We start from the raw sequence: 144,179 nt of genomic DNA on the forward strand, positions 1-144,179 counted from the left end.
ACGACATGAAATACAACTACGCTGGGAAAAATGCACTGACAAAGTAATAACGAAAATATGAAATCAAAATATCTGTTGGTTTACAAGGAGTCTATGGGTGCAACTGACAAATGTGACAGGGAACATGACACTATATGGCACAATGCCTCACGTACCTGCAGGCCCTTGTCTCGCAAATCTTAGAAGGAGTAGCTGCCAAGAAAAATTAGCTGGAGTCAGGGAAGTAAGTCACCAGGCTGTTTCGTTATATCATAACGGTCACTCCCACAGAATGTAGTTAGTCTGCCTTTCCTCTTAATAGGACGTTGTCCATGAATGCATGACGACCCATTCCGGTATAGCAAAGTCCAGTTTGTGATGCCTGTGGTGTAGAAGTCACTGTATGCCACGTTTTAACGGAGTGTATGTTCAGTATTTATTTAGAGAGAGAGAGAAAGTAATTTTAATTGTGGTTCGGCACTTCAGTTTAGCTATCGACAACACTTGAGTGGCTAAACATTAGAAATTTTGACTTCAGCCTAAGCGCGTTACTGTATTATAATGTAGCTGGGTTATGTTTTCTTTAACTTCAGAATCAGTCATCACATTCATCTATTGTGCTATTTGTGATCTTCACATTCAGTTTTTTTTTAAAGATTTGGAAAATATTGGGAACCCAAGAGATTATGATTGTGTAAGTAGCTGACTCAGTTAATTATTCTGCGACTGTGGGTTTTAAATATCTCAAGTTCACCAATCTTTTTCCCTCTGGCGAATCGGGCTTCGTACATAATCTAGCAAACAGACTCTATATAATTACTACAGTTAATAGCTATCTCAATGAGATAGCCGTCATGGCAGATAAACAGACCACTTTCAAATCGGCTAATTCTGATCATGAAACAAAACTCACCAATGCTTCCAAAGGACGAGCTATTAAAATCACGTACATGGTGTTAGTGTCAGAAAAAATGAAAAGTGCAGTGCGTTATGGCTATTTTATGGTAATTACTTTTATTACAAATAACACACTTACGTACTACCGCAATGATGGAGGCTATGAGGAGAACAGATAAGGGAGTAACAAGAGAAAGAAGAAGGACAAAAAACAACTCTAAAGAGATATTTGTTTTGCACAGCTTTCAACTCAGACTAGACAGTATTTGAAGTTTACATATTATGTGATGTTCGAGTAGACCATTACAACTGTCCAAGTAAAATAATTTTTAAAAAAAGTGTGTGTCTCCAGTGTGTGCGCGCATGTTTGTACACGCACGTGTGTGTTAGGGCACAGTGTACTTTTAACGCCTGTTGACTTTTTATTGTGTTAGTAACTTTAACGTCACTCATTTCATGGAGATATTAGAACGGGTGCTATGGTTCTCACTGTCTTCCGGCCCAACCAACATGCCATCATCATTACAGTTCACGGACCGGCAACACGGCAGCTCGTATAATAACACTGCCGAGAATATCCGGAGGGAAAAATAGATCCCTAATGTGGTCGTCGTAGGAGGCATCGTATGAATAACTAAGAATGATATTGTTCTCTGTGGCAGGATCGTAGAAGCTTTTTACCTGGGAATTTATGTCCAAAAATATCTTTGACAGAAACTGCCTCCGTGCAACGAATGATGTTCATTATAGAAGCTCTATGGGGAACGTGTTGCCATACGACCAGGGGGCGCCAGTGGTCATTCGTGGTCAAAGAGAAGCTCAGTCCTGAAGCTATAAAGCTTAGAGCAGTGGTCGCCAAACTGCGACCCGCAAGCCGTATGCAACCCGAAAAACGTATTCGTACGTCCACGGGTTCTCAGCAGTGTTTTATAATAATATGCGTCTTGCAAATAACAGCCGAATACAAAAACGTCAAGTAACGTTAAGACTTTTGTTTTCGTGTTCAGTAACAAACAAAAAAGGTTACAGGGACAGTAATACTTTAAAATATGCTTCATTTTTATTGACGTTGGTTAATTTGGCCACGGGCTAAGTAAAGTTGGGCGATTACCTCAGGGAGCGCAGGCTAAGAAGCGCCGCCACTGAGGGGATAGAGGATGTAACCGGGGGAGTGTTTTATTGTTTGTTTTCCAATATTGATAACTCACAGGCATGCGCAACTCGTACCGATAAGCCGCTATGATATAAATATTGACGCGAAAGTAACACTGATTCGTGAATGCGAAGAGTAGAGTGGGTCATCTACAAATGCGGTTCGTATTTGTTACAATGAATATAAAATTAAATTACGAGTGTTTTAATACAACGCAATGATCATAAGATAAATGATATAGAAACATATGGCAAGCGTTTGTGATCGTGTCTCATATTGCTTAATACATTTAAGTATAAAAACAACTACAGTTATTAATCAATTACTCATCCGCTGACACACAATAAATAAGAACACTTCTTCAGATGACTGCAGTGTCACAACTTCGGTGTCGCTGAGAATGGCAGCAATTTGAAGGAGAGGAAAGATGACACCAAGTGTTCCGTATGGAGCCGAGTTTAACGATCAGCACTTGGTGGCCGGTGGCCAACGTTTCGCGCCCTCACTATAGATATTTATTGGCGACTGATTTTTCAGTTGCAATTTTCATCGCCTCTTCCTCCCCTCCCCCCCCCCCCCCCACCCTAAATTTGAGCATTTTGACGCAAAAGTTACGAATTTACAAACCTTACAAACTAACAAGATCAAATAAGTTTATTGCTATTTCGCAGCATTGATCCGCTATATTGACCAAACGACCGTCTATGTTGGCCGAGCGGCTCTAGGCGCTTCAGTCTGGAACCGCGCGACCGCTACGGTCACAGGTTCGAATCCTGCCTCGGGCATGGATGTGTGTGATGTCCTTAGGTTAGTTAGGTTTAAGTAGTTCTAAGTTCTAGGGGACTGATGACCTTAGATGTTGAGTCCCACAGTGCTCAGAGCCATTTGACGTTCTATAATTTTGAAAGATCGAGAGATGTATTGGATACTTCGATTGTTTGTCTCTCTCTCTCTCTCTCTCTCTGTTTATGTGTGTGTGTGTGTGTGTGTGTGTGTGTGTGTGTGTGTGTGTGTGTGTGTGTGTGTGCGCACATTGAAATTTCTGTGACGTGGTAATGAATTAAGAAATGAAATCGCTATTTTTCTAGAAGAGAAAATCCTATCTCAAGCGAAGGAGATTCGAGGTTTATTTGTGATGAGGATGTGCTACTTGGTCGTCGCATTCGAGAAATAGGAACAGATACACTGATCAGCCAGACCGTTATGACCACCTACCTAATAGCCGGTAAGTCCACCTTTGGCAGCTTCGACGCGTCGTGGCATGGAAGCAGTGAGGCCTTGATAGGTCTCCGTATGGAGTTGGTACCACATCTGCACACACAAGTCACCTGATTCAGGCTAATTCCGGGGAGGGTGGTGATGAGCTCTGACGCCATGTTCAATCACATAAAAGATCGATAGGATTCAGATCTGGTGAGTTGGGAGGCGAGTTCATCACTGGAACACGCCACTGCATTCCTCGAACCAATTCATCCCACTCCTAGCCGTGTGACATGGCGCATTATCTAGTTGAAAAATGCCATTGTCATCGGGAATCATGATCGTCATGAACGGGTGTACGTGGTCTGCAACCAGTGTACGATACTCCTTGGCTGTCAAGTTCGAGGATGCCCACGTGAATGCTCCGCAGAGCATAATGGAGCCTCCGCCAGCTTGTCTCCGTCCCACATTACACATGTCAAGGAGCTGTTCCCCTGGAAGACGACCGATTCCATCGGAATGATAAAGAAGGTACAGGGATTCATCAGACCTTCCAACTGCGCCAGCGACCAGTGCCGATGGCCACGTGCGCATTTCAGTCGTAGTTGCCGATGTGGTGTTAACAACGGCACATGCATGGGTCGTCGGCTGTGGAGGTCCATCGTTAGGAGTGTTCGATGTATTGTGTGTTCACATACTTGTACTCTGGCCAGCACTAAAGTCTGACGTTACTTCCGCCACTGTTCTCCGCCTTTTTAAAGAAACATGGGGCCCCTCCACGCCCGCACCAACATGGTGATCAAACCAAAAGTTCTACTGTCACTTCCGTAAACATGTTAGTTGTCTAGTAAGTGGATCACAGGATGCTGGGCTGTGATGTTGTCCGTGCGTCTGGGTAAGGCTACGCATTAACACGGTCCATCAGGTGATAGATAGTGGACGAAACGCGAGTGAGGGTAGCGATTTGAAGAGCAGAGGGAAAAAAGTGCCATGGCTCGTGCCGTGGGAAAAAAACCTCTGCGACAGTGGGATGGGTAGTAAGAGCAGTAGTGGCTTACTAGCTGCGATAGCTCATGCAAGGTTGGATTTGTTAGTATAGGTATCATGCATCATTACCGTGACAAGCGATGGCGATGTGTCCCACTTGCTGCAGCTGCTACATTCCTGGAACAATCAAGATCGTTATATAGTAGTGGGAGATCGGCCATGTAGAGCTTGTTTGCATGCAGTGTACGGTACGGCTTCCCTGTGTGGTGCCAGTTATTCGACAGTGTATTTCAGCTGGATATCCAGTAATGGCGTCTGATTAACAGGGGCTCGCCTGTGCCGTTATGTTTGCGTATGCTTGGCCATAGATGTTATGTCCTTACAAGTATGTCTTTTGGTCTTTTATGTTTCCATCTATGGTTGTGGTCGTACTTCCCCAGATTCAGAATAAACGGGTTCTGCGAATGTCTGGAGTTTCTGTATAGTCTTGTGGTGAGTTTGTGGATTACCTCCGTGAGAGTCTCAAGTCGGTATTCCCGGTGAAGGTCCGCGATGCGTGTGTATCGTGGAGCATTGCTTATGATTTTGAGTACTTTGTTTTGTATGAGCTGCAGACGGCGCAGGCGTGTAGGCGCAGCGTATCCCCAGACAGGAGCTGCGTACGTCATCAGGGGTCGGATAAGTGTCATGTACATGGACCTCGACACCCTTCTGTTCAGTGTGTTACGCCTGTTGAGCATAGGATAGAGCTGTTTGAGCCTCGCGCTAGCTCGGTTGGTCATGTGTTGTATGTGGTCCCCCCAGAGTAATTTCCGGTCCAGCCAGACACCGAGGTATTTGACTTTCTCGCGGAAACGTATTGGACGTGCATGTAGAGTTATTGGTCTGCAGTAGCAGTGTTTGCGCAGTTGCTTCGGTCTTCTAATGAACAGAACGGCTTCGCACTTGTCGACGTTTACTCTAACACGCCATTTCTCCAACCAAGGCTCGGCCACTCTGAGTGCAGTCTGTAGGCGTGACGTAATGTTTGATGGTTTCCAATCTGGCGCAAGGATGGCTGTGTCATCCGCGTAGATTGCCATCATTTGTTGTGTGTGGTTGGGAGATCGTTTATGTAGAGGTTAAACAGTAGGGGCCCTAGGATGCTTCCCTGGGGTACTCCCGCGTGTGTACCATGTCGTGTTGATTGTTTTCCCTGCACGTCAGTGTTGAAACTCCTGTCTGTGAGGTATGAGTGTATTAGACGCAGCAGCCCGTCGGGGAATCCCGCGTCGCTGAGTTTGCGGATGAGGCCGTTGTACCATAGACGGTCGAAAGCCTTTTCGATGTCCGGGAACACTGCCGCTGTAGCTTTGTTTATATTGAAACCATGTGTTATATGTTCAACGACCCGTAGGAGTTGTTGTGTTGTGAAATGGTGATTCCTGAAGCCGAATTCCTCCGGTCTCAGGATTTCATTTATTATGCAGTGCCTAGTGATGCGTTTGAGAATCACCTTCTCATCAATCTTACTGAGCTAGCTCAGAAGGCTGATGGGTCGGTAATTTTGTGGGAGGCTGTGGTGGTCTTTCCCCGGCTTCCTGAACATCAGGACCTTGGCCGTCTTCCAAAAGGCGGGGAAGTGTTGGTGTTTTAGTATGGCATTCGTTATGTGTCTTAGGTACTCAGTTACTTTATCCGTGAACTCCTGGAGGACACGGTTTTGAATGCCATCATGACCAGGGGCTTTCCTAGCAGCGGAATGCATTATAGCCCAGGAGACTTCGGCTGTGCTAGCATGTCGAATGTCGTCGCGCGATGGTTGGGCTAGAATGCGTGTAACCTCTTGGTCAGTAGCAAGTGTGAACACTGGATCTGATGGTACCAGGTTCGGTGTGAATGACGCTGCGAGTGTTCGAGCCATTAGTTCTGCTTTCTCTTCCGCTGAGTATGCAGGTCCGTCAGGCCCTTGAAGGGTCGGGGTGTATATTTTCTCCCTGGTGAAGTGTCGGGCCAGTTGCCACACGCCAGGTCGTGCGGTGTCCAGCCCTTCGAGTTTTTGATTCCACTGTTGTGTTCTATGTGTTTGTATTATATCGTGTATGATGCCCTGTAGTCTGTTAATGTGCCGTTTGAAGTACGGACGCCTGGTGCGCTGCCATTGTCTCCTGAGGCGATCGTCCTGCTTTACCTGCCTGCCCAGCCTACGACGTCCGACATCTGTAATGAGGGGTGGTCGTGCAATTCCACGACGTCTGGACGTGATTTTACCTTGATTTCGGCAGGTTCTGAAGACACTCACCACAGCATTCCTCGAACGCCCGACAAGTCATGCAGTTTTCGAAATGCTCGTACCGATCCTCCGGGACACCTCCCATCTATACTCAGTCAAACTCAGATAGATCGTGCGCACTCCCAATTCTACACACTGACAGTACGCTCACTGATTCTGCATAAACAGTGCGTGTGTCTGGCTAGCATTCATTCCACGCCAGATGACACTGCTATTGCGTGGATGGGTTTATATCGATAGCAGGTCGGTGGTTATAATGTTCTAACTTATCAGTGTACACATATACTTGAAACGAGTGATAAAGTTTATACTTTCCGTAGAAAACTCGAATTGTGGATAAGAAGTTAAAAGCAAACATCCTAGAACTGTTCACAAATGTGGATGGTGATATGAAACCACCATTTTTTTAGAAGAAGAAAACCAACCATAAGCCGAGAAATTTCTGGATGGCTTACTTGTGTTGAAATTTTGCTACTTGGTCTTCATAATCGAGAAATGGAATGAAGTACGTATTTATTTTAAACGAGTCATAAACTTTATGCTTTTGTGTAGAATATTGGAATTGTGGATAAGAAATTAAAAGCAGAAAAACTAGAAATCTTCGCAAATGAGGATGAATGTGTTAAAACTAATAGCGCTGAACATGTAAAAACCGCTATTGCAACAACTGTAAATCAGTGAAACACACTGAAAAACAGTTTTTAAAAAGTATTTTCTTGCTCACAGCTACTTAAAAAAGAAGTCACGAATGGGTTAGGGACACATTTCAAAATACTCTTGAAGGTCACACAACTGCCGAAGAAGAAATCTCCATAGACTTCAAGGGAAATGGCGAAACCAGGAAACAATTTAGTAATACTAGTTCTGAAATGTTCGCAGGAGAGCTTCTCTGAAGTTTGGAAGGAAGGAGACGAGGTACTGGCAGAACTGCGGCTGTGAAGAGAGGTCGTGAGTCGTGCTTGGGTAGCTCAGACGGTAGAACACTTGCCCGCAGAAGAGAAAGGTCCCTAATTCGAGTCCGGTGCGTCACGTACTATTAATGTGCCAAGAAGTTTCAATTTAGTAATAAAACGCCCTTTGGATTTTGCTCATGGATGGATAAAGAGTTTCATGCACTGATATAGACAGCAATTCGTATGTTGCTACTGTTTTCAACAACCTTTCGTTGTGAAACCAGATTTTCTGCATTGGCTGCTTTGAGAAAAGAATGTAGATCTTAGCTAAACATAGAAGAAGAACTCAGGGTCTGGTATTGAACCCTCTCTCGAATAGCTTTGATCTGCAAGGTAGGCCCAAAGGACCCACTAATAAATACTAAACGAGCTTTTAATTTAATACTGAAAATTTAATCATTAAATTATTGTACAGAGAGATTCAGGGAGAGCATAAGGGAGCAATTGACAGGAATGGGGGAAAGAAATACAGTAGAAGAAGAATGGGTAGCTTTGAGGGATGAAGTAGTGAAGGCAGCAGAGGATCAAGTAGGTAAAAAGACGAGGGCTAGTAGAAATCCTTGGGTAACAGAAGAAATGTTGAATTTAATTGATGAAAGGAGAAAATATAAAAATGCAGTAAGTGAAACAGGCAAAAAGGAATACAAACGTCTCAAAAATGAGATCGACAGGAAGTGCAAAATGGCTAAGCAGGGATGGCTAGAGGACAAATGTAAGGATGTAGAGGCCTATCTAACTAGGGGTAATATAGATACCGCCTACAGGAAAATTAAAGAGACCTTTGGATATAAGAGAACGACTTGTATGAATATCAAGAGCTCAGATGGAAACCCAGTTCTAAGCAAAGAAGGGAAAGCAGAAAGGTGGAAGGAGTATATAGAGGGTCTATACAAGGGCGATGTACTTGAGGACAATATTATGGAAATGGAAGAGGATGTAGATGAAGATGAAATGGGAGATATGATACTGCGTGAAGAGTTTGACAGAGCACTGAAAGACCTGAGTCGAAACAAAGCCCCCGGAGTAGACAATATTCCATTGGAACTACTGACGGCCGTGGGAGAGCCAGTCCTGACAAAACTCTACCATCTGGTGAGGAAGATGTATGAGACAGGCGAAATACCCTCAGACTTCAAGAAGAATATAATAATTCCAATCCCAAAGAAAGCAGGTGTTGACAGATGTGAAAATTACCGAACTATCAGCTTAATAAGTCACAGCTGCAAAATACTAACACGAATTCTTTACAGACGAATGGAAAAACTAGTAGAAGCCAACCTCGGGGAAGATCAGTTTGGATTCCGTAGAAACACTGGAACACGTGAGGCAATACTGACCTTACACTTATCTTAGAAGAAAGATTAAGGAAAGGCAAACCTACGTTTCTAGCATTTGTAGACTTAGAGAAAGCTTTTGACAATGTTGACTGGAATACTCTCTTTCAAATTCTAAAGGTGGCAGGGGTAAAATACAGGGAGCGAAAGGCTATTTACAATTTGTACAGAAACCAGATGGCAGTTATAAGAGTCGAGGGACATGAAAGGGAAGCAGTGGTTGGGAAGGGAGTAAGACAGGGTTGTAGCCTCTCCCCGATGTTGTTCAATCTGTATATTGAGCAAGCAGTAAAGGAAACAAAAGAAAAATTCGGAGTAGGTATTAAAATTCATGGAGAAGAAATAAAAACTTTGAGGTTCGCCGATGACATTGTAATTCTGTCCGAGACAGCAAAGGACTTGGAAGAGCAGTTGAATGGAATGGACAGTGTCTTGAAAGGAGGGTATAAGATGAACATCAACAAAAGCAAAACAAGGATAATGGAATGTAGCCTAATTAAGTCGGGTGATGCTGAGGGAATTAGATTAGGAAATGAGGCACTTAAAGTAGTAAAGGAGTTTTGCTATTTGGGGAGCAAAATAACTGATAATGGTCGAAGTAGAGAGGATATAAAATGTAGACTGGCAATGGCAAGGAAAGCGTTTCTGAAGAAGAGAAATTTGTTAACATCCAGTATTGATTTAAGTGTCAGGAAGTCATTTCTGAAAGTATTCGTATGGAGTGTAGCCATGTATGGAAGTGAAACATGGACGATAAATAGTTTGGACAAGAAGAGAATAGAAGCTTTCGAAATGTGGTGCTACAGAAGAATGCTGAAGATTAGATGGGTAGATCACATAACTAATGAGGAAGTATTGAATAGGATTGGGGAGAAGAGAAGTTTGTGGCACAACTTGACCAGAAGAAGGGATCGGTTGGTAGGACATGTTCTGAGGCATCAAGGGATCATCAATTTAGTATTGGAGGGCAGCGTGGAGGGTAAAAATCGTAGAGGGAGACCAAGAGATGAATACACTAAGCAGATTCAGAAGGATGTAGGTTGCAGTAGGTACTGGGAGATGAAAAAGCTTGCACAGGATAGAGTAGCATGGAGAGCTGCATCAAACCAGTCTCAGGACCACAACAACAACAATACTGATACAGTCCTGTTTAAGTAAGTTCATTACATTAGTGTACGTCTTTTATTATGTTAGGATGTATTTTACTTTTCTTTCCTTTCAGTAAATTAAGCAGTTTTTCAAACTACGCTTTCTTCTGTTCACTAAGCTCTCCACCCACATTTAGCGTTTCGCCCCTTTCCCCCTCCCCCACCCCCGTCCTATGGATGGTGCGCCTCATAGGCTGAGAATCGCTGAGCTGGTCTATTGGGGCCTCATTACACGCTAACTGATCTAGGTCATCAATTAGTAACATGATCGGTATACGTGCGGATCGAGGTGCCGAGCGACAATGTCAGTATTGACTCTTGAACAAAAGAGTCTGACGACCACTGGTTTAGAGGATCAAATGCGGTCTCTGCAATGACGACACCACCGTCGCTGTTTCGTTCTTAAATGCAAGGTAATACATTGGTGTAAAAAGAATTTAGCGTCCGTGTTCGATAACATCCGTAGAGTGAGTACTCACTATGGACTGATTTTTATAGACACTTCAGTGACAGGGAAAATTCACTGCTTACACGAACGATTGGCGCTGTTTGTCCAATGTTTCTCCAGGTGACTTTAAAACAACAATTCTGCTGAAAGTATGAAAAACATCTGGCTACGAGAAATTTTCCTTCGAGCGTACAAAATACCAGATATGCAGACAGTATTTTATATTATAATGCAAACTATTTTGGTTTCGATGATGATTCAATACCTCGAAAACTTTCCGACAATTATCCTAAGTGGAGCACAGGATGCCTAGGTAAAAGCTTGAAGACAGTGTGGTAGAGAATAAATGATGGTAAGATGAGTAACACATCAGGAGGGGGGAAGTTTGACAAAATATTAAATGGATTAAATCGAAACAGGTCACGTGCATTAGATGACAGACTTATGAAGATCCCTCTAAGAGTTAATCATGCAAAATTTTTCCACCTTGCACGTAGGAAGTGCATTACATGATCAAGATAATCCGCACACTTATTACTGCATATTAATAAGAAGTTTATCCGCCCTTCGCCTTTATGACGGTTTGAATCCTATTGGACACACTTTCAATGGGGTGTCGTAATGTCTACGAAGGAGTGGCAGCCCATTCTTCACTAAGTGCCGTAACCAGAGGAGGCAGAGATGTCCAGCGTTGAAGCGTGGAGTGAAGTAGACTTTCTAACACATCCTAGAGGTGTTGCATTGGATTCAGGTAGGGACTATGGACAGGCCAGTGTATTCCAGGACTGTTGATGTCCACAAACCATTACTTCGCAGATGCAGTTTTATGACGGGGTGCATTGTCCTGCTCATAAAACATCGTTTCCGAACTTTTACCCTACTGTAGGCAGTACACTATGCCATGGACTATGTTCATATCCTTCTGAATTTAGCGTTTTCTTAAGAGAATAATGGAACCACACCCTAACCCCGAAAGACATCCCTATGGCGTATCACCGCCTCATCCCTGCTTCACTGTTGGACTACACATGATGGCGGGTAACGTTTTCCAGGCAATCGACAAATCCAAACATATCCATCGGATTACAGCAGGGTATGGCGTGAAGCATCACTCCAAACCACATGTTTTCAGTCATCCACTCTACAGTGACATCGTTCCTTACATCACCTCAAGTGTCACTTAACAATGACTAAAAAAAAAGTGTGATTGATGAAGTGTTGCTCGACCGTTGTACCCCACTATTTGTAACTCCCTACGCAGTCATTAAACTAGCTGGCCTGCTGGCAGCACTTTTAAGCTCACGAGTTAATGCTTCCGATGATTTAATGTGAATTTTTGCAAACCACCCTCTGCAATGCTTGACGGACCCTGGCCGCCGTAACATAAGGTCTGTTTGGTTCTGCTTTAGCTGCGGCTGTTCCTGAATCCAATACCAGCAGTCTACTGCGGAAACTTTAGGAGGGTGGAAATATCGCTGATGGATTTCTCACTCGGATGACATTCAGTGACTAGTCCTCGTCGGATGGCACTGATTTCTCCTGATAAACCCATTCTGCTTTCATTGCTTCTCTCCTGGCAACACAATACTCCTCGCCTCCTTTTATACTGGTGGGCCCGTCCCTCATGACATCTAGTGACCAGTTTCCCATTACATAGAAATGTCCAGGTACTTTCGAACAGATAGTGTATGAGAATGGTGAAAAACTATCAGACTTCAAGTACAGTGCAACAATCCCAATACTGCAACTGCGCTGTAAAGCATATTATCCAACGATTAGGCTTGTATGGTTAATGTATGAGTAGGCAAGGAACCATCCTTTAACCTAATGTATATAATTAAGATGGTCACTCGACGAAAACTGATTCTCTAAAAAGCAAAGTGCATCAGCTAGGCGACATTGCCCGACGAAAAAAGATTAGTAGATTCAGAAAAAGCTTTTAAAGCTTTTCACATCTTGAATGGAATACAGTTTTTGGAATTCTGAAGTTATCAGCGACAAAGTATAGAATGCAAAAGATGAACTACACCTTGTACAGAGACAATTCTAAATGGAAATACTTTTTTAAACAGAGGTTCCATGAGCATTTACATGAAGCGTAAAATACAAAAAGATAAAAACATTAACGTTTAGTTCTTTTATTACACAATCTTGATGAACAATCTGTATATATCAAAGACAATGTCCTGACTGACTGACTCACCACCACTGAGCCAAAACTGCTAAGGATAGAAATCTGAAATCTGGAGAGGATGTTGATCCCATCCGTAGGCGTCGTTTACAATGGAATATTCGATATTTCACCCCTAAGATGGTGAAATAGGGGTTGAAAGGTTTTTTTGAAAATATATTGCTATTAGGGCAATTTTTTGAATCTAGAACCACAAAAATATGCATTTGGTTTCTTGGTCAGACAGAAAGAAAAACGTGTTGTAGCATTTTTGGAAATTCGACCATTGAGAGGGTAAAACAGTCAGCGGATATTTATTTGAAAATAAATCATTATTAAAGCAGTACTAAAGCATTATTAAAGCTACACCTATGAAAATAGGTATTTAACTCCTCAGCTGGAAATACAAAATTACGTGTTTCAGTGTTTTTGTAAATTCAACCCATAAGGGGGTGAAAATTTTTAATGAAATATCTCATTATGAGAGCATTTTTGAAGATAAACATAGGAAAATTTGTATCTGGATTCTCAGCTAGAAATAAAAAAAGTGTGTCACTGTTCTTGGAAATTGAACCCTAAAGGACTGAAATACGAGATGAAAATATTTAGCTGTGAGAGCATTTTTAACGCTAAATCTTTAGAAAATTGATATGTGACTTCTCGGTTGCAAATAAAAAAATACATGTTCCAATGTTTTTGGAAATTCAGCCCCCTAAGGGAATGAAAGGTTTTCTGAAATTATTTCATTGTGAACGCATTTTCGAAGATGAATCAATTTGAAAAAGCGTATATGGTTTCTTCGTTGGAAATAAAATAAATATATGTTTCACTGTTTTTGGAAATTCAACATGTTTGGGGATCATATAGGGGCTAAACGTTTTTATGGATATATTTCATTATGAGTGTATTTCTGAAGCTAAATCTATGAAATTTTGAATTTAGCTTCTTCATGAGAAATAAAAAAACTGTGTTTCATTGATTTTTGGAAATTCAACCTCTAAGGAGGTGAAACAGGAGATGAAAATTTTTCGTGAAAATATTTAGCTATATTAAATAGATTTTGAAGCCAAATCTATGAAAATTGGTATTCGGCTACTTGGTTAGATATAAAGAAATATATTTAATAAGAACACAATTTTTTTATCAAAACATCACCACAAGAACACAAAAGGCACGGTAAACTAAACCTTGGACTCCAGCTACCAAATCGCTTTCTGGTCAGAAGTACATTCGAAAAACACGATGCTTCTTTGACGTTAATTACGTGGAAAGATTAAAAGGTATTTGTGAAGAACATAAAAATTCGATTAAAGATAAAAATAACTGTGCAAATCATCTAGTCTAAGTTAGTGAAGCAGCGGGCCTTAAACGAGTTTTTTTTTTTTTTTTTTATAAAAGATCAGTAATTAATAATTTTTGTTTGCAATAAAATTTTTGTATGCACAATATAGTAAGAAATTATAAGACGTGAATTTTTCGAACCAATGGCTATTAATTATATTAATTAACATATATTTGTTTATTTTTATATTTAGATGACGTGGTTATTCAATCTGAACGCAAAAAAAACTGCCGATACGAGACAGAGTACATTTCTTCTTTTATAATGCAGCCGTCAGTCCTTTTATTTTCAATAACAGTTGCATTCGCACCAGCCAGTTCGAGAAGTTTGCTGTTCTTCTTTCGACAAACATAAATGAGCGGACTATTAGCAGGGTACCAACACACATCTGCTTGTTCATGAAAGTGAAAGAATGTGACAATGCCATCACACACCAGAAATTGCCTAGAAAATATGTAGGCGGCTGTATCTCACTTTATATTTCTGTCCTCCCATTGCAATACACGGAGTTAACTGTGGTCAGATGCACAGTTGGCTGACGACGGTTTGCTGACCAGCGATTAACGCTGGTGCACCGTAAAGGCAATTTAAAAACGGTTTACGTGTTATCATCATCACGTAACCTTGGTTATTTTGTTTTTGGGCCTGGTTGGTGAACTCAGCCGTAGTTTGTTCATCTACTCTTCATACAAAAAAGTTGCGATGCGTGGTGTCTGTTCTCTCTACGTGTCCGAAACAACAGACATCACATGGAATCCGAAGCTGTTGTTACATACGATGTAAATTGAGGGTGGACTGTTGGAGAAGGGAAAGGAAAGAAATTCTTGACTTTATTTGCTTTGGGACTTTATGTGGAACCAGCGGTACTAAGTGAAAATCTGTGCCGGACCGGGATTCGATCTTAGAATCTCCTGCTTACTTGGCAGTATCCTTAGCCACTGCGCCATCCGAACTCAGTCTTTAGCGCAACTGCGTGCAGTATCTCGGTATGCACCCTGGGCGACCCACATTCCCAGCTATCGCCACCTATCTGCAGTCCCAGTCTATGTCCGCCATGCTGGCTACGTTGAGATACCTGCAGGAGGTGAACGTTCTTGTGGGTTCGCACTGGAAGTGCTCATTAGGCGACTCAGTAATACGAATTTATTGGTGCATGTTCAGTCGGAAGCAACACCATGCAACGGTCTCATAAGCACGAAATAACGACTGCAAATCTTGGTTCGGCACAGATTTTAATTCACCACTGCTGACTCCACATTAAGACCCAATGCGACATTTCTAAAAGAGCAGATGCCAAGTGTCCAAGTATCCAAGTGTCCAAGTATCCAAGTGTCCAAGTATACCTATCCACAGTTGCTATACATGTTCTTCACGCTCCCTACTTTGAGGCTCCCACAGGAAGTCGAATGTGATTCTGCATGCACACTGAAAGTGGTGGAGTCATAACCCATCGAGGCAACTCAATTATATATCCATATAATTGACTTCCTGTGGGAGTCTCAAAGTAGCGAGCATGAAGGACATGTATAGGAACCGTGGATAGGTGGCATTAGGCGGGAATTTGGGTCGCTTCGGGGCCACACCGAGATAGTCCACGCAATTTTAGTAAACACTCTGTGCAGTTGACACAGAGGTTAACGTAACTGCCTGATAAGCAGTAGATCCCGAGTTCGAAACTCGGCTCAACACAGATTTTCACTCATCTCCGCTGCTTCCGCACTAAGTCCTGATGCAGTTATCATCATGGGTTCCTTCCCTATCCTTTCCTCTCCTCCACCTCCACCTTCAGTTTACATAATATAAGAATTTGTTCATGTGAAATGGCTGTCTTCAAGTAGTGATTTCAGTTACAGCTATTGTTATGGCTCCTTGGATCTGATCAACTACACTTGCAAAAGGCACACAAAGCACGGCATCACGATCATCTTAACTGTGTATTAGAAGCAAGATGGCGGTCAAATAAAAGTTTGTTTTGAATTAACTAATTATATGTGGATCCTGGTGCTATCAGTCACTTGCAATTTCTTCTGGTCATCTTATTGTCGTATCTTTGAAGTTATTGGACGAAATATATTACAGTAAGATGCACTGTGACAATCAGATGATGAAAACGACAGTATAATAAATATTTTCACGATTTATGTAGTGATGGAGCAAGAAAGACTGATGATATATATTCTTAACCACTACCTCTTTTCTATTTTAACAGTAGCCAACTGAAGTAGGTGAACAAATTTGTTTCTTGAACGTTTTAATTTCGTTTAGGATATGGTCCTTCCACCTGTAGTCAGGGATGAATATTTCCAAGATGATCACAATACATGCCAAGAATGCAAAGAACAACCTTAATATCTCTTCCTTTCCTCTTTACGTCATGTGTTAGGTAAACTGCCTGTTACGGTACTCTGTCTCGTGTATGGTCTTCCCAAATATCTTCTTCCATTGCATTTATAACTGAGAGCCTTTATTGGGGCTCTTTCTCTGCCCATACAGTCTACATGTTTCCTCCATTTTTTCCATTTTGCTTTATTTTCTCGTTTAGGCTATAAATTCCTTCTTTTCCTTAAATGGTCATTTATTTTTAGATTTTCCCTTGTATTTCCTTTCAGTCTTTTTAGAAATCTCATTTCCTGAGCCCGCATTCGACTTTCTTGATTTTTTTATGTGAGCCTTGCTTCGCTTCCATAAATAAGGATTGGTACTACTATTGTTTCATAATACTTCAGCTGGATTTCTTGATTTCTTCCCTGAATTTATTCTGCAAGCTTGTTACGAGCGTTCCATGTACGAGAGTACATTTATTTAATTATTGGTCCACGACATGGTTATGTTCGAAGTTAACGACGGATCTTAGATATTTAAAATGTTTAACTTCATTCAAATTTTATTGTTCAAGACTCTTTTAGATCTTAGCGGTTGTCTATCCTGATATTACATCACTTTCGTTATAGGAGGGAATTCTGAAAAGTAGTGCTTTTAAAGTTTTTATTTGAAAACTCTTAAAACTTTTTCAGTAAAACAAACATTTTTAACATTCCACATCTTTTTTTTTCCTCATATCTACATATTTATTTCTCAAAATTGTCTGTCTAGTGACGAACACATTTCTCCCAACCAGAGACCACTCTGTTGATACAATCTCTGTAGAATGTTTGACTGTTGACGTAGCCACAGCTTAACTCTGCTTGCACCTCTTCGTCACTGTCAAAGTAACGTCCTCGAAGGCGGTCTTTAAGTTTTGCAAACATATGAAAATGGGAAGCGGCCAAATCGGGACTGTATGGAGTACGGTCGATGACAGTGAGCCCGAGGCGACGTACTGCTGCAGATGCAGCGCTCGTGTGATATCTGGCGTTGTCACGATGAAGGAGATGCTGAGCCATGTGTGGACGAACTCTTCGAATTCGAAATCCGATTATAGCACGCTGATCCTCACGCACCCACATAGTCACATTACACAGCGCCATATTACGTCCTACTATTCGGAGGCCTCTGTCGGCAGAGGGCTGCAAATATATAGACGTGAAGAAGACAGGCACAACATGTGAATAATGTTTGTTTTATTTAAAAAGCTTTAAGAGTTTTCACATAAAAAATTCGGAGGCTTTTTTTCCATCACGCCCTCGTGTATACAGGCAAAGTTAGGTTGTAATCTGAGGCTATCTGCTGCAACTCTCATCTGAAAGTTTTCATTCTCTGTAATCAGTGTTAGGTCATCTGCATATTAAATTTAGTTTAGTCTCACTATCTAAAACATGATCTAAAAGTACTCTTACGTTCAACATTTTCCATTTAATGTATACACTGAAGAGCACTGGAGAATTAAAATACAGCACACTCGACATGTCCCTTTATTTGTGTTCATTCCCTTTGTGACTATATTTCCCATATCTTTAAGAATTTCAGTGTTCCTGTGTAGACTCCTGCAAGGAATTATGAGGTGAGATGGATTAACTCATTCAGTCATCATATTCCATGTCATTCCTTTGTTCACGTTTCCAAATGCTTATTCAAAATCTATAAAGCCAAAATGGGTTTCCCTATTGAATTCTCGTTTCTTTTCTATAATTTTCTACAGTCTAGAATCATGTTCTTCTATATCTACATCTACGTGATTACTCTGCTATTCACAATAAATTACCTGGAAGAGGGTTCAGTGATCCATCTTCAAGCTGTATCTCTACCGTTCAACTTTCGAACGGAATGCGGGAAAAAGGAGCTCTTAAATTTTTCTGTGCGAGCCCTGATTTCTCTTATTTTATCGTGATGATCATTTCTTCCTATGTAGGTGGGTGCCAACAGAATGTTTTCGTAATCGGAGGAGAAAACTGGCGACTGAAATTTCATGAGAAGGTCCCGTCACAAAGAAAAACCCTTTGTTTAATGATTGCCACTCCAGTTCACGTATCATGTCTGTGACGCTATCTCCCCTATTTCGCGATAATCTAATCGCGCAAATGAGGCGATACTCCGTAGGCACGCAGTTTGGTTAGAACACGCTTGTGAGGAACTGTGTCGAAAGCCTTCTGGAAATCTAAAAATATGGAATCAATTTGACATCCCCTGTCGATAGCATTCATTACTTCATGAGTATGAAGAGCTAGTTGTGTTTCACAAGAACGATATTTACTGAATCCGTGCTGACTATGTGTCAATAAATCGTTTACTTCGAGGTACTTCATAATGTTCTAATACGGTACATGTTCCAAAACCGTACTGCAAATTGACGTTAGTCAATCGTTGATTGTCTCATTCTAAAACCTAGTTCTCATTCAAATACTCGTTTCCTATGGTATCTTTTTGTCCTTCATTCAGGACTGTGGCGCATAATTTGTAGGCCGAATCCAGTAGGCTTATTTCTCGACAGTTACTATGTTTCTTTTTTAATGATAAATATTACTTCGGTTCTTATCCAGTCTTTTGTATGTTCTTGTTTCTCCAACGCTGATTAAAAATATGAAAAAGTCTAAGATGTTTGAATAACCCTCCATATTTCGACATTTCCCTATTAATACCATCTGAATCTGTGTAATTTCTATCCTTTGTCGCTTTTAGAGCTTCCATCAGTTCCTCCTATTAATATCGTCCAGGACGTTTGTGTTATTTAGTTCAGGTACTGTCTGAATTAAAGCAGAGTTTTTATATTGAATTACACATTCGTCCTCTCCTATATAACTGAAGCATATGTGATCATTTCTTGTCTGTTGATTATTTTCATCACTTTATAAGCGATATTTTGTCTGGCGTATAAATCTTGCTCCCTATTCCTAATAAAGCGTTCACATGATTGTGATTGCTCTTTCCAGGTGAATTATTTCGTAAAATATGTACATCCGCTTGCTAACCAGGTGAATTTGTGTGTGTCATTCTTCCTAAAGAAAGTATTGGTAATTTTTGAATCATTAAAAGTACCAAAATCTCGAAGTACTCGTCTTTTACCATTTTCATGCATACGTTTTCTCCAAATAAGCCAATTAAATTTTCGAGTTGGTATATTTGCAGTTTTAGCATTGAGATCTGTCTTTAGTAAAATCAGATCTTTATTGTTTATTCAAGGAAGGTAGGAATGAGGATTATAGTTTAAAGTCCCGTCGATAACTAATTCATTAGAGGCGGTTCTATAAATGTCGATTATTTTTCGAAACATAACGTGAGTAATGTGTTATTTTGTAATATAACTGCTATATTCATGACATTTTGTATCTACATTTCTCTACACACGCTGCGTTTAGACAATACAATGTAGTTCCCTTGATAATGGTCACAAGGCCGAAACTGAAGTACTGGTTTCTATGAATAAATTGTTTTTCATCGACAGTTCGACATATTTTAAATTAAATTTGCGAGACTATGACCCTTAGCTACTAAATGATAATTCTCTTTTCTCTTTCTTTTAATAATTTGTGTTGACATTAAGACTTTTTTCTCTCTGCGTTAACACAGAGGTCTAATTGAAAATAAAGTAAACGTGTAAAAAGAATGAAAATAACGTTTTAGCTACAAGATAATACTTCCGAGTCACCAGTTGCTAACGATTGCACCGTTATACAAATCATACTGCGATCCTATTTAAGTGATTCAGGAGATAGCAGAAGGATAGTTCCAGCATCCAGGTTAGTTTTAGGAACAATATGCATAGAGAAGAGTATCGTCATCCTCAGCTGAACATCCAGAAACATATATTATACAGAAAAAAATCTCAAAAATTCCTCCTGATTTTAACTTTATTGAAAACGCTGCGCATTTCTTGCTCACATTCGAAAGCATGATAGTACCGTAGCACTCTCTTTGTTATGAGTGTGCGGTGTGATAGTAGTACAGTTTCATATCATTCTCATCACGCTTTGCTTAGAGGTTTATAGTGATGACCCTCTGTGTCGTTATTTCCATCTATTTAACGTCAGCGTTTTAACTTTGCCTTTACTCGCAAAGCAACAAATTTCTCGTTATTTCAGCACACGTAAATTCAGAAATGAAATAGTTACTGGTGTAATCTTTGCCCTTTTATTGTTACATTAAAAATAACGATCAGAATTCTCCTAGGAAAATGTATTGTCGATGAAGGTTTTATAACGGTCGTTTGTGAAGGAGTGACTGGCGCGATATCACAGAGTAAATTCCAATGATTTGTCTTTTGTTATGCTAGAAAAGAACTCTAATGAAACTGAAGACAGAAGGTAGATGTTATGGTGGTTGATCTAATGGCGAATAGAAAAACAATATCAGAACTGAAAACCAAATTCACACCAACAGCTTCATCTGCAGAATCAAACAATTGTATTCACTATGATTATCACTCTACGTTATGCTCCTTAGGTACATGAATGTATATGTAAAAGAAACATTCAGTAACAGACAAAATTGTTATACAAGCAATACAAAGGTACGCGGAAGTGACTGGTGGTAAAATGCAAGTCTGTATTTCGTTATGTGTGTGTCGGCTGTATATCGGTATCACAGGCTGGCTGCAATCCTTTAGTAAGCTTCAATATATCTGACAGTAATATACTAACGGAACTGCGAAGATGTATGAAGAGATCATTGATAACAACTACATCGCAAAATGGAATATAAGAGCCATATTTACACAGTGCTTATCAAAAATACACTAGCCCTCACAGGTTCAAATCAGTGGAAACAGTTTTGGTAAAACTATAAATATCGTAAACAATATATCCACATAGTATTACTTAAACCATTGTGTATCTGCAATACTCTGATTATAACTGGTTGTTTGGAGCTACTTAACACAATATAGCAGCAAATTCGAAAGCCATCGTTGAAATCTGTGGAAAGTGACTATGAAAAAAGAATGTATCAAAAATGACAACTGCGAGAATTCGTACAACCTCGTTCATACAGCTTATATACGTAGCCTTGTTGTCAGCTTAAAGCAAAAAAGTTTTCATTCATGTGGTACGCTAGTAAAGAATCTCATTAACGCAAGCGCAGCTAGTGTTGTCACGTTAGTGGTTTTACTACTAAATCTGGTGGTTCTGAGTATCTGTCTAGGGCGCAAATTTTGTGTGTACAAGCTTCTGGGGACTAGAGCGAATTTTAAATATATTTTGGTGTTTTACGGTAATATTATTTTTGAAAATCACTTAATCTACTGAACATACAGCAAATAGCACTCTTTACTTTGTTAACGTCTATTATCTCTTAAATTAGTATCACCTAAATATTTTTAACACACTGTGTTCTGTCTTCGTCCCCGCGTTGTTATGTGCTGGTGCTGTTATGAGCTCCACTATTAATAAATCTGGAACTATATGCATATGTGTATCCTTAGTGCCGGTGTTAATATAGTGCTTTTTACGCCAGTGGGTGTTGTTTTAGTGCTAAACATGGAAAAATTAAAGGCAAAGTATACACAGAAACTTCGTTCTGAACGGCTGTGGTTATTGCAAATGAGATTCACGTACTCGTGTTATACAATTATTGGATATAACGTTATAAAATCCTGACTCACTGTCTACTGAGCTTTTGTTTGTATCATGTATCATCTCAATGTTCATTATTCTGTGTTGAGACATTATCATAAGTGAAAACAACATTGAATGAGCCGCATAGAACTGCCATGCGATCATTACTTTTTATAATATTCAATGAAATCCTAGAAAGTAATAACAGTAGCTTTCTGAAGCTGTTTCCGGACTACACCTTTATATACTAGAAATATTCGGTGTTGTGAAGCGCAAAATGGACCTGTAGATGACAGAACTTGTTGTAAATGTAATGCGAATTAGTAAATGCACGTACGTAGATACGTGAAAGCTCTGATATTGTAGGATTACGCCTGTTGTTGTTGCCTTTGCTGTTGTGATTGTCTTCGGACTGAACGATTTGACGTAGCTCTCCACGCTGGTCTATAGAGCGTAAGTGTCTTGATCCCTGTGTAACTCACCCCCCTGTCTTCTAGTATACGTCGTATAGTCAATATTACCTCGCGCTTTCTTACATTTCTCGCAACTAAAATATCTTCCCCGAGGTCGCCCTTTACTAGTTTTTCCATCTTCTGTAAACAAATCGTATCAGTATTTTGGAATCATGACAAATCAAAACCGATTCGGCAGTATTCACTCCTGTCAGCACACGTGCTCTATGGGACTCGAATTGTAACATACTTCACGAGGTCTGTCTCGCATATCTTGCACAATAGCTGGAATATTTTTGTCATGGTTGGCTCTTCCAGGGATCTCAGTAATTCTAAGGGGATATCATCTTTTCCAGTTGCCTTGACTGAACTTACATCATTCAGTGTTCTGTCAAATTCCTTCCTCAGGATCATATCTCCTAGTACATCTTTATTTACTCCCCTTTCCTTAATATAGCTTGAGTTCTCTCGTATAGTCCCTCGATATACACTACTGGCCATTAAAATTGCTGCACCACGAAGATGACGTGCTACAGATGCGAAATTTAACCGACAGGAAAAAGATGCTGTGCTATGCGAATGATTAGCTTTTCAGAGCATTCACACAAAGTTGGCGCCAGTGGCGACACCTACAACGTGCTGACATGAGGAAAGTTTCCAACCGATTTCTCATACACGAGCAGCAGTTGACCGGCGTTGCCTGGCGAAATATTGTTGTGATGCCTCGTGTAAGGAGGAGAAATGCGTACCATCATGTTTCCGACTTTGACAAAAGCCTATCGCGATTGCGGTTTATCGTATCCCGACATTGCTGCTCGCGTTGGTTGAGATCCAATGACTGTTAGCAAAATATGGAATCGGTGAGTTCAGGAGGGTAATACGGAACGCCGTGCTGGATCCCAACGGCCTCGTATCAGTAGCAATCGAGATGACAGGCATTATATCCGCATGGCTGTAACAGATCGTGCAGCCACATCTCGATCCCTGAGGCAACAGATGGGGCGTTTGCAAGAGAACAACCATCTGCACGAACAGTTCTACGACATTTGCAGCAGCATAGACTATCAGCTCATGGACCATGGCTTTGGTTACCCTTGACGCTGCATCACAGACAGGAGCACCTGCAATGGTGTACTCAACAACGAAGCTGGGTGCACGAATGGCAAAATTTCATTTTTTCGGGTGAATCCGAGTTCTGTTAACAGCATCATGATGGTTGCATCCGAGTTTGGCGACATCGCGGTGAACACACATTGGAAGCATGTATTCGTCATCGCCATATTGGCGTATCACCCGGCGTGATGGGATGGGTTGCCATTAGTTACACGTCTCGGTCACCTCTTGTTCGCATTGACGGCACTTTGTTACGGACCGTGGCTCTACCTTTCATTCGATCCCTGCGAAACCCTACATTTCAGCAGGATAATGCGCGACCTCATGTTGCAAGTCCTGTACGGTCCGTTCTGGATACAGAAAATGTTCGACTGCTGCCCTGGCCAGCACATTCTTCAGATCTCTCACGAATTGAAAACGTCTGGTCAATGGTGACCGTGCGTCTGGCTCGTCACAATACGCCAGTCACTACTCTTGATGAACTGTGGTGTCGTGTTGAAGCTGAATGGGCAGCTCTACCTGTACACGCCATCCAAGCTCTGTTTGACTCAATGCCCAGGCATATCAAGGCCGTGATTACGGCCATAGGTCGTTGTTCTGGGTACTGATTTCTCAGGATCTATGCACCCAAATTGCGTGAAAATGTAATCACATGTCAATTCTAGTGTAATATATTTGTTCAATGAATACCCATTTATCTACTGCATTTCTTCTTGGTGTAGCAATTTTAATGGCCAGTAGTGTAATCACATGTCAGTTCTAGTGTAATATATTTGTTCAATGAATACCCATTTATCATCTGCATTTCTTCTTGGTGTAGCAATTTTAATGCCCAGTAGTGTCTTCCTCACTAAAGAATCAGATGTCGAAGAGTATCCTTTAGTAGCGATTAAATCTAAAACGACCACATGAATGTGGTTATAGGGAGAGCAGATACAAAACTCGGATTCTTTGGAAGAATCATAAATCACTGTAACTCATCTACGAAGAAGGTCGCTTACAAAGCACTTTCAGCACAACAGGATCGTACCAGGCATATAATCCTTTACAATCAGCTTGTAAATGGCACGAATGGCACAGGATCTTAAACAGAATACTTTAGGATCAGAGACAAAGTGCCTGAAATGTATATTTAGATTTTGTTGGTGTAAAGTACTTTCACCGTACAGAAAGTCTTAGTAAAAGTTGAAAATGACTACCACCAATTCCACGGGTCCTTATCCATGGTTCTTCTGCCGCACAATCTAACCCAATCTCCTCAAGTTCCCTGAGCAAACAGATCTTTGTGAGAGACTCTTAACCACAACACTGTGCGACTGGGGCGATCAAGTTTCTCTAAGTTTCTCTTCACAGCAGCAAATTTCTTCCATTTAAGATGATGAATGTTACGAAATTTTCCTCTGTACGTCCAGCTTTGTAGGTAGTACATCTTGCCGCTATTTTCTTTAAATTTAATTATGATTTTTTTAATTTGATTTTTTGTAGTATGTTTCGTCTACATGTTTTACAGTAATATGATGTTAAGAATCGTAAACAACACATATTCTGAGTATAAGCCAGATCTAAGCTCCCTAATACCAGGAAGGTGGCGTCATCAAAAGAGTTCTGGGCTCAGCAGGTGACACATAAAATGTCGCCTGTTATTAAAATTTAACTGTGTGATTAGAAAGGTACAGTCTACAACAGCATCGAGGGTGGAGATCCTTTGAACCTGTGCCACATGCCACTGTGCTGTATAAAATTCGTTATTGTATTGAATAAATGAAAAAATATATGATACACATAACAAATATATGTCTGTACGTTCTGTCTTCTTCAATCATCCTTAAGCTGTGGACAGTAATAAATCCTACCAGTGACACATTAAAAACGATTAAATAATGTTTTTCAAAGTAGCACCAGCAAATTCGATGGATATCATTACGTAATTTTGGCACGGAGAGTGCTAGAAACTTTTTCTTTACATCAGGGTTGTACAGGGCATCCACACCTTTACTTACAGCTTTATAAGGTTACTACCAGATCCTAAAAATATGCAATTTACATAGATGTGCCTCACGACGTCGTTCAAGACATTGTACTGCTTGAAATATTCATTATTTTACGGCCATTATTTCTTTGCTTCAAAATAGTTTAGTATTCTCAACTGCTGGTTCAGTTCTACCCTAAAGGTCTTTTATAATAGGTGTTATGAACAGTCGTACTCTATTTGGGAATTCAGGTCTACCTGTTATGCAAACAACTGTTTCATTCAATGCTCAAACATATTTCAGCACCATTTGTTAGTATTAAATAACAACAGTTGTTTGCGTAACAGGCGGACCAGAATTCCTGTAATGTAGGCTCCAAACACGGCTGCTCTTACAATTTCAAAACAAAATGATAATTATGCATTTCTCTACACCTATACTCAATTACATACAACATTACGTGGGGATTGGTTATATAGTGGGTGAATGACGTGAGGAAAGGAATTTTCTTTCTTGAAAGTTTAAAAATGTCGTGCGAAAAAAGCCGAAATTTTAGTATCTGTAGTGTGTTGCAAGCTACAACATTAGTCTCCCCATGACAGGGACCTTCGATTCTAGAGTAGCCCTTTCGAATCTGGTTTATAAAAATTGTCATCACCTGGCAGAAATGTAGTGGTGTAGAATTCTACGTCATTAACCAGGCCGCTAGTGTCCTAATATGAGTACCAAATATCTCCAGTTCCATGCAATAAGGACTTGAGAGTCTGTTGTGGATACGTTCGTCGGGTGGCGACGTTGATTACGCAACCAGTGACATAATATTTACATGGCACCATGACCATTTCCAGTGGATATAAAGACGCATACTTTTTATATTATTTTTTATGTTATTGGAAAACGGATTGCAAGTCAAAAAGAATGATATTCAGCAAACCCACAATTCTGGGTTATCCTGCGAGCCACTCGCTTGCTGTAGAACAAGCCAAATATACACCAAAAAATGTAAAGAATCAGGCGAGAAAAAACGATTACACGTCCAGTCCCTAGAGAGGCCGACAACGGGAAAACATCAGAGATCAGCAGTAGGAATGAAACCACATGTGGGGAGACGAAATTGCTTGGAACATTTCAACTTGGAGGACAAGAAATGAGCATCCTATTGCTGAAATCTGTTGATATCGAAAACCATCAGTATAGTTGTATTATCAGACGCCAAACAGTGCTCCATTCACCTCAGTCTGCATCACAGGGTCCCGAAATGCTGAGGAAGCACCCCAGCGGCCTGTGCAACACAACGCTGTGTCGTGCTGGTCTTGGCTGGCCCTTGAGTTCCGATGATGTCAGGATGGCTGCATCAGCAGCCGACTCAGCGGCCACCATCCCCATTGACTCCGCACTGCTCCGCTGGGAGCCGTAGGCCAGCCCCCCTGCTGATTCTTCCTTGCTGGCGTAGCTGAGAACGCAGCGGCAACGACTGCCCGCTATCCGGCGTCCGAATCTGTGGCCCTCGCCTCGGAAGTCTCTGGCGTGTGTCAGGAGCCGAGACGACTGCCCGCGGTAGCGAGCCGAAGGGTGGCTCGCCCTGGTTGGCTGTGGACCCCTTGTCAGCTTCAGATAGTTGAACCGAAGACCCGCCGTGGACTGAGACGCTGGAACTTCTGTATGAGACCCCAGTAGATATGGAGATGGAATCAGTTGCCAGAATTGTAGCTCCCTGTGATGTGATTCGAAACACACCAGGGACATTTGTCAGGGTGCGCTAGAATCTTATTCGGCGATGTCATGCTTGCACTAAGGAGGATGGCCGTCAGTTTCAGCACATGTTGTAAGACATAGTACAAATGGCACGCTCATCGCGTCAAAGATGATATTTGCAGTTAAGTAACGTAAATATAAAATACACAGTAATGTGAGTTTATTCCTATTACCCTCTTAAGCTGGTTTCTCCGATCCCAGGTTCCCTGCCTCAAATTGCTCAGTGGAGCATCCTCCATGTCTTGTTAAATTTTTATGCGCTCTAACGGGAACATCCTGTACGAAGTCTCCTGAGGCGGCTGTTGCTGTTGTGCTGTCAACAACAGCCTACGCGTGGGACAGTAATTCCCTAGACAGGCTGTTGCTAGTATCCGGCCAGTGGTGCAGTATTACAGAATGTTTCAAGTAGTCCATTACTTGTTGCCGAACGGCAGGTGCAGATGTGAAAGGATTACGATGAACATGGTGCAAAATACCCGGTCCTCCAACTGTTGTGCTCAGACGTGGCCAACCGGAACCTTGACGCCAAGAATGTCTGCCCTCACATTCCCATGCAGATTATTATCGGTCCAATGTGACATCCGACTGCTCCCCTAATCTGGATATTGCACGACTTGACCAGTGGCCAAATAAGGATCCGCAATGACGCCCATTTAGAGTTCTCTCGAGTACTGATAGCGCCGTTTCACATGAGTACGCATCTCTGTGTCCTTCACTCAACATCTGACGCTGTTCACGCCCCCTACGTCCCAAACCAGGCTTGGTAACAATACTAAACACGAAGAAGGTTAATGCACTATGGAAAACGTCGTATCTGTCACAGAGAATTCCAACGCAAATCATTCAATAACCTCGGATTTGTGTAAGTGTAAGAAGCTACATTGACGTCACGCCATGTATTTTGGATGATTCGCTTTCTTTGTCAGGAAGTGTGTATACATTCCCCGCAAGCCAGTGTGTATGGTACCTCATACCAATACTATCCCCCCTTATACTTCGCCACGATCCTTCTCAATGACAGTCTTCACGATAACTCCACAGGCACTTTCGTCCGCGTTGTGACTTAGCAGTATAAATCTTCGATACGGTGCCTCTTCATACACCAACCGAGCGAGGTGGCGCACTGGTTAGACACTGGACTCGCATTCGGGAGGACGACGGTTCAATCCCGCGTCCGGCCATCCTGATTTAGGTTTTCCGTGATTTCCCTAAATCACTCCAGGCAAATGTCGGGATGGTTCCTCTGAAAGGGCACGGCCGACTTCCTTCCCCATCCTTCCCTAATCCGATGAGACCGATGACCACACTGTCTGGTCTCCTTCCCCAAACCAACCAACCAACCAACCATACACCAAACATATCAGTTCCTTTGTTTTCTGAAACACCGCCCTTACGAGTACTAATACACTGAACAGCCAAAGAAACTCGTACATCTGCTTAATATAGTTTACGGTCCCTGCGAGCTTAGAAATGCAAAAACACGACGTGGCATGGACTCGATTAATGTCTGAACTAGTGCTGCAGGGAACTGACACCATGAAACCTGTAGGGCTGTCCATAAATGCTTAAGAGTACTAGGGGTGGAGATCTCTTCTGAACAGCACGTTGCAAGGCGTCCCAGATATGCTCAATAATGTTCATGTCTGGGGAGTGTGGTGAACAGTCGAAGTGTTTATATTCAGAAGAGTGTTCCTGAAGCCACTTTGTAGCAATTCTGGACGTGTGAGATGTCGCGTTGTCCTGCTGGAATTGCTCAAGTCCGTCGGAATGTACAATGGACATGAATGGATGCTGGTGATCAGAGAGGATGCTTACGTACGAATCACCTGTCAGAGTCGTATCCAGACGTATCAGGGGTTCCATATCACTCCAACTGCTCACGTCCCACCATTACAGAGCCGCCACGAGCTTGAACAATCCCCTGCTGATATGCAGGGTTCATGGAATCATGACGTTGTCTACATAGCCGTACATGTCCATCCGAATGGTTCGCACGCTGACACTTGTTGATGACCCAGCACTAAAATCTGCAGCAGTTTGCGGAATTGTTGCACCTCTGTTACGCTGAGCGATTCTCTTCAGTCGTCGTTGATCCCGTTCTTGCAGGATCTTTTCCGGCCGCAGTTGATGTCGGAGATTGATGTTATATCGGATACGGTACACTCTGGAAATGGTTGTACGGGAAAATATCCACTTCATCGTTACTTCAGAGATCTGTGTCCCATCGCTCGTGCGCAGACCATAGCACCACGTTCAGACTCACTTAAATCATGATAACCTGCCATTCGAGCGACAGTAACATCTCTAACAACTGCGCCAGGCACTTGTTGTCTCATATAGGCTTTGCCGACCGCTGCGCCATAGTCTGCCAGTTTACATATCTCTGTATTTGGATACGCAGACCTATACCAGTTTCTTTGGCACTTCAGTGTAGTTTGCCGGCGTTCAAATACTCTGAGGTCCAACATAATGCACTCACAGCTAAACAGAATACTGTTCTGACCACTAGTGGCACTTAGGAAATATTGGAGACATTGCACAGGTGCCGTTCGAGCTGAACAAATCGCAACCTGGAGGCTTGGGTAGCATCTCCATTTACGTACAAGCATGCTATTTCTCGCGGTGTTTCCACATTTCTGTCCGACTCCTGTAAGGGAAAGCGCAGGCTTTACGAGTAAGTGGAGCACAATGGACCGCCGTTTGTAGCTCGTACACGAAATTATAAGACAGAACAAGAATCACTTAATTGACACAGTGCCTGAAATTCAGGGGTTCTGAGAAACTGGTTTCTCAGCTACATCAAAAGCCCTGTGAGAAACAAGGGATCAATGAAACCAACGTTCACATATTGAGAAACATGCAGACTGCCTCCTCAATCTACACGAAAAATCAAATGGCTTGTAGAAAATGCAGAAAGAAATCGATAAGTTATATACTATTACTACAAAATCTGTCGCTATTTTTCTGTGGTTCACATAATTAAGTCAAATCATAAGAACGTCAAACTGACGAATTCATTCACAAATTAATCAGTTTGCTCAGTTTTCATTGGGAAGAAGACACTAACAGTTCCAGCAATGAACTAAGCAGAAGAGTACCGTAGGTCTGGGACACTGAACTTCAAAAAAAATGGTTCAAATGGTTCTGAGCACTATGGGACTTAACTGCTGAGGTCATCAGTCCCCTAGAACTTAGAACTACTTAAACCTAACTAACCTAAGGACATTACACACATCCATGCCCGAGGCAGGATTCGAACCTGCGACCGTAGCGGTCGCGCGGTTCCAGACTGCAGCGCCTAGAACCGCTCGCCCACACCGGCCGGCCACTGAACATCCACCAAGCTTGTGCCACTGGTCGTATATTGTCAACATGAACCAGAAGCTCCATTAGATTTCTGCCTTGCACCGGTTATCGTCGGCATCATGCCATGATATATGTCCTGACAACCACTCAATCATTCTGAGATTAATTATACACTGCAGGCTGCTGGTACACGTCGATGACTCTGTACCGAACATTGGAAACGTGGCGTTTGCGGGTAGATTTACAGTGCGTGGTCCCGCACTTGTCGAGTTCACGCTTTCTAACGATTATTTCTCCATCAGAGGAGTACAGTCACATACTTAGCAACGATAATTGCAAGTATAAACCCTGTAGAATTATGGGCCCGAGCAATCAAACCTCAATGGTCAAAAACTTGTGTTCAGGCTGAAGTGAACAACAAACAAAGAATCAATCAGTGAAATGCATTTCACTACATGAAATTTTTGCGTAATGTCATTAATCTTGTCATTTATACTACACTGATCGGTAATCAGACTATTCTGTCTTCTTCCCTACTATAATGAGACTGTTATTACTCTGTTTCACTTATTTCAACCAATTCCCAGAACGTCATCTATTTCTTTTCTTCATTCCCTGAAAACGAATAAATCTTCTGCTGTTTTTACTTCTTGCTCAACTGATTAATGTAGACGATGTGGTGGTATCGAAAAAGATTTTTTACGTTTAATTTATAATAATGTTGTAAGCTGAAGAAATGAATCAAAATTTGTGCTGCGGCGGGGACTCGAGCCCGGGTCTTCTTGCTTACTGGACAGAAATCCTGACAATTCTTTTATCTCATTTTGTACGTTATAGGTCGTTATAGGTCGTTATATTCGTTCGGGGCGAATGTCCCATGACGTTTGTTCAAGTGCATCGTATGTCCATTAACTCAGTTTTTTATTGCAGAAGGCAGCTAACACTCTGACCGAACACGCTGAGCTACCGTGCCGGCCCATTGCACCACCTCAGCACTATGGTCAACACAGCTTTACGAACTACCCAAGTCGAGTGCCCTCCCCAACACAAACTTCATATCTCCAGCTTATTTTACCCTTACATTGTCACTATTACCTGGGCTCTCCGGCATTAAAATAGTATTGTGATGATGACGACGTTTGGTTTGTGGGGGGCTCAACTGCGGGGTCATCAGCACCCGTTCAAAGTCCCAACTTTTTCGCAGTCCAGTTTCCTACACAGTCCAATCGCCCCGCTGTCACTAATGATGATGATGATGATGATGATGAAATGATGAGGACAACACAAACACCCAGTCCCCGGGCAGAGAAAATCCCCAACCCGGTGGGGAATCGAATCCGGGACCCCATGATCCAGAGGCGGCAACGCTAGCCACTACACCACAAGCTGCGGACCGGAATAGCGTTGTGATCTATACGATCTATACGATCACATGTACGATCTATAAGATCACATGTAGTACAGGACTTGCCCATTACGTCCAACGTTGGGGTGCTATTCCAATGCCGGAGAGCCCTGGTGATAGTGACACTGTAGGGGAAAATAAGCTTGAGCTATGAATTGAAGTTTGTGTTTGTGACGGTACTTGACTTGGGCAGTTCGTGCAGCACTGTTCATCATAGTGCTGCGGTGGTGGAATCATCAGCTTTTCTGCCTAGTAAGCAAGGAGACGCACCTACGAATCCCGGCCGCAGGACAAATTTCGATTAGTTTCTTCAGCTTCCAACATTACCGTAGATGAAGATGAGACTTAAATGTCTCAGGGAAAATTTAATTATAAGGTTTAATTTACAGCTCACATTCAGTATTTCACCCTGTCTGCGGTTTGCCAGCAAATTATGTCCTATTTTGCCATAACGTCCCGTTTCGTTGAACATGTTCTCCATCAGAAATAATTCTTCTTTCTGCTGTTTCCTCCTTTGTAGTATTACATTTAGGTAATTGACCATAATCCTACCTTTGTTGTTCCACTTTCATGTTGTCCACTATCGAATCCCTTCAACACAGTTTTATAAAACTTTACACACACAACTATAAGAGCATATCTTATTTTCATAACACATTGTTCGTAATTCATTGCGAATTTAGAGCTAACTATCCCAAATAAACCGGCCGGCCTGGGTGGTCGAGCGGTTCTAGGCGCTACAGTCTGGAACCGCGCGACCGCTACGGTCGCAGGTTCGAATCCTGCCTCGGGCATGGATGCGTGTGATGTCCATAGGTTAGTTAGGTTTAAGTAGCTCTAAGTTCTAGGGGACTGATGACCACAGCAGTTAAGTCCCATTGTTCTCAGAGCCATTTTGAACCAAATAAACCAAAAATGAATTAATATTCGTGTCTGGTAATACTATTGAACCGCTCACTTCAAACAGCATGTAAAAATTGGCTTCCTCGTCAACTTTCTTAGCTTCTCAATCACTTCTAAATACGTTTATAACTGAAACAGTCACCTGCATTAAACCCTCCTTCCCTGCAGTTGGTCAAACATTCTTTCAGATTTTGCAATCAATTTGCTACAATTTTCAATAACTATCCTACACCTAATCCCAAACATTTCAAAATATGCTAACGGTTGTCCAGTTTGTTTATCCTCATCGGAACGTCATTCCTATGTAATTCGTTTTCGGTGGCGTCCTGAGCCCAGTTCGTAGTTTTCGTCGTTTTGTTCCTATGTGTCTCGAATTTTCTTGATTGCATTCAATGTGTTTTCTCTCTTTCTCTCCCTATACGTCCTTCCACTTCTTTCAGTGTCCACTTCGTACTCTTTTCATCATTAAAATATTCATCATGTTTGTATTTCGTGCTTCGTTTCCTGATGGAAAGCCTCTATTCCTCTTCTCATACTAAAACCATACACATTGAAATCATTCTCATCAGATAATTCATCTTTTTCAGCTCTGCTAGCACACTCGTTAATTTGAGCCCAACTATTCGAAAGAAAGTATTGGGCAACGAAAGTCAATTGCGTTGTCCCAAAGGTAGATATGTGTAATGTTACTCGCCACTTCATGTGCCCCACATCAAATGTTGTCTATCGGACTGATACAGTCACGTTAAAAAGCTACCTGAGAGGAATGAATTGAAACAGTGTCACCCAAAGTTAGCACAAAACATAAAGACTTCACTTTAGTATTATTGTATGATGACTATACAAATGAAAAATTAGAGCTATTTTGCACCGCTCTAAACGAATTCCGCTATAGTAGCCATTAAATGTTACCAACTCATCACAGAAAAACAGATTTATATTTCTGGATATTCGTATAGTTAGAAGCAAATCCTGTCACGTATTGTCACATTTTTAATCTGAGTGTAAGTGGTTTTGTACTTGTACAATGTAATATTGGAAGCTAACAACAGCAGGGAAGACATATGGTTTAAAGAATCGGTGATTGACTCATTGTTAATTTCTTTTTATTTTCGACGCAGTCACTTTCAGTGTAACTGTAATAACCGGTTTCAACCCGCAGTGGCAATGTTCAGATACTACAGTAGGAAAAATAGAGACGCTTATATTAAGACCTTAAAACAGTAAACATACTTTTCCTAGTTCTACTTGTGCGTCAAGTAATATGTAATTGCAATACTTGTGGATCACCCCTATGGGTGGGTGGTGCTTCACAAAGAAACGGTCAGGTATTGTTACACTGAATATTATACCAATATTTTGCTGACCCCAAATACCCACATTTTTTACTCTCATGTGGCAAGTTATGACACACTCGTGTTTTTATGTTGCCTAATGTCCTGAAGCCAGTTTTAGCGCCGTTCTTCCGGAATATGAATTCGGTTATATATTTTATAGCGACGTGCTTGGCCTCATCGGATGCTGTCTGTACATCTGATTTTTTTTCTCTTCTTTGGTTTGTTTTTCATTATATTTTTACATATCGGGTTCGCTATTTCAAGGTCATATTAAGACGCGTCACCTATGAAGATGCATGTGACCCTGAAATAGCGAACGTCATATAAGACAAAATTAACTCATACCCACCCAGTTAATTATCTCGAACCGCATTTTTTTTTTTTATACGATTGATCTGTGTCTGGAACTACGTGGTTTTACTGTATGCATTTTTGTCACTTTGTTTTGGTACGTAAGAACACAATTGCTGCAATTTTAATGTCAAAAAGACACATATGTTTCTTAGTTCACAAATATAGTTAGAGGTTGCTGAAGATGATCTATACAACGCCACTAGGGTAATATTTGGCGACTAATTGTACTAATACTTGCGTACTTGCAGTTCAAAGTTTCAGTCTAAAACATTATTCATTCAACTTGCTATTTCATTGCAACAGCATCAGTGAGGAAACTGTTTTCACTCTTATTTTTTCATCACCACTGGTTTATTTTCACTTATTGTCCTTTCTTGTTACAGGCAACAGGCAACATTTGCACATGTGGGTCATACTACATACATAACCTATCAATGTACAGTTTTCACTTGTGCAAAGATGACGTACCTCTGTATCCTGAGGTGAATACCATACTTATAAGAGTGCACTTGCGATTTCGGAAATATATGTACCTTTCTTTGGCTCTGAGAGCCCCTACTTCCACCTTTCGTAAGACAAGAACGAAGGAGGTGGTGTTCCAAAGAAACACGGGACTTCCTGCTTACGGAATCACATTCTTTTCATAGAGCTCTTGCTTCAGCGCCTGTGTCCAGTGGAGCATCTCTTCATTGGCTACACGATTTACTCAAAAGCATTTCTTCCCTTCTTGTCCTTTTTGACAGGAATGTGTGTCTACCGAGGCTTCCCATGAACAGTCGTTCTGCGCATCGGGATGGAGAACCTGCTGCCAAAATAATCTTTGTTACGTCTGTCAGCTGCTGCGTAGTACTCGGTCTATGGGCATTATTTATCATCAACTGGAAACTTTCATCCACTGTTGCACTCATGAGTCGACATCCCCCACCGTCGACATCGATCTTCCGTATAGAAAACTAGGAACTATTTACAAGTAAATGATTAGTAAGCTCGGCGCACAAGACCTCAAGTTCCTTAACCAAGAATGACATAGTATTTGGACATTACGCAACTACAAACACTTCCTGTTCGAACTGTTGATTTATTTGTGAAGTACCATAACGTGCTTCCGAAATCTCGTACAATGTTATTTCTGTAGGCGTTCTGAGCTATTAATACGTTTGCGATCCACAACTGCAGTTGCATGCCACAAGTCACCGCATAGGGTATGGTACAGTGTATCAGTACTACTCTTTCACCCCCTTCCCTCAAGAGAGGCTGCCATCAACTTTTCATTATTTCCTGAACAAATCGGTGTTATGGACGGTAAAGTAGGATGGGCGGCGGGAGAGGAAGGAGGCAATCAGACGGACATAGTTGATAGAAAGGGCGTAGTTCTGGAGTTTAAGCAGGAGACCGGGATGCCATACACAACTCAACTGTAGACCTTTTCGAGGTCTAGCGATACAAAAATGGTGGGGCGAAGGGAGTTAAGATGGTGGGAGGCGTAGGATTTGGTCGCCAGGAGAGAAGGAAGGTTGAAAGCCCCAATGGGTGTTGGGGAGGAGGTGGTGTTGGTGGAGGTAGTGATGGATGCACCGGGTAAGGATGAATTCTAAGAGCTTGCTGAACACCGAGGTGAGACATCCAGGGCGATAGGAAGAGGCATCAGATTGAGGTTGTCAGGAAAGGGACGGCCATCGTGGAGAAGAAGGTATTGCGGGGTAAGGCGGTTCCCAGTAAGGCGGTGGAAAGCTGACCAATACGTCGGAGAGTTTATTGGGAGCGTGGTGTTGAGTGGTGTGCATATCACCAGGCACGGCGTTACTTCGCCGTAAGCATGTTGCAGATGTGTCGTTGTAATTGCCAGTGGCGAGTGCGTGTGTCCCAGTCACGAGTGCCGAGAAGGATCGGTGGAGGCTATGGGATTCACGAAGGAGAAGGATGGCCTGTGGGGGCAGGGCTGGGCAGTGAGGGTGGATGGCTTTGGTAAGGATATACGTGGCTACGGCATAGGTCAACGTCTAGTGGAAGAAGGTAGCAGTACGGGAGATGTCGTCGGGAGATTGGAGGGTAGGGTTGTGGCGTTCGACCTGGGTGTGTATGGAGTCCCGGTGGGCATCCCAGTTGGCGCGGGAATAATCATGGAGAAGTTTGTCAGGTAGAGGGACGGGGTGGGGATGGCGACCATCAGAGATAGTGGAGAGGATGGGGGTGTGGTCGCAGTGAAGCACCCAAGGAGGTTGGGAACTGCCGGGATCACGTCAGCAGTGGTGTTGGATTCGGGTGGGGTGTGTTGGAGGAGGGGAACCAGGCCTCCGTGGAGGGTGCTGATAACCGATGCCACAGCTGTAGATCGGCAGGAGCACGGCTGTGGATATTGAGGTTTGCAGCAATCAAGTAGATAGATAATGTGCGGTCAATGTGGACCAGGAAATCGTATTGGATGGGGGTGCGAGGGCGGATGTAGATGGTATAAAATGTTTTGTAATAGTACTAAAAATATTTCTGTAATTGTAAATTTCAATGAGAGTGACGTGTTTGAGTATTTACTTGCGTACCCAGCACACTGGTTGATACGACCCAGGCTATTCTCTGGTTGTTTCGCCATTGAGAAAGGGCATTGTTGTATCTGTGGATATCTGGTCTGTGAGATCATACTCTGTTTATGTCTTTCACACTATGGTGTGTAATTCACGGTATATTGTATCAGTATATGATGTGTTTTCTGTGCATTCACACCACAGCTGGCAATATTTGCCTTAATTTGGTATCTACGTGGATGCTAAACAGTCAATGAATTATGTGGTGTAAAGGTTGCAGAAAATTTTCCTTAGCACTGTAATTTATTACCAAACATGACGACACCAGAATCTAACGTGGTAGTCCAAGAGTGTGGAAGATTAACAGTCCCCAAGATGGAGGTTATGTAAAGTGTCATACAAGTCTGCCCTCGAGGCCACCGTAAAGGACTTTTCTCCAAACTCCTATTACGTTATGGTGGAAATAAACCAGGGTAAATTGGTAGAAAATTAGAATAGTGCTCTGCTTATTTAAACGTTTAGGAATACTTTCTGAGTTACTCCACATATGTATGTAGCAGTGGCATATTATTACTATCATTGTCACATATTTCAGTAGGAGAAGAATGTCTAGCATAGCTTTGGGGTGTCCAAGATTATATATTATATCATTGTCACTAAACGATGTACTGTTGACAGTTTCTGTAAGTGCACACGCTGTCATGAGCTACACATGTTTTTAGTTCCGGCCTTGATGTAGTCGGTGTACGCTGGTGCTCTTACACTTACGTCACTCCAGCGAACACGTTTGATGCTATGTGTATTTTGTAGTTTCATCTTGTTATTATTGACAAATCAACGTGCTTACGTTGTATCATGACTGGAAAGTTTTCCTGCTCTGTGACTTTATATACGCACTTTAAATTTCAGAAGGCGCGTAATTTATTTTTATACATTACTTAACTTCTGGAAAAATTCCCCTTTTACTGTCATTTCTCCTTTGTTACGTTGTAGGTCATATGATGGCAGCAAGCTTTTGGCGATACCGGTCATCGTGAAATACAAGTATTATTCAGCGATCTTCGTTTCAAAAGAATTTTCTTTTTATCAAACAGAAAAGTAGTTACATAACTATATATTTTCGAGGTGACCACCACGGAAACGTCAACGCCCTCTAACCGATGTGTCACATGACGGTGCATTTTATGTGTTCTCTTTCATCAACTCAGTATGGATCGTTACAACATTGTTCCCTTTCAAATGCAGAAAACGAATTACCGCAAAATACTCGAACTTCTCAATCGAATCAAATTTAATACGTTAAGAGCTCAAGATGTCAAGCCTACTTTTCTGGGTAAGTCAGAGCAAAAATTCTTCCAGTATATCATCGAGAGAGGATGTGGCTCGAACCGAAAATAGCGCTTTATAAAACTTAAAAGTTTGATTTGCTGTTTTCTCGGAATTTCTAATGTATTTTTATAATTTTGCTAGTACGTGGTTTGTTCCCGTCAGATCAATAATGAGTTACTTTGTTGCTTTTTGCTTGTTTCAAGCTCAACTTTCTGTCAAAAACCACTTCTGTCAATGAGTACTGCATGTTGGAGAAATACTTTTTCTTCTAAGGCTGCAGTACAAGTCACAGGAGCACTTAAGGTATTTACGATATAGTAGACATTTTCACTGAACTGACGTATTTATTTCCGAGGACTATTGATCTGCCGTATCATGCCAGGGAAATATCCGATATCGTTTTGAGTTGATGAAAATACGGTAAAATATCACATCTTTCTCAGCTCAGAAATCAGAATGGAACTGTCTCGAGACATTTCATTATGTATTGCAAAAACAATTATGGAATCGTGGGCCACCTTCAGAATTCCTCAAATAACTGGAAAAGTGGCTTTGGAGGGAAGGGTATAAGATGTTGTTGCTCACAATTCTCACCGTTCGTAGAAAGCCTGAAGCATTTAAGTCGTTTTTGAGGGCGAAGTTAATTTTCCATTTAACTAAAGACAAATTGTTTGTAGGAATTCTGCTACAAGTAATTTTAAATTTAGTTTATAATTGATGATTCAACTTTTCAGTGTTAACCCGACTCGCTGGCCATCCCTCTAGGCACCGTTTGATCATGGGGCCTTTTCAACAGGATAAAGAAATGAATGGCTATGTCTGTCTGTCATAACGCCTGTATTGTGAGAGATACTTATGAGGAACAAAGCTGATAAACACGTTTAACACTTTGAAATATCTACAGTTATTCACCTAAAATAACACCGCTAATATTTGCCCACCCAGGTTCGATGCTGATTTACTGTTTTCAAGGTATGGAAATGTTTACAGTGACAATCAAAGTTAATCTGTATAGGGGTTCCATCAATGTTTGGTACTACAGTACTTGTGACTACAATTATTTACCCATTTTACATCAATGTTAACCTAATTGACGGAGTATTTTTCAACTTTGTCACACGAATTGTTCCTCGTATTCTGGAAGAATTGCCGCCAAAACGTAGAATACTTATATCGGGTGTTACAGAATGACATTTTAAAACTTTTGGAGATTGTAGAGGATGAAATTCGGAACATTTTGCAAAAGGAACTATACGCAGAAATTGGAAATACGGTTTGTACAGCAGGCCGCTGTGGACGAGCGGTTCTAGGCGCTTCAGTTTGGTACCGCACGACCGCTACGGTTGCAGGTTCGAATCCTGCCTCGGGCATGGTTGTGTGTTATCTACATCTATATACATACTCCGCAATCCACCATACGGTGCGTGGCGGAGGGTACCTCGTTATGACCTTAGGTTAGTTAGGTTTAAGCAGTTCTGAGTTCTCGGGGACTGATGACCTCAGATGTTAAGTCCCATAGTGCTCAGAGCCATTTGAACCATTTATCTGCGTGGTAGAGTAATTATGTTGTACGCGTACGTGGAGAAAGTGTTTGCGCAGCAATCGCCGAGGCGGAATAAGGGGAACGAGCCCACATTCGCCGAGGCAGATGCAAAACCGCCTTAAGAACCATCCACAGACTGGCTGGCACGCCGGACCTCGACACCAATCCGCCGGGCGGATTCGTGCCGGGGACCGTCACGCCTTCCCGCTTGGGAAGCGGTGCGTTAGACCGCACGGTTAGCCGGGCGGGGAAGGTACTGAAGGTTGTGTTTTGTGACACGTCATGTTTATTGATCTTGCGTAGTAGCAGGACTGTAAAGGATGTAAAAAAAAGGTTTAAGTAGTTCTAAGTTCTAGGGAACTGATGACATCAGATGTTAAGTCCCATAGTGCTCACAGCCATTTGAACCATTTGAACGGTTTCTACAGCAGTAGAAGATATTTGATTTATTACTTGGGTAACTACCCTTCCATCCACAGATGTTACGTTATTGCTGCGTATGGAAGATTGCAAAAACACAGCTACGTAGTTTTCCTGATTCTGTGTACAGGAAGCTGTTCACATAATGCTTGTCATCCTTCAGTTCACCCTTTATATCGACTGGCACTGTGCAATAACGACGCAGACGGTCAGCAAGAGTCAGTTTACAGTTCTCTGCTTGTCGTGCTTTACGTACTATAGTTAAGTTTCGACTTCATGCAGGATAATTACACATCTGGAGATTATGCTGACATGCCTTTGTGTTATGGTGAAGCTCGCAGGAATGCCAACTCACCTCATTAGTTGTATGCCGGGAGGTACCCACAGACGATTTCCTCGTATCCCATTAGTCAGGCACCAGTGCTGATAGTCGACTGAGGAACCATGTCAGCTGATACACATCAAGCAGAATGTCAATCCTAAAGGCCTGGGTTCGATTCCCGGCTGGGTCGGACATTTTCTCCGCTCAGGGACTGGGTGTTGTCTTGTCCTAATCACCATCATTTCATCCCCATCGACGCGCAAGTCGCCGAAGTGGCGTTAAATCGGAAGACTTGCACCGGCGAACGATCTACTCGACGGGAGGCCCTAGTTACACAACATTTTTTTACCCCTCTTGATTTCTTTCTCTGAGGCCATGTGAGGTGTTTATTAGGGAAGAAAAAAAAATTGTAAGTCTGTGGCAAGTTCCTATGGGAACAAATCGCTGAGGTCATCAGTCATTAGGTATACACAGTACTGAATCTGACTTAAACTAACTTACGCTAAGGACAATTGTCTAATAAAATGACCCAGTGATAAATGGCCTTGAAGAGTGGTTACTTGAAAACTTCATGCAAATATGAACTAAGAAAACCTACTGTTAAATGTTTTATTTATGTCATTTTCGCCGGCCCTTGTGGCCGTGCGGTTCTAGGCGCTCCAGTCTGGAACCGCGTGACCGCTACGGTCGCAGGTTCGAATCCTGCCTCGGGCATGGATGTGTGTGATGTCCTTAGGTTAGTTAGGTTTAATTAGTTCTAAGTTGTGGGCGACTGATGACCTCAGAAGTTAAGTCGCATAGTGCTCAGAGCCATTTATGTCATTCTCAACCAAAATAACTCAAAAAATGATGAGTAAGATATACAGCAGAATGAACACCCTAAACATATGGCGCTATATGTGGATCAAAAATTAAACTGGCGGACCCACGTAAATGAAAATGCTGAGAAAGGAAAAAAACAGACTGAAGAGATTAGCCGGTAGTAAATGGCGATGTTTAAAAACAACGCTTACAAACGCATACAAAGCCTGCATAACACCATTTTCAACATATGATAGTGAAATACTTCTTACGAATAATACCAGAAATGCAAACATGTTAGCAATTGTCCAGAACCACGAACGAGGAATTATAAGGTGTGACGTAAAATCAACAGCTTGAATATCCATGAAAATTCTAACTGCATTATAACCTACTGAAATAATATTTTATTGTTAGAAATAGTCCATAGCAACGCACTGCGAATTATAAGGAGTGACGTAAAGTCAACACCTTTTGACAGTCTTTACACCTCCGTAAGACCACCAATTGCTCTTATCTTGGTGGTCTTTACGCGAAGTTCATGTTGGTGGCAGTAGAATCGTTCTGAAGTAACTTCAAATGCCGGTTTTCTAATTTTCTAAATAGTGTTTCGCGAAAAGAAGTTCGTCTTCCCTCCAGCGATTCCAATTTTTCACGAATCATCTCCGTAATATTCGCGTGTTGATTGAATTTACTGGTAACAAATCTAGCAGCCCGCCTTTGAACGGGTTCAATGTCTTCCTTAAATCTGACCTGGCGAGGATCCCAAACACTAGGTTAGTACTCAAGAATGTGTCCCTCTTGTCTATTAAATGCGATATGCGCGTGTTGATTGAATCTACCGGTAACAAATCTAGCAGCCCGCCTCTGAAATGGTTCAATGTGTTCCTTAAATCAGACCTGGCGAGGATCTCAACCACTCGGTTAGTACTCAAGAATGAGTCCCACTTGTCTGTTACACGCGATCTCCTTTACAAATGAACCACACTTTTCTAAAATTCTCCCAATAAACCGAAGTTGGCCATTCGTCTTCCCTACTACCGGCCTTGCGAGCTTGTTCGATTCCATATCGCTTTGCAACGTTACGGACAGATCATCAATCGATGTGACAGTGTCAGGCAGCACACTACTAATGCTGTAGCCCTACATTTCTGGGTTCTTTTTACTACTCTTCTGCATTAACTTAGGTTTATCTACCCTTAGAGCAAGTTTACATTCCTCACACCGACTAGATATTTTGTCTCACTCGCCTTGTAATCATCCTTCAGTCACTCAACGACACATTCCCGTATACCGCAGTGTCATCAGCAAACAGCCGTAAATTTCTGCTCAGCCTCCCCCTCAGATCATTTATGTATACAGAGAATAAGAACGGTCCTATCACACTTCCCTTGGGCACTTCTGATGATACCCTTATGTCCGACGAACACTCGCCGTCGAGGACAATGCTCTGGGTTCCGTTACTTATGAAGTCTTTGAGCCACTAACACATTTGAGAACCTATTCCATGTGCTCGTCAACAGTCTATAGTGGGGCTCCATGTCAAATGTTTTTCGGAAAACTAGGAATATGGAATCTGCCACTTGCACTTCATCCATTCTTCGCAGGACATCGTGCGGTAAATGGTCCAGCTGATTAGCGTACGAGCGATGCTTTTTAAATCCGTTCTCATTTGTGGACAGAAGTTCTTCCATCTCAACGAAAATTGTTATATTCGAACTAAGAATAAGTTCAACAACTCTGCAGAAATTCGTTGTTAAGGATCTTGGTCCGTAGTTCTGCGAGTCCGGTTTTTTCCCGTTCTTACATACAGGAGCCACATGCGCCTTATTCCACTCCTTTGTGACTTGGCGCTGGGTGAGAGATTCGCGATGAATGCAAGCTAAGTAAGAGGGCAATGACGTGGCGCACTCGCCCTCAACCCAACCGGGATTCCACCCGAACCTGGGAAGGGGACTTACATGTTTTCAACTCTTTCAATTGCAGCCCTACTCCAGGTATGCCTATTACTTTGTTCTCTAAAATGGAGTCTGTGCAGCGGTCAAACGACGGAATGTCTGTGCGAACCTCCTGCGTGAATGATTTCTTAAAAGCGAAATTTAAAACTTCGGCTTTCCTTTCGCTATCTTCTACTGCCACAACAAACTGGTTAACCAGTCACTGGGTAGAAGTATTCGTCCCGCTTAGCGATTTTAAGTAGGATCAGAATATTCTCGACTTCTCGATAAGATCTTTTCTAAGGTATGACAGTGGCAGTTGATGTAAACTTAGTGCATCAATCTCTTTACAAACGCTCGAGTTTCTACTAAATTTTCAATGTCGTCATTTGCTCGATTTTTTTTAACCGCAAGTGCAACAGTCTCTGCGTCCTCAGAATTTTCTGCAATTTGTTACCAAATCTACTTACTCGGCACATACGTCTCCAAATGGCGATTTATGTTCACCTTAAAATTTTTCCGTAATGCCTCTCCACCCATCATACTGGAAATAAATGATGTCCATAGCTAAGTGGGGAACTAACAATTGCTTATGTGCTCTTTCTAGCAAACATACTCTCCTAGCTTTCGTGATGGATTTATTAGCTTTAGCAATCACACTCAGTGTGATAACATCATGATCACTAATCCCTGTTTCTCTACTAACACGGTTGATGAGGTGAGGCCTGCTTTTAGCAATAAGATCTAAAATATTTCCTATGCATCTGTATAGTCGAACTAGTTGCACGAGACAGTTTTCGGAAAACGCGTTAAAAAGTCCTCACAAGACTGCCTGTTCATAACATCTAAAATGAATCCATAGACATCCAAATTTATATTCGGTAGGTTAAGATCACCTACAACTAATATTACATGGTCTGAGCATTTCCGCACTACAGAGCGTAGACTTTCTTAAAATGATTCTAAAACTGTCGCTGCAGAATTGGCTGGGCGTTTAAAACATCCGATAATTCACGTGAGCTCACGCAGACCTGTCACAATCACCCTCATAGCCTTACAGTCAGACTTCTTTCGACCTCGATAGACACAAAAATTTTTTCGACTGCAATGAACACTCGCCCTCCTATGCCTCGCTAAATATTTCAGAGCTCTCTACTTCGGGTTTCAGCCGGCTCTCGGTCTCTAGATTCATTTGAACGCGACAAGTTTCCTGGTGGCCAGTAAATTCAGGAACATTGCTGTGAATACTTCGACAGTTTACTGTTAAAATTTTGAGAGCTGAAGTGCTGTTACTTTGTATGCGCTCTTATTTCGTTCTATGTCCATCGACAGGCGAGCGTTCGTTATTTACCACAAACTAATGCCTAGTTTACAAAATCCCCGAATGCGGTACACAAGTACTCTGCTATACAAGTCGTTGCTTCCTTTTGTGTTGTGCACCCCTGACCTATCAATGGGAGTCTACAGCTTACCATCTCATAACTCAGGTCCAGAAATCTGCAGCCTACACCGTTACAGAATGGTAGGGGCCCTTGATTGAGACCCTTCACTCAGCTCCAAACCAAGGGACTCCTATCGGTGCTGGGAACGATTCTGAAAATTTTGATCTCTCCTTGAATCCCACGAGCAAGGCCAACAGTCTTCACGACCTCCGCCCATCGCTCTTACAGTATTTACTGAGGGTACAAACCCAAGTATAGACGTCATTGGTGTCGACGTGAGCCAAAACATGTGGTTGATTGCGCCCTCCATTCTTAGTAGCTACAGATAGGGACTCTTCCACATCGCGGATGAGGACCCCCAGCAGACATACCGAGCGCACATTTGATTTTTACCAGCCCTGGAAGCTATTTCCCTAAGCGGCTCCATAAAGTGCCCAAGAGGAACTCCCGATAACTAGCAAATCCCTCCCCTCGGACTCTGCTGAAGAAGCGGCCAGAAATACACTCAAAGATTGCACGGGCGAGGCCAACCAGCCAGCTTCCACACTGACTCTGAAACGTCACAGGTTTACGCTTCATTTACCTAACTGATTAATTTCTAATTGTTTAATAATTCATTTTACGCCGAGAGCGTCCTTTCAATGTTTCGTCTACCTAATTAACCTCTGGATTCAAGAATGCTTCCGTGTATATTTTTTCTTCTATTGCTGTCGCACCTCGTCTCTCATCCTTTGATCCCGTGATGTATGTTGATTGACAAAAGTAATTATGCATGGAATATATAATAATCTGGGTTAGTCAAAGATGGTAGCAGTAGGGTAGTTCAGCACCAATACAAAAACGTGAGCAGATTCGGCAGAGAGTTCGTGATTCCAAAGATAGTGGGGAGGAGCAGGGCAGAGTTTGTGAGGTTGGTTCTCACTGAGGTCCTACCCCCACCACCAGCTTTTTTTGAACGGTTGGCGGTTGGTCCTGGAACGCGCCATGTTAGGACACTCCGGGGCCGCCGATTGAACGAGACGGACGCAGGGGTGCGGCGATCGTCGTGGATGGTGAGAAAAGTTATTCGTAATGTAGGTTTTTAGGGGTAACATTGATTGTGAAACATGTTCGGGTGTGAATTAATACCGGGAAACGTTCAGCGATATTTTATTTGTAGAAATTTTTCAGATTAATGTGCTTCAACTAGCGGATTTGGGCGCGAGGTGATTGAGGGCATGAACCAACGGTTCTTGTTCTTAGGTCAATAGCGGATAGGTTCATTAATGTTTCATTTGTTGCATAGTTTAGTTCTGGATACAAGCAAACTAAATTTTTCATGATTCAACGGTTTATTTTACTCGTTTCTTTGTTGTCGACCTTGGCCACGTGTTGCCAGCATTCATAACGTTAGTCACTGGATTTGCCATTCGTTAATTATTGTATGAATAATGTGGAGTCATGAAGCCTCGGTTTCAACATGAGCTTATCCGCATTGTACTGCATGTGTAGTAACCCAAGTAATGTTTGAGAGAGTGAATGGTAATATCCTTCCCTACTCCGCGCGTTAAATAGATGTGACAATAACTAAATGGTATTAAGAGGCCACCATTCAGTAACATTCATTTTTACCCATTTTAATCATTAGTAGATGTAACTGGCGACGAAGTGTTGTCTGTGTTTGCGGTATGACGAGATGCAAGAGATAGTGAGTGCTTCTTGAAGGTTTTGTCACTGAGAGTGGTCGTTATCTTAAATATAACAGATTTCATGTATGTTTTGTCACAGAGGTTAATAGTTTTCTTAAATATTATCGAAATAAATCAGAATGATAATTGAAATTCTCTCTCTTAGCGTTATTCAGTATTCTTCATCCACACCACCGAGATAATGACTATATTCTATGAATTTTCAATCCAGGCATATCCATTGTACGCATTATGCACTTTATGCGACTAACTGAATTCATAGTATAAAAAAAAAGAAAGTTTTACAGCCCCTAATGTGCACGTATTGTTCCATGGCCATTCACCGATGTTGCGTTATCCGTTGCTTCATTTTTAAATAAGAATACCATCTTTTCTAGCGGGTTTGATTACCCATATCTCAATTTATCGGGCCTAATTGAAAGAATTAGACACATAGCGGTAGAAATGGGAACCATGGAGCACTGCGTCCGCTTATATTAAAGGGAGACACTTCTTACATGAAAAATAATCAGCATAACAAACAAGGGGTAGACTTTCAACTCAAACGCGTTACCATACGCCGCTCACCCTGTGGTGTGGGTGGATCCCTGCGTCGGGTATGCTGCAAGGAGACTCCGCAGCAAAGACCATGGGCGAAAAAGCGACACCTCAGGTATCCTATACGTAGTGCCAGATTCTCACCGTCGCTTCTCCCAGAGGCAGCAGAAGACGGCTGACTATACTCAAAAGCGTCTTCAGCTATTCGCTAACTGCGGTCAGTTCCTCCTGCGTCCACTCACAGCATGCACACATCCTATCCATCCTAGTATCAGTGGCTTAAGAATTAACCATTAAAGCACACAGAGGGAAGCCAAATATTGACTTGCTACTGTACTATGTGCCACAAACGGAGGCTTACCTCTTATTGGCCGGCCGCTGTGCCGAGCGGTTCTAGGCGCTTCAGTCTGGAACCGCGCTGCTGCTACGGTCGCAGGTCCGAAACCAGTTTCGGGCATGGATGTATGTGATGTCCTTAGGTTAATTAGGTTTAAGTAGTTCTAAGTCTAGGGGACTGATGGCCTCAGATGTTAAGTCCCATAGTGCTTAGAGTCATTTGAGCCATTTTGACCTCTTATTGCGCTGTGTAGCTATCCGTTCGAAAGAAATGACAACTGCGATACAGAATGCGTGGAGCTACACTTTACAGTTACTAAAACGCGAAATTACATCTCTTAAATACAAACACACGCAAGGAAATTAAGAATTAAACTAAGAGGAAACACAGAAAACCTAAATATTTATCTTTCCTGATCTGGTGGTGTGTCACAGATGGCAAGCAATTGGAACCAGACTAAGCTGCCTCAAATACGAGTAGATACTGAAAAACTTATTTTCCATCCTATCTCCAGTTATACTTCCTCAGTTACAAAACAAACGAGACATAATGGATAATTATAAAGAAAATGAAAAAGAGAAATTAATAATGAGAGTTAGAGTAACTGAAATAATAAATATGAGGTACCCTGAAGATCAGAGGCTCCACAGCCACATAAGTGGCTCATTAATGGAAAAAGAAGGAATCATTGCCGTAGAAATATAGGCCGATATTCTTTATTTCTGTCAAACCTTAAGATCACACCACTTAATTATGAAGATGAAGTTGCAGCCATCAGATTTCAGTAAGGCTACTCCTCAACTATTGACACACATTCGACGAAACAGTCATATTTTGAGATAACATGGCAGCAATGTTATCTACACACAGGGTCCAAAAATCCCACAAGTTGAAGAACTGCAGGAAGTAATTATGTCTCAACAACAGAAGAAAAATGAAATTGCAATGAATTGGATGCCAACTCACTGTTGATTAAATGGTAATGAAAAAGCAGGTTTCCAGTCAAAAAGAACACAAAAGTTAAACTCTGGATAACCCGAAGTGCCGTATGTTTCAGTTCAGCACACTGTTAACAGTATATTTCAAGGAGAATTGAAACGATCCATTAAAATTTCATGTGATGGGAGGATATGGAAAAACGTTATGGACGAATCAATGACCACAAAGAGAAGCAGTACCCATAATCCACAAAATTAATGAACTTGACTATATGGCAGCCCAACTACATAACATCTTGACGTCTTGAGAATGTTTTCAGTGCACAAGAGTTGTTCGATCATATGCAAACAAAATTAAAAGAGTTTAAAAAGTGAACCGATTGAAATTGAGACTTAGCAATTTTGTACCGACCAGCAAGAAGGCGAATGTCGATAAGTCAGGTGCCAGAACGTTGTAATAATAATATTGTAACATTGCTGTCTTATTTCTGTTTCGTGTATGAGTTTCTGGGTTTGATCCAATACTTGTTCTGCTTATAGGGATGAAGTGAAAAACGAGATCCCTTTTGTGGCCGACTTCTTGTCTCGTGGATGACGCCGATCTATGACCACCAAGTGCAGACGCCGGTTTCAAGTTCTTCACAATAGCATCAAATCTAACTCGTTCTGTCAAAGTGTTCTTGTACTCTGTACAATCTAAAAATAAAAATGTTACAAACTTCTAGCGAAGTGTAAAGTCACTTTTCCTTTCACATTCGATTGTCTCCTGCAAGTTACACTGCACTCTACGGTTTATTCCGCGGTTCTGCAATACAACAACACCTAGTGCCTACGGAGCAGAAGACCTGGGTTCGAATTCTAGCCTTGGTACAACTTTTCATTCAGCACTTCAGTGTCCGGTACTCATCACTTCCCAGTAGGGGCTGAACTGATGAAGGTCGATTCGCTTCAGACGTCACTGAACGGAACACAACGTCAAAATACTGCCTAATGCACTTAAAGTGACTGCAGTCACAAGGCTCGTGAGTGGAATGGATTGCGATGGTCACAACGGAATGTCACAGTCAATCAAGAAGAAAGTTTTAATGGTAGCATTTTCTGCTAACATTGTAAGTTAACTAGTCTCGCTCATCTCAATCATGTTACAGTACTGGAATACCTGTTACTTAAACTTGATTTCGTTATCTCCTTTGTTTCCGTGACTCATTGGGAAGATTGCATGAGAACTTCATATACGCCCTACTAATGTCCTCCCACAAGAGAGGCTAAATGTTTGAAACGAACAATGATACAGCTTTTCTTAATGAAATGTATTTCAACAGAGAAAACATCAGCTTTGCTGATTTCTTGCTGTGAAATTTAACAGTTATAAAGAAAAATGAGATGCAAAGAGTGAAATGAAATGATGTAATGTAATATTCGTGATATTGGTGACTGCATGTATACATTTTCTCGAGATGTTCGTAATGCTTGGGAAACACTTATTTAAGTCTTTCAGTGACTAACAACTGTGTAGAATTTTACCATTTGTCAAAACTTCCGTCACAAATTTTCTTTAGCCATGAATAAACTCTTCAACCATTATTAATTCATAAATCCTGATATCATATTCCCCTTCGTGTAGGAGGGGCAGTCCTCCATAACGTTGCTTTCACAATTTAGTGCAGACCAGAGAGCCTTGACATTAAGATGACGTCCCACCAGTCTACCATTCCTCTGAGATTTTCCGTTTCGCTACACGATAGGCCATTGACATTCACTGTGAATCATATTTTATTTGTTCCATTGCTATTCGTTTATTTTATTTGTCGTATGGCAAACATAGGTCTACCAATCAGAAATTACAAATTCAAAAAGATTACAAAACACAAATTTTAGAAAGAAAAATTATAAAGTAAACAAAAAATTAGTAGAAATCACAAATTTAACAAATACATTAGTTTTAGCAAAGCATTCAACTTTCACGTATTTATATCAATACTAATTGATATCCAATTTCATCTGTAGCTTCCAAGACATCACTCTCTGTGTCCCAGCGTACGTTTACATGGAAAAGTGTGGAAGATGTGATCTACGAATTGATCTGCTGTTCTGCAGTTACATTAATTATATTCAAAGCAGAAGGCGACGCCCCATCTATGTAAGGTAGCCCTATAGTTCGTCTGGCATAGACCCTTCGTGTCGTCTTTAGGTGGCACCAAATCTTCCTCGATAGTGCGAGTCCTGTTGTAAATTACATGTCGTAAATTACGTGCTCAAGAAAACATCATTACATTCTCGATCGTTAACATAAAAAGAACTGAAATGTCTGACAGGTGTCGAAAATAACTGAAAGAAGTCCCGTTATCTTGGATGTGTTTCTTTGCACTTTGAGAGCTTCAATAACTTGTACGTAATCCGTGAGCATTTATCACTACCTGACACCCATGGGTCATAAAAATTAAAAAAAAAAAAAAACTCATTCCGAACAGGCCGTGGAAGACCAATCGGTACCGACCGACACTCCGAATAAGTCTACGGAGGTCACTCTGTGATATTCGCTCTCATTCTTCTCTAAGAGCCCCTGACAGTTCTTGGAGATTTTTGGTGGAACAGGACGACCATGAACACGTCTGTGAACCACATCCCACATATACATGAGGGGCTTTAGGTAGGGCCTCACCGTCGGTCATTTCATTACTTCAATGGCAAGGTTTCACGAGACATCCCTGCTGACACCCTCCACATAGGTCGCAACATTAGGATGAATCCAGAACCACCAACGTATGCAACAGCTACCAAGTGCTGTCCAACAGAATGTGTTCGATATACTGCCTGGTGGTAAGTGGACCGTGGACAACAACAAGATCTGTATGGCTGTCAACAGGACAGGATCCCCACATCACAGAACCTTGGAAATATCTCGGTTTCCTGGGCAACATTTGGTAGGTACCGCTCACCACCGGTCTCCACACACTCAATCGTCCATCACCTTGCATCAGAGGATGTCTGGACTCGTCTGTGAATAACTCGTTTCGCCAGAGACGAGGCTGCCATTTGACATAGGAGTGCAAAACCGGAGGCGAGCTTAAGATGTTGTGCCAAGCTGCGTACTCGAACAGGACGACGGGATCGTAAGGTCCGTTCCCGTATCCATTGCAGCCTGATCGTACACAGGCGCCGCAGTCGTCTTTCTGAGATCGTCTTGCAGTTTCCTGGCGATATGTGTATGTCACCGCAATGTCGAGATGGCCAGATATCGATCTTCACGTGGGGCTGCATTGCGTCAGCGACCTTGCCCAAAAACAGACATAATGTCTGAAGGGGTACCGCAATCACTGGTTATACAATGTTACTTATAATCCGTCTCGATTGCAAAAATGTTTATTCATATGACTGGTTTCGATTCCTCTAGAACCATCTTCATATGTGCAATTTCGGTTACAGGAGTAACCCGTCCACACACAGCAACCTTCACATGCTGCGTCACTTAAATGTGAAGGTTGCTGTGTGTGGACGGGTTACTTCTGTAACCGAAATTGCAGATCTCAAGATGGTTCTAGAGGAAGCGAAACCGGTCATGTGAATAGACATTTTTGCAATCAAGACGGATTATAAGTAACACTGACCCTGTCCAACTCGCCTTGTGTACTGATCTGTCTCGCAGCAGGGGGTCCACAACCTATGAGTGACACATGGAAAAGCATCGTCTTTGTTTACTGACCCGGCTCCCTGTAGTGGGTGCACAACCTGTGGATGACACATGGAAAGGCGTTGACATCTGCAGCAACGTCTGCTGCAAAAAGACCGGCCTTGTAACATGCACTGCAATAAGATGTCGCACTATATGTGGTTGGTTGAATATAAGGTCCACAAATGACAACTGCCGCCTGTGTGCCTCACTAGAAAATACTGGGACTCCGGTAGTCACTTCCTTCTGAGGGCTCACTGGAACTGTAACGAGTAACACAATTAGATGGCGAATGATTTTAATCGTTTCCTGCGTTGAAAGCGAATATCTCAAGCCACGCAGAAACACCACAGGTACCGTCTATATCAAAATTGATTTAACGTACCGGACGTTGATAACGTGTTCCCCCAATTTGAACAATGTATTTCTGGTCTTCAGTTTTTATACACTTATGCAATTACACGCAAGTATTTTTATAAGAACATTTGACTTTGCATTTGCTAAATGGGTTACTGGGGAGGAATGCGCAACTTCCTTTTTGTCTGTGTTTGGCCACAATCATCTGTTTCAAGTCTGCAGTCACAAAGCATTCTCCTTCTTTTAGATGTTTTAGCGTAGCAGCAGCGGTAGCAGTGGCAGCAAAATTTTTATATCATATGACTTACTAGTATTTTGTGCTCTGTATCGATCAATTACGACGTCCTCCAAGAGTCTGGTAAGTTTTCGGAGTGAATCTTTTTTGTCAGTTTTAGCACATTTAGCAACATCTTGTGGTAAACAGCAGTCACTTCCCCTAATAGAGCTGCTGTTTCTAAGTCTTTCTGGAATACTGATTCAAAACGTAACGTAAAAGGTATTACTAGCTTGCAGCAATTGCAGGTAGTTCTAAAGCCAACTTGTTCGGGGGCAGTAAGACTGTCAAGTGTTATACACAAGCCTCTGCAGCAGTTTATAACTTATACTTGTGAGGTTCCTGCTCGGTTTTGGAATATGGATTACTTATGACAGTAGGTCCATAAAACGTCCTGAACTGTAAAGCCATCTCATAAGCAGTGTCTAGGCTCACATATAAACTAGTAGGCACAGCGAAGGTAAACTGACTTTCGTCTGAAACGTGGCTTACAGTTGCTTGCTATGCGATGGGAATGTCGCCCCATCACGTTACGCAAAGCATCAAACAATATTACACTCTGGATCAAATGAAGAAACACTAACTCTTTCAACTGCGCCAGCCTCAGATACCTCCCTTTTACGTTGAAAAAAATAATGTGTATAGGAGCTCGATGGATAATGTTCACAGTGATTGATTCTAGTTTTGATATTAGTTGAAGCAAGAATTCGAGAATAGTTTTACCACTGCTAAAGACAAGTAGTACGCTCCAGATTGGGAGATGGTATGATAACTCTTAAGCGCAAGTCGCATCCATCCGTCCAAACAGGAAAGTAATATCAAGGAGAACTGATTTCCGATGGTTCAACAAGTAACGGAACAAATTCTAAAAGTAGCTTGGCCTCATTCAGCATACTATGCCCCACTCTTTCGGCTAGAAAACCTTACTTTTCAGAATAATTTCTGATCAATGCGACGGCCTTATGCCACCTGAGTGGGAGGACCTGTGTGCGCGCATGGTGCCACTCCACTAGTCAATGTTAGAGCTAAAGTCTTGCAGCGTCAGTACCTCCCCGTCGTATACGTACTGCTTCCAACCAGTGCATCCTCCATTGGTCCAAGCAGATGGAAGTTGGAAGATGCGACATCCGTGCTCTAGGATGGATGAGGAAGAAGAGTCCAATGAACTTTTGTGAGCTCTTCTCGAGTGTGCAGCCTTGTGTGAACTCTTGCGTTGACATGGAGAAGGAGAAGTTCATTTGCATTTTTGAGGCGATGAAAAAGCTAAAGTCTTTTCTTCAGTTTTCTGAGGATAACACAATACACTTCAGAGTTTACCATTGTGCAACGAGGGGGGACATCAAACAAAATAACCCCTTCAGAATCCCAGAAGACCGTCGCCATGTCGTTACCAGCTAAGTGTGGTGCTTTGAACTTTCTCTTCGGAGAAATGCGGTGTGGAGCCGCTCCATGGATCGCCATTTTGTTTCCAGATCTAAGTGACGAACCCGTGTTTCATCGCCTGCGACGATGTTCGACAAAAAATTGTCGCGATCAATCTCGCAACGTACAGGCTATTCAGCACAGGTGGTCCTTCGTTGCTGTACGTCGTCTTCTGTTAGGCGGTGAGGAACCCAGCGGGCACAAACACTTTTGAGTACCCTAACTGGTGGACGAGTGTCTGAGCACTGCCAACAGATGCGTCCATTTGAGCAGCAAAGTACTTAACTGTAATCTGCCGATCATCTATAATGAGAGTGTCCGCACGTTCCAACATTACAGTAGCCCCAGCTATGTGTGCCCGGCTAACATGCTGGACAGGTTTGCGTCATTTCGTTGTGATGATGACGACTCAACGTACTTTTGTTCACTGGTGGGTCTCCATACACACTCTGCAAGCGCCTATGAATATCTGAGATGCCCTGGATTTCCGCCAAAAGAATCTCAATGATAGCTGTCTGCTTGGAACGAGCCTCCGCTACAGACCCATTCTGAAGGCTGCGTATAGCGCCACCATCCACAAGGGATGAAATGGAATCTCCCACGATGTCCCAGAACGAATTACGCATTTTTTCAACCGAAATTGTTGGATTAGATTAGATTAGATTAATTATTCATTCCATAGACCCATAAAAGAGGGAATCCTCCTGGGTGTGGAACATGTCAGATAAACACATTACAAAAATGTAATTAGAAAAACTTGAGTTTCATTAATTTTAATGATCCTCAGTCAATAAACAGTAAAATTATGTACATGAATTAAAATTAAATTTCTAATATTTACAGGTTTAACACTTACATCTGATTTCATTAAATCCATCATTGAGACATTTACTAGTTTCTTGGCTATTACAATCAAGTATTGTCAAAAATTAAAGTAAATTATTCATTTCAGTGATCCTCAGTTAAGAACAATGTACAAGATTTAAAATTAAACGTCCACTGTTTACAGACTTAAGACTTACATCTGCTTTCCATAGATCCATCATTCACACAGTAGTTAGTTACTTGGCTGTTACACCCAAGGATTGTCAAAAATTAAAGTATAATAAATTTTCATTAAAATGGTCTATTGCACTTGTTGAGAAACTCATGGATGGAATAGAAGGAGTTGGCCACCAAAAATTCTTTTAATTTATGTTGAAATTGGGCCTTGTCTGAAACTAAACTCTTAATGGTTGCTGGTAACTTATTGAAAATATGCGTTGCTGAATACTGGACTCCTTTCTGGGCAAGAGTAAGTGATTTTAAAACTTTGTGTATATTGTTCTTATTCCTATTATTGTCTGTAGAAGGATATGTGTCAGATTCGTAATTCAAACACATGTAACTGTCTCCAAATGCAATTAATGCACGATAGCACATCCAAAATTAGTAGTCAGAAAACAGGAGGTACAGAAAGCATTTAACACATATAGGAACATGGGACAAAGGAAACTCTACACGTCACAGAACGACGAAGGAACCTCTTTGGCAGGGAATATGACAAAACTGAATTTTTTGTCAGATTTCTTACCTTGTATCGTAATCTATTCGGCTCACAAAGGCCCAGAGACAATACCTCCACTTGGAAGACATACTTTAGTGGCGTGAAGGTTTATTGCAATTCTCTTCCTTAAAATTTCACAACACGAAATAATAAATTGATTACACGTGAACTATTCCATCTCTGTAAACGATTATCAAATGCATTTCGTATATCTGCTCATCTTGCACACGGCAAACCTGTACCTTACCCATACCATTGCCCTGGAAACTGCCAACCAATCCATCAGAAGGCAAATCAAGAGGCTTCTCTGAAGCGGTTTTACAAAAATGGTTACCAGCGTTCGCATCGAAGTGAGCTGGGACCTGATTGGTCTGCTCAGCCGGAATTCTAAATCATCCTGAACATAATAAAGACCGATTCAAAGACAAATTATGTTGGTCACAGTCGATAACTAGATATAGAATTACGTTAACAGCGTAACAAATACACGATATGAATGAATAATGAAAGTTGGTAATGGAACAGTTAGCTTTCATCATTCTCCGCTTGTAATTAAAAGCAGATTTGGAATGTTTCTTTTCAGGAAGACCAGCAGAAAACATTCGAAACTGATCATGTCACACCTCGGGCATGGATGTGTGTGATGTCCTTAGGTTGGTTAGGTTTAAGTAGTTCTAAGTTCTAGGGGACTGATGACCTCAGATGTTAAGTCCCATAGTGCTCATAGCCATTTTTTTGATCATGTCACATCCTAAAAAAAACTGAATTCAGCATTGCACTTTAGCCTGCAACAAACAAATACACTATCTCTTTTCACACAAAAATTGAAGTACGACTTCTCCTCTAAATATATACATTCACAACAGGGACAACATCTCAGCTCTAATCATCTGTGCACAGATGGATGTTTATAAGAGTTTACCAGTAAACGTGAGGAATTTATTTGTATGTGCACAGTGTGAACCACATATCCCAGAATTCTAACGCTAACTCGGCGTCTTCTAAAATTGAATGCTCCTCTCGGTACAGAAGATGACGTTTGGTCGTTGCTCTGTGTATGGCGTCATGCTGTGATTGTTGTGATTACAGCAAAATTAGAGCCTGCTTTTTAGTAAGGAGCAATTCCATTTGATTTAAGGGATGTCACATGTTATTTGGTGCTGTAAATCTCGCCACAGCACTGTTAATACAAACGCGAATTATTACGCAACATATCACTTATGTGAATCGGTGTTTGCCATTCGTGAATAACAATCTACCAGTTCTACGAAGAAGACTGGATCTGCATTCACATCTGGTTCAACTGTTGCGATATTTTCTTCGTGCCTTGTCCATAGGTTTTGGAAGTACTCTAGCCATTTTTCATCGGTGATGTTATTCCACTGTAGGGTATCTTTCTCCTATTTGTTAAAAGCTTTTATTATTCTATGATATCTTATTTTCTTCGCTGTATAACGTATTTTAAATTTTCGAGGAATGCCTCTCAGCTCTGTCTTTTCACTCTTCTCGTGTTTCATTTAACCAGTGCTATTTGTCTTTTGTATTGAATATGATCTTGTACCGTTCTTATATCGAGATACACTCCTGGAAATTGAAATACGAACACCGTGAATTCATTGTCCCAGGAAGGGGAAACTTTATTGACACATTCCTGGGGTCAGATACATCACATGATCACACTGACAGAACCACAGGCACATAGACACAGGCAACAGAGCATGCACAATGTCGGCACTAGTACAGTGTACATCCACCTTTCGCAGCAATGCAGGCTGCTATTCTCCCATGGAGACGATCGTAGAGATGCTGGATGTAGTCCTGTGGAACGGCTTGCCATGCCATTTCCACCTGGCGCCTCAGTTGGACCAGCGTTCGTGCTGGACGTGCAGACCGCGTGAGACGACGCTTCATCCAGTCCCAAACATGCTCAATGGGGGACAGATCCGGAGATCTTGCTGGCCAGGGTAGTTGACTTACACCTTCTAGAGCACGTTGGGTGGCACGGGATACATGCGGACGTGCATTGTCCTGTTGGAACAGCAAGTTCCCTTGCCGGTCTAGGAATGGTAGGACGATGGGTTCGATGACGGTTTGGATGTACCGTGCACTATTCAGTGTCCCCTCGACGATCACCAGTGGTGTACGGCCAGTGTAGGAGATCGCTCCCCACACCATGATGCCGGGTGTTGGCCCTGTGTGCCTCGGTCGTATGCAGTCCTGATTGTGGCGCTCACCTGCACGGCGCCAAACACGCATACGACCATCATTGGCACCAAGGCAGAAGCGACTCTCATCGCTGAAGACGACGCGTCTCCATTCGTCCCTCCATTCACGCCTGTCGCGACACCACTGGAGGCGGGCTGCACGATGTTGGGGCGTGAGCGGAAGACGGCCTAACGGTGTGCGGGACCGTAGCCCAGCTTCATGGAGACGGTTGCGAATGGTCCTCGCCGATACCCCAGGAGCAACAGTGTCCCTAATTTGCTGGGAAGTGGCGGTGCGGTCCCCTACGGCACTGCGTAGGATCCTACGGTCTTGGCGTGCATCCGTGCGTCGCTGCGGTCCGGTCCCAGGTCGACGGGCACGTGCACCTTCCGCCGACCACTGGCGACAACATCGATGTACTGTGGAGACCTCACGCCCCACGTGTTGAGCAATTCGGTGGTACGTCCACCCGGTCTCCCGCATGCCCACTATACGCCCTCGCTCAAAGTCCGTCAACTGCACATACGGTTCACGTCGACGCTGTCGCGGCATGCTACCAGTGTTAAAGACTGCGATGGAGCTCCGTATGCCACGGCAAACTGGCTGACACTGACGGCGGCGGTGCACAAATGCTGCGCAGCTGGCGCCATTCGACGGCCAACACCGCGGTTCCTGGTGTGTCCGCTGCGCCGTGCGTGTGATCATTGCTTGTACAGCCCTCTCGCAGTGTCCGGAGCAAGTATGGTGGGTCTGACACACCGGTGTCAATGTGTTCTTTTTTCAATTTCCAGGAGTGTATTTTAAACAATGATCTTTCGTTCCACGAACCATCCCTACTACATCTTAATTCCAGTATGAAGCCTTCTTTTGTTGGTATATTTCATCCTCTTTTCTATAGCCTCTTCAGCTAATTTCGTTATTATACGGTTAATTTCTTACCACTCTTCATTTACGCTGAAGTTTATTTTTTGATTCTTTTAACATTTAATAGTTTCATCCATGCTCCTTAAGTATGAGTGTCTCACTCTCGAATATTGTTATGGTAGTCCGACTTGACGTCTCCCACGCTACAGAATTATAGTCCAGTCAAATAGTAGATATACCTTGCAAAAGGTGGGGTAGAAGAGTTTATTTTTTCAACTCGTTCATATGGCTGGAAAGATTAGAAAACCGAGTTTTTCCAACAAAATTTCGCTTGGGAAAACATTCTGCAGTCAAAAAACTTCGACAATTTCGGACTTTTTTCAGTTTTTTCAAAATATCTCCGTTTCATTTGCTCCTATCGCTTTAACGTTTATTTTATTTTTTAAAGAGCACAAAATTCTCTACAAATTTGATTCTTGCCATTTTTTTCTACTCGCAATATCTAAGGCGCTACAGCGCCTCAAAAAATATCAATTTTTCAAATTTTGAGCATAGTGGCAAGATACCTTATTTTTGAACACTATTTTTTCAGTTTCTGTTTGTGTAGTATAAATACATTATACATCATGTTGTAAGTTGGAATTTACCACCTCACTTTCAAGTATTCAATTTCTCAGTATGCAACATGAGGATTGCTGGACACCCAACTATTGTGATTCTTATATCACTACCTGAAGTTCACTATGGGCACCTCAGCCCTGGTATTTGTAAAACTATAAATATAAAAATACATCATTAAGAGACATAAACACACACACACACACACACACACACACACACACACACACACAAAATAAATTGTCTTAGGAAACTGAACTATTATTAGCTGCAATAGGCAACCTAATTAGGTAGGTAATTATTCTTGTGTATAAAAGCCACAAAGCTGACATTAAAAATAAGTAGCTTTATTACAATTAAAATGCATTGTCAGTTACTAAAAAATGTTGACAGTTCTGGGTGTGTAATACTTGTAATATTGCACTTTAGCGCACTTGAGACAGCTATGAGCATCACTTCCAACGTTTTGATAGGCCAGGTTCCTCAGTGTCACCAGAAATACCTTGAGTTACGGATTCAGGGTCTGTACATAGAGTTGATCCCAGATTGACCTCTTCATTAAATAGCGAGTCAGCCTCAGCAAGTTCGTTGGTTTCGTCAGCGGTTTCCTCAACATCCTCCATAACATCATCTTCACTGTCTTCATATAAAAATTTTGGCACGTTTTCACAGTTGACCCCAATACATTTCTTGCAAATTGAAGAACATTTCAAAGCCACTTTTCTGCAGGAGCACGCTCCGCCACAGTTCACCTTACATGAGCATGAAACAATATGAAGAAGTGCTTCAGGTGCTGGATCTTGGCTCATTATAATGAGTATTGGACCATGGTCACTGTGATTCCAGCCCCATTTCTCAGGAGGTTCCCAGTTTTCCATCCAACTTTGGACTTGTTGGTAAGTCCGCAACGAATGATGTTGTGCAGCATCTTGTGTAGGTGGCAACTGAGCAAGATTCAGTTTGATTTTTGTGGCAGACTTGGCGAATAGCTGGTACCGCAAATTGCCTAGTGTGTGGGAACTGCTGACGCCTCCACTATACAATGCGATAGTAACCTGTTCTCCTGCAGTTATTATTTCTTCACGGGTAGCATGTGGTTTATTGAACGTGCAAAGCGCTGGGGTTAGGTGTTCATTTTTCGCAACAATATTGCAGCACTTAATTTTTCCTTGACCAAAAAAAGCAGATGTTGTATCACATCCGCTAAAGGCGTGAGTGAACAGAATATATTCACTGTCAAACTTGTAAGATGCAGTGGAAAACCACTTGTCTTCTGCGTTTCCTCTTCCCGGCTTTAAGAAAAATAAGTTTTCAATGCCTTGCCCCAAACATGTCATGAGCACAAGCAGGTCAACATCTTCTCCTACAATGACAACACTTCCAAAATCTTTGGTTGTTGAAATGGCAGATGTTACAATTATAACGTCAGCATCTTCTTGTGTCTGGTGCACTTCAATGCTACACTCCAGAAATTCCATTTTAAGAAGCGTGATCAAACGCATCTTGTTTCGTTCGTTGTACAAGAACTTGTCCTGAAGGACTTGGTTCACTATATCTGATTCAACCACAACGTCAACCGAAGAATGTTGTTTGGACCTACGAATCCTCTCAGCACTCTTTGTGCTACATTTGTCTCCCTCACATGGATACCCATCAAATACAGTAGCAAATTGAGATCCAAAATGACGTTGCAGGTAAGAAACATAGCTTTGGGCTATTGACTTGAAGCAAACATTTCGAGTCCAAGTCACTTTGTGGATAAGGTACCCCCCATCAATGACAAAAAATTTGCTCGGTCCACATGACTTCACATCTTCCACTGGAACGAAGGCATTGTAGAATGAAGATTTTGTTCTTTTTCGCATGCCTTTTTCTGAGAATAGGGTCATTGGGTAAGGAACAAGTTCATATTTCAGAAGGGCTTTTAACTCTTATTCACTTTGTTTCATTAAACAAATCCTTTGGAAAAGAGTTAAAGGATCAACAGGAGTAATTTTAGTGCTCCCAGATTTTACAGAATTGAACGCGGAAAGGAGAGTCACAACTTTATCTTTTCTATGGAACTTTTCATCGTGGAAATTGTCACCAACTATTCTTTGCTCGAAATTTGAAAAATTGGTATTTTTTGACGCGCTGTAGCGCCTTAGATACTGAGAGTAGAAAAAAATGGCAAGAATCAAATTTGTAGAGAATTTTGTGCACTTTAAAAACGAAAATAGACGTCAAAGCGATAGAAGCAAATGAAACTGAGATATTTTGAAAAAACTGAAAAAAGTCCGAAATTTTCGAAGTTTTTTGACTGCAGAAAGTTTTCCCAAGAGAAATTTTGTTAGCAAAACTTGGTTTTCTAACCTTCCCAACAATATGAACGAGTTAAAAAAATAAAATCTTCTACCCCACCTTTTGCAAGGTACAGGCTTTTTTTCTGACAGTTTCACTGGACTATTATGGCTGCAGTTGATTATGTATGTGAGCCTTCCCTCTGTCTGCACTCTGCGCAGCCGTCTCTGCAACTAGCAACTCATCCTGGCTTGAAAGTTCGCACCCTGTGTGCCATTCTCCTCCGCTATGATGTGTGACAAATGGTCCTCTAACAGAACTACCTGTCGTCCGATGTGGGAAAGTAATCAGCCGATAACAATTCCCAACATCTTGTACGTCCTCACGTCAGTGTTCTCATGAAATCCTTCATCTCTCATTTCATGATGAAAAATATACAAGTAATTAGTAACGCTTTATCAAAACGATCACTCGTGGATAATTATAGAATCTTCAAAAACAAATCTTATTTACAAGTAATAAGAGTGACTCTCGATCACCACTCAAGGAACATATACAATATGCAAATATAGACTTTTAAAAAGAAAAAAAATTGTGAACTGGCATAAGGTGGCGTACCCAGAGACATTAAACAAATAAGATATTCGTATAATACTTAGAACACACTGGACTCGCATTCGGGAGGACGACGGTTCAATCCCCCGTCCGTCCAACCTGATTTAGGTTTTCCATGATTTCCCTAAATCACTCCAGACAAATGCCGGGATGGTTTCTTTGAAAGGGCACGGCCGACTTCCTTTCCCGTCCTTCTCGAATCCGATGAGACCGATGACCTCGCTGTTTGGTCTTTTCCACCAAACAATCCAATCCAAATACTTAGAACAACAAACAGAAGTTTCAAATGGTTCAATTGCTCTAAGCACTATGGGACTTAACATCTGAGGTCATCAGTACCCTAGACTTAGAACTACTTAAACCTAACTAACCTAAGGACATCACACACATCCATGCCAGACGCAGGATTCGAACCTGCGACCGTAGCAGCCGCGCGGTTCCGTACTGAAGCGCCTAGAACCGCTCGTCCACAGCGGCCGCCAATGAATGGTTCAAACATACGTGGCATACATATTGAAATTCGTGTCAGTGCACTTAATTCCATAAATCCCAAGATACTCGTTTTTGTTCGAGGTGGTTCCAAAGAACCTTTTTAATTTTGTGTCGCAAGATTCATTTTCTCTTAACACGCACTATTGTTGCTGAACTGCCTCCGAGCTACTGACAGTTATGAAACTCCTACACCCAACTGCTGATAACACTACAGCACGGCTACTCTCAACCTACAAAATATAAACTCTCCAGTTCTCATTCAGTTTCCTGCAGGCAGGATTCTTAGATTAATAAAAAATTATAAAGAATAAGACCAAGCTGCATCCGCAACAGAAAACTTGTCAGGAAAAAAACCATGGCTCTTATCATGAAAATTGCTCCTCCATCTCACTTGAAACGAAGTGAAAAATATTCCGACACTGTTATAAGCACATCTCCTGCAATCGTTACTCCTTCGTATTGCCTAGATGAGATTATTTCACATGAACATGTTATGCAACATAATTGCAGAAGCACACTCAGTTCAAGGAAAGGTATGATATGTACACACATAAATATGGTTAATTGTGGGTTGCACAAGACAGCATTTCATTCACGGTTCATCTCAAACTACGTTAACTGTCGATACCTTACGAAGATCTGACGCCTTTGTTACCTGTTACCATTTCCCTTTTAATACGCTTTCATTTTCAGTTGTTTTTTGGGACCCTCTGCTTCACAATTTGTCTTCAGCAATGCCATGTAATATACACCCATCGCACCTTTCATTCTGCACTTACCAGTCGGTCTAGATTCCTGGGGAAAAACATTCAAGCAATACGTCTAAAATCATACCTGATCTCAAATCATACTACATATCAGTGTGCATAAATTTAAATAAGCATCAGTAGCTACATGTACCACATCTCAAGTCATGTCACAATACAATTCACCATCTTTACTCATAAAACAGTGTCCTGTTAAACATGTGATGCACTCCTCTCTACCACTTGGCCCTGAGTGGCTCCACTTCTATGACATTCTGGTGCACGACACACTTGGAATAATCCTACATAGACTGGGAACTAGTGAGTTTGTAAATTCCTTCTATTAGACAAATTGCTGGACTTAACAAGTAATTCTCGCCCCACAGTAAATGGTCTCACTGTCCTTTTAAGGCTATGATTCCAATGGCGCTTCACGGCAGTTTTCTGAATGTTAATAAAAGGAAGCTTTACTACACGACTCTTCCTCAGTGTGAATAATGAAGGCAGTGGAATAATCTTCCTGATCTTATATAGTGGACTGGTGGTAGTGGTATTGAATCATTAGGCAGCTCATTTCTGACTTGTTCAAACTATTGAATGTACGAATCTTAACAGCAATGTTAACAACGACAGCAGACAACTTTGCAAGCTCATTCATAACTCATCCTGAAGAGCTTGAAGCTACATGATACGAGGAAATGTAAATTGTTTTGATCCTCGAATGAATGAAACTTCCTAGCAGATTAAAACTGTGTATGGACCAAGACCCGAGATCGAGTCTCGAGTTCGAGTATCAGTCCTGCACAAAGTTTTAATCAGCCAGGAAGTTTCATAATGTGATTCTTCTTCGTTGCAACGGCTGTTTATAAACTTGTCTCATCATGATCGAGTTCAGTGGAACTCATACTGCATTTATGTCGCTATAAAACCCACTGAATAACAATATAACACGTGATATCAGCACTGTACTCGACATTGCTCAGCAAGTCATCGCCACTAGAGATCATTTAACGGAATAAACCACATTGAAACCCAGGAATACGAAACACCAGCCAAAAGAAATGTAGCCTACAAACATTCATTAAGTCGGAACTGCATCAAATTAGCGCCCGACGTACCCACGCTCATGTCCACTTGCGGCATCACAGGAACACCCATCGTTGAAGTTGAAAACGACCCGGCCTCTATCCACATGCCGGCTGTAATGCACACAGAAGAGACACTGCACGACACAGAATCACTCCGTGTACAAGGTGTACAACTTTGCTTCTGCTGTTTTTTTCCCAACATTTGAGGCTTTAATGAAAAAAATTGGTTACACATGTATCATTCAAAGTATTTTCCATGGCTGGCCACTACTTTCTCCCATCTTTCGGGCAGTGCACGAATATCACGTCGAAAAAATTGTTCTTCTTTTGAAGCGATCCACGAATCGATTCAATTTGTGACTTCTTCATGAGATCGGAACTGTTGGTCAGTCAGGCCATGCGCCATTGATCTAAACAGGGGATAGTCAGAGGGAACAATGTCTGGAGAATACGGCGGGTGGGATAAGATTTCCAGTTTTAACGTTTCCGAGTAGTTTTGATCTATTTTGCAACGTGAGGTCGAGCTTTGTCGTGCTACAAAATCAGTTTATCGTGCCTCTCACTGTATCGCGGCCGTTTCTCTTTTAATGCTCTGCTCACACGCATTAATAGCATTCGATAACGAGCACCTGTGATTGTTTCACTTGGTTTTATCACTTCAATGTACTCAAAGCCGAGCTGGTCCCACCAAATGTAAAGCATAATCTTGGAGACGTGAATAGTCGGTTTGAATGTCGACGTGGAAGCATGGCCTGGATATCCCCATGATTTTTTGCCTTTAGGGATTATCGTAATGAACCCATTTCTCGTCCCCAGTTACAATGCGACGCAGAAATTCCTTCCGTTTCTGCCTCTGAAGCAACTGTACACAAACACACAAACGCGGTTCAACGTATCTTGGTTTCAGATCACACCGGACCCAAGTTCCTTCTTTCTGAATCATGCCCATAGCCTTGAGACGTTTTGAAATGGCTTGCGTGTCACTCCCACTAATCATGCCAATTTTTCTTGAGTTTGACGCGAGTCTTCACTCAGTAATGTCTCCAGTTCTGCATTTTCGAGAACACTCTCTCTTCCACCTCTATGCCGGTCTACAACGTTGAAATCACCGTCCTTGAAGCTTTGAAACCACTCACGACAAGTTCTTTCACTAATAACGTCCATACCATACGAGCATTCGATGAGACTCAGTGACTGTTTTCTTCACATCGAAACAAAATAGTAACACCTCCCGAAAATGACGAGAATTAGGCTCGTAAACTGACATTTTCAATCAAGAACAACTTTATGATGGAGACACAAATCGACTTTTGTTTGAGGTTATGTTGACCGAGGTCCAAGCTAACTGCCTGACGTCTGCGATCTGTTTGTTTCGACCGCTACTTACCGTTGTCGCCACTTATCGACAAACGGCGGAAGCAAAGTTGTACACCTTGTACTGTACTACAATTGAGGGAACTGTATCCCAGAAACACACGAAATTACACAGCACGAATTGATGAAGCTGTCGGAGCACGGAGTCCGGGACGCAATGGCTCACGCAACTCCAGTTCTCATACTTACGTTAACACTCAACAGCCCTGTCCCAAGACGTCCTGGGCATAATCTACATGAGAAATCGTTGCGTACCAGGCGCCTTTTCCATTAACTGCACATCAAGAGAATACGGGAGAAAGTACAAACATTCAGTAACACACATGATACGAGACATATGCTGAGCTGGGTACCACACGACCGGATGGAATCTAGCTCAACACTTCTCAATGGTGCGACACTACACACTTCTACGAGGACCTAATGGAACTGCCTACTACACAGAGGAAAAGGAGGAGGATATTAGTGTTTAACGTCCCGTCGGCATTTGCCTGAAGCGATTTAGGGAAATCAGGGAAAACCTAAATCAGGATGGCCGGAGACAGGATTGAACCGTCGTCCTCCCGAATGCGAGTCCAGTGTGCTAACCACTGCGCCACCTCGCTCGGTCGCAGAGGAAAAGGCAGAACTACTAGCCAGAACACTAGCTGCGTCTTTCACACCGAATCTGGTTTCTGCAGACACAGTATTCACTCTTGAAATGGACCAGGTGGTTACACAACTTGTAGCCCAGCACGCTAGCGACGAAATCAGATGTGCTAGCACACATGAAATCGCATGGGCTATTAAGCACACCCCATCTGGGAAAGCTCCGGGCCCTTTTGACATTCAAAACCGAGACCCCAAGGAGTTCATGGATGAAGCCTTAAAATATTTAACACACACCATGAATGTCATCCTACGACACCAACACGTCGCTGACTTTTGGAAAGTGGCAAAGGTCTTGATGTTCAGGAAGCCAGGGGAAGACCAATCCGTCCCACAAAATTACTGACCCGTCAGCATACTAAGTGAGCCTGCTGAAAGGTGACAGGCTCATTAAGCCCTGTATCAACAAGGACACCTGAGACCGGAGTATTTCAGCTTCAGGAATCAGAACTTTGCGACACAACGACCTCTCCGTGTAGTAGAACGCCAACCTGCCGGCTACAAAACCAGCGAAGTAACTGGAGCTGTGTTCTCGGACACCAACAAAGGTCTCGACTGTTTGTGGCGCAGCTGCAGACTCAGCTACGCTTGTTTCCCCGACGCACTCGCATGTCTCTTAAACATATCTTACTTACATTCAGCACAAACCACCAACACGATATGTATTCCATGCCTAAGGCATTGCCCTGGGGCTTCCATTGTTTAACCTCCATAATAACGTTTTTGCAACAACACATAAGACGATGGTTGCCATCTACGCAAATGACTCCGCCATATTAGCGCATGACTGGAAACCATCAAACATTAACTCACAACTACAGACATCACTCAGATATGTCGATCCTCGGGTGGAGAAATGGCGCTTCAGGGTAAACGCTGACAAGTCTGAGGCAGTTCTCTCTACAAAGGACAGCAAGATACAAACGAGAACCGCAAACAGGCGCATCCCGGGCAACGTTGATCTTTCAGCGGCTAATCCTTCAACAACCGGAACGGACTTCTGAGGAAATGAAGACCCTACCCAAACGGTCAATCTAAGGCCACTTGTGACGATGTCGATAAACATTGAAGGAATATCGAGAGACAAAGAAGTTTTATTATCTGACTTGTGTAAAGAATATCAATGAGACTTCCTCCTGATTCAAGAAACTCATCGGGGCAGTACAAGACCCACACCCAAAATAGATGGAATGAAGATGATCTTGGAGAGACCACATGAACGGTACGGTAGTGCCATCTTCGCCAGGCCAGGAACTAGAGTCACTTCTGCATCACTGAATGACAGGCAAGACATTGAGATATTAACCGTTAGAACTCAGTTACCAAGACTTTAATTTTTTATTGGGCGATTTCAACCGTCAGAGCACTACATGGGGCTATAAGGAAACTATCAGCAGCGGAGTGGAACTAGAGACCTGGGCTGAGATACACGATCTACTGGTCATACATGACCAGAAACTGCCAAGCTCCTTTAATAATGGCAGATGGAAGAAAGGGTACAATCCCGATAACATCTTTGTTAGCAAGAAACTTGCTGGCCAATGTGGAAAACTGACTGGGGAGCCAATTCCCCACACGCAGCATCGGCCCATAATTTGCACGGTCAATGCAGTTGTCAAGCATGAACAAGTTCCTTTCAAAAGAAGGTTCATTTTAAAAAGGCCAATTGGAAGAAATTTAGAGAGCTCATTGATGTAGAAATAACAAAAATCCCCCCACAACCTGAGATGTACGACTCTTTTGTCAAACTCGTTCAGAAGGTGTCTAGGAAAACAATACCGCGAGGATGCAGAACACTGTATATTAACGGACTGTCTGAGGACGCAAAGCCACTACTGGAAAGATACCAGAAGCTCTTCGATAACGACTCATTTGATGATGAGACATTTCTAGCAGGCGATGAACTCATGTCAGTCATAGCTGAGAACCACAAAGCCAAATGGTGTGACCTCGTGGAGAACCTGGACATGAAAGTGAACAGTAGGCGGGCTTGGAAACTGTTAAAGAACCTTAACGTTGGCGCCACAAAGTCAAATGATAAATTTACTAACGTCACGGCAGACCAAGTCGCCACTACACTCCTTATGAATGGCAAAACCCACGGCAGAAAGTACCAGGAACCATTAGCACGTGATCCAGCAGAGTAAAATCATCACCTTAAGGCACCATTTACAGTTCAGCCCTTCCTGCAACCATTTCCAGCGTAAAGATTAACAGAGCTCCTGGTATCGACGAACTTAGAGTCGAGCAAATTACTAACTTTAGCAGTAATACCCTACAGTGGCTGCTAGATTTGATAAACAAATGTGTAGAAAGGCTCCATATTCCGAAGATGTGGAGGAAAGCCCGAGTGGTAGCACTTCTGAAACCAGGAAAGGACTCTGATGATCCAAAAAACTTCCGACCTGTGTCTCTTTTATGTCACTGTTTTAAGATCTTGGAACGCCTGACGCTAAGTCGCATAGAAAGCGACTTGGAACAACAGATCATCCCACAGCAGGCAGGTTTCCGACCAGGCAAATCGTGCTGCAGTGAAATCCTGAACCTGACCCAACATATTGAGGATGGGTTTGAGAGGAAAGAGATCACGGGAGTGGCATTCATAGACCTTTCAGCTGCATATGATACTGCAAACCATCGGAGGCTCCTTAGGAAAGTATATAATGTAACAAGAGATTACCATTTGACATCACTGATAGGTACTTTCCTGCATAATAGGAGATTTTTCGTCTGTCTCCAGGGCAAGAAGAGCAGGTGGAGAAATATGAGGAATGGCCTACCTCAGGGAAGCGTCCTCGCCCCAGCTCTGTATAATATATATACAAATGACCAACTAGTGCCAAACATCACGCGCCAATTTATGTATGCCGATGACACTGCAGTTGCAGACCAAGGTAACAATATTATGGATGTAGAGGAGAAATTAACCAGTACCTTGGAAGCTCTATCCCAGTATTATGAGGCAAACCACCTAAGGCCGAACCCTTCCTAGACGCAGGTCTGTGCACTCCATTTAAAGAACAGGGAGGCAAATCGTGAATTAAATGTAATATGGAGAGGTGAACGTCTCGAGCATTGTAAAACGCCCAAATATCTTGGTGTCACGTTGGATCGAACACTGACCTATAAACATCATTGTAATGCCACAAGGGAAAAAGTCTCAACTAGAAACAACATCATCAGGAAACTAACCAGCGGATCCTGGGGTGCAAACCCAAAAGTCCTGAGAACTTCAGCCCTCGCGCTCAGTGTGTCAGCCGCGGAATACGCCGCTCCAGTATGGTCTGCATCAACACACGCGAGAAAAGTTGATGTCGCGGTGAATGAAATGGCACGGATTGTTACCGGATGCTTGAGGCCGACCCCAGTGCACAAGATGTACTTAATCACGGGGATCGCACCGCCCAACATACGACGTGACATCGCTGCCTAAGCCGAAAAAACCGAGCAAGAAAAGGACATGCGTCACCCTTTATATGGACACCAGCCTGCTGACCGACGGCTTTGTTCGAGGAAGAGTTTCCTGTCGCGTACCCGAGCCCTGAAAGGGTCGGCTGCAGATAATCGTTTGAAAAAGTAGGAAATCGGCCTGAGAAACCCCCATAAAGATGTAAAAGAAGAACTGGCGCCTGGTGGAGACACACCATACACAGTCTGGAGAACCCTAAACCGTATGAGGGTAGAAGTGGCAAAGTGCAAGTCAAACCTGCAGCAATGAGGTTTCCTAAAACAGAATGAGAACACTCTCTGTCTGTGTGGTTCTGTCCAGGATCCTCAACACCTGCTCATCTGTCCATATTTAGACCAGCCCTGCACAATGAATGACTTATGGGAGGCAAATGACAAGGCCATATTGGCTGCTGATTTTTGGAAGTCTGAAGTCTAGTTCCGGACACGGAAAGTAAGTAAGTAAGTAACTATATGAAAAAAATCGTCATAACGTCTGAATAGTTTGCCCGTTTGCGTTAGGGCGTTCAAAATGTTCTGCCACGGGGCATGATGGTAATTAGTATGGTGTGGTTTGGCGACGAAGTCCGCTTTCATTTGGATGGGTTAGTCAGTATGAAAAATTGGCACATTTGGGGACTAAGAACCCACATTTCGCGATCTTTAAGACTCATCACACTGAATGGGTGACCGTGTTATGGGCAGTGTGCAGTCTTGGAATAATCGATGCAATATTCCTTGATGGCACGGTGACTGCCCAACGATACGTGAAGGTTTTGGAAGGTGATTTCATCCCCATTATCCAAGGCCATTTCGACAAGATGTAGTTCATGAACGACGGAGTGCAATCCCATTGAAGCAGGGGAGTGTTTGATGTCCGGGAGGAGCACTTTGGGGACTGCATTCTGGCTGCTGGATACCCAAAGGCCGCTGTCATAGGCTTCTATTGTCCCCAAATTCTCCTGATCTGAACACATGCGACTCCTTTTTGTGGGGCTATAATAAAGACAAGGTGTACAGCAGTAATCCCAAAATCACTGCTGAGGTGAAAACAGCCATTCAAAAGGTCATCGACAGTATCGATGTTCCGAGACTTCAGCGGGTCTTGGTGAATTTCGCTATTCATCTGCGCCACATGAACACAAATGATGGCAGGAATATCGAACATCTCATAACCTAAATCCGAATTTTATCCGTAGTGACGCTTACATATTGAATAAAGTGTGTGCACGCCTTGGTTTGTAACTAATTTGCGTTTTAGTCATATAGTTCAATAACTGTCAACCTGTACGTAGACCACAATTATTGCACAAAGTCTATAGATAAATATCACTGCACGCATGTCCAATACATCTCCGTGAAAAAGTCGGATATGTCGGTGTCTAGCTGGATCGGAAACTCTCTTGAGGGGGATCACATACAACACGTCGCAAACAAGGTAAACGCTATGCTCAGACATCTGTACCCTAGTCTTAACAGGCAAAGCACACTGAATAGCAGGATGTCAAGGTCCATAGACGAGACAGTTATTATACCACTGAGGATACAAGCAACTCCAGCTCCGACACGTCTGTGCCACCTGCAGTTCATACAGAACGAGGTAATCCGGGCAGAGACAGCAAAAGACTTGGGAGAGCAGTTGAACGGAATGGACGTTGTCTTCAAAAGAGGATATAAAATGAATATCAACAAAAGCAAAACAAGGATAATGGAATATAGTCGAAATAAATCAGGTTACGCTAAGGAAAGTACATCAGGAAACGAGACAAAGTAGTAGATAAGTTTTGCTATTTGAGCAAAACTGAAGTAGAGAGTATATACAATGAAGCGCCAAAGGAATACGTAAACAGGCAGAATACAGCGCTGCGATCGGCAACGTCTATATAAGACAACAAGTGTCTGGCGCAGTTGTTAGACAGGTTACTGTTGCTACAACAGCAGGTCATCAAGATTTAAGTGAGTTTGAACGTGGTGTTATAGTCGGCGCAAAAGCGATGGGACACAGCATCTCCGAGGTAGCGACGAAATGGGGACCAACGACGACTGAAGAGAATCGTTCAGTGTGACAGAAGCCCAACCCGTCGTCAAATTGCTGCAGATTTGAATGCTGGGCCACCAACAAGTGTCAATGTACAAACCATTCAACGAAAGATCAGAGATATGGGCTTTCGGAGCCGAAGGCTTATTCGTAACCCGCTGATGACTGCACGACACAAAGCTTTACGCCTCGCCTGGACACATCAACATCGACACTGGACTGTCCATGGCTGGAAACATGTTGCCTAGTAAGACAAGTGTCGTTTCAAATGGAGACAACATCCTGAATCTATGGACCTTGCATGTCAGAAGGGGACTGTTCAAGCTGACGCAGGCTCTGTAATGGTGTGGGGCGTGTGCAGTTGGAGGGATATGGAACTTTCTGATACGTCTAGATACGACTGACAGGTGACCCGCACATACGCATCCTGTCTGATAACCTGCGTCCACTCATGTCCATTGTGCATTGCAACGGACTTTGGCAATTATAGAAGGATGTCGAAACCGTTCACGCAACAATCTTATTCAGAGGCTCTCTGGGGAGCATCAGCGGATACACGACGAATCTCTGTACTCGTTTCAGTGTACTCTGCAGCCAAGTACTGCGCACCATGTGGCTAATCAGCAAGCATAAAGGACGTGGACATTCATCTCAACGCTGATATGAAGATTATAACTGGATGTATAGAGACTACCCATCTGTATTGGCTTCCAACGCTTAGCTGTATATCCTACCTTCCTTGGAGAGCTAGGAAGCTTTGGCGAAGGTATATAGGAAAACTAAACTAAACTAAACTCCTCGCGTACAGGGCATGAAGGCCCAAAGGTACCGACCGGCTACCGTATCATCCTCAGCCCACGGGCGTCACTGGATGCGGAGGTGGAGGGGCATGTGGTCAGCACACCGCTCTCCCAGCCGTATGTCAGTTTACGAGACCGGAGCCGCTACTTCTCAGTCAAGTAGCTCTTCAGTTTGCCTCAGAAGGACTGAGTGCAGCCCTCTTGCCAAGAGCGCTCGGCAGACCGGATGGTCACCCATCCAAGTGCTAGCCCAGCCCGACAGCGCTTAACTTCTGTGATCTGACGGGAACCGGTGTTACCACTGCGGCAAGGCCGTTGGCGGCATATAGGAAAGTAATGAATAATCCTCTACTTTCCATCCACGAGGATATCCCAATATTGGAAACGACTAGACTTCGTTCTAGAAACCCCCCTCTGAGAGTGGCCCAACAACCGCTAGCTACTGACTTGCCCAGAGACAGTAAATGGCACGACAGCTTCACAGATAGTGCCTCCACCAATGATCGCGACCGTGTCAATCCAGTGGAAAGACCTAAGAACTGTAAACTTTTACGACAGGCGTGAATAAAGCCTAAACAGATTCGGAACGGGATATGGAATACGTGGACGCCAGTAGGGAAAGCTACCCAGTTCTAGTTGTAGCTGTGGGGCTCCAAACCACACTGTTCAACACATGGTCATGGACTGTGAACGAAGAGCTCATCAGCAATGCCTCCCTCAAGGGCATTGCCAATCTTGACGTCAGAATATGAGAAAACCAAGTTACGTAATTTACCTGCTGCGATATTATTTTTTGTTTTACTTTCTTATTGCATTCTACATTTTATCTCGTTTTTCTTGTCTGATTTTGCATCCTTGATTGATATATTTCATATAGTATTTCATCACTGATCACGTAACGATTGTAAATCGTGTGTAGCGCCATACGCTAAATAAATAAATCAGAAACATCCGGAATGGAAGACTGAGTGGACGAGGATCTTGCGCATGATATAGAGAACGTAAAGGTCTATACAGTGCCAAATTCCAGTTACAGATCTCATTCCGTTAATGCTGTTTTGTGTTTTCTTGATTATGTGAATTAAATGATCACGCCATGATAAGCGCTCGTCAAACACAGTAGCTAACAATTTCGCTTTAGACACCATCGGGGAAGTGAAATCTTCGAATATAATGCCCAAGAAAGCACACCTTACAGTTTACTCCATAACTTCGCTAACCTGAAGGTGCTCCTTCCACAAATGCTCCTATTTTATTGTATCACAAAAATGCTCAAATATACAAAACCCTTTTTCTTTTACACGAGATAGTAATGTGTGTATTTGACAATGATTCTAATCTCCCAATGTATGCTTCACAATCTCTCTTTTTTTAAATTCAATATCGTAGTTATAAGTACTGAGTCCATTAAGATAGTTCGAACCGTCTATATAGCAATTTTTCTCTCGCTCTCTCAGTCACTCTCCCATCTCTCTCCCTCTCTCTCTCTTTCTCTCTCTCGACATGTATATAACGTGTGAGTACAGTACAGATACAAGAACCGGGATTAGATAGTCGCCTTAGTGTCATTACTTCCGAGTAAACTTATAGCGCTGGCTAGATGCACCGGTATAAAAGGCGGCGGCAACATGAGGTCGTGTCACTCCCAGTGAACTTCGCCAGCAGATAAGATGAGGTCGGGTCTGTTATGGGCCGCTGCTCTGTTAAGCGTCGTTTCTGCTAAGGCACAATACCCTGATGACTGTGAGTACATTTAGGAAAACTTCGTGCATATTATTTTACTCATCATTCGCGAATAATACGTATCTTGTAGAGATTTGAAGCCTAATTTATGTAGTAACTAAGAGCTAACGACCTGCAACCTGCTAGCTGGCCCCAATGCTGATATCTGATTCATAACTAATATTTTTAAGATGCTTACACGTTGTTACAGGGATATATAATATGTATCACGTCAGCATGATAAATAGCTGAAATTGCATACTAGTAATAATATATGCTTTGCTTCAGATTACTACCGCAATACTACTGTTTTTCACGCCATGAAGTGCATCACATTATTGAATTTTATCTCATTACGGTTATTATTGGGATAAATAATGTTAACAATCGTTGTAAAGTGTAAAAGCTACAAAATAGTAGAATTTTATCAGGGACGAAATAATTTCTTCCAGAAGCAATGAAAAACAATGTCCTACATTCAGAACGCCTCCCGATTGATTGGCTTCAGGAACCCAGTTCCTCAAAGATTGACCAACAGATTTTTTTTTAATCTTCTTCTGTTTGTTCTCCTTTTCTGTTTCTTTTTCTTCTTACTCAGTTTCACAGTTTTCCGTGAATGTGTTTCGTGTTTCAGGACAAAATATTATTGGAACTACATATGAACAATTGATATGGATCGCTAATTACTCATAGCTGAATAAAATGTAGCCATAAAAACCAAATTGTGTAACTAAAATCAACATTAACTTGATTTCTTTTGTTACACTTTCAGTAACGTAACTTAAATTTATTAATGTGGCATGAAACTGGTCGAGGTCAGGTCATTTATGAAATAATGAAATAATTTTAACTGCTCCAGTCACTGTTTATATACTGCTACTATCGAGTAATTGGGATAAAGTTTAACTGTACAGCTGGTCCCGGCGGAGGTTCGAGTCCTCCCACGGGCATGGGTGTGTGTGTTTGTCCTTAGGATAATTTACGTTATAAAGTTTAAATTGAGTGAATCAGTAAACATTATTTTATAACTTACAGAACGGTAAAAATTATTTTTGCATTTTATTGAAAAGAAAGCGCTTTCAGCTGCTCCAGCCCTTCCTTTGCGATGCCAGACTTGTCTGCTCGGAAAAATAATCGCTCCAGACATCTACTAGTTAGTCTGTGAGCGACAAATAACTTACATGTCCTTTCCCCCGTGAGTAGCTAATGAGATCCAGTCAGTGTTTCTATGAGATGTAGCGCATTTTGTGAATAAACATAATTGGAACAGATGTTCTATTTTTCATCCAAAGGCTCTCTAGAAGTTAAGTACAGCAGAATTCAAACACAGTTTCTCTTGAACTAAATCAAGTTACTGACAAGAAGCAAGTAATAGTACAATAAGCGTTCTACTCTTTTATGATCACCTTCAAAATATTTGTTAGTTTCATTTTCTACTTTACTACTAAAGGTTGGGATTACGCTGCTAGAAGTGTAAACATAACATCAGAAATAATTCCATCATTATCACTATCCTGTGATGTTTTAGGTGGAATATTACTTCCCGAATTTAAGATTTTCCATCCATTCTTGTGTTGAACATGCAGCTGACATGATGTAGCCACTTTTATTGGTACAAATGAGCATGTCCAATATTAGTTGTAATCCAACTTGATGGAACAACAGACATTTCTGTACTCATTTCCCGGTTAAGTATTATTATACTGAGTTCGAGTCTCGGTCCGGCACACAGTTTTAATCTGCCAGGAAGTTTCATATCAGCGCACACTCCGTTGCAGAGTGAAAATCTCATTCTATTATTATACTGTTTATGTATCGACTGTTCTGTTTTCGATATTTTTTTCATGGCACCTGAATTTCTGTAAGGTTTTTCTACTGTTTATTGTGCTCTCAAGCAATAGAATGTCCTACGCATATCCGTCGTGTTGTCAAGTCTCCTCGAAAGATAGTCCTGCCTGTACCACGGCTTTGTTGGTATGCTGTGCTGAATTAAAACGTACGTAAACCTTCATCCTGTTGCGGTATTTGTCGCTGTAACTCTCACTGCTGGTGTACCTGTTTACTTAAGTCATGGAGAAATTCAGAATACGGCTTAATTCATACGGCTTCACTGGGGATCGAGGAAGAAGTGTCCCCGAAGAGTGTGTGGTTACTGCAATAGGGCGGTCCCTGGGCAACGCCTTCATACCAGCTAATTCTTCAAAGATGTTGCTGATACAGCATCAAGTTTGCAAGAGAACTAATATGTGAACAGTCCTTTTCAGGATCAACCAAACACGGAACACACATCAATGTCCATTGGCATCAGCTTGCGGATATATTACTTGAACACTGAATCAATTTCATCTACTAAGAGTCAATGTCTCTCACACTCGATGCTTCGAAACGGTGTAGACGTTACAGCAGTACAGCAGATCCATATCAAGGATAACACAGAACTTTACAGAAGAGGAAGTGTAGACGGATATGCGCTAGTTTGGGCCATAAATGATGAACAACACAATGTCAGACAATTACGAACGATGTCAGATCCCATCTTGGTTATTACAGAGTAACTTATTAATACATAACAGCAGATGACTATAGAGATTTCCGGCATCAGTATTCTAAATATTTACAAACCTTCGCAAGCCAGTCTGCCCAGTCCACATATAAGCCCTTTAGTAATCCAGTTGTATATGTCGGTAATTTCAACAGTCACAGTCATGTCTGAAGGTGAAGAAGAATTACATGATCTGCTGAATGGAATGGACAGTCCAGTGAGTACAGAACATGGATTGAGAACAAATAGAAGAAAGACGAAAGTAATAACAAGTAGCAGAAATGAGAACAGCGAGAAACTTAACATCAGGATTGAAGGTCACGAAGTAGATGAAGTTAAGGAACCAATGACGGACGACGAAAGAGGGCATCAAAAGCACTCTAGCACTGGCAAAATGGGCATTCCTGGCCAACAGAAGTCTACTTAATTTGAGGAAGAAATTTCTGAGAATATACTTTTGGAGCACAGCATTGTGTGGTAATGAAATATGGACTGTGGGAAAACCGGAACAGAGGGGAATCGATGCATTTTAGATGTAGTGCTACAGACGAATGTTGAAAATTATGTGGACTGATAAGGTGAGGAATGAGGAGGTTGTGTGCAGACTGGGAGAGGGAAGGAATATGGGGAAAACACTGACAAGGAGAAGAGACAGGATGATAGGACATATGTTAAGACATCAGGGACTGACTTCCATGGTACTAGAGGGAGCTGTAGAGGGCAAAAACTACAGAGGGACACAGATATTGGAATACATCCAGCAGATAATTGAGGATGTAGGTTGCAAGTGCTACTCTGAGATGAAGAGGTTGACACAGGAGAGATATTCGTGGAGGGTCGCATCAAACCAGTGAGAAGACTGATAACTCAAAAAAAAAAAATGGTCATGTCTGTTGATATCAGGAAGAAAACAGCAAAAGGACTATTCCAAGTGAAAGAGTGGAAACGTACAACCTCCAGCTTGTGTACAAAGCTAAAAATGAGCTACATGCTAAATATCAGGTACGTTTCGATCTGGTGGATGGCTAAATTATTAATTTGTGCAGTGTATACAACTCTGGGTATGACAGTATGACAAAACGAAAGGTCATCAAGTTATTATTACGCAGCTGAAATTTCATTAGTTACGTCCGACCCTCAACGTCGATGGAATTTTCAAGTTGCGAACTGGGAAGTGTTTCAGTAGCGTCTTGACAATACAGTTCAGTGGATTTCTGAGAAATATATTCCACGTGCGTTCCGAAAGGATTACATCCCCAAATGGTCTCAAGAATGCGATGAGTTATACGCTAAATATTAACAATCTCACAATGACACAACAGCTGATATCCTCTTGAAGACTCTCAATAAGAACAGAATATAAAAATGGCGTAAAACAAGGGCAGGGCTAAACTTTACACATTATAATCGAAAAATCTGAAACTTTCTACAGGCCCAAGGTTTGTCAAAAACAGAGTCCCACATACAAACATAAATTCGGTTGGTACCAGTCTAATGAAGTAATCGGGAACCAGAATAGATAAAGCACTCACACAAATTGTGAAGAAAGATTTGTACATTAAGAGATGACGTCTAAAACCACATCCAGACTACTAATGTGACTCCTGCATTGAGAAACTTGATGTACCCTTGAACACACTAAAGGGAAGTAAAGCTATTGGCTCTAATGGCTTGTATCCAGAGTTTGATAATGCCATCGAATCTAGAACAAAACTGTATTTCACTGAATTTTTCAGTGTGATTCTGAGAACTAGACAATTACCAAAGCATTTCAAACAGATAACTGCCGTCCTGAAACCAGGCAAAGATGGAGCCGATGCTTCTCACTACCGACCAGTATCTTCTCTCAGAGTGACGTACAAGATACTAGAAACGCTTATTCTAAATCGCATTCTAAGGGTTCAGGAAACAATAGAGCTACTGCGACCACGTCTTAACATTGACAGCTAGATTTCACCAAGTTCTCAAATTAGCTGAAGTTTTTGTGGATCTTATGAAAGTTGATGATACCGTGTGGAGAGAGGGATTGACGTCAAAGCTTATTGAAATCATCCCTAGAGAAAATTAGGCACAGTCATTACTTTGTAGAATCTCATCCGTGTTTGTTTTCTGGTTTTAGTTTTTAACCATATAATTGCTCGAACATGAGTGACTTGTCTCGAGGAGACACTGCCTTAACAAAGCAGTGTTCATGTTGGTTAGAGCATTCGATTTACTTTTGTCAGACTTCTGTTGCATACTTTCCTATCAGCGTCTCTTGGCTAACTATTGGTTTTTCGACATTGTCGGTATAAGGTTTCGACTCGCGAGGGTATCTTTCATTCTATTCTTCCTATTCTGAACGGACAGTGTAGGTTCGATATCTCGGTGAAGGCAATTTCTCCAGTGGAGGAAACGACCAATTAAACGCTCTGCAGCTCCAGAAGCATTAAAGTGGCAGGCCCACCATAGGACCGTGCTAGATAGGGCCCGTAACTATATCAAACTAGATTTTTTTACTAAAAAACTTCATAAATATAAGCCAGATCAACGACAACTCCTTAGATCTTGTGGAGCAGTGTTAGCTGGGGCAGTTAACCACTGAGTGCGGGTAGATCTAACATACCCGGTGATAACTCTCGTCGCTTCATCAAGCTGCACGTCAATCTTCGTTGTGTGGGTGCTGTTTTCCCGCATAAGAGCACAACACCCACCAGCATAATACACAAGAGCGAGTGCAGCAGAGCATAGAGTACTGGCATCCGCAGATCAACTTCTGCCGGAAATCTTGCGAGGTAGATTCAGTCTTGAGCCAAGCTAATTAGTTAACTTAGTGCGTTGTTGTCTGAATATCAAGAACCGATCCAGAGTGATTCCTAGCTATATATTGTGTTTTAGTTACTTAGATTCCGTGAAAAATCACAGTAGTTCCCTTTAAACTCCTTTTTACTAAACTGGAACGCAGAAAGCTCAATTTTATTTGGGTTATAATGAACTCTCCATTTACGGAATCAATCACTCAATTACGGCCAATCAGTTATCAGCACATTCTCATAGTTCATAAGATCTTTACTCTGGAAGACAAATCTTAGGTCACCTGTATTCCGAATTCTCGTAGCCCATATCTGGCATGTCATGGGTGCAGAGGTTAAACAGAATGGTGGACAAAACTGATACTTGAGGTAGACCATTATTTAGAGTCCTCCATCTACCAGTTTGTCCATTCAGGATACCTTACATCGCCTGTCAGCGTGTAAGTTGATTACTAGTCGCTCCAGCTTCTGTGAATGTTGACAAATGCTGATAAAAATAGGATACAGGCTGCCGAAATGAAATCCTAAAGAACAGTAAAAAGATTTACCCTTTCAGATAAAAATACAAAAATAAGGGAAAAAATAGGAACAAACTTTTGGAAGAAGGAAATGGTAAACCATTGAAAAGTTGGACAAAGCATGTTGACAGAATGCCAAATTTCTATTGGAGTGACCGGTTTCGATTCTATTTAAAAACCATCTTCAGACTCCACAACGGTGGGTGGACTCTGTAGAGCAAGTTGAGCCGACCTTCTAGCAGTTATTCCAGCGTCGGAGGTCGGCGCAACTTGTTCCACGGAGTCCACCCACCATTGTGGAGTCTGAAGATGGTTCTTAAATAGAATCGAAACCGGTCACTCCAATAAAAATGAAAAGTTGCAACCAAGACTATTTTTAATCTTTAATTTTTTTTAGCAGTTATTCCAGCGTTGAAGGTCTGCGCAACTTACTCCGCGGAGTCCACCCACCGTTAGAGTCTGAAAATGGTTCTTAAATAGAATCGAAACCGGTCACTCCAACAAAAATAAAAAATTGCGCTAACTTGGTTCAACACACAAGGTTGAGGGATTCCAACTACGGCACCAAACCTGAACCTCATTAGGGCGAGACAAGTGAGGTGTGATTACACCCTGAAGAAGTGGAGTTTCCGTTCACCTGCTGACTGCGACTGTGGAGTGGAGGAGCAAGCAATACAACAGATTGTTAAGAAGTGCCCACTGGACATTTGTCTGAGGACTCTGCACAAATTGACTCCGCTTCCCCTGAACTGGTTGTCACAATAAGACATTTCAATTTCATTGTAGATGCTTTTGTGCGCTTGTAAAACTATACGATAGATAAAATAACAGCTTCAGTACTACGATGTTCTCTTTTTGCAAGTCACTCTACTGCCACTATGTGTCGTCTACCTTGCTACAACTTTAACATCAAATGAAAGTTCTATCTTCCTTATCTTTCACTATCAATGTCACCAAGTCATAAGTGTGACTATAGGTAAGAGATTTCCACTTCTGGTCCTCTAATTGCTCGAAAGCCCTTTGAGAGTCGGTAGGAATTTAAGCTCTGCCCACTTTTGGGGTACCACACGTACAAAAGTACAAATAAGATTTACTTGTAATGAGAATCGTTTCACTATGTGCAACGCAGATTATAGTATGCGTGACCACCTTTCCGGTTTGTTCTGGATTCGTCAGTCTATATAGGCAGGAAACGTATCCAAATTATTACACCATTGTTGATACTTACCTGTTGATTGAACTGGTAAATAAATGACTTATACTTAAGATCTAAATGTCTTAAGTAACCTCAAAACACTTTAAAATGTCTGTATCGTTTCCAGAAATATGCCAACAAAAATTTTAAAACAATTCCTGGGTGATTTCTTTATTCCTTTTTTGTTCCAATTTGTGTGGGCTATCTGGTGTATAATCTTCTACACAGTATTTGTTATACTTCTCTCATCCTTTTCCTATATAACGCCTGCGGTCCAGTTCAAAAGCAAAGCGCAGATGCAGACCAGTTTCTGTATAGGTGGAAGCGACAATGTTTTTGTAAACGATTTGCTTTCATTAGTTTCACAATTTTTTCTGTGATGTCTGTATTCTTCGGACGTAATAGTGTCCATGAACCATACACCTTGGCGTCAGTCGGGAGGTTTGCATGCCTCAGCGATGCAGATACCTGTCCGTAGGTGCAACCACATCGGAAGGGTGTCTGTTGAGAAGCCAGACAAATGTGTGCTTGCTGAAGAGGGGCAGCAGCCTTTTCAGTAGTTTCAGGGGCAACAGTCTAGATGATCGACTGATATGGCTTTCTAACATTAACAAAAACAGCCTTGATGTGCTGGTACTGCGAACGGCTGAAAGCAAGGAGAAACTACAGCCGTAATTTTTCTCGAGGGCATGCAGCTGTACTGTAGCGTTAAATGATGATGGCGTACTCTTGGGTAAAATATTCAGGAGGTAAAATAGTCACCCATTCGGATCTCCGGGCGGGGACTACTCAGGAGGAAGTCTTATCAGGAGAAACAAAACTGGCGTCCCACGGATCGGAGCGTGGAATTTCAGATCTCTTAATTGGGCAGGTAGGCTAGAAAATTTAAAAAGGTACATGGATAGTTTAAAGCTAGATATAGTGGAAATTAGTGAAGTTTGGTGACAGGAAGAACTAAAATTCTGGCCAGGTGAATACAGGGTTAATAATACAAAATCAAATAGGGGTACTGATGAAAATTTAACAGCCGTGTGGGACTGGAATTCGACTGTAGAAAAGGAAGAGAAGGAAAAGGAGTAGGTGAATGTGGAATGGGGGTAAGGAATGAAAGAAGAAGTCGCCTGGTAGAATTTTGCACAGAGAATAACTTAATCATAGCTAATACTTGGTTTAAGAATCATGAAAGAAGGTTGTATACCTGGAAGAGGGCTGGAGGTACTGGAAGGTTTCAGATAGATTATATAATGGTAAGACAGAGATTTAGGAACCAGGTTTTATATTGTAAGACATTTCCAGGGGCAGATGTGGACTCTGACCACAAATTATTGGTTATGAACTGTTGATTAAAACTACGAAATTGCAAAAAGTTCGGAATTTAAGGAGATGGGACCAGGATAAACTCAAAGAACCAGAGAGTTTAGAGAGTTACAGAAACAGCATTAGGGAGCGATTGACCTTGTCCGATGTAAGAGAGGGCTTGACAATCTTAATCTGATCTGGTTAAAAAAAAAAGTTTTCTGAAATGTGCTTCTCAAAATTTTCATTTCTGTCGCTTGTGTTGGGCATTGGCTTCTACCGTTTCTACTTACTGTCGCTTCTATTCGGGTACTGGCTGTTATCCTTTCTACTCTGTTATAAAGTGTCAAATTCAAGACTTGCGAAATACAAATAGGTTTACGAAACGCTGCTCCCTCAAAAGCCTTGGAAATCGAAGCCGAAACGATGTTCATGCGTGCAGTATACTCATCGTTACCAATGGTATACCAAATCTCTAGGATTTCTTCATGAATTGTTTTAAGAATTTCTCCCAGTTTTCCTCGTTGTTGATCTTAGTGGTGGTTTCACTTTCGTTCTACATTGCTTTTGTTTCGTGCCGATGTCACATCTTTTAATGTGTAATTATTATCACACCTGCCGAGTGTGAATCCATCGTCTTACTTTGGAACACCGAGAATTTTAAAGCGCTGATCAAACCTTTTTTGAAAACACAACCTGTATATTTTAATCTTCTTGCGCTGCTGTGATTATTAGATTATTGCCTAGAACGTGGCAGGAGTACATGTAAGAGACCATCAAAAAGTTTCCGTTCGAAGGCGTTCGTATGCTCCGTTCGTACAGTCCAGACTCGGTATGCCATTCAGGAAAAATCACAATGAGCGGGAGAATCTCATATGAGAGGGTGAAGATCCCGCCTTGGTAAAACACCGTGTCTTCCTGCGTGAAGAAATCTGTAACTGTCTGCGGCACGTCCTCGTCCGTTAGGAATAGTCGAATCTTGAAGGCCATTTTTAAGAGACCGAAGGCTTGATAATCGCATGGGCAGAGATCAGGACTACAGGGCGCGTGCTACACTGTCTCCAACTTGCATTGGGGTAACCTATGCGCTACGACATGTGCAATATGGGGACGGGCGTTATCACGAAGCGGCAGCACCCCTTGTCGCAGTTTTCCTGGACGTTTTCGACAGGCATGCTACCCCGTACGTAATCTTCATTCTTATGTTCCTCCTGTTTGGGCACGTTTGGTGATAATGTCATCACAGTTCACGGTAGCGTATTGACCGCACGCACGTCGGGATGACACGAATGCCTCACTAATACCTCGCCTACATGTTGTTGCTTATATACGCGCATCGGAGTCGCGCTACCTTGCTCAATGCTGCAGTAACGGTAACTTTTGATAGCCCCCCCCCCCCCCCAAGACACCGGATCGATTTCACACATTATTTAACGTCTGGAAATAGCCGCTAAAGGGGTTAGAGCCATGTACATTTCAAACAGGAGGAGGTCGTGGTGAGAAGGGAGCGTAGCTCTCGACGCGCAGACTTTATCCATCCACTATTTGAGAATGAGATCACTTAGTGACTTGAAACAAACTTGACACATAATTTCACACATTTACGACGTTTTTTTCTTGCTGACACCCCACAAAACACTGAAAGGAAAAAACCTTCATCGCTTACTACGTTTGCGCTCTTCACTGCCGCATCAGGCATGACGTTTAAATTTGTTAGTTCTTTGCTCGTAACTCCATTCGGAGCAAGATTTCGCAGGCAGTATTCGCATTTACCAATGAATGTACCTGCAAAAATATATCGTAGGATGACACATAATTCGGGAGATATGATGTCATAAACATTGAGCTGCGTGAAAATAGATTTGGAGAGCGTAATTCGCTAGAGTTACAGGTGAAATATGTGTACAAATATGTGTGAAATATATGTGACGTGCGTGCACAGCGAAGCAATGGGTGAAAAGCTCATGTAGATCACTGGATCGAATTGAGCTAATTTTGTCACATATATTACTACTTGGAAGTAAGGACATGCACCCTCCTATTCAGCTGGGTGTGATAACGTGGAGAGAGGAGAAGGGAAGATGTACAATCAGAGGGAAGGAGGAGATGGATGCAGATAGGGGAGATGAGGAGATCGACAGAGAGAGGGCGAGAAGGAAATGGACAAAGAGAGGGAGGAGGAGGAGATGGACAAGGAAAGATGGAGGAGGAGCTGGACGGAGAGAGGTTCAGAAGGAGATGGATAGAGAGAGGGGAAAGAGGAGATTGACATAGGAAGGGAAGGGGATGAGATGAAAGAGAGGGGAGGGGCAGATGGACAGAGAGAGGGTCAGGAGGACAAGGATAGAGAGAGGGGTAAGAGGAGATGGACAAAGAGAGGGGCTATGAGGAGATGGACAGATAGATGTGCAGGAGGAGATGGGTAGAGAGAGGGGGAAGAGAGGATGGCCACAGGAAGGGAAGGAGATGAGATGAAAGAGGAGGGAGATGGACAGAGGGTCAGGACGAGATAGATACAGAGATGGGGAAGAGGTGATGGAGACAGGAAGGGGATGAGATCAAAGAGAGGGGAGGGGCAAATGAACAGAGAGAGGGTCAGGAGGACACAGATAGAGAGAGAGGTAAGAGGAGATGGACAAAGAGAGAGGCTATGAGGAGATGAACAGAGAGATGTGCAGGAGGAGATGGATAGAGAGATGGGGAAGAGGAGATGGCCACAGGAAGTTAAGGATATGAGATGAAAGAGGAGGGAGATGGACAGAGGGTCAGGAGGAGATAGATACAGAGATGAGGAAGAGGTGATGGAGACAGGAAGGGAAAGGGATGAGATGAAAAGAGGGGAGGGGGAGATGGACAGAGAGAGAGTCAGGAGGGCATGGATAGAGAGAGGGGTAAGAGGAGATGGACAAAGAGAGGGCCTATGAGGAGATGGGCAGAGAGACTGTGAGGAGGAGATGGACACAGGATCGGCATATGATGAAATGGACAGAGAGATGGGAAGGAGGAGATGGACAGAGGGAGGTGCAGGAGGAGATTAATAGAAAAGGGGGAAGAGGAGGTGGACACAGGAAGGGAAGGAAATGAGATGAAAGAGGAGGGTGATGGACAGAGAGAGGGTCAGGAGGAGATAGAAGATTTGAATTAATACACACACAGGCAAGACTGGATCTCTGCTAGTTTATTATAATATTTATTGGTGGCTAAAAGTCTACCAACTCAACTGATTCCTTTATTTGTGGGAACAGGTTTTGACAATTTAACTTTTTTATCTAATTATTTGCCTGATACAACTGTGGATATTTTCGAAATGTCCCTACGTAAGCGTAACGCTGCTAGTTGCCGTAACACACCCTGCTTTAGGGAAGGAAAGAACTGAATGTCTCATATAATAAATGTGCGCCAATATATCTAAGAAGAATCTGAAGAAAACTTAAGGTGTTTTCATAGACCTGATAGAAGTGTGAGCCATCGATATTTCTTAGAAAAAGGTACACAGTATAATCTCATAGTCTGCACTATCAGAAATCTCCTTTATAAACGAATTTTTTGTGCCATTGTAAGGTCATAGAAGTAGTTGGAGGGAACAGAAGAACGGCGACATCATTGTTTAAAATTTATCCAAATGATTAATCTTCTTCTGAAGGTAGCCTGTGTTTAATCTACAATGACCGTGCTGCCAAGAGATTCAAGCTACTAGATGAGAAGTTGATGACATCTGTAGACAGTATCTCCCCTGATTCACGATAATAAAAAACGAACTGCTCTTCTTGGGACTTTTTCGAAGTTCTCCGTCAATCGTATCTGGTAAGAATCCCACAACGGGTAGTAATGCCCCAGAAGATGGGCAAGCGAGCTTTAAATTGTCTCTTAAGTACATCCGTTGTACTTTCTAAGCGTTCTGCCTCAAAAGTGCATTCTGTGGTTCGCCTTCTCCATAAAATGTTCTGCGTATCAGCTGCAATTTAAACTGTTAATTTTTATCCATGGGTATTTCTTTAAATCTGTGAGATTCGAAGTTTTATCCACATTTGCCGAAAACACTTTCGTAACCATCTTAAGGACATCACACTCTTTATTATTCGTGATCAATTGCCGCTTTTCACACCATGTAGATACATTATCTGAATGATTTTGTAATTTGTTTTAATCTTCTGATGACTTTACTACATTCTTAATGACAGCATCATCAACAAACACTTTAAGAAAGCTGCACAGGTTGTCTCCTAAACAGATTAAGAACAGCAGAGGATCTACAACGCTTCGTTGAGGAATCCCTTTCACTAGATCAGTCCCCGTCATTTTCTATGAACTGTGACCTTTCTAAAAGGAAATCACAAAATCCAGTGTGGCAGCTGGGAAGAGAATCCAGAGACAGGTAGTTTTATTATAAGCTGCTATTGAGGTAGAGCGTCAAAACCCATCTGGAAATCAAGAAATATGGAACCAGACTGAGATCCACTATCGGTATCCCTCATTACTTCATGTGAATAAAGAGCCAGTTCTATGTCAAAAGAACTATGTCCTCTGAATTCGTCCTAATATTGTGGCAATAGATCGGTTTCTTCGATGTATTTCATATAAGTTGCTTCGCTGTTCCGTGGGGATTTACTTCCAAATTAGTAATGTCAACAGCTATTCTTGATTCTAGTTTTTGAATATTAGGTGCATCTTTTTCAGGGAAAGAAATTTGGGAAACAAACTTCTGGATTCTCGCTTTAGGGGTGCTATCGTTGGTAACGTTATCATTGCAATCGCACAGTGAACGTTCTGATTGTATCTTTCCGCTGCTATATTTCCAGTACGAGCAGAGTCTCTTTGTACGTTTGCAGCATAGCTTTGTATTGTAGTGGATCATGGGCAGTGGGAAAAACGGAACAGAACTGAAGCATATGAGATGTGATGCTACAGAAGACTGTTGAGGATAATTGGACTAATGAAATGAAATGTCGTGTGGCTAGGGCCTCCCGTCGGGTAGACCGTTCGCCTGGTGCAGGTCTTTCGATTTGACGCCACTTCGGCGACCTGCGCGTCGATGGGGATGAAATGATGATGATTAGGACAACACAACACCCAGTCCCTGAGCGGAGAAAATCTCCGACCCAGCCGGGAATCGAACCCGGGCCCTTTGGATTGACAGTCTGTCGCGCTGACCTCTCAGCTACCGGGGGCGGACAATTGGACTAATAAGATAAGCAATAAGGATGTTCCCATAGGAACGGTGAAGATAGGAATATATGGACAAGAGGAAGGAGCAGGATGATAGGACATATGTTAAGACATCAGGGAATAATCTCCATGGTACCAGAGGGAGATGCAGGGGCAGAAAGCTAAAAATATCCACTCAGTGAAGACAAACATAAAATTAATCACAGATAATCAAATATCTGTAGAGAATGGATATGACACAAATATCATAGAGAAACTGAGTCACGAAATAAAAAATAAAGGGGGTACCTACAGCACAAAACCAAACTGTTGATCACCAACATATAAACACAGACACACAGAACGTAAATACCCAGAACAAAAACACAAAGAACACACGCATGAGCATACACGAACAAGAAACGACCACAACAACAAGCAAATGGTACAGTCTCACTGACGACAACAAAGCAGCTCACAGGATAGGCAACATGCTCAAATAACAAGGACTAAAAGTAGCGTACAGAACAGATAACACAGAGAAACTAAGGACAACCAGTACAAACATAGACAAACGCAATACATCTGGTATTTACCTGCTGACATGCCATGACTACAAATCAAATAATATTGGTCAGACAAGTAAAAACTTTAATACTAGATACACAAAACATCGAAGAGCACTGAAACGAAAAAGCTGTCATTGTACATGTCCTGAACTTCTTACAGATATGAGATACATCCCAATAGAAACCAATATCGACTTGAAAATTCTCAACTGCAGAAACAGCCCCCCCATAAAAACCATTAATTGAGGAAAATTACCAAATATAAAAACCATGGCCGAAGGGATACAGATAGTAAACGAATACACAGCTCTCTGCAACAGCACTGTCTTCTGTGCCATAAAAGAACTATCAGACAACACTAACACATAAACACAAAACTAAATAAATAAAGTCCACAAAAGTTCAATTAAATAAATAAATAATAATGGGCCTAATAATAATACGAAAAAGTAATTAAATAAATAAAAACCCACAACCCTTCATCGACTCTCTTTGTCTCTTAATTAATATTAAGCCCAACCACAACATTCCCAGTCGTAAATTTCGAGATAAATAACTTTTCTACTTTCTTAAAAACTCGAATTTATACATGTATAAGTAGTAAAGTAAATTTTTCCTATTGTTTAATAGAAGGAAATAAAACCTCATCAATGATGCTCAAACCTTAGCGAAACATATCTGGGTAATAGAAGAAAAGAAAAAATATGTTTTGCTCCAGTTGGACCCATTGCAAAGAGAAATTTATAGGTACGTATGAAACTTCCTGGCAGATTAAAACTGTGGGCCGGACCGAGACTCGAACTCGGGACCTTTGCCTTTCGCAGGCAAGTGCTCTACAGTCTGAGCTACCCAAGCACGACTCACGCCCCGTCCTCACAGCTTTACTTCTGCCAGTACCTCGTCTCCTACCTTCCAAACTTTACAGAAGCTCTAGGGTATACCTAACGGTAGCAACACATGCATAGTTCTAGAGTAAATCTTTATCGAGCAGTGTCAAACTCCTCATGAAGGTCAAGGTGATGATGATGATGACATACAAGACAACAGCGACGATTTTAGGGAGAAACTCCTCATGACTGATTTATGTTGTAGTACAGAACTCACACGACGCTTCACAAACACCAATATATTACGGCGGCAGCCAAACTATTAGTCTCTAGGTTGTCGAAGATCTCGTAAAAATCATTACATAGCATGACTAATGATAACATCATTATTATCGTTTCTGCTTCAGACAGTACATTAGACAGAGTATGATGGAGAGCCCTGTCATACGATTCGTGCGAAGCTTTTACAACGTGCATGAAATTTAGAAAATGTTACGAAGCAAATCCAGCAAAAGAACTTGGTGTATAATGGGTTGGACATTCGAATTATTGTTTTCGCGGTCCCCTATAGAAATTCGATTCAATAGAGAATGTTAACACAGAAAATTTACGTATTTGAGTGGTCTTCGTAATAATTCCTACGATTTCTTTATAATCGGACAGAAATTTTTCGTGAAAGTTAACACAGTAAATTAACATATTTGAGTGATCTTCATAATACTTCCTACGATTTCTTTATAGTCGGACACAAATTTTTTGTGTTCGGTGACAGATACAGAGTAATATCACGACTGTCACGCATATAGGCGTAAAACAGGGTGTAAGAGTTTATAAAAGATCACAAGAACTTTATGCGAATGTACTTCGGTTTAATATATGGGCTAGCACATTTCTGTTTCAGTTTTCTATGTATGACGTCTGTTGATAACCTTTACTTGACTCCGCTCTCGTCAATAACGCTTATTTCATATCTTTATGAGAGCATACCCGATGCAAATCTGTTAACGAAATGTGTGCTTATCTGACAAAAGCGACGGGAAAAAACCTGTTTTTCTACCTACGTTAACCTTAAAAATTCTTCATTAAAACTGTAGATGAATCCGGGACTGTCAATAGAACGTTTATTGGTGACATTAATTGAAGACTTGGTACCCGATCGTAATATAAAATTTCATTAATCATATTCCTTTATCTTATAGCTGAATTTTGTTGATACACAGGGAAGATGGAAATACTATTGATTTATGACTTTTGATCACGACTATTAAAGGGGGCATTTGGAGGATCTAGAAGAACATGAAAGGACAAGTGAAAATAAAACCCACCAGTCGTCATCATCAAGGCGACCATCACGCCCAACATTCCACTTTGGTTTTTTACATAAAATACTTCCTGTCTTTTAAATTCCATACTATTCCTTGATGGCTATATTTGTTCTCTCTCTCTTTTATAATCACAGTGATAAGGTGGCAGCTGTATGTAAGTATCCTACAACCATTTATATTAATAATGGTGTGTAGCTTCATAAAGATACGGACGTGTTAACTACACATTGCAAACAGACGCTGTTTTTGTCGAAGCCTATTACGTTTATATATGACTAATGATGTTAACTTTTTGTGCTCAGAGGATCAACCAGTGAAACGTAAATTGGTATGATTAAGTAGAAATACACCAGCTTCCTTGGCATGGACAGATATTCAATGTCTCATGTGGACTGCTACCCTACGACATTTGGCACTAAGAACATTCACCACAAGTTCTAAAATTTATTCACTGAGAGGACACGCAAAATGCTCCAAAACCATGCTTAAGCATTAAAATGCTGTCATTTAATTTAATAGGACCCAAGAGTTTAGGACCTGAAAGTACAGGACTAGATAAAAAAGTGGAAACACAGAGAGAAATACATCCCTGAACATAAATACAGATTATAGCCAAGTTGTATCTGACCACGAACTGCGCCTGTGCGATGTTCTCAATTTGTTGCAAGTGTCAGTCATGGTCAGAACAGTGTCCTGTGTCGTTCGAAGCGCATTACGTAGGAGCTGAGTGAATTAGAAAGTGGGCAAAATGTTGGTGATCGTGTGGTGGGAGCTCCCGTAAAATCGAAGTATTTGGTGTTTCAAAAGGCACTGTACCGACGATTTTTATCACATCCAGGGAGAGTGGAAAAGCATCATCCGATAAGTCACAACACGGAAGAAACTGAGTCTTGAGTGATCGTCACAGGCGGTCATTGAAGAGGACTGTGACAAACGGGAAGAGGACCATTGCTGCTAAAGCCACTGCAGAACTGAATGTCTCACTCGCGAACGCCGTCTGCACCAAAACACCATGAAGCGAGCTCCATATGCAGCTGGAGTTCCAAAACCACTCATCAGGGATCAAGTGACCTAACAAGAAAACGTGCTACCAATGCCTTAAAACCTGGACTATGGAGGACCGAAAGAAAATCATTTGGTCAGACGAGTTTTGTTTCACACTGTTTCCAAATTCTGGCCGAGTTTACGTCGCAAGAGTGACAATTGTCGGGGGTTCGGTGGTGTTTTAGGCACCCATATTGCAGTATTCCATGGATCTCATAGTTACCCAGTGAAAATTTCCTTTGAACTGGAACTGGCTTGGTTGGTTGGTTGTATAAACAATTTTGCTGTTGGGTGACTTTGGCATTTCTAACTGCGAGAGAAACCAAATATATCTGCCTGCGAGAATACAATAAGATCGAGGATGTGGACAATGCTCTTCGGTGAAATATTTCTTTAACAAACTGTTTATGAATTATCTGTTATGTTATTACTCATATTAAATTCATATTATAGCTCTCATTAGCATTGATAAACGGCAACATTGATATCAAAGCTTTAATCTCACAAATGTTAGACAAATAATTAATAAAAATGACAAATACCTTACAATGAAAGCTACTTAATCTTTAATGAACAATCGTAAGTTCCCTGATACGAATGTCTCATTCAATAGTGATTCCTAACTACGTGCGGCTACAGTGCACCAAAAGAGAAAAAAATTAACTTGATTCCTCTTCTTATGCTTCTCTAATCCTCATGTGCTTCTCTCATCTCATTACATCTCATTTCATTCTAAATCACTAATCGAATCTTTCTCCTCTTTTTCACAATGTCCAAATACAAATCGTTTTACTTAAACAAAGATGAACTTAACTTTACCTCCACCTGGCCACGAATCATCTGCTCGGCATCTGTCTCACTATTCTTCTCTAACGATAGAACTCCCGCGCTCTTCGCGGGCAAGCAGCGATGACAAATAAATTACGTATCTTCCAGCGACATAGCTGCACTCATCAAAGACTGCACGCAAATAATAATCAATTCAAAATTGTAGCTTAGCGGTTGAGACATCCAAAGTATTTACAAATTCCAGAAATGCAACTAAAAAATTCCCAATGGACCTGTTTCACTACTCCACTGCCTCTCCAGGAAGAATTTTTCAGGTTGATTTTTGCATACGGCAAAGTTTATACTGAAAAATTTGTCTATACAATATTACCGGAAGTAGTGATAAGCTAGGATGTAGTACAGTATATCACAAAGAACATAAAAGGATTACAAAACATGCGATATTTAGGCTACATGTGATGTGCACGTATGCACTGTAAAGAAGTCATGAAAAACATTTTTGTTTTGTAAGTAGCGCTACTCAGTCGCACATAAATTTGTTTGCAAAAAGATTTGTACATTTTGTGCTCAGGTGCACTCCCAACTAAAGTTACAAATGTTGCTTACATTAGTGCTCAGACGCACTGAGAATGTGTCACATTTCGTTTGAAAGAAGTATGCACAAGTATATGAAAATTGTCTATTACATTAGTGAGCACTAGTTATAAAGTCATCAATAGTGGGAAAAAATGACATTCATGGCGTTTTCATTTTTGTCATTATTTTACACAGTAAGCTCGTGATTGACTGTGATTACATTGTCTTTTCGTCGTAGCAAATATGTATCGAAGCAATGTCTTTTCGTGGCTGTTGGACACGAAGTTGTTGACATGAGTGTACACATTAAACTACCTAGCCCGTGTTGAAGTGTCTTTTAGCACTTACAACGTTGTAATAGTTCATCAGGTGAAAGCGTTGTATCAAAATTGATTGTGAGGCGGCTAAGAGCAAACCCAGAGAATGCAGTATTTGTCCACAATAAATTCAGTGACAGGTCAGATCCAGACCACTCACAAAAGGTACTGCCATGTAATTTTCACCAAATGTCTGTGAAGACATCTGAAATCTTGATAATCGATGTGGCATTTCGTAGTAAAGAAAACGTTCATAATACGTCGAACTTACTCACAGTGCAGAGAGTAACTCTAAGTGAGTCCATAAATGTGCTTCTTTTACAAAGCACACATATTCTGTTATAATACAGCGAAATAAAATAAACCTAAGACATTTATCTAAAACTATGTATAGTAAGCTCTCATCTTGCATGACGAAGAATAATAAACACTTTCACGACCATCTAAATTACATTTTATGCAGATGTGTCAGTAGTGACACATCAAAGAAAATTATCATTAACGAAATCTGTGAGAGGAAAGAAACATTAAAATCATTACATATACAATGCATTGCGAAAATGCCAATAGTTACACACTGTTACTAGTCTTCTCACGTTTTGCATGAGTGTGAGTAGACTCCGTGTGTTATGCGAGAGTGGAATCGTAACTTCTGCAGAATGTATTTTTTTTTTTTTTTTTGTATACTCGAGTAAATGCGCATAAGGGTACAGGGTAAAGGGAAGGATAGGAAAGGAACGTGCACAATATTTTGCTGCTGTAGAAAAAAAAAAGAAATTATTACATTTGTCTTTGTCTGTCAATCACAAAACATAAAGCAAATTAAAATGTCATCACAAAATCTTAACCTATGCACCTGTCAATTACTTAGTCTTACTTAGTAGCAAAATTTAAGTGGTATTAAGAAGAGTACTTAATATCTACGAACAAGCAAAGTAAACATATAGAATGAAAAGTAAGAAATTATCTATTTCCGATGAAATCGGTTCACTATAGCTAAAAAAGAATGAGAAAAAATTCCACTAGCGCAAGCAATATCACAAATTGATCAGAGCAAGTGCATGGCAATAAGCGTTTTCAATTCTTCACGTTGATATTCACAGAGAAAAAAATGCATATTGTTGAAACAAAGTGTTTATCTTCCTGTAAATTCAAAGACTTGTGTTATCGTTTTATGACACCTTATCGCAAACCGTTTGAAATACTACTCGTCAGAGAAACACATCAATAACACAACCAACAAAGCATGCACCAAGGGTGAAGCCATCACGTAGTCCTAACAGTCCCTGACAATCCCTAGCAAAAGTGCAAAAGTCTTACAGTCAATGAAGAAACCCTGCTTGTAGCTCAGTGGAAGATTCTGAAATTATTTATTTCTCTTGATCATCACTATCTGAAATACATTATTGCATACTTCTCTACGTTCTGTAAGAGAAAATGCATTATGATGCGCAAAATCCGAGGTTATTGTTTCTCACGTTGCTTTTTTCTTCCTTGATGCCTTTGTGTTTAACGAAAAAATCATGGCTGTCTTTTACGTAATCTTTGCCTGTTTAATGATGGATTGTAAAGATGTGGTTAAGTTATATTAGAAAATGCCGTTGTATGTGCTCTTTAACAATCATTGTGTCTACTACAGAAAAGTTATGAAATAGCGGAAATAAACATACGAAATGGCTTATACTTACAGTACTGTGTGAAGCACAAAAACTGTTATTCTTATATACACCTACATCTCAATGAAAGAAAACTCGGAGAAAAAGTTAACTACTAACTATGTGTAAACTGTTGATGTCAAAACAAACGAAATACGTGTTGCCACAACGTGACTTATGTATCGGTGATTGTTGTCCTCAATAGGAAGAAGGAAAGTGAAATAATTATTCAACAGTTTTAAATTGGTGATGTGATGAAGACCTCTCGAAGCTTTCATTCTGAGTGTTTCATGATGTATTATGTTGGGATGTGAAATTCGTCGAATCCGAAACGGTCGGTTATAAATTAATGCAAATTTTTGAGACATGTTCTTTGCTTTACAAGAGAATGGGTGCGTTCGAATTAAAACTATTTGTCCAACTTCGAATTTTCTAGTGGGACCTACCTTCTTTAGTAGAATTTTCCTCTTCTCAGCAGCGTTTTTATATTAGCAACGGCAACGTCAATCAGTTCACGATGATGCAAAAACTGTGACTTGGGGAAATAAATAAGTTCTTATATTTTGTCTGGCGGATTTTTATTCTTCAAAACTAAATGTGGCGATAGCTAAGATGAGTCATTAGGAATTGAGTTAACGGCGTCCTGAAAAATCTGAATATATCTGTCCCATTCAGTGCGTTGTTTGTGGCACCTTTCACAAGGACAGGAGGAGGCGTGGTACCTGGCAAATAAAAATGGGTTTAATCTTTCGTTGTGCAATTTGCGTGTCCAAGTAGCGGAACAAAATTGTGGTCAATTGTCAGATATAACCTTTTCCACATGTCCTACGTGTGGTAAAAATATTCTTAGTGAATGCAGCTGAAACAGTTTTGGTTGTAGCACTATTAATTGGCGTAAAGGAAACAAATATAAATGTTAACTCAGCTGCAATAACCCGTAGAGATCGACCGCCGCTGAATGACATAATTTAATGGGGTTAATTGGAAAAAGTGTAGCCAAGTGTAACGTAGTGGAAGATTTTGCTTGCTGGAAGAGTTTGCATTTCGCCAACGCGGACCTAATTCTTTCCTCCCTGTTCATGAAATAGGATGTTTGACGAAGTACGAGGAAACACTTTCTTGGTCCGTAATGAGCATAGTTCAGATGTTTATTTCATATCAGTTTGTTGACAAGATCTGCATCACTAATGCCGGCCGGAGTGGCCGTGCGGTTCTAGGCGCTACAGTCTGGAACCGAGCGACCGCTACGGCCGCAGGTTCGAATCCTGCCTCGGGCGTGGATGTGTGTGAGTCCTTAGGTTAGTTAGGTTTAATTAGTGCTAAGTTCTAGGCGACTGATGACCTCAGAAGTTAAGTCGCATAGTGGTCAGAGCCATTTTAAACATTTGAATCGCTAATCACTGTAACTGAAAATCCAGAGTCGAATACTCTGGTGCAATTAAGTGAGTCGATTTGTATGTTGATAATCGGAAGGTACACATTCTCTTGCAGCTGTTCTTTTTCCTGCAGTAAAGTGTCTCTTATGTTCCAACTTGATAATACTGCGTTCATTACGTTTTGCTGTGCGCACCTTGAGTACGCTGAGCTTCTAGCCGTTGTCAGTCCGGGGGATGGAAGCAACTAATATGCAGTGTTGCTGCTGTCCGTAACTATAATTTTTCCTGTTGTCTTGCGGTTACTGTGTCTGTAATTCCTAATACTGAGATGTGGTTGTGTTGTCTGTTGTCCTTTCTTCTGTAGTATAATAGTGACGATTGGAATGTAACTCATTATTTCTATGAACATAATGGTTTCCCTGATTATTATTATTATTATTATTATTATTATCATTATTATTGTAATTCTACTGTGATCCGTAATTCTGCTGGGACGAATTGTGATTGCTATTATTTTGTTGCTGAAACTGCTGGTTGTTGCCAGCAGAATTCCAAGAAAACATATAAAATACCTTGGCTAAGTAAAGGAATAAGAAAATCTTGCAACCGTAAAAGAGAACTGTATCTAACAGCAACAGGCAGCACTGACCACGAAATTGTTCAATATTATAAAAACTATTGTGCGGTACTAAGTAAAGGTATTAAAAAGTCCAGAAGCATGTGTATCATATCTGAGATCAGTAACTGATAATAAAATTAAAGCAATTTGGAATATTATTGAAAAGGAAACAGGGCACCCAAGAGCAAAGGAAGACTTTAGTGCCGTAAAACTGAATGACAAGTGTACTAACAAACAATCAGAAATTGAAAATACTTTCAATAAACATTTTTTAAATGTTGTGGAGAAAATAGGATCTAGATCTTCACTAGAAGAGGCAAGGCTACTAATAGAAGAGGCCATACCTGTGCAGTTTGAAACAACTGTAATTCCACCAACCTCTCCCTCTGAAATCAGTAAAATAATAAACTCACTGGAAAGTAAAAGCTCTTACGGAATTGATGGCATTTCCAGCAAGGTACTTAAAGCTTGTTCCCCACAGACAAGTAGGTTTCTCAGCCACGTATGTAATAGCTCTTTGGAGCAGGGTGTTTTCCCCGACTGAAATATGCCATTGTAAAACCATTGCATAAAAAGGGGTATACGTCTTATGCCAACAACTACCAATCAATCTCATTCCTGACAGCTCTATCAAAATTTTTGACAAAGTAATGTATTCAAGAGTAGCCTCCCATATTTGTAAAAATAAAGTACTAACAAAATGTCAGTTTGGTTTTCAGAAAGGCTTTTCAACAGAAAATGCTATATACGCTTTCACTGATCAAATATTAAATGCTCTGAAAAACCGGACATCACCCATTGGTATTTTTTGTGATCTCTCAAAGGCCTTTGATTGTGTAAATCATGGAATTCTTTTAGATAAGCTAAATCATTATTGTTTGATGGGGCAGTGCACAAATGGTTTAATTCATACTTAACTGGAAGAATGCAGAAAGTTGAAATAAGTGGTTCATGTGATGTTAAAACAACAGCTGATTCCTCAAACTGGGGGGCTGTCAAGTAAAGGGTTCCACAGGGTTTGGTCTTAGGTTCTTTACTGTTCTTGATATACATTAATGACTTACCATTCCACAGTGATGAAGATGCAAAGTTAGTTCTTTTTGCTGATGATACAAGTATAGTAATAACATCCAAAATCCAAGAACTAATTGATGTAATTGTAAATGATATTTTTCACAAAATTATTAAGTGGTTCTCAGCAAATGGACTCTCTTTAAATTTTGATAAAACACAGTATATACAGTTCCGTACAGTAAATGTCGCAACTCCAGTAATAAATACAGACTTTGAACAGAAGTCTGCAGCTAAGGTAGAATTTTCAAAATTTTTAGGGGTGTCCATTGATGAGAGGTTAAACTGGAAGCAACACATTGATGGTCTGCTGGAACGTCTGAGTTCAGCTACTTATCCAAATTTTGGTGATAAGAATCTTAGTAAATTAGCTTACTATGCCTACTTTCTTTCACTGCTTTCGTATGGCATCATATTCTGGGGTAATTCATCGTTGAGTAGAGAAGTATTCATTGCTCGAAAACGTGCAATCAGAATAATTGCTGGAGCCCAACCACGGTCATCCTGCTGACATCTATTTAAGGATCTACGGATCCTCACAGTAACCTCACGGTATATATATTCACTTATGAAATTTGTTGTTAATAATCCAACCCAGTTCAAAAGTAATAGCAGTGTGCATAGCGTTAACGCCAGGAGAAAGTATGATTTTCGCTATGCAGGGTTAAATCTAACTTTGGCACAGAAAGGGGTAAATTATGCTGCCACAAAAGTCTTTGGTCACCTACCAAACAGCATCAAAAGCCTGACAGATAGCCAACTAACATTTAAAAATTAACTAAAAGAATTTCTAGATGACAACTCCTTCTACTCATTGGCTGAAGTTTTAGATATAAATTAAGGGGAAAAAAACCTTAAACATTAGTGTCATGCAATATTTTTGTAATGTAACATTTGTACAGACATCTTTTATTAACCTGACACGTTCCACATCATTACCAAGTGTCGTATTCATAATTTATGGAACAAGTATTAATCTAATCTAATCTAGTTTTGTTGCTGACTTACTGAGTCTGATCATACAATGTAGGCTTTCACGGCCGGTATTGTCTTAACTTAAAACTGCCGCTTTACCTCGGAGGATGTCCCCCGCAGTCGTAGACGAAACATCAGGGGAAAGTTTTATACATCGCTCACGGCCTATCAGCCTGGTAGTTTTAAGTGTACTGAAGCTGTCCGTCAAAATCGTTTCGCCTGTTGTGATTATTTTGATACCACGCTGAAGTCAGCAACTGTGACTGATTTTCTGCAAGCGCTTCTAAATTGTCAGAAATTTCATTTAATTTCGTGTCAATGTGATTTGTTAGCTGATTCTCAATTGCTTCGTTGTGCTTTCATAATTTTTGGTCAATATGATTTGATAGCTAACTAGAATTTCGTTACTTACTTTCTGTTTGATGTCAAAATGTGTATCTTACATTTTATTACTGTCCTGTCGTTGAGTCGCCAGAATGTTACTTTCCTGTTGTTTTTTGTTAAGATGAGTCTCTAGAATTTTGTTGTTTCCTGCGAGTAAAATATGAAGCATAGTCCTGAGGTCACTGTTCTCTAAAGAATTGCTGTTAATCATTGTGTGATGAGCTGATTGTTCATCAAATTCTTATTGTCCATTTCTATTGTCACCTGACTCTGCAATATCTGTGATGTGGTGAATTCCAACTGTCTGAAATCTAAAACCTGCGCAGTTGAAGTAGGTGCATCATTGACGAAAAATATATTTAGACTTGCTAACACATTGCTATCCGACTTCGGTAACGTTTCCACATTTGTTGGAACGTGACTGACAGTCTTGGGAAGAATCTACCTCTTGCGTTTTCGAGTTTGTCTGTTTGTCTGTTCGATGCAATAATTCGTCAGAAATCGCTGTGTTATTTTCTGTTAAACTGGACGTAGCTAATAGTCGAACAATACTGGTACGAGAATTATCGTTTACTGTCTTACGCGGCGTCGCAATAAAGAACAATATTCTCAAGAAAACAATTGTCAAAATTAAGTATGTTGACCTGTATTGGAAAGAAACCACAACTGATTAATTCATAAGCGCAGCACAAAAACCAACTACGAACAAAATGTTACAGAGAGCAGTGCACGAATGTGACTACAAATTTCACAAAAAATTCCCCGACGACCAAACCGAACAGAGTTGTCGCCAAGTGAAAGTTTCGCTTGTAAATTATTTTCGTTTATTTTTCAACTCGTATTGGCTTGGTTGGTTGGTTGTAACTTTGCTGTTGTTTTGCTGTGAGTGACCAGAAAGAGAAATCGAACATATCTTCCTGCGAAAATGCAACAAGAATGAGGATGTAGACAATGCTCTTAGGTGAAACATGTCTTTAACAAACTGTTCTTAAATTATCTGATATACCCTGATACACACTTGTATAGACATGCGTATTCAAATACAGAGATATATAAACAGGTATAATACGGCGCTGCGGCGGGAACGCCTATATAAGACAAGAGTCTGGCACAGTTGACATATCGGTTAATGCTGATACAAGATTTAAGTGAGTTTGAACATGATGTTATAGTCGGCGCACGAGCGATGGGACACAGCATCTCCGAAGTAGGGATGAAGTTGGGATTTTCCCGTACGACCATTTCACGAGTGTACCGAAGAAATCCGGTAAAACATCAAATCTTCGACGTTGCTGCAGCCGGAAAAAGATCCTACAATAACGGGGCAAACGACGACTGAAGAGAACTTCAACGTGACAGATGTCCAACCTTTCCGCAGATTGGTGCTGATGTTAATGCTGGGCCATCAACAAGTGTCAGCGTGCAAACCATTCAGCGAAATATCACCGATATGGGCTTTCGGAGCCGAAGGCCTATTCGTGTACCCTTCATGACTTACATCTCGCCTGGACCTGTCAACACTGACTGTTGATGATTCTGAAATACGTTACCTGGTCGGATGATCTCATTTCAAATCGTATCGAGCGGATTGACGCGTAATGGTATGGAGACAACCTCATGAATCCATGGGCCCTGTATGTCGGCAGGGGACTTTTCAAGCCGGTGGAGGCTCTGTACTGGTGTGAAGTGTGTGCAGTTGGAGTCATACGGGTCCCGTGATACGTCTAGACACGACTCTGACAGACTATACGTACGTAAGCATCCTGTCTGGTCACTTGCATCTGTTTATGTCCATTGTGCATTCCGACAGACTTGGGCAATTACAGCAGAACAATGTGACACCCCACACGTCCGGAATTGGTACAGAGTGGCTCCAGGAACACTCTACAGAGTTTAAACACTTCCGCTAGCCGCCAAATTCCCCAGACATGAACATTACTGAGCGTATCTGGGATGCCTTGCTACGTGCTGTTCAAAAGAGTTCTCTAATCCCTCGTGCTCTTATGGAATTATGGGCAGCCCTGCGATATTCTTGGTGTCAGTTCCCTCCAGCAGTACTTCAGACATTAGTTGAGTCCATGCCACGTCGTGTAGCGGCACTTCTGCGTGCTTTTGGGGCCCTACACGATATTACACAGGCGTACCAGTTTCTTTGGCTCTTCGGTGAATTGTTACTTATGTGAAATTCATGCTACAACACTCATTAACACTAACAAGGTGCATATGATATGAAACTCTTACTCTCGAAAATATTAAACAAATAATTAATAAATATGCAAAATACTTTACAGTGAAAATTACTCAATCTTTAAAGAAAAATCTAAAGTTCCCTGTTATGGATGTCTCATTCAACAATGGTTCCAAACTACGCGCGACTGCAATACAACTAAATAGAAAAAATTACCTTGATTCCTCTTTATATGCTTTTCTAATTTCATTATACCTCATTTCATTCTAAAAACTAATCGAATCTTTCTCCTCTGTTTCAGAATATCCAAACACACGCATGCACTTAACTTTACGTCTACATTGTCACGAGTTCTCTGTTTAGTGTCTGTCTCACTAATCTTCTCTAACGATAGAACTCCCGCGCTCCTCGCTGCCAAGCACTGTTGATAAAAACAAGCACATCTTCCTGCGACGTAGCTACTCTGATCAAAGACTGTGCGCGAATAATAGGCGATTCAAAATTTTCGCTTAGCGTTGGAGACATCCAAGGTACTTAGAAATTCCAGAAATGCAAACAAAGGACTCCTAATAGACCTGTTTCATCACAGGGGCGCACTACTGCCAAGGATTATGTGAGTATTTTGGCTGACTAGGTCCATCCCATGGTACAACGTTTATCCCCCAATGTAGATGATGTGTTCCAAGACGACACTGCCCCTGCTCACATAACCTGCATCGTCAGGAGTAGTTTTGTGAGCAGTAGGATGAATCGTCGCATGATCTCTGGCCTTTACGGTCACCAGATCTCAATATTATGTATATTTTATGGTGTACTTTGGAAAGAAGGATGTGTGATCGCTATCCACTTCCATCATTGTTACCTGAAGCTGCCACTATTTGGCAAGAAGAATGGTATAAGATTCCCTTGAAAACCGTACAGCACCTGTATTTATCCATTACCAGCAATTAGATTTCCCACATATTTGGAATGATAACGTGTGCTTGGTGTCTCGATATTTGTTTATACCCTCCATATATAACCTACATTTTTTATGCCGAAACATGCAAGAATACATTTCACTTCAGTAAACTACGTGGACACAGCAAATAACCTTTATATAGTACATGGATAATACTTATCATCTTAACTGCAACACTTGGTGGTCACTGAGACCCACATAAAGGTTACCCTTCCTTCAAAAATTAAATAAAATGCAATCTGACTATGCTCAGTTGTTGTCCTACAAATACTAATAGTTATATAAGTAGCTCGACGTATTTAATACCTGTAGTACTTCAATATTCCCTATTTGTTATCATTCCCCTTGGTCAGTCCAACTTGAATCGTCCTAACATTATTTGCCTGATAAGGGATACAAAAACCAAAGTTTACGTTTTATGTGGGAAGTCGGTATATTTTGTTGAATGACCTTGCAACACCACAGTATCCTAAACCCAGTAGCTAAAATGTTGAGTAGCCGCCATCTCGGAAATCTCAACGTAACTTACCATCTGTGTAATGAAAATCATCTACCAACACAAAAAGTGGTTCTATGAGAACATCTACAACGAGCAGAAATAGTTTTGCCGGAAAAAGTTATTATTAAGCACGAGAATATTTAATTGAATTACTTCTACGTAGGCATTGTGCTACGCTTCATGGGTGCTCGCCTCTGCTATCTGATAAAATTAGTACTTCAGCTAATTAAGTTTATGAAAGGTGCGAATTTGAATGAAAAGATATGAGATTGACATTAAAATTTATGATTGTTATTACGTTTCAAAATTACAAAAATCTTACATAGTTCAAACCGATTAAGATTACTCAAAACATCTACTGTTTCCGTTACAGTCACGCAATGACCAGTTCGTTGGTATACACTTGAAAGGGCTTAGAAAATGTAAAATACTATTTCGTGAATGAGGTATCGGCTTATTAAATAGGATCGCGAATCCGAAACAAGACGTAAACAAAACGGGATCTACGAGCGCTACTCCGCTACGCCTAAGCAGACATAACTAGTTCAAATGATTCAAATGACTCTGACCACTATGGGACTTAACTTCTCAGGTCATCAGTCCCCTAGAACTTAGAACTACTTAAACCTAACTAACCTAAGGACATCACACACATCCATGCCAGAGGCAGGATTCTAACCTGCGACCGTAGCGGTCGCGCGGTTCCAGACTGTTACGCCTAGAACCGCTCGGCCACCCCGGCCGGCAGACATAACTAGTCCAATATCGCTCGTCACTACAAAACCATTGCTACCTTCACGCATAGCGGCCTCTCTTCTCTCAGTACCTGTTAATGCTCAACAGCACCCCAATAGAAATACTTTGAAGCAGAACGCCTTTTCTCCAAAGCAAGCAACCACACCCTCACTAGACATTGGCTGAAGCCAGAAACGCCTCAAAGACCTCAGAGAGACTGTGTCGCTGAGACGGCCGTGAATAAGCGGAAGTCAGTCAGTGTGCCATAGATACACCAGCGAAGATCGTTCGTGGGACGAACGTACATGAAAGCAGAATATAAGGACGATGGTCGATTATAAACACTTTAAGTGCTAATACCACAGACTCCTCTTATTCAGTTTCAAACATACAAATATAACTTCTGGTGCCAGATGTAAACATTACTGGTCATAACCTAAAAAAAAGTATTTTAATATTTTTTTGTATTTAGCTGTTTAACACATTCAAACAAAGAGATTAACTATCCGCTCTAAAGTATGTGCACTTCTGTTAGTGTACATTAATGTGAGGCGTGTCCACCTTCACATTCATGACGGCTTGGACCCTTGAGGGTAACTTTCAATGAAGTGTGTAGCTTACGAGGAACTGATTGAGCATTGAACCCCATTATTGTTAACCCGTTTCGCACTGTCACTGTGCTAGCAGGACTGCTAGTTGCAATTTGGAAATCACGAGTGGTTCCTTCCACTTGTCCACAGAGCTGGACGGTCACGGTCCATCTTTGGTTGAAATCTGGTTGAAAACTGTTTCTCGCTTACTCTTCCTAATAACATCACCATTAGTCGACTTGGCCAACTTTAGAAGCGTTGAAACGTTCCCGATGGATTTGTTACTCAAGTGACATCCCCTGACTAGCCCACATTTAAAGTGTCTCAGCTCTCCTGACTGAGTCATTCTGCTGTTACTGCGTCTCTGCTATAACACAACACTCATCGCCACCTTTTATATTGGATGGTCCGATTCTCGTGACGTATAGCGGTCACTTTCGCAATAAACAGGGGTTTCCAGATACTTCTTATCAGATAGTGAATGTATATATCTAGAAATTTTCATGTAGATGTTTTCCTTTCCATACCAAAATATTTCCTTGTTCCATATGGTCTTACCATTCTAACAATCACTGCGACGTCATTTTTGTTGATTTAGGAGATTACACACACAAACTCCTTGCAACTTGTCCTCTACACTATCAAAAATCTACACCCGTCTTATCTTTGTTTTCATATATCCTCCAAAAACCTGTTCTCTCACAAATATTTCTGCAAAAAAAAAATTGCAAATCTATATAGTCTTCAAGGTACAATGTGCCTTTCTACCTTATTTATAAGGTATGTTAGAAAAGACAGTGTAAATGTCCATCCCCGATGGAAGCATTAACAACTCCTAGAAGAGAAAACAAATAAAATTCTCAAGGAAGTTAACAATTAGTCAATATGGAGCAGAGTAACACTGAACACAAAGAAAACAAATGCTATTAATGTCAGTATGAAGAAGCTAAATAACACTATTACATTAAATGTAGATGACACCTCTATAGCCGCGCGGTCTGAGGCGTCTTGTCACGGTCCGCGCGGCTTCCCTGCCGGAGGTTCGAGTCCTCCCTCGGGCATGGGTGTATGGTGTCCTCCTTAGCTTAAGTTAGATTAAGTAGTGTGTAAGCTTAGGGGCCGATGACTTCAGCAGTCTAGTCCCATAAGTCCTCATCACAGACTTCCATTTTCCACCTCTGGAGACTGACTAACAAACACAACATTTACCGGAACGAATATTGATTCTCAGTTGAAGTGGTGTGAACACACAAAGATACGTCCATACTGAATAGCATCAGCATATTATGCCCTTAAAGTAACGTCATCAGTATGTAACAGCCAGCGTCATTTAGCTCCACGCTGTTCTGTACTCTCAGTTCTTATCTATGAAATATGGACATAGTATGCAAACTACAGAAAAAGGATATAACAATAATAACCAAAAACAGTAGTCGAGCTTATTGTAAAGATCCGTTCAAAATACTAGGGATTTAAATATACCATATCAGTAAATTACAAATCCGTCGAATGCATCAAAAATAGCATTGCTAGTTGCTGCAGAAAGAGCTCTGCCTCTGACTGTAGAACAAGAGCTACATTGAACTTACATTTACCTCGATCTGCTCAAAAAAGCATTTTCTGCTGAGGAATAAAGCTGTAAAATAAGTTGCACAAGGAGATTAAAGAGATTACTCAAATATATTTAAAAAGACCGCTAGAAGAACCTCTTAAGGAATACACTCTATACACTCAAGGATTACGTAGGTAAAACAGAGTAGCAATTTGGTATAAAATAAACACATATAAATAATAATAACAGTAATAAAATATATATCATTTCACATAACACCTTCACGCAATGACTTTATCCTTCCTTTTTCCTTTTCTCGCTCTTTATAAAATGATACTGACTGGGGTATTCAGGCTAACAAATGGGATGTTGCGGAACACAAAATGAAAGGAAGACATCGTCGTTATGGTCCTGATATCAGCTGATAGTGGGTGTAGTGTTACACAGTCAAACAATGTGTGTGTAATATGCGAAGCGAGTGCAGTGAGAAATAACTGAACAGTGTAGCAGTGGCCTTTTACATCCTTAAATAACTCGTTTGCAAAACTGTTGTACAATAGGGGTAAACCGAACGGGATAGCGCTCTTTTAAACAGAGTGTCCTTATATTCGGGAGGGTGGAGGTCTCCTTATAATTTAGCGTTTCAGTGGTTTCCCCATATTACTTCAGGCAGGTGTTGGGATGTTTCGTACTATAAGACCACGGCCATCTAACTGTCCCATCCTTGTTAAACAAACTAGACTTATAAGTGTGTAAATGCCTATTTACAAGGTGTCCCAGGAGGAATTGTCAGTATTCATGGATATGAAAGAAACGATTATCTTAAACTAAAAACTTCATATACTAAGTGTACTACATTCCTTACGCCTGCTATTACTTCCCTAAGTCGCTGACTTGTGTTTCGACTTGTACTAATTCGTGCTTTAGATGATTGTTAGGGGTCCTATATTCGTGTGCTATTTCCTGACTTACATTATGTGTGCGACACGTAACTCGGTCTTAAGAGATTCATTTATATGCATTTACTGCGCTTTCAGCCATGTAGAAACATCATTTGTCAGTTCCTGACGCTGTGCGTCAAAATTTTGATTTTGTTTTCATATTCCCTAGCTAAAGTTTGGAACTGATTCCTGAGGTGCTGCGTTAAAGTCTTCGTACTGTCTTGCTCTGTTACCGGTGCGCTTACTTCATTCGACAATTGTCACGTCGTCTGCAGTATTGTGCGGTATGATTCCTTTAATGCAGTTATGTCGGTAGTAGTTGCTATGAATTTCGCGGAAATTTGTCCCGACTGCTCTTTCGCGATGTGACCAAGAGTAACTTTTATTTGGTCCGAGCGGCTGGTCCCGGAGGAGGTTCGAGTCCTCCCTCGGACATGGGTGTTTGTCCATCGGATAATTTAGGTTAAGTAGTGTGTAAGCTTAGGAACTGATGACCTTAGCAGTTATGTGCCATAAGACTTCATAACACCTTTTAACATATTTGGTCGGAGTGTTCTTTCGTCATTTACTCGAAATTCTGTTTCATTCGCATATCTATTTTACTGCCAAGATTCTGTACCATAAGCTCGAAATAATTTTTAAATTGCTCGTACTGTTGTTCGTCCTGCGCATTTAGTTTACTGTCAAGGCTTTGTGTCACAGATCGAAATTATTTACCGTAATGTTTTCTAATTTTTGAAATAGTGAAATCAAAGTATCTAGCGTTAGAAAAGGCTGTTGCGAAACTGTTTGTAAAGGATAAGCCTGCGTTTACGATTCGACCTGAATGGCGACTGTGCCTACAACATCGGCGTTCGTTTCCTGCCTGTTGTTATTTTCGACATTTTCTAGTAGTCGAACGGTAGCCCCAAGATCCTGATTTCTCTTTCGTCAATTTTAGTCGTAACACAAAATATGCCTTAAAACTGAGTTCACTTGTTTTGCTTGCAGCAGCGTACTTATAGACTCTGGAGATGACAACATTGAATTATCCCGCTCAGCTCGCGAGGAAAAACGCGCTGCAGCCTCGAACAAATTAACTACAACATGCGCGCCAGTAGGCATCTTGATGTAACAAATTCTGAGTTCGATATTATTTTGTCATTGAAACCACTTAAATTACAAACTGATATAATTAATGATGGGATATTGCAACTGTCTCTCAGACGTCAAGATTCGTGCCATTCGATGCTAAAAAGTAAATGAAAGAGCCCGTTACCTGGTAAACCTGGTAAACTTCTTCGGTTTATGTGCTGGGAGATTTTGCCTGTCATTGATTATTTTTGTGCATACTTTGCATCCAAATAACTATTCGCAATTTTATTACTTCTTCCCCAGGCTTCCCATTGCATGTAACAAGGAAGTAGTTTGTCATATTTGCACTTACAACAAATTACACTTCATAAAGCAGGTACAAAACCTAAAGTAAGTCTAGTTGCGCATCGTCACTGTAACGTATCTCTTGTCTGGCAGCAAGAAGAAAAAAAAGAGGTAGAGATAATGGAAAGATCTGCCGTTTGAAGGACGCACTACAAACTGGATGGCACGATGTATTCAGTTTAAATCCACACATCAAATGATTAATTACTCCGATAAATACTGACTTGTTTTCCTGAAAAATAAAATAACCATCGCTTTGCTGGATCAAGCCGTGGGGGTTACTGAACGTGACATTTTTCCATACGCGGACTGAACGTAAAAAGTGTTAATTTCGTTTCCACCTTAGTGCAGTGCTAGTATTATTGATTCGGACTTTGTATTAAAAATATGCAAGTTCTATTTGGAATGAAATGATTAAATAGCAAGACGCGATACACCATCGGTCAGACGACATTCTAACAATATACATTACTCTTCCTGAAACACATTTTCCAGGACAGAAAAAATACAACATAAAAGCATATGTGAGAAATCTATAGGAGAATAAATTAACTGTGGAAATGGTTGTCAAAAATTAAATATTATTCACAATAAACCAAATTACAAGACTGCCACACTTACCTACAACCATCCTAATAGAAACCAAAAAGACAAACTTTAAAAATCTAAAAGACTTCTTCTCCATCTATCAAGGTGGGACCATATCAGGCTAGGACCTCGTCGGGACACCCTAAGAAGGAGGTGTGGAAACGAAGTCAAAAATTTATTTAATGTAATTTTTTTAAATTTAGAATACAACAACATGGAACTTGTTACGGCAGAAGTAGTTGGTACATCACATTTTCCGGAAGCTTTCACCTTTTTCAGCAAGTATTTTTTCCGTTTTACTTATTTATAAAACCATGCATTGAGCATGTAGCTAAACCGGCACTATACACTTCACGCCCTGTGCACTTGCAGTAAACACTTCAAACATTACTAGCTTGCACTCACTGTTCGTATTAAGTTTCGAAAGAATCGTCTTATCAGATCGCTATTCTCATGGGCAATTCCCAATACTTCTGCGTGGCGCTACTTCAATAGTTCCACCGCCTTATTACAGAAGAATTTTGGTATTTTCTCGAATGATGGCGCTAGATCTAGAACATGCTTGCATTGTCGATATAGGTTATGCAACGTCTAATGCCATCTGTGAGACGACATTTTCAACATAAACTTCTTATCAGAAAGAAAGCTACCTGAGGTTGCATTTACATGCTGTGCTAGATGGCGTTACTTCAGTTCTTGGACCAAGCTCGTAATAGTATTTCGTAAAATCGGGATAACATTTGGTCTTGTCAGGATATCGGGACAAGAAGATCCATAACGGTGACTGTCCAGATAAATCGGAACGGATGGCAACTCCACATGGCAGCTCGACACGTACACGTTGGTTTCTTCTTTATTTTATGAACAAATGACAATGTAGTTCGTTGAAACAGGTAATGTAACACTTTCTTTTTAAGGAAAAAAATTTATATACTGTTACTATGGCTTCATTATAGTAATGTCAAGGAAACATTTAAATGTACGCTCATCACCAGAAATGTCTGACCGCGGCTACATCTAAGTTTAGAAAAATCTAATGTGATTTCATTGTTTTTACAGTTCCAGTATCTACGCGAGTCAGAAGAGACGTAAATATGCAGCATGGCTGTAATAAATGTTTGTACTTTCCTGGCAGGCTGAGAGTGTGCATCTACTTCCCCTGCACACCACCTCATGCAGGTAGGTAAACACTTAATTTCATCTCTTGTGACACATTGCCAGGTTCTATACTGCAATATGCAAAATTAATTCGCCTCTCTGTATAAAAATTTTTAAGTTTACTTAAAACTATTCAGTCAACTCTTGCTTTGTGTACACATCACAATGTGTACTCTCAGTGGTAAAACTGCAATGATTCACGGAACGAAATGGCCTTTTTCTTTTCGAAGTAACTCCTGTGGAGAACTTTGCTTCCGATCACCCCACCTGCAACTGCCTGCTTTTCGGATATGGACAGCAGCCACAATCTGCTCTTCATCACCCCCTCTCGCGTCTGCCGTGTTTCAGCTGCTGCTGCGATCAGTCGCCGCTTGGTGGCAAGGCAATTAGTTTGCTCTCTTGCATAAAATTGAGAACACCAATTAACATTTCATAAAGCATTCATCAACCGAAACCTTACTGACACGATTCGAAAGAAAACGTAACTAGTATCTGTACACGCTAAAGTATGAGACAACTGCAGCATCAAAAACGATACACATGATTGAAATAACGATTATACCACAAGTTCGATATCTAAAAATATGAGGGTGATTCAAAAAGAAACGGCAAACTACTTTTCGTGAAGCATATATTTCACTTACAGATACAAATAAGATGCCTTTTTTCAGCGTAACTACTCTCCTTTTCGATACACTTCTCACTACATTGCACCAACTTTTCTATTCAGTTCGAATAAAAGGTTTCCTGTTGTGCCCGCAACCTATACTGCACCGCTTGTTTAATCTCACCATCACTTTCAAATCGTTTTCCTCTGACAGTGTACGTCAGGGTTCATAACACGTTATGCCCAACTTCCCCCGCCTGTTGCTGATGACACCGCCTTCCTAGCCCTTTAGCTTATCCTTCAACGGTCCCAGCGTACCCTACCAACGCACCTTGACAGTTCACCTCTTAGTGCAACCAGTGGTTCCTTCTTATCAGCCCCTCCAAGACCCAGGCGATAATCACAGGCCACACCACCCGCTCCTTCCGTCCCCATGATTTCTACCTAACCATTTATGGCAGTCCTATCCACCTCACTATTACCCTCAAATACCTTAGCCTCACCCTCGACCTCCACTTCTCCTTACAATCAAACACAAAGCCCACAACAGACTCCACCTCCTGATACTACTGTCCTGCCAGACTTGGGGACTGCATCCTTCCACCGTCCTTCACACCTACAAATCCTTGATCCGCCCCATCCTTTTTTATGCCAGCATTACTTGGATTTCCACCCCTCCCAGGTTCTATAACGCCCTACAAATCCTCGAGCACCATGCACTCTGCCTGGCCTTCCGTATCCGCCTTCTGTCACCCATGCGCATCCTCTATGACCTCGTCCCCTTCCGCGACAGCGGCCAGAGTGGCTGATCGGTTCTAGGCGCTAGTCTGGAACCACGCGATCGCTACGCTCGCAGGTTAGAATCCTGCCTCGGGCATAGATGTGTGTGATGTGTTTAGGTTAGTTAGGTTTAAGTAGTTCTAGGTTCTAGGGCACTGATGACGTCAGAAGTTAAGTCCCATAGTGCTCAGAGCCATTTGAACCTTTTTTGAACCTTCCCCCACCTTCTCCATTTCCTTGAACACATCCGCACCCTTTATATTGCCTGCGACTCCATCACCCCACCCTCTGGTGTCACCTCTCCACCACAAGGCCATTGCTGCGCCTTTACCATTGTGTCCCGCCCTCTCTCCATCTCCACACCCTGCACCTCCTTTCCCAACACAACTTCCAGCACCTACCCATCCCAGATGATGAACTTCTCCCTGACGTCTACCCCTCCTACCAATTCTAACCCCACCTTCCTCCTGCTCCTCCTCAGGGCTCCCTCTCCTCCAAGTGACTCCCCCCCCCCTACACTTCCTCCCTCTCCTCTGCTCCTCTTCAGTGTCTCTGCACTCCCTCCTGCCTTTTTCTCTCTTCATCTCCCACCACATCTGTCTTCTGTCTCTTTGTACACACCCTGACTCCCCTATTTCTTTCATCCCACCCTCTCCCCCACTGCACCTTGCTCTCCCCTCTTTTATTGTCCCCTCAGGCCCCTCCCTCGGCAGGTCCCTTCTGGTAGATCTTCTTCTTTGTCATGTGTGCTTCGTCCCTTAAAGTGGTTTTAAGGTGTCTTTGTTCTGGAGTGTTTTAATACTGTGGGCAACTTTCAACCTGTGTGTGTCACGTCAGTGTCTTTTTTGTGCTCTATGATTCACCAACTATCATTCTCAACTTTATGCACACTTTTTTAACTGTCCCCCAATGAACGTCTCTGTGCCAGTGTCTATTTTACCTCCATTCTCTCCCATTACTCTGTTTTTATGTCCCCCTTTTTATCACCTTTATATGTATAATTTTCTCCTTTTATTAACTGTCATATCAGCTGACGAGCGGTGGATTGTGCCACTGTCAGCTCTCCCCTGCCCCATATGGGCCGGGGAATGAAATCACAATAAAGGAAAACAAATTCCAGACACATGGTAGTCTGAAGGAACAAGATAGGTGCTGTATGGGGAATGCAGTACAGCCTGATATCTCAGTTTCTGAATTACGGCAAGAGTTGTAGTAGCCAGTTTGGGGGCCCACGCTGTCGTGAAGGAGAAGAATGCCTCTAGATCCAAGTCCCCATGACGACTCCATCCAGTTACCTTTAACTCTTCACTGTTTCACCCCTCTGCTGATAGAGCTCCACAATCAGCCCTTTCATATCCCAGAAGAGGGTGAAAAGGACCTTTGTGGTAGAGGGCTGCGACTTGAATTTCTTCTTCGCTGGAGATGATGTATGTCGCCAGTGTGAAAAGTGTCTTTTGCTTTCTCGTTCTTAGTGATGTACCATCTTCTGTGAGGATACGTGTCAGAAAGTCGTATCCTTCAGCGGTATATTGCTCCAGAAACGATGTTGCAGCCAGAACACGCATCATCTTGTGGTCACCAGTGGGCAAGCTAGACACCTATCATGCACACAAAAAATGGTTCAAGTGGCTCTGAGCGCTATGCGACTTAACTGCTGAGGTCATCAGTCGCTTAGAACCTAGAACTAATTAAACCTAACTAACCTAAGGACATCACACACATCCACGCCCAAGGCAGGATTCGAACCTGCGACCGGAACGGTCACTCGGTTCCAGACTGTAGCGCCTAGAACCGCACGACCACTCAGGCCGGCTATCATGCACACAATAACGGCACTTGAGGACCTAATTAATAATTGTATGAGTGCATGTGACAGTGATACTCAGCTTCCTGGCTAAAGTTTCTCCAGAAATACTCCGATTTTCACGAATCATGGCATCAGAACATTCCAGATTTTACATCTACATCTACATCTGCATGGATACTCTGCAAATCACATTTAAGTGCCTGGCAGAGGTCAGTAACGGCCATGCTGGGTCTGACATAGGTCCATTTTTAAAGCCATTTACCCACTCATACACTCTTCTCTCGCTAATGCAGCTAACTCCACACATTTCAAACATCCTTCTATGAATCTGTAGGCGTTTTATGCCCTACAACCACAAAAATCGTATTACTGCTCACTGTTGTTCTACACACAACTAGAGACATGACCATCTTCTTTCATCTGCCTTTCCTCTTTAGCTTGTCATGCCAACTGTCAGAACTTTCTCAAAGCACACATCTACACTTCCAGGGAGTTTCAAATGCCTGACGTGTTAATTGCATTTAATACTAACAGTAATTGCCCTCGTAGATAGTTAGGATCATAGAAAAGTAAATGATCATTTAAGAACTGGTGCTATATTTTTATTTATTTAACCTAGCAAGATATGAGCACTGTACTTGCAGTCAGATTTTACACGAAGCCCTTAACAATACAGTTCAATTAAATAATTACTAAAATACTATAACTAATAATATTATTTCCAGTATTATATGTGGCTGCCGGCCGCGATGGCCGTGCGGTTCTAGGCCCTACAGTCCGGAACCGCGGGACTGCTACGGTCGCAGGTTCGAGTCCTGCCTCGAGCATGGATGTGTGTGATGTCCTTAGGTTAGTTAGGTTTAAGTAGTTCTAAGTTCTAGGGGACTGATGACCTCAGATGTTAAGTCTCATAGTGCTCATAGCCATTTGAACCATATGTGGCTGGTTTATCAAGGTTAGCCTATATACTAGGCATTTAGGATAACTCATTAGTCACAAAGAATAAGAAGCATACTATTCTTAGAATTTTGAGTCATTGAGCCCATTGTACGGGACTGGTTTATCGATCCATGCAACACAGAATGCAAAAGCAAAGTGCATACATCTCATTGCTCAGGACATAAGTACAATCATGACATACATAATAAATTGCTTTAAGCAAACTTGGTACCATTGTCTTACTATCATGCAACGGTTGTTGAGGGGATGAGAACCACCTACACTATGTGATCCAAAGTACTCGGACACCCCCAAAAACATACGTTTTTCATATTCGGTGAATTGTGATGCCACCTACTGCCAGGTACTCCATATCAGCAGCCTCAGTAGTCATTAGATATCGTGAGACAGCAGAATAGGGCGCTCCGCGAAACTCACGGACTTCGAACGTGGTCACTTGTGTCATACGTCTGTACGCGAGATTTCCACATGCCTAAACATCCCTAGATCCTCTCTTTCCGATGTGGTAGTGAAGTGGAAACGTGAAGGGACAAGTACAGTACAAAAGTTTACAGACCGACTTAGTCTGTTAACAGACAGAGACTGCCGACAGTTGAAGAGGTTCGTAATGTGTAATGGGCAGACATGTATACAGACCATCACACAGGAATTCCAAACTGCATCATGATTCACTGCAATTACTTTGACAGTTAGGCGGGAGATGAGGAAACTTGGATTTCATGGTCGAGCGGCTGTTGATAAGCCACAATATGGCCAGTAAATGCCAAACGACGCCTCGCTTGGTGTAAGGAGCGTACTACATTGGATGATTGAACAGTGGAAAAACGTTGTGTGTAGTGACGAATCACGGTACACAATATGGTGATCCGATTGCAGGGCGTGGGTATGGCGAATGCCCGGTGAACGTCATCTGCCAGCATTTTTTTTTTTTAAGAAAAACAGAGATGGGGCACCTCCACGCCCGCACCAACGTGGTGACCAGACCAAAAGTTCTACTGTCACCTCCGTCAACATGTTAGTTATATAATAGGTGGATCACAGGATGCTGGGCTGTGATGTTATCCGTGCGTCTGGATAAGACTACGCATTAACACGGTCCATCAGGTGATAGATAGTGGACGATACGCGAATGAGGGTAGCAATTTGAAGAGCAGAGGGAAAAAAGTTCCAAGGCTCGTGCCGTGGGAAAAAAAACTTCTGCGACATTGGGATGGGTAGTAAGAGCAGTAGTGGCTTACTAGCTGCGATAGTTCATGCAAGGTTGGGTTTGTTAGCATGGGCATCATTACCGTGGCAGGCGATGGCGATGCATCCTAGTTTGCTGCAGCTGCTGCATTCCTGGAACAATCAGGATTGTTATACTGTATATTAGTGGGAGATCGGCCATATAGCATCTCACTGTGTGTGTTGGGGGGGGGGGGGGAGGGGGGTGGATCTTGCCTGCATGTAGTTAGTGTACGGTACAGCTTCCCTGTGTGGTGCCAGTTATTCGGCATGTGTGTTCCAACTGGATATCCAGTAATGGTGGCTGATTAACAGGGGCTCACCTGTACCGTTGTGTTTGCGTGAACTTGGCCGTAGATGTTAAGTCCTTACAAGTATGTTTTTTGGTCTTTTATGTTTCCATCTATGGTTGTGGTCGTAGGTCCCCAGATTCAGAATAAACGGGTTCTGCGAATGTCTGGAGTTTCTGTATAGTCTTGTGGTATCTGCCGGCGTGTGCGCGGTGCCAAGAGTAAAATTCGGAGGCGGTGGTGTTATGGTGTAGTCGTGTTTTTCATGGAGAGGGCCTGCACTCCTCGTTGTTTTGCGGGGGGCTATCACAGCACACGCCTACATTAATGTTTCAAGCACCTTCTTGCTGTCCACTGTTGAAGAGCAATTCGAGGATGGCGATTGCATCTTTCAACACGATCGACCCCCTGTTCATAATGTACGACCTGTGACTGAGTGGTTACACGACAATAACATCCATGTAATGGACTGACCTGCACAGAGTCCTGACCTGGATCCTATAGCCTGCGAGAGTGGAAGCTGTCATGAATGGAGGGGGGGAAGGGGCAACACCATATTGAATTCCAGTATTCCCGATCGAGAGCGCCACGAACTTGTAAGTCATTTTCTTCCAGGTGTCCGTATACTTTTGATCATATAGTGCACCTGTTAAAGTTCCGAGGATGGGGTGAAAAATAAGTGTAGCCCGAGACATGTGAACTCCCAGATTTCATTAATTCGCTATTTGAGAATTGGAGCACTTAGCGACTTACAACAAACTTTATACATAATTTCAAAGGCCTACGAAATATTTTGTCGGTGACAACCCTTAAAAATGATTAAAGGAAACAAGTTTAACGATTACCACTTCTCCTCAGTTAAAGCAGTAAAAGTAGAGCACGAGGCATGACGTTATAATTTATTACTTCCTACTAACTGTATTCGGGACTCATTGTACAGGAAGTACGCACAAATACCACTGAATGTAAGTGCAAAATTATATCATTCTACGCTATTTAGTTCAGGAGATATGAAAAAAATGAGATATGTAAGAAACTGCCGCATCAGACATAACATTTAAATTTATTACTTCTTTGCTACTCGCTCTACTCGCAATAAATTTCGCAGACAGTATCCACCTACAACGTTATATCACTGTGCGACACATAGTCGAAGAGATATGACGTCATGAACCATAGGCCTTGCCTTTGGTGGGGAGGCTTGCGTGCCTCAGCGATACAGATAGCCGTACCGTAGGTGCAACCACAACGGAGGGGTATCTGCTGAGAGGCCAGACAAACGTATGGTTCCTGAAGAGGGGCAGCAGCCATTTCAGTAGTTGCAGGGGCAACGGTCTGGATGATTGACTGATCTGGCCTTGTAATACTAACCAAAACGGCCTTGCGCTGCTGGTACTGCGAACGGTTGAAAGCAAGGGGAAACTACGGCCGTAATTTTTCCCGAGGGCATGCAGCATTACTGTACAGATAAATGATGATGGCGTCCTTTTGGGCAAAATATTCCGGAAGTAAAATAGTCCCCCATTCGGATCCCCGGGCGGGGGCTACTCGAGAGGACGACGTTATCAGGAGAAAGAAAATTAGCGTTCTACGGATCGGAGCGTGGAATGTCAGGTCCCTTAATCGGGCAGGTAGATTAGAAAATTTAAAAAGGGAAATGGGTAGGTTAAACTTAGATATAGAGGGAATTAGTGAAGTTCGGTGGCAGGAGGAAAAAGACTTTTGGTCATGTGAATACAGGGTTATAAATACATAGTCAAATAGGGGGAATGCAAGAGTAGGTTTAATAATGAATAAAAAAAATAGGAATTCGGGTAAGCTACTACAAACAACATAATGAACGCCACGATAGACACGACGCCCACGCCTACGACAGTAGTACAAGTCTATATGGCAACTAGATCTGCAGATGACGAAGAAATTGAAGAAATGTATGATGAAATAAAAGAAATTATTTAGACAGTGAAGGGAGACGAAAATTTAATAGTCATAGGTGACTGGAATTCGATACTAGGAAAAGGAAGAGAAGGAAACGTAGTGAATATGGATTGGGGATAAGAAATGAACAAGGAAGCCGCCTGGTAGAATTTTGCACAGAGCACAACTTAATCATAGTTAACACTTGGTTCAAGAATCATAAAAGAAGGTTGTATACATGGAAGAAGCCTGGAGATACTTATAGGTTTCAGATAGATTATGTAATGGGAAGACAGAGATTTAGGAACCAGGTTTTAAATTGTAAGACATATCCAGGGGCAGTTGTGGACTCTGACCACAATCTATTGGTTATGAACTGTAGATTAAAACTGAAGAAGCTGCAAAAAGGTGGGAATTTAAGAAGATGGGACCTAGATAAACTGTCTAAACCAGAGGTTGTACAGAGTTTCAGGTAGAGCATAAGGGAACAATTGAGAAGAACGAGGGAAAGAAATATAGTAGAGGAAGAATGGGTAGCTTTGAGGGATGAAGTAGGGAAGGCAGCAGAGGATCAAGTAGGTAAAAAGACGAGGGCTAGTAGAGATCCTTGGGTGACAGAAGAAATATTGAATTTAATTGATGAATGTAGAAAATATAAAAATGCAATACATGAAGCAGGCAAAAAGGAATACAAACGTCTCAAAAATGAGATATACAGGAAGTGCAAATTGGCTAAGCAGGGATGGCTAGAGGACAAATGTAAGGATGTAGAGGCATACCTCACTAGGAGTAAGATACTGCCTACAGGAATGTTAAAGAGACCTTTAGAGAAAAGAGAACCACTTGTATGAATATCAAGAGCTCAGATGGAAACCCAGTTCTAAGCAAATAAGGAAAGCAGAAAGGTGGAAGGAGTATATCGAGGGTCTATACAAGGGCAATGTACTTGAGGACAATATTATGGAAATGGAAGAGGATGTAGATGAAGATGAAATGGCAGATACGATACTGCGTGAAGAGTTTGACAGAGCACTGAAAGACCTGAGTCGAAACAAGGCCCCCGGAGTAGACAACATTCCATTGGAACTACTGACGGCCTTGGGAGAGCCAGTCCTGACTAAACTCTACCATCAGGTGAGCAAGATGTATGAAACAGGCGAAATACCCTCAGACTTCAAGAAGAATATAATAATTCCAATCCCAAAGAAAACAGGTGTTGACAGATGTGAAAATTACCGAACTATCAGTTTAATAAGTCACAGCTGCAAAATACTAACGCGAATTCTTTACAGACGAATGGAAAAACTGGTAGAAGTGGACCTCGGGGAAGATCAGTTTGGATTCCGTAGAAATGTTGGAACACGTGAGGCAATACTGACCCTACGACTTATCTTAGAAAATAGATTAAGAAAAGGCAAACCTACGTTTGTAGCATTTGTAGACTTGGAGAAAGCTTTTGACAATGTTGACTGGATTACTCTCTTTCAAATTCTGAAGGTGGCAGGGGTAAAATACAGGGAGCGAAAGGCTTTTTACAGTTTGTACAGAAACCAGATGGCAGTTATAAGAGTCGAGGGACATGAAAGGGAAGCAGTGGTTGGGAAGGGAGTGAGACAGGGTTGTAGCCTCTCCCCGATGTTATTCAATCTGTGTATTGAGCAAGCAGTAAAGGAAACAAAAGAAAAATTCGGAGTAGGTATTAAAATCCATTGAGAAGAAATAAAAATTTTAAGGTTTGCTGATGAAATTGTAATTCTGTCAGAGACAGCAAAGGACTTGGAAGAGCAGTTGAACGGAATGGACATTGTCTTGAAAGGAGGATATAAGATGAACATCAACAAAAGCAAAACGAGGATAATTGAATGTAGTCAAATTAAGTCGGGTGATGCTGATGGAATTAGATTAGGAAATGAGACACTTAAAGTAGTAAAGGAGTTTTGCTATTTGGGGAACAAAATAACTGATGATGGTCCAAGTAGAGAGGATATAAAATGTAGACTGGCAATGGCAAGGAAACCGTTTCTGAAGAAGAGAAATTTGTTAACATCGAGTGTAGATTTCTGTGTCAGGAAGTCGTTTCTGAAAGTATTTGTATGGAGTGTAGCCATGTATGGAAGTGAAACATGGACTATAAATAGTTTGGACAAGAATAGAATAGAAGCTTTCGAAATGTGGTGCTACAGAAGAATGCTGAAGATTAGATGGGTAGATCACATAACTAATGAGGAAGTATTGAATAGGATTGGGGAGGAGTTTGTGGCATAACTTGACTAGAAGAAGGGATCGGTTGGTAGGACATGTTCTAAGGCATCAATGGATCACCAGTTTAGTATTGGAGGGCAGTGTGGAGGGTAAAAATCGTAGAGGGAGACCAAGAGATGAATACACTAAGCAGATTCAGAAGGATGTAGGCTGCAGTAGGTACTGGGAGATGAAGAAGCTTGCACATGATAGAGTAGCTCGGAGAGCTGCATCAAACCAGTCTCAGGATGGTTCAAATGGTTCAAATGGCTATGAGCACTATGGTACTTAACATCTGTGGTCATCAGTCTCCTAGAACTTACAACTACTTAAACCTTACTAACCTAAGGACATCACACACATCCATGACCGAGGCAGGATTCGAACCTGCGACCGTAGCAGTCGCGCGGTTCCGGACTGAGCGCCTTAACCGCGAGACCACCGCGGCCGGCCCAGTCTCAGGACTGAAGACCACAACAACAAACAGCGAGATGCATGAAAAACTGCCGCGTCGTGCGTGGCGTCTAAATTTGTTACTTCAAATCCATTCGCAATACATTTTGCAGACTGTATCCACATACGATGTTAAATGTACCAACAGAGTTGTATCATTATATGAAACATAGTTCAGGAGATATGACATCATAAACGTTAAGCACAAGTCCTGTAGCGCGGGTGTTGAGCTATAAATACGCTGGGTTTCTTCAGTAGTATATATATATATATATATATATATATATATATATATATATATATATATATATGTGTGTGTGTGTGTGTGTGTAATGAATTTATTTATTTATAACACATATATATATAACATTTTTAAAATTAAAAATATAAAAAATTTGTATCACTCTTAAAGATATTCTCTCTTGATCTTTTTAACAACTCTGCCATTGCCAGATCGTGAAACTGTTCTGTCGTCCTCACACGTTTCCTCATTGTTATCACGTGACATTCTTGTCTGATCTAGTGATCTAGTGATCTCCCGTCTGCAGACAGAGATCTGATGGTTATCATCTCAGTTGTCAACTACATCCACTCCGTTGGACCTCTACAGGAACGATGACCAGTACCGATCTGATGAACGCATATATTGATCTAACATGCAGAGGACTACGTCTGTACAGATTTCCGCCACCATTACTTATATCGGAGCATTTGGAGATCTTCCAGTTCCTATGACGAAACTGAATCCTTACTATGCCCCCTGACTGTGGAATATTTTTTGGTTTTGTAACTCTACATACATAGCTTTCCTGTTGGTATGTGAAATGTTTCAGTTCTTGGCTAAGAATAATATTACTTGAATGGCGTAAGTCAACCTGTCACCACCTATTTCGCAATTATTTTGGGTTCACCTGGTGCCGAAATATTTCTGATATGCGAGATTATTTTTTTGACTCTTTCTACTTTAGGAATATTTCTTCTTGGTTCGGGACTGGTTCTTAAAAATAAGTTGGTAGCGAGGTTTCTCACAGCCTAATAAATTCTGAAAGTAGATTTCAAGGAGTTTGGAATCATCTTTGCCTCCAGCGTTCCATTCGGGCTTTTGAAGCATACGTTGCGGGATTAATACAGTCGGACCTCTACTTTAAATTGCTAGTGGAAGTTTCTAGTGTTCTTTCGTGTGAAGACTTCATCAGTTTCCGTTAGTATGCTGTGCTTGAATTTACGTTTACCTGTTCTGACTATTTCGGTTGCATTTTTCTTTTTTTTTTTAATTTTGAGGAATTCCTACACATGGATTTCTGTTTGTGAGAACCCGACAGGTTAGCCGAGAGCGCTATGCGGGTATGCGCGCTGGCCCCACATCTAATCCGCGTGGAGGATTACCGACGTCGGCTGGTGTGCCGGACAGCTTGGATGTGGCTTTTAGGCGGTTTTCCACATCCAGTTAGGTGAATATGGGGCTGAATTCCGCTTTCCGCCTCAGTTACACGACTCGCAGGCATCTGAACACGTTCGCACTATTCCATAGATTACACTAGCTGCAGGCAGCTAGCGTACAGTAATTCCATCCCAGGGGGTATGGGGTGGTGGCAGGAAGGGCATCCAGCCACCCCTTCCACTCGATTCTGCCAAAGCCGACCCTGTGAAACCACAGGAAAAGGCACCAATAAAAGAATAAGGTTTCTGTTTGTGAGAGTTCCATAGTTGCACATTTTAAATCTTTCATATGTTGGTTTGTCACAAGTGTCATTTGACCATCTATATTTTTCTTGGTAGAGTGCCAATGTTCGAGATGCCTTTCGTATTGAGGTTTTAAGTCATCTCTATTAGGTGCTGCCTGATATATCAAATTCGCAAGAAAATTATCTCTAGTTAGTTTAAGTATTCATTGGCAATTCTTTTTGTCCTAGTCGTTTCCATTTTGGATTTGTTAGGATGAAACTTTGCAGTCAAATTATGAATATTTTTCACCTTAACCTTCAAACTTTATTCCTGATTCTGCCTGGTGATGGTCACACGACCTACTTCAAGTACTTGTTAATGTTGGTCGTGGGATATCCACGTTTTCTTATGGCTAGAAAGACCGAGGCAATATTTTCACTTTAATTGCAGATTAAAGGTGCGATAGCAACCAGTTATCCATTTTCCGTTTGTGGTTGTTCTTTCAAACGCCTAGTATAATCCAACTATTCTCTCAAATTTCTTTTCTGCACCAGTTTTTGCCCACTGAAGACTCCTAGCAGCAGTCTGACGTGGTTTTCTATAATTTAAGCACCTTCTTCCTGGTGTTCTCAGGGGGCATTCTCTTTTGCAGAGTCTTTTCATTTGTACTTGTTTATGGCGGCGCATGCGTTGATTACGTTGTACGCCTTGATTCTTGATTTTATCGAGAGAAATGAAATTTTCTCAGATCGAAATTAAAATTTTACGTTGAATTGATGTTATTTTCCGTAACTGACAATTGTTTCAGTACTGCTCGGATGGTTAAAATTCTTAAGAAATTCCGGCTGAAGATATTTGAGAGACTCTGAAATAATACTCTGGGTATCCCAGAGTCCCATGTCCGAGATAACCTAGTATATTCACCAGTCCTGATGCGTTGCTTTATTTGCAGTGATTCTCGTCGGGTTAATATGTTGGAGGTAAACGGGAGATCGTAATTAATCGATCTCATTTGTACAACTAAGGTATTGTGTCTTTGAGCTTCAAGGTCTTATCCCGCTATCAAAATCTACATGTATACTCCGCAGGTACGTGGCGGAGGGTACCGGTACACTGCCTGTTAAGCGCCTTCCCTGTACCATTCACGAATGGCGCATGGGAAGAATGTCGGTCGGTAAACCTCCGCATTGTCTCTAATCTCTCGTCGACGTGATCATTTCGCGGGACTTACGTGGTGGGAGGAAGTAATGTGTTGCTTGGAACGAACGCTCAAAGAAGAAAATCAGCATTGTTTCGATCTCTGATTTGCTCATTCGAGCTTCTCGCGTTCGAGGAGAAGTCTGAGAGTGTCACTTCTCACATTGCCGCTTTATCTCAGGACCGTACTCAAAAATCCAGGATTCATTACCTGTCATCCCACGAGTGAACCATTCGTGGTCATTGGCAGCCTTCTCAAGAGGATCAACGCACACGTTTCTTCGATAGTCCATTTTCTCAGTTGTGAGGTTTTTCGGCAACATTTCAGTACAAACCTTGCACATTGCCAAAAGTTGGCTCAAAATTTGATGTACATTGGAAGTATTTAACAGGTCACCCATCATCCTTATTGATAAACGTCGGTCTGATCTCACTAGAGCACGCACACGTTCGTCATTTTGGTGGGTTTTTGAAGTGGAAGGTCTCCGTGAGCCAAGTTCATCTTCATTGTGATCTCGGATCTCCAAAAACGATTTGTGCCAGCGAAACCCTTGTGCTCTTGATAAAGAATCTTCCCCATAGGCACGTTTCAACTTTTCAAAGGTCACACTATCTGATTCCCCAAGTTAACCACAAAACTTGATTGCATAAAGTTGCTCTAAATTCCGTTGTTTCATTTTTGTAATACGCAACAAAAACCACAACTTCACTGATGGTGCTGTCAAAATTTACGTGATTTCTGTACGGAGGTGAAACTTGGACTGAGCATCTGGAAGGGATGAACACATCGGTCTATACAACTAGAACAACACAGCGTTGTCAGATCATTCGCAGTGTTGTCAGTCTCATCACTTTTCTCACACGCCTCGTATATTTCCTGCGCTCACTCCACCTTCTCCAACAATGGATGCCTTTTCCTAGGTATTTGACAACACTTATTATACGCATCAAAAAAAGTTTTGCACCACCTTGGGTCCCAGAACTCTTGCCGATAGAGGTTGACTGTGGATATTGTGTCACAGACATAGCCCCTTTGACTGTTCAGAGATGTCACTAAATCCGCCGAGAGATGTAAATAAACATGCATGAGCAGCACCTATTAGACGGAGGGCGTCCGACAGCCGATCAGTTCCAGTCATTCCACCAGGAAAGCGCTACACGGCTCGTGTTGTCTGTAGTTCAACCATGCCTAGACGGTCAATACCGTGGTTTTTTGGCGTCCGCATTGTTACTTTGTGCCAGGAAGGGCACTCAACAAGAGAAGTGTCCAGGCTTCTCGTAAAGAACAAAAGCGATGTTCTTCGGACATGGAGGAGATACAGAAAGGCAGGACTGTCGACGACATCCTTCGCTCAGGCTGCCCAAGAGCTACTACTGCAGTCAATGACCGCTACCTACGGATTATGGCTCGGAGGAACCCTGACAGCAACGCCACCATGTTGAATAATGCTTTTCGTGCAGCCACAGGACGTCGTACAGTATTATGACTCAAACTGTGCGCAATAGGCGTCCATGGCGAGGTCCATCTTTGCAACCACGAAACCATGCAGCGTGGTAGAGATGGGCCCAACAATATGTCGAATGGATCGTTCGGGATTGGCATCACGTCGTCTTCACCGATGAGTGTCGCATATACCTTCAACCTGACACTCGTCGAAGACGTGTTTGGAGGCAACCCGGTAAGGATGAACACCTTACTGTCCAGCGAGTGTAGCTAGGTGGAAGTTCCCTGCTGTTTTGGGGTGGCATTATGTGGGGCCGACGTACGCCGCTGGCGGTCATTGAAGGTGCCGTAACGGCTGTACATACGTGAGTGCCATCCTGCGACCGACAGTGCAACCCTATCGGCAGCGTATTGGCGAGGCATTCGTCTTCATGGACGACAATTCGCACCGCCATCGCGCACATCTTGTGAATGACTTCCTTCAGGATAACGACATCGCTAGACTAGAGTGGCCAACATGTTCTCCAGACATGAACCCTATCAAACATGCCTGATATAGATAGAAAAGAGCTGTTTATGAACGATGTGATCCACTAACCCCTGTCAGGGATCCACGTCGAATCGCTGTTGAGGAGTGGGACAATCTGAATCAACAGTGCCTTGATGAACTAGTGGATAGGATGGCATGACGAATACAGGCATGCATCAGTGCAAGAGGGCGTGCTACTGGGTATTAGAGGTTCAAAAATGGCTCTGAGCACCATGGGACTTAACGTCTGTGGTCATCAGTCCCCTAGAACTTAGAACTACTTAAATCTAATTAACCTAAGGACGGCACACACATCCATGCCCGAGGCAGGATTCGAAACTGCGACCGTAGCAGTCGCGCGGTTCCGGACTGAGCGCCTAGAACCGCTAGACCACCGCGGCCGGTGTATTAGAGGTACCGGTGTGTACAGCAATCTGAACCACCACCACTGAAGATCTCGCTGTGTGGTGGTACAACATGCAATGTGTGGTTTTCATGCGCAATAAAAAGGGCGGAAATGATGTTTAGGTTGGTCTTTATTCCAATTTTCTGCACAGGTTCCGGAACCCTCGGGACCGAGGTGTTGCACAACTTTCTTTGATGTGTGTATTTCCAGTGATTTATGCCTAATGGTGTTACTGAAAACTAGTGGATCTCTTCGCCTCTTTAAGAGCAGTACATTACAGTTACGCCAACGGCCTTGGCACAGTACGAGTAGTAACACCGGTTCCCGTCAGATCACTGAGATTAAGCGCCGTCTGGCTTGACTAGCACTTTGATCGGTCACCGTGTGTGTGTGTGTGTGGTTTGAGGTTTTCGGGCGCTAAACAGCGTGGTCATCAGCGCCCAAACGCATAGAAACGGGAACACATGCGGAGAAGGGACGAAGACGGACAGCGAACAAGGAGAACGGTTAAAAGGTACTGGCCTGACGCAGTTACAAATCCTCACATACAGAGGCAAGACAAGAGGAGAAGAAACGCACTAAAAAAGGAAAGGAAACACAAGGAAAAGAGAACAGAAATCGAAGTGAAACAAGTAGGTAATCGTGACTGGCGGACCTCTTACCTAAAGCCTGGGTGAACCAGTCACCCAGCAGCACATTAAAATCCTCTCCCTAAAATCCGAGGCAACAAATTGGACAGGACACAAAACCGTAAGACCTTAACCACAGTCGTTGCGTCGTCTTGCAAAATAGAGGGCAAATCCGGTGGCAAGGAAACCACCGCCCTCTGGTCAGAGAATAAAGGACAGTCAAGTAAAATGTGGCGGACAGTTATCTGGACGCCACAAGCACTACAGATTGGGGGGTCCTCCCGCCGGAGTAAAAAACCGTGCGTTAAGGGACTGTGCCCGATGCGGAGGCGGGTGAGGAGAACCTCATCCCGCCTGCATGACTGGTAGGATGTACGCCATGGCCGCGTGGTGGCCTTGACCAGACGCAGCTTATTTTCACCGACTGCCAGCCACTCCTCTTCCCACTGACGCATAACACGAAAACGCAAAAGGGAGGTAACAGCATGGAGGGGGACGGCACATTCAACAACGTGAGGGAGGGAACATGCATCTTTGGCAGCCACATCCGCCAGTTCGTTTCCCCTAATACCCACGTGCCCCGGCACCCAGCAGAAAGAAACCTCCTTACCCTGCTGTTGCAGGTGGAGTAGGGCATCATGGATGTTCTGGACGACCGTATCCGCTGGGTACAAGTGTTGCATGGTCTGAAGGGCACTCAGGGAGTCAGAACAGATGAGAAACTTAAGACTGGGAACACATCTCATCTGCTCTAATGCCCGCAAGATCGCAAACAATTCGGCATCAAAGATGGTAAACGCTGCAGGAAGCCGTAATTTGATGACTCGATCAGGGAAAACCACAGCACAACCTACAGAGTCCCCCTGTTTAGAGCCATCCGTAAATACTGGTACATGGTCAGGATGCTGGTTTAAAATATCGTAAAATAAGGAGGTAAAAACAAACGCCGGAGTGCAGCTCCTCTGGTACTCTGACAAGTCTAAAAGGACGCTGGGCCTCTGGAGCAACCAGGGAGGCAGGCGGGTAAAACCCTGGAGTTGGGGTGCCACACGCTCCACACCAAGGGACTCAAGCAAATGCTTGGCACGAATCCCAAATGGTCTCGTTGCCCTTGGACGACTGGAAAAGAGACGTTCCATAGGCGGTCGGGCAACAGTAGGGTATGCAGGGGAGGGAGGACAGGCAAGGAATTGACACACTCGTCGCACCATGAGGAGTTTCCGCCGGATGGCGAGCGGCGGTTCCCCTGCCTCAGCACACAGGCTGGGGATGGGACTGGTACGGAAGGCACCAGTGGCCAGCCTGATACCCTCATGGTGTACTGCGTCAAGAATCTTCAGATACGAAGGCCTCGCTGACCCATACACAGTGCATCCATAGTCAAGACGCGACCGGACGAAAGCCCTATAAAACTGCAGCAGACGCGCCCGATCTGCTCCCCAGGACCGATGGCTCAAACACTTCAAAATATTCAGCGCCTTCAGGGCCCGCACCTTGAGGTCTTTAAGGTGCGGCAGCCACGACAACTTGGAATCAAAAGTGAGGCCCAGGAATCTCACACTGTCTCTAAAAGGAAGAATGGTGCCCCTCAGACGCAATTCAGGGGAGGTAAAAGCACGTCGAGAACGATTAAAATGGACACACACACATTTGGCTGCAGAAAAGGTAAAACCCGTCTTTGCAGTCCATGCCTCTAATCGCTTTATCGTAAGCTGCAGCTGCCGACTAGCAGTGACAAGACTGGAGGAAGAACAGAAAACAGCAAAATCGTCCACAAACAAGGAGCACTGGGCAGGACTCCGGATAGTGGACGTGATACTGTTAATGGCGACGGCAAAGAGGGTGACACTTAAAACGCTTCCCTGAGGAACACCATTCTCCTGCACGTACAAATCAGATAGCACATTACCAACCCGATATCGAAAGACGCGGCGGGAAAGAAAGGACCGAATGAAGATGGGGAGATGGCCACGAAAGTCCCACTGATGGAGTTGATTGAGGATAAGGCGGCGCCAAGTAGTGTCATACGCCTTATTAATGTCAAAGAATACACCTAGACAATGCTGGTTACGTAGGAAGGCCTGCTGGATGACCGCCTCAAGCAGGGTCAAGTTGTCTATAGTTGAACGACATCTCCGAAAGCCACACTGAGAGTGGCTAAGGAGCTGCCTGGTCTCGAGCAGCCAAACCAGGCGACGGTTGACCATGCGTTCCAATGTCTTCCCGACACAGCTCGTCAAAGCAATACTCCGATAACTACTGGGATGCATTCGGTCCTTTCCCGGTTTGAGGAGGGGAACCAAAATCGCCTCCCTCCACGAGTCAGGGAACGTGCCGGATGACCATATCATATTAAAACAATTCAGGAGTACTTCCTTGGATGGCAGCAACAAGTGCTGCAGCATGCTGTACAGGATTTGATCAGCACCTGGCGCAGTATCATGAGCCACAGACAGCGCCGAATCCAGTTCCCACATTGTGAAGGGGCAGTTGTAGGGTTCAGAATTTGGAGACCGGAAGTCCAAGTGATCCCTCTCGATAGCAGTGCGGTAGCGGCAGAAATCTGGATCACAGTTCATAGTGGCAGTAGATTCGGCAAAATACGTGGCCAGTGTCTGGGCAATGTCTCTCGGCGCCGTGAGTAGACTACCCTGATGCAGCAATGCCGTGACAGGTAGTTGGCTGCGTTTCCCGGAGATCCTCCTGATGGCTTCCCACACTTTTGTAGAACTAGTGGAGCGGGAGATGGAGTTCAAGAACGATTGCCATGACCGTCGTTTGCTCTCTTTAATCACTCGCCGGGCCTTGGCCCTTGCCACCCGAAAGGCCGCAAGATTGTCAGCTGAGGGACGGCACTTGAAGCGGCGCAGAGCTGCACGGCGGGCTCGGATGGCTGAGCGGCACTCAGTGGTCCACCAAGGGACAAGGCGCCTCTTGGGATGACTTGAGGACCGTGGGATCGACAATTCAGCAGCATGGGAGATCACGGCTGTAACATGGTCGACCCATTCGTGGACGCTGGCACGGTGTTCCAAAACAGCTAAATCGCTGAAAAGTGTCCAGTCAGCTCTGCAGAGGTTCCACCTGGGTGGCACTGGTAATGCTACAGTCTCATCCAGGAGGCGAATCCAAAGGGGGAAGTGGTCACTAGAATGGAGGTCAGCGGCAACCTCCCACAGAGCAGAATCCGCGAGTGCTGGAGAGCAAAAGGAAAGGTCAATAGCTGACGACGACCCAGAAGCAGTACAGAAATGAGTGGGAGCACCAGAGTTGAGGATGCACAGTTCTTCGGATGCCATGAGGCTTTCCAGAATGCGACCCCTGGGGCAAGTAGTCGTAGAGCCCCATAAGACATTATGAGCATTGAAGTCCCCCAGAAGGAGAAATGGGCGGGGGAGTTGGGTAATAAGGTCTGTGAGAGCCTCAGAGTCTATGGCGTCCTGAGGCGGTAAGTAAACGGAACAGATTGTGAGCCTCTGCCCCACAAGAAGGTCAACTGCAACTGCTTGCAAGTCCGTAACGAGAGGGAGCTCAGATGAGTGGTGCATGTCATGGACAAAAACCGCAACACCACCCTTTGCCCTTTCCCCCATCAGATCATCTTTTCGATACACGGTATAGCCCCGTAAAGAAGGAGCATCAGTGGCCCGGAAATGTGTCTCTTGGAGACATAAGCACAAGGGGCGCTCTCGTACAAGGAGTTGTAATTCGGCCACATGCGTCCTGAACCCATTCAGGTTCCACTGTAATATGGGAGCCAGTGATCAGGGTGGCTGAATTTTGACCCTGCCCCTGTGCTTTGGAGGAGAGCCCGTACTGGCCGGAGATTTATTCCTGGGGCGAGAAGATCGCCCCCGGTCGACATCAATGTCCATCAGCTCCGATGGTGACCCAAGGGAGATGTCAGATAGTACGATGGCATCATCATCGGACTGACCGTGACTAGTCTCCTCAGGTGGCAAAACCTTCACCTTTGGCGTCTTCGTCTTGGGGGGCTTAGAATGCAGAACCTTGTCAACAGTTGGAGCTTTACTCGCCTGGGCAGAAGGTGCCATATGGGGAGGTGCAGGAAGTACCCCAATGTCAGCAACCACGGCCTTGTCCGATGTTGTGGGGAGAGCTGCAGGTTGCAAAACAACCGCAGCAGCACAAGTGCACTGGCAAATGCAGGTATTAGTGCTGACACTAGCAACCTCCGTTTGTGTAGCAACAGTGGCCAACTGTACCGGTTTCTGCAGAGTGGAAGCGAAAGATGTTGTAAACACAGGAGGCTGCATGGCCTTAAAGAGCTTCTTGGCCTCACCATAGGGGATGCGCTTAGATGTTTTGATCTCCTGTATCTTCCGTTCCTCGAGATAGATGGGGCAGACCCGGCTCCAGACAGGATGACTCCCAGAGCAATTCACGCACTTCACAGGCGATGAACAATCGGCTCCTTCATGGGCAGGCTGACCACATTTACCACAAGTGGCTATCCCATTGCACCCCAACGTAGTATGCCCAAAGCGCTGACATTTAAAACAGCGCATTGGGTTGGGGAAATATGGCCGTACTGGCAAACGTAAGAAACCCGCTTTAACATGCTCTGGGAGTCTCGGACGATTGAACGTGAGAATAAACGAGTCGGATTTGACTAGGTCCCCATCGACTCGTTTCATAATATGCTGCACGTCGACAATACCTTCGTCAGCCCACTCAGATTTCAACTCGTCCTTGGGGATATCCACCAAGTCCCTACATGTCACAACACCCTTACTATAGTTCAAAGTGGAGTGGAGCTCGATCTCGATAGCGTACTCTCCGAGACAGGTTGCTTTCCTAAGAGAAGTGACTTGACGGGAACTAGAAGTTTCAACTAACAGAGTCCCATTGCGCAGACGCTTCACAGATTTCAGTGTTCCTGCAATTCCCTCAAGACCCTTGTGGATGTAAAAGGGAGAAACTCTCTCAAAGCTACCTTCCTTCCGTTTGACAATCAAAAACACATTCTGGATATCAGCATGTGCTCTGTTACGACAGTCTGATAAATCTCTAGTAACACCAGGCGCTGGAGGACTCGCAGCACGAAGTCGCTTTTTCGATTGGGTGTGTTTTCCTACCAGTGGCCCACCCAATCCACTGGTAGGGGGAAACGTAGAGGTCGAAGGGTCCATTGTGGTCCCACGAGCAGCTAGGGAACTAAAGGTCCGCTCAGACAGAGCCCCGCGTGCCTGAGTAAGCCTTATACAACTGGGGTGCGGCAGGTGCCCCAGAGGTTGCCCGCTTGCGACTGTTCCACCCCAACAGCCATGCATCTTATAGGCGCGCAGCACACCATAAGATTGAGGGGTTTTTATAGAGGTTTACCTTCCTCGCAATCCAGGCGGTCAAGCCAAGATTACCATTCCCCGCAGCATACAACATTCCACCGCTGCGCCATGCGGTGGTCGCTGAAGCATGTCCGGGGTTTACGGTGACAGGAGACTGGCGGCGCTGACCAGTCCCCAGCTCAGGACCCCGGGGTCGCCAAGCCCGTACTCAGCAAATGAATGCTGAGCCCCTGGGGGGGATCGGTCACCGTCTGGGTCTGCCGAGTGCTGTTGGCACAGCGAGGTCCACTCAGTCCTTGTGAGGCCAGTTGAGCAGCAGTAGCGGCACTGGTCACGAAAATTGACAACGGCCGGGAGAGCGGTGTGCTGACCAAATGCCCCTCCGTATCCCGCAACTGGTGACGCCTAAGGGTCGAGGATGACACGGTGGCTGGTAGGTACCGTTGGGCCTTCAAGGCCTGAAGGCCTGTTTAGACGGTGTTTCTTTTGTTTAGGTTACAGTTATTGTATTTACATTCAAAGTCAACAGTCAGTCCCTAAATCAGTCGCCAGCATTCTATACGGTTGTAATATATACTATTTTTATGTGTTACTACTTCCTCTGAGGAGGACAGGTTTACATTTGTGGAAACATAGACAAAGATTTTGATAAATCTTTGGCGTGCAACTGGTTGCCAGTACGATTCCCATTGTATCTCTATAGGCCTTCTTCCATGTTGCTTCAGTCTGCTGGTATTACAACCGTCCTTAGGAAGCAGCATCGTCTGTGAGTAACTGTACGGAACCTCCACCATTATCTGCTAGAATGTAGACCGTTATTACAAACAGTACACAAAACGGCCCTACAGTACTCCCTTTGGGTAATCCCGGAATTACCTTCACATCGTGTGATTTTACTCCGTTAAGAATGACGTGTTGAATTCCAGCTGCAAAGAATTCCTCATTCCAGTCACAAATATAGTCTGCTACTCAGTATGTTCGTAGTTTGTTCAGTAATCTACATTGTGGAACAGATTACAATGCCTTGCAGAAGTCAAGGAACAGGGCCTGAGTGCCTTTGTCCGTGGATCCTATGGGGGAACTGATGCTGCTGATTACTGCACCATCTCTGTTTTTGGATCCATGTTAATTTTTGTAGAGAAAAATTTCCATTCTCCAAAAAAATACCAAAATGCATGGGTATGAAACATGTTCCTTATTGTACAACAGACTGACGTCAGCGATGTAGGGTCTAACATTCTGCCTGGTGTCTGTTTGTTCTAAGTCGTGTCTCCCTACCACTTTCGCGCAACGACGCTCTGAGCGTGTTTTTTAGGTAATTGACTAGTTTGAACCTGGGACCTGTTGCTGGTAAGGAGACGCCAGACCACACATGACATGTAGAGTTCAGAAGAGTTCAGTGAGACTAGCGATGATATAATCAAATACTTAATGATTTCAGCGTCAGCTCCACTGCACTCCCTGTAAAAGAATCTTAATACTAACTAAATTTCGTGGAAGGGGTTCAAGGCGTCTCTATTTTTAGTTAGCTGGTAAAATAACGTCGAAAAGGCAGTTAAGTTTACCACTGGAATTTTTATTCTACTCACAAAACATTGTTTATAAATTGCACTATTGATGAAAGGAAATATTTTAACACAGGATGATAAAAACCAACTACGTTCAACAAAAAATGTGAACGAATATTCCCTGAGTGGGTTTCCAAGTTCGACAATCAATCGAAAGATGACTTATGTCATATCACATCTATAATCTAGGTTTAAATTAAGTTTCATAAAAGAGAAAACTATCAAAAATGGTCTACAGTGACCCTCAATTATCTTTAATTACCTATTTAACTTGTCGTAAATTACACTGGCTGATGTGGCTTCTCAATAATTATATAACAAGAAAATCATCGCGTTTGAGATTTTATCTTCTAGCAGCAAATGTGAATACCATGAAGTTTAATTGACGACCGACATTAGTATTATGCAAAAAGGGGATGTAACAGATTAGACTTCTGCAGTTCTGAGTGAAGCCTTATGTGCTCTTATGCGGCATCACGTGCGTTCATTACCTTGTCGGTGGTTAGGCAGCGTCAGCGGGCGGCGGGCGGTGCAGCTCCACACACCTCGCCGTCTCGGAAGCAACTCTCTATAACTTCTCCTTACTACAATTTACTGAAGTGGGTTTAAGAAAAAGGTGGCTGGCTGTGTTTTCAACTGACCAATCAGTGTCTCAATGTTAACCTTAAGCTCTGCCTACAAAAATTCTGTCTATTCAATGAGAAACGTTATACTTTTCGTGGTGGGGCAATGTTTTTAATGTTTGCTACGTAACAGAGACGCGTATAGACTCAAGCTAAAACTTTCAGCTGGTGTGGCCCTTTTAATGTTATCGTAAGATCTACACTGCTCTTCTGGAGGGCTCTATCTTTTAACAGAGGCTGGGGGCAGCTCTTAGCGATGTGGGTGTTCTTTATCATAGGGCTTTCTAGCCTACACGGTTCTGCTCTCGGCTTCTGTTCTCGTTTCTCCCCTCGGAACTGCGTCTGTTTCACGGTGGGAAGGTATGACATGCATTTAAGCGTTCTTGTGTTAGTCTGCGATATTCCATTTGCTCACTCGTTGATCGTGTTACTTTGGTTAATTTAATGTCAGGATTTATTCGGAGCTATGTGACATACTACCGGATTTGCTATCATGTCAGGGTTTTCATGGAAGGTGTTGGATTTGCCTGACACCTTACAAGGGCTATAATTCTATTCTTCTGTCTGCCAACTCTTCCTCAAGCTTGGAATGACCGACGCTTTTTTCCACTTGTTTCGTAATTTCCGTTGCTGTTCTTTAACGCCTGCTATAGTCATCCTGCTCCTCATTTCAGATGACTTTGGGCCATGAAAAGTATCTACTGAGCTTCTCAATACACTAACTACTCAAGGCGGAGTAAATATTGTGTATTACACTCCTGGAAATTGAAATAAGAACACCGTGAATTCATTGTCCCAGGAAGAGGAAACTTTATTGACACATTCCTGGGGTCAGATACATCACATGATCACACTGACAGAACCACAGGCACATTGACACAGGCAACAGAGCATGCACAATGTCGGCACTAGTACAGTGTATATCCACCTTTCGCAGCAATGCAGGCTGCTATTCTCCCATGGAGACGATCGTAGAGATGCTGGATGTAGTCCTGTGGAACGGCTTGCCATGCCATTTCCATCTGGCGCCTCAGTTGGACCAGCGTTCGTGCTGGACGTGCAGACCGCGTGAGACGACGCTTCATCCAGTCCCAAACATGCTCAATGGGGGACAGATCCGGAGATCTTGCTGGCCAGGGTAGTTGACTTACACCTTCTAGAGCACGTTGGGTGGCACGGGATACATGCGGACGTGCATTGTCCTGTTGGAACAGCAAGTTCCCTTGCCGGTCTAGGAATGGTAGAACGATGGGTTCGATGACGGTTTGGATGTACCGTGCACTATTCAGTGTCCCCTCGACGATCACCAGTGGTGTACGGCCAGTGTAGGAGATCGCTCCCCACACCATGATGCCGGGTGTTGGCCCTGTGTGCCTCGGTCGTATGCAGTCCTGATTGTGGCGCTCACCTGCACGGCGCCAAACACGCATACGACCATCACTGGCACCAAGGCAGAAGCGACTCTCATCGCTGAAGACGACACGTCTCCATTCGTCCCTCCATTCACGCCTGTCGCGACACCACTGGAGGCGGGCTGCACGATGTTGGGGCGTGAGCGGAAGACGGCCTAACGGTGTGCGGGACCGTAGCCCAGCTTCATGGAGACGGTTGCGAATGGTCCTCGCCGATACCCCAGGAGCAACAGTGTCCCTAATTTGCTGGGAAGTGGCGGTGCGGTCCCCTACGGCACTGCGTAGGATCCTACGGTCTTGGCGTGCATCCGTGCGTCGCTGCGGTCCGGTCCCAGGTCGACGGGCACGTGCACCTTCCGCCGACCACTGGCGACAACATCGATGTACTGTGGAGACCTCACGCCCCACGTGTTGAGCAATTCGGCGGTACGTCCACCCGGCCTCCCGCATGCCCACTATACGCCTTCGCTCAAAGTCCGTCAACTGCACATACGGTTCACGTCCACGCTGTCGCGGCATGCTACCAGTGTTAAAGACTGCGATGGAGCTCCGTATGCCACGGCAAACTGGCTGACACTGACGGCGGCGGTGCACAAATAATGCGCAGCTAGCGCCATTCGACGGCCAACACCGCGGTTCCTGGTGTGTCCGCTGTGCCGTGCGTGTGATCATTGCTTGTACAGCCCTCTCGCAGTGTCGGGAGCAAGTATGGTGGATCTGACACACCGGTGTCAATGTGTTCTTTTTTCCATTTCCAGGAGTGTACTATTACTGATGCAACACAATCCGATCACGTTAATGAGACCAACGCCTATATTAAATGTCAACGTGCTATAACCACTCACAGACAGCATGGAGTGGGGAGTATATGAATCGTATCGGGGAAACGAGGACGCCACTGCAGTCGCTGTCGAAATATGGAAAAGGAGGGATTCATATGACGTCCAAAATGCCATAATCATTGGCTTCCGGGCCGAAGGTGGAAGCATTTCCGAATCTGTTAGCTTAACTCATTGGTTAAGGTATACAAAATGGCACTATCCAAATCCGGCGCCGAGGCAGTTGTAGTGCACCACGCGCCATAGACGACGGAAGGTGAACGATGGCTGCAGAAATGTGTATGGGCGAGTAGACGTGCAACTGTTGAGCATCTGACCGCTCAGATGAACCAAGGGGCTGCCAACATTGTCTCCTCAACGACTGTTCAGCGAAGGTTGCTGCGTATAGACGTCCACAGCAGGCGCCTGGTTCATTCACCCACGCTCACTGTTGGAATTTGCACGCCACTAAGCGACAACAGGTGTCCTCTTTAGATGAATCACGCTTTATGCTCCTAGGTGCAGACGGCCGTTGGCGTGTACGGCGTGGAACGTCTGAAAGCGAACACCCTGCAGGCAGGAGGGACCATTAACTCTAAAGAATGATTTCGTGGCATTCCCTGGGTTATCTCATCGTTCTGAAAGGCACAATGGATCGACACATGTGTGCATCTCTCCTTGGGGACCATGTATATCCTTGAGTGCAATTTTTTGTCCCCTTCGCGTAGGCCTCTACCAGCAGGACAATGCAACGTGTCACCAGCTCGACGTCTACGTGAGTGGTTCTACGAGTACCAGAATAAGTTTTACAAGCTCCCCTGGCCACCAAACTCCCTGAGTTTAATCCCAGTCGAGAATCTATGGAACCACCTCGATTGGGCTGTTCGCTACATAGATCCACAACTGAGAAATCCAGCGGCAGCTGGCCACGACACTACAGGCAGCAAGGCTCCACATTCGTGTCGGTACCTTCCAGAAACTCTTTGACTCTTCTCCTGCACGTCTTGTACTGTAAAAGTTGGTTGCGGTTTTTTGTAGTTGCCAGACGGATATTTTATCAATGTCACTCAGGCCTTTCAGAGCTGCTCTGAGTGTGGCGGAAAGCGATGTGACCACTATCAGTGGATTATTCCTTGATCACTGTAGGTCGTACCTGACAGGTTTTCAGTTTGTTGTTTGTCGATACTGCTATCACCTGGTATGGCAATATCAATGATCTACACTTTCTTTTCCTCAAGAATTGTGGTCTGGTGTATTGTGTTCCAAACTTCGACGTGTTACAAGTCCCACAATAATTTGGCATGTTGGTTTTCAACAACTTTTTCTTGCTTGTGGTCGCGCCAGTTCGTTGCCACCGGTAGATAGCAGTTTTGACATACGTTTCACAGGACCATTCGTGTCACATGCTTGTGCGTTAGCGTGCAACTAGCCAGGACGATCTTCTGGTAAATTCTAAGGATATCATTCAGAGTTTCGCCTGCTTCTTTGCAATGTCTACATTTTGGGTATTTTGTTGATTTCTCTAATGTAATGTGTGTGAAATATTATGGAACTAAACTGCTAAGGTCATCAGTCCCTAAGCTTACACACTACTTAACCTAAATTATTCTAAGGACAAACACACACACCCATGCCCGAGGGAGGACTCGAACCTCCGCCGGGACCAGCCGCACAGTCCATGACTGCAGCGCCTAGACCGCTCGGCTAATCCCACGCGGCTGTTGATTTCTCTACTGTTACTTTGTCGGCATTAGTTCTGATAGCTTGTTTTCGTACAGAAAAAATCTTCGATTTCCTTCTTTAGGGTTCAGTTGGTCAGCCAAGACCAGCTCTTTCCTTTATGTGTTTTGCCTTCGATTTTCTCAAAAAACCGCTCATGCATTTTTTATTTTTTATTTTATTTTATTTTTTTTTTTCTCAGGTTGTCAGTCCGGCTTTCCGGTACTGAATCTTGGTTTTCTGCACCTTGAGAAGCTTCCTATAATTGGCTTCAACCAGAGTTGATTCATTGCTGTCTTTCACAAAGTCTGCAGCAGTTTACAACTGAATAGTATCTAGCATAAAAATTGTGGTCAGTAAAGTATGTAGTATGTAACTACAGGATCAATAAAAAAATTTTGGAAACCAATTTGACTGTCGGCAATGCCGTCAAGACCTTGAATACATGAATAATGTTTAACGTCAGGTACACTGCCCACACTATGAACTGGAGACAGGCAGGGAGTGGACACATAAACAGGAAAACGAGAAAAGTTATAACAATATGCCGGCCGGTGTGGCCGAGAGGCTCTAGGCGCTTCAGTCTGGAACCACACTGCTGCTACGGTCGCAGGTTCGAATCCTGCCTCGGGCATGGATGTGTGTGATGTCCTTAGGTTAGTTAGGTTTATGTAGTTCTAAGTTCTAGGGGACTGATGACCTCAGATGTTAAGTCCCATAGTGCTCAGAGCCATTTGAACCATTTTTATAACAATATCTCATGTATTACACCCTCGTGGTGATTTTGACATGTCGTATTTGCCCAGAAACTCACCTGGCAGTAGGCTTTTACAAGTTAGGAAAAAAGAAGGGAAACACGCACTGTATTCTGCAGACTGTGCCATCCAGCCACGACTGCTGACCGGTCTACACAGCTTCAACTCCCATCATCTTCGCAAAAAGTTACCCTGCAATCATTCTGTAAACAGTTCCCTATGCTCTGCTGAGCTGTTTCCCCGGAATACCCTTCCTTCTCGGAGTCGTTGTTCCGTTAGATATGGGGGGCATCTTCTGTGAAATTTTGAAGATAGCAGAGAGGTATGGGGAGAAGTAAACTGTGATAGAAGGTCATCCGATAGTGACAGTGTCCGAAAGTGACAGTGCACAGTTTTGATTCCCAGTCCGGCACACAGTTCTAATCAGATAAGTGATTTCTATCAAAGAAACGAATAAGATTTTGATTACATTATTGAGCTCCTTTCAAACACATTTTTGGAACAATACTTTTAGTTTAGTGACTGTGTTTATAGTCGTGTTTTCACTGCCACTTCACAGCCCATGTTGCTACTAAATTTACAATCTCTCCACAGCAAGACGGAGGCCAAGGTTGACTATAGCAATCACATTCAAATAGATTTAGGTTGCAGTAGTCATGCAGTGATGAAGATACCTGGACAGAATAGAATAGGGTGAGCACTACATCAAACTAACGTTCGTACTGAAAACCACAGCAAATACAATCGTCAAGCACATCTTGTGTGAAATCGAATTTCACGTAAAATACTGTCTAAATTTACAATTAAGCCAAATATATTACAGGCTGCAAGAGTCAGTCACCAACTTTGTACATGCAATCGTTCTGTTGCCTACTGAACGACTATTCTGTTTGGGGAGTAGAATCTCTGATTCCGGAGACGTATTATCAGTCATTTCGAAAAAACGTCATACACATAGTATCGAAGATAGTAAAGGTAGATATGTGCGAATACTATCGAACGATCAACTTAACACGGAGAACAGGAAAGAAAATTGAGTATCACGATCAGCTTGGTTTGCGGAAATGCCCTTGATAATGAAACCAAGACTTGCGAAAAGTCATTATACGTTCGTTCGACGTGTCGTCTTAAAAAATGTCATTCGAAAATGTAAAATTATACAAGACGTCCGGAATTCTGATGAAAATAGGAGTAAGTTATGTGGAAAGACGGACATTATACAAACGTACAGGAACAAGGGGGGACAGTAGCAATGGAAGAACAAGAACGAAGAGTTTGTATTAAAAAGGATATAAGTGTAGTCTCCAGTCTTTCGACCCTGCTGTTCAATATAAATACAGAAGACGAAATGATGGAAATAAAAGAAAACTCCACACTGAGAGTAAGATTCAGGATGAAAGGATATCAATGATAAAATTCTCTAATAAAATTGCTGTTCTCAGTGGAAGTGTAGAATTGCAGGCTATCTTGAGTGGAATGATCAGTCTAACGAGTACAGAACATGGAGTGCGAGTAAACCGAAGAAAGACGAACGTAAGGAGAAGTAGCACACACAGGATTAGCGTTAAACGTAATATCAGAAGTGGTGACAGCGAAGTAGATAAAGTGAGAGAATTGTGCTGCCTTCGAAGCAAAACAATACGTGATCGACAAAGCAAGGTGGAGATAGAAAGGAGACCAGCATAGGTAAATTTATAATTGGAAGAAGAAATTTCTAACGATGTACGTCTGGAGTACAGTAGTGAATCATGGACTGTGGTAAAAATGGAAAAGTAGAAAATCGAAGCGTTTGAGATGTGGTGCCATATAATGATGTCTGAAAATTAGGTGGTCTGAAAAGATACGAAATGGCAAGGTTTCCCGCAGATCTGGCGGAGAAAGAAAGACATGGAAAACACTGACAGGGAGACAGAACAGGGTTTAGGACTGTATTAAGACATCAGAGGATAACTTCTATGGAAATAGAAGGAACTGTAGGGGGTAAAAATTGTAGGAAACGGAAACGACAGAGATTGAAATGTGTTCAACAAACAATTGAAGATATGGAGTACAAGTGTTACTCTGAGATTTTGAGGTGGGCTTGGAGAGGAATTCGTGATGTGTCACGTCAAATTTGTAACAAGACTGATGATTCAAAAACTTATTACATGCAATCGATGTTTTGTATATGAAGATCAGTAGATCATTAGGATTAATCAAAATCTTTAAAATTAAGAATTTCCTTTTGTGGTAGGCAGGCTGAATTTTACTTTGTCTGACGTCTTTGTTTTAGAGAAATTAGTGTCGTGCATTATTAAACTATTCAGAAGTCTGATGATCCAAAAACAAAGTGTACGAAATAATACTCTGTGTATGAAAGTCAGCAGATTATTAGAATTAATAATAATATGTAAAATTAATAGTTTCTTTTGGCAGGTCCGCTGAATTTTACTTTTCTTTGATGTCTTTGTTATGGAGTATTAACATATGATTGACAGCTAACCCGCTTATTGTTTACATTGTTATTAAAAGTAAATTTAATAGGTAAACTACGGTCCATTTTAGACAAATGATATTAAATGGCGATTATTTGTGAAACAGACAACAAATAATTACCATTCATTCATTCTTAATTTAAATGCTCCAGCTGTTACAATGTTAATGTGAATAAGTATGTAAACTGCTAATGTGTCTGTTTCTTTTACAGACGTCAAGAACTGCGTATGGTGCAAACAATTTGGGCCACATAAAGTATGCGTCCAGTACACGTGTTTAACTAATATTAATGGTGGTATGTACAAATTCTAAAATCATTGTTTTAAGCTTTTGATATCTGATTAAGTAGCGGGTGTTTATAGAAAGAGCTAATAGACAAAACCTATTTCCACATTTCCACCACACTTCATCATTACTTTCGCATTATTATTATTGTTAATGTTAATAATTGACTAATATAGAACTTAACTTTACATTGCCTACTGCACCAGAATGCCCCACCAATGGGTAATCTTCGTTAATAATTCACTACAGCAGAACTCAACACTGTAGTGTACTACACTCCAAAGCCTCACCAATGACTAGTCTTCGCTAGTTCTCCCCCCTCTACACACACACACCTAATACTTCTTTTCTGTTCCATAGTAAAAGCAACACCATTCTAACTTTTTTGTTATTGAGGATTTTCCTTGGACATCTTTCTTCTACTAATTTTTCTAGCACCTTTATAAGTAATCACAACACATGTCATGCACCTCTCTTGGTTTCCACTGCGTTTCAGAAGGTTCACATTTCAGTTTCATCCTACGCTGAGCTCACTTTCAGAAACCTTGTGACTGGGGCGATTGGGGCGGGGGCAGCGACAGGGGAAATGCTATCGTAAGCAGTATAAGAAAAAGACAGAATAACTAGCGAAAGAGTAATCCCTGAAGGGGAAGAGCGGAGAAAAGACGGCGTTTTCTTCGCGAAGCACTATTAACGAAGTTTAGAGAACTGGCATTTGAGACCGACTGCAGAACGATTCTACTGCCACTAACGTGCACTATGTGATCAAAAACCCGGGCACCTGGCGGAAAGTGACTTGACTTACAAGTTCGTGGCACCCTCCATCGGTAATGCTGGAATTCAATATGGTGTTGGCCCACCCTTAGCGTTGATGACAGCTTCCACACTCCCTGGCATACGTTCAACCAGGTGATGAAAGGTTTCTTGGGGAATGGCAGCCCATTCTTCCCGGAGACGAGAGGTATCGATGTCGGTCGGTGAGGACTGGCACGAATTCGGCGTTCCAAAACATCCCAAAAGTGTTCTATAGCATTCAGGTCAGGACTCTGCAGGCTAGTCCATTACAGTTATGTTATTGTCTTGTAACCACGCCGCCACAGAAAGTGTATTATGAACAATTGCTCGATTGTGTTGAAAGATGTAATCGCCATCCCCGAATTTCTCTTCAACAGTGTAAAGCAAGAAGGTGCTTAAAACACCAATGTAGGCCTGTGCTGTGATAGTAACACGCAAAACAACAAGGGGTGCAAGACTCCTTCATGAAGAACACGACTACACCATAACACCACCGCGTCCGAATTTTACTGTTGACACCACACACGCTGGCAGGTGACGTTCACCAGACATTCTCCATACCTACACCCTGTCATCGGATCGTCACATTGTGTATCGTGATTCGTCATTCCACACAACGTTTTTCCACTGTTCAGTCGTCCAATGTTTACGCTCCTTAGACCAAGCGAGACGTCGTTTGGCATTTACCGGCGTGATGTGTGGCTTATGAGCAGCCGCTTGACCATGAAATCCAAGTTTTCTCACCTCCCGCGTAACCGTCATAGTACTTGCAGTGGATTCTGATGCAGTTTGGAATTCCCGTGTGATGGTCTGGATACATGTCTGCCTATTACACATTACGACCCTCTTCAACTGTCGGTGATCTTTGTCAGTCAACAGACGAGGTCGGCCTGTACGTTTTTGTGCTGTACGTGTCCCTTCACGTTTCCACTTCACTATCACATTGGAAACAGTGGACCTAGGGATGTTTAGGAGTGTGTAAACCTCGCGTACAGACGTATGACTCGTGTAACACCCAATCACCTGACCGCGTTCGAAATCCATGAGTTCCGCGGAGCGCCCAATTCTGCTGTCTCACGATGTCTAATGACTACTGAAGTCGCTGACATGGAGTACCTGGCAGCAGGTGACAGCACAATGTACCTAATATGAAAAACGTATGTTTTTGGGGATGTTCGGATACTTCTGATCACATAGTGTACATTTCACATAAGGACCACGAAGACATGATAAGAGGAACTAGGGCCCATACGGAGGCTCATAAACACCTTGCTCTATTTACGAGTGGAATAGGAAAGAAAATGTATAGTACTGGTACCTGGTACCCTCCATCAGTATCCTATCGAACATGTATGCAGATGTACGATTATATAAATAGAAGTAGAACTTCTTACGAACACGAGCGCAGAACTTCAGAAGTTTAAACATGGTAAGGAGGCTAGAAAACTTGAAAAAGTAAAATCTAAAGGCCCACTCTACACATAGTAAGGCTCAATGTAGTGAAATGGAATGAAGAATCAGGTTACTAGTCTAGTATAATATCAACAGCAGCAGAAAATTGAATAACGTGAGTGATGTTGGTGAATAATAGGTAGGTAGGACAGAGAGTGTGTTAGCGTGAACAGTGCAGTGACTGGGTTGTTCTCATCAGAATCGGCACGTTTAAAATACTTAAGTTACTATTCCTTTTAATACAACCTGCTATAAGATTTTACTGCATCTCTCTCTTCCAATATGTCGAAAAAAACAAATACCATCTGCGTGTTGACATCTAGAGGATTGCGTATACGAGGCTTGGAACTTTAATAGTGGCAACTATTTATTTACAGCTCGTACAAAATAGGTACGTATTTCAAAGTTTTGCTGAACTTCAGAGTAGTCATCAATATTGTGTACAACCCGGTGCCAGCGATGTGGAAGTCGTAGGATACTCTTAGCAGTGTCACTTGTGTTGACAGTTCGAGCGGTGCCGCCTATTGCCCGACGAATTTGTAGCAGTTCTGAAGCGAATGCCGTGAAGTGTTTCTTTCAGTTTAGAAATCGAGTTGAACTCACGAGGGCTAAAGTCAAGGGAGTGCAGTAGGTGGTACAGCGCTTAGCAGCCACATCAGTCAAATAAATCAGTAACAGCCTGCACTGTACGTGCTTGGGCACTGTCCTGCAAAATTATGGTCAGGTCCTTCAGAAAGTGTCATCACTTCTG

At 42.4% G+C, this 144,179-nt stretch overlaps 1 pseudogene; it reads right to left on the bottom strand.

Annotated features, from left to right (window-relative positions):
* Positions 1-72,902: 72,902 nt before the first annotated feature.
* Positions 72,903-73,020, bottom strand: LOC124712777 (annotated as a pseudogene).
* Between the last annotated feature and the right edge of the window lie 71,159 nt (positions 73,021-144,179).

Source organism: Schistocerca piceifrons, chromosome 8 (genome assembly GCF_021461385.2).
Source record: "Schistocerca piceifrons isolate TAMUIC-IGC-003096 chromosome 8, iqSchPice1.1, whole genome shotgun sequence".
Taxonomy (NCBI): Eukaryota; Metazoa; Arthropoda; class Insecta; order Orthoptera; family Acrididae; genus Schistocerca; species Schistocerca piceifrons.